The sequence below is a fragment of the Salmo salar genome, chromosome 09 (genome assembly GCF_965601325.2).
Source record: "Salmo salar chromosome 09, fSalSal1, whole genome shotgun sequence".
NCBI classification, from domain to species: domain Eukaryota; kingdom Metazoa; phylum Chordata; class Actinopteri; order Salmoniformes; family Salmonidae; genus Salmo; species Salmo salar.
In genome coordinates, this window is record NC_138299.1 from 10,147,931 (window position 1) to 10,292,109 (window position 144,179).

A 144,179-nucleotide genomic window follows, 5' to 3' on the forward strand; every position below is an offset into this window, starting at 1 on the left:
TGGGAAGTGCAGCATCTACCAGGAGATCTATCGTACAATCGCCCCGTCGATGAGGTGGTAATTGAGTCACATTCGGCATATTCAGGGGGAATGCGCACGGTGGATACCTGGTCTGGACTCTCCACCGTAGTAGCACCAACGGAAACCCCTAAACACCTACCTGAGCACTCTCGCGACCACCCCGTGAGAGCCCTCTGTGGTCAAGAAACAGTGGGGTTATGATAAGCTAACCAGGGTAGGCCCAGCACCACGGGAAACGCAGGAGAGTCAATTAGGAAAAGACTAATTCTCTCCGTATGACCCCCCTGCATCACCATGCCCAAAGGAGCAGTGACCTCCCTAATCCACCCTGACCCTAATGGTCGACTATCTAAGGCGTGAACGGGGAAAGGCACATCCACGGGAACGATGGGGATCCCTAAACTATGGGCTAAAGCTCTGTCAATAAAATTCCCAGCCGCGCCTGAATCGACGAGCGCCTTATGCTGGGAATGCGGGGAAAACTCAGGGAAAGTGACAAACACAAACATTTGTGCAACAGAGGGCTCTGGGTGAGAATGGTGCCGGCTCACCTGGGGTGATGCCAGAGTGCCCTGCCTGCTGCCTTCGATCCCCAGAGGAACCAACCCGGCACGACCGGCAGTGTGACCTCTATGGCCACAGATGGTGCATGAGCGGGAACCCCCTCCGGTCTTCCTGCGCACCGCCCCTCCCAGCTCCATGGGTATTGGAGAGGGGGTGCGGGGCGATGGAACCACCGGACCCCGATCAGAACGTCCGCGGGTAGCCAGCAGGTTGTCCAACCGGATGGACAAGTCCACCAGCTGGTCGAACGTGAGGGTGGTGTCTCCGCAGGCCAACTCCCGCCGGACGTCCTCGCGCAGACTGCAGCGGTAATGGTCGATCAGGGCCCTGTCGCTCCATCCCGCGCTGGCAAACAGGGTCCTAAACTCCAGGGCGCTCCTCGTCTCCTGCCTCAGATGGAAGAGGCGCTCACCCGCCGCTCTCGGGCGGGTGGTCGAAGACTGCCCGGAAAAACGGCGGGTGAACTCCTCGTACTGGTCCAACGCCGCATTTCCCTCTCTCCACACGGTGTTGGCCCACTCCAGGGCTTTCCCGGTGAGGCACGAGACGAGGGCGGACACCCTCTCACGGCCCAATGGAGCCGGGTGGACGGTGGCCAGGTATAGCTCCAGTTGAAGCAGGAACCCCTGGCAGTTCGCAGCGTCGCCGTCATACTCCTGGGGCAGGGAGAGATGAATCCCACTGGAACCAGGTGGAAAGGGGCGCTCAGAGAAGACCCCGGTTGTGCTGGTGGAGGCACTGGAAGAACTCCCTGTCTCTCCCAGCGGTCCATAGTCTGGACAACGCGGTCCATAGCGATGCCAAGATGGTGAAGCATTGCTGCGTGCTCCCAGACGCGCTCCTCCACCCCTACAACCGGGGTATCTGCTCCTGCTGACTCCATACTCGGTCGGTGATTCTGTAAGGGTGCGTGCTGGTGGCAGGGAAGTCAGGCGCAGGAGAATGAACTTGGTATAAAACGGAGCAGTTTAATAAGTGCTAAAAAAAACCTCTGAAAACCAAAATAATACAAGTGGGTACAAAACCCGTCGCACACCAGAACATAACTTGCACAATTCTTACAAACAATGCTTACAAACAAACAATCACCGACAAGGACAATGAGGGGGAACAGAGGGTTAAATACACAACATGTAATGAATGGGATTGGAACCAAGTGTGATACAAGACAAGACAAAACCAAAGGAAAATGAAAAGAGGATCAGCGATGGCTAGAAGGTCGGCGACTTCGACCGCCGAACGCCGCCCCAACAAGGAGAGGGACCAACTTCGGCGGAAGTCGTGACACAAAATAACCCAAGTAAACACAAAATGCAGTTAAGTGCTAATTTTATTTATTAAGGGGGAAGAAGCTATCCGAACCTTCATGGCCCTATGTGACAAAGTAATAACCCCCCCCCCCCTTGTTAAATCATGAATTTACTGTGGTTAATCTCATTTTTTGGAAAGCTGAGTTCAAATTCACTAGCCACACCCAGGCCTGATTACTGCCAGACCTGTTGAATCAAGAAATCACTTAAATAGAACCTGTCTGACAAAGTGAAGTAGGCCAAAAGATCTCAAAAAGCAAGACATCATGGCGCGATCCAAAGAAATTCAGGAACAGATGAGAAACAAATGAATTGACATCTATCAGTCTGGAAAGGGTTACAAAGCCAGTTCTAAAGCTTTGGGACTCCAGCGAACCACGGTGAGAGCCATTATCCACAAATGGAGAAAATTTGGAACAGTGGTAAACCTTCCCAGGAGTGGCCGGCCTACCAAAATTACCCCAAGAGGTCACAAAAGAACCCACAATAACATCTAAAGAACTGCAGGCCTTACTTGCCTCAGTTAAGGTCAGTGTTCATGACTCAACCATAAGAAAGAGACTAGGCAAAATTGGCATCCATGGCAGAGTTCCAAGGCGAAAACCACTGCTGACCAGAAATAACATAAAGGCTCGTCTCACTTTTGGCAAAAAACATCTTGATGATCCCCACTACTTTTGGGAAAATATTCTGTGGACTGACGAGACAAAAGTTGAACTTTTTGGAAGGTGTGCGTCCCGTTACATCTGGCGTAAAAGTAACACAGCATTTCAGAAAAAGAACATCATACCAGCAGTCAAATATGGTGGTGGTAGTGTGATGGTGTGGGGCTGCTTTGCTGCTTCAGGACCTGAACGACTTGCTGTGATTGATGGAACCATGAATTCTGCTCTCTACCAAAGAATCCTGAAGGAGAATGTCCAGCCATCAGTTCGTGACCTCAAGCTGAAGCGCACTTGGTTTGTGCAGCAGGACAATGATCGAAAACACACCAGCAAGTCCACCTCTGAATGGCTTAAAAAAAACAAAATGAAGGTTTTGGAGTGGCCTAGTCATAGTCCGGACTTGAATCCGAGTGAGATGCTGTGGCGTGACCTTAAAAAGGTGGTTCATGCTCGAAAACCCTATAATGTGGCTGATTTAAAACAATTCTGCAAAGAAGAGTGGGACAAAATTCCTCCACAACGATGTGAAAGACTCATTGCCAGTTATCGCAAACGCTTGATTGCAGTTGTTGCTGCTGAGGGTGGCACAACCAGTTATTAGGTTTAGGGGGCAATTACTTTTTCACATAGGGCCATGAAGGTTCGGATAGCTTTTTTCCCTTAATAAATAAAATCATAACTTAACTGCATTTTGTGTTTACTTGGGTTATCTTTGTGTAATATTAAAATTTGTTTGATAATCTGAAACATTTAAGTGTGACAAATGTGCAAAAAAATAAGAAATCAGGAAGGGGGCAAATACTTTTTCACAGCACTGTATATATTTTAGGCCTATTTATTTTGTTCGCAACTATAGTTGGTGTTTTCTATTGACCTTTTTAGATTTTATACATTAATATTTTGTTACATGCTTAATTGAACATTTGCACAAAGGTTCGAAATAAAAGGAGAAATAATCTAATGAGTAAGTACTTCTTATTTGTTGAGTGTAATTCGAAATGTACTAATACATTGTATATAAACTATTTATTCATTGAATTTACAGAAAATGTGCTATATATTGATATGTATCGTTATCGGGATATGAAATGACCTATCGGGATATGATTTTATATTTTTAATACCCTCAAACACCAAGTTAGGAATACCTCATTTCAAAATAGGCCGTCATCACTGTCAATCGTGAATGATAATTATTTTAATTTTACCGGTGAAACTGCACTGCATGCCAATCATTTGATTGATCTCAATCAGTTTCATGGGAATAACCTATGCATTTCGATCTTCTTGAATTACTGTTTTGTGAGCGCGTTAGAGCAGATGATAAACTATTAGCCTTTCTTGTATCAAATCAATTGACCAAGTAGTGAACATAAATAATTACTACGTAGAATTACAGGAAATTTGTTTTAAAACAGCCATAAAATCAAGCTTTTGGTGTGGTACATTCATGCACTTCAATAAACCATAACCTAAATGCATTATTACCTCCAACTTGGCCCAATTCACATTTCCAATTTCCCACTCCGACATAGCCTACCAAGCTAGAGCGGGCCATGAGTCTCAACCAATAGCCAATATAGGCTAAATATCCCAAGCAGGCCTACAGCAACTTCCAGAGAGGGTCAGGCTCTTGGGCTTTGCGGTGGCCACACTGGTTTAGGTGTCCTCGGCACTAGCGGTTCTGGGGGGGGCAGTGCCCCTGTGACAACAATTTTTGACCCCCTTGTGGCCCCCCTAAATGTGCAATATGAAATAATTTTTACATAACAAATTTTTGCTATCGTTCTTTTTTTACATCCGTTATTAGACAGTGGCAACGCGGAACATGGTCTTTTGCCTGCTAATACCTGCAATGCAGTGAAGAAAACGATATGACAACAATAACGTCTAATGTAACTGGCCCCTCTAACAGTACAACTGGCCCCAACTTGGCGCCCCAGTTGAAGTGGTCTAGAACCGCCACTGGTCCTCGGCAGAACGTTGTTGCTGTAACCAAGTGGTCACATATCGTTCTGGGTTCAAATGCGCAAGAGCAGGTCGGTGGAGTTTTATGAATATCAAGGCAGACATTCTGAAGTTGTCAAGCCTCCAACAGGCCTCTACGGTGCACACATGTAGCCTAAAGTTCTTCATAATTTGCCAGAGAGAAGACAGGGAAGAAACCACCATTATTTGGTTGTCATTCTATTGTTTTTCATGGATTTTGTGTGTTAATTAAATATCATTTAATTATCATTTATTTATAATTGATAAAAATGCATTTTCTGTGTATTCTCACATTGAAAGCACTACACACCTGCTGACTTGTGAAACGAAGACAGCTTCACTGCGCTATTACATCAATAAAAAATGTTTTTTTTGGGGGAAATGTTTTTGTCACAGAAGTAGTGCACTGGGCCTTTAATAGTCCTGTATTAGCGTTCATATATAGCCTTCTGTAGTGCGAAATAATTGCAGCACCAACACCCCCAAACTACTACCAATAGCTATGAAGCAAAAAAATCATTTTATAACTTCCAGATGTTTGTGTGTGGCCTGGGGTGTAATCATTAGTGCACACTGTAGCATACAGTTGCAAAACGTTTCGCATCGGACAAATTCAGGTATATCCCTCCCCGTTTGTTTCCGTTTAGTTGCTAGTAAATACCACCACGCATTCTGTTGATAATCTATAGCTCCTCAATGCTCATTGTCAACATGTGTGTTTGTCTCCTTTACAGATGTTGGAAGACCTAACTATCAGCGTCTGAAGACTGCTTACTAAACACACAAGTAGCCAACTGAGCCCAGCACCGATTAGGTGTCCTCTGCACAGTGTATAAGCAAGATCAATCACCATGGAAACCGAAGCAGTAAGTTAGATAGCTAGATACACTACATGACCAAAAGTATGTGGACACCTGCTCGTCAAACATGTCATTCCAAAATCACAGGCATTAATAATGGAGTTGTTCCCCCCTTTGCTGCTATAGCAGCCTCCACTCTTCTGGGAAGGCTTTCCGTAGATGTTGGATCATTGCTGTAGGGACTTGCTTCCATTCAGCCACAAGAGCATTAGTAAGGTCGAGCACTGATGTTGCGCGATTAGGCATGGCTCGCAGTTGGCGTTCCATTTCATCCCAAAGGTGTTTGATGGGGTTGAGGTCAGGGCTCTATGCAGGCCAGTTAAGTTCTTCCACACCAATCTCGACAAACCATTTCTGTATGGACCTCGCCTTTAGCACGGGGGCATTGCCATGCTGAAACAGGAAAGGGCCTTCCACAAACTGTTGCCACAAAGTTGGAAGTACAGAATTGTCTAGAATGTCATTGTATACTATAGTGTTAAGATTTCCCTTCACTGGCACTAAGGGGCCTAGCCCGAACCATGAAAAACAGCCCCAGACCATTATTCCTCCTCCACCAAACTTTACAGTTGGCACTATGCATTGGGGCAGGTAGCGTTTTCCTGGCATCCGCCAAACCCAGATTCTTCCATCAGACTGCCAGATGGTGAAGCGTGATTCATCACTCCAGAGAACGCTTTTCCACTGCTCTAGAGTCCAATGGCGGCGAGCTTTACACCACTCCAGCCGACACTTGTCATTGCGCATGGTGATCTTAGGCTTGCTTGTGTGCGTGCGGCTGCTCGGCCATGGAAACCCATTTAATGAAGCTCCCGACAAACAGTTCTTGTGCTGACGTTTCTTCCAGAGGCAGTTTGTCACTCGGTAGTGAGTGTTGAAACAGGAAAGACTATTTTTACTCATTTCAGCACTCGACGGTCACGTTGTGTGAGCTTGTGTGGCCTACCACTTCGTGGCTGAGCCGTTGTTGCTCCTAGATGTTTCCACTTCACAATAACAGCGCTTACAGTTGACCAGTGCAGCTCCAGCAGAAATTTGTCAAACTGACTTGTTGGAAAGGTGGCATCCTATGACGGTGCCATGTTGAGTCACTGAGCTCTTCAGTAAGGCCATTCTACTGCCAATGTTTGACTATGGAGATTGCATGGATGTGTGCTCAATTTTATACACCTGTCAGCAACAGGTGTGGCTGAAATAGCCGAATCCACATACTTTTGTATATACATTGTAGCTGTTAGTTAGCTATTTCTAAAGATTAAAAGCATGCATTCTGCAGAGTAAGGTTACTAACAAGAGTTTGTGGTGGCCTGGGCCCTGGGTGCCAGTTGTTTTCTACTCTCCTGCCAACTCCTGACGGAATTGTCACGTGTGGCTTGACAATAACAGCAAAGCTGGCAAGAACACAAACAGATCTGGGACCATGCTAAGTTTGTGGATGTTTGAAAAAGTAACATCACGTTTCTTACCACTATTCAGGAGGTTATTCCTATTTGGCAGAGCAAGCCTCATGGATCAACTCACAGTGTGGTGAGGAGAATAGGCTCCCTTGTGCCCATGAAACCCCATCCCAGGGCATGTTTCCAGGTAAATATGGTATTTTCCAAATTCAACACATGCCATAATAGTACACATAGTACAGACATTGACTTTGTCAGAAGGCAGACCTTGTGGCCAAATTCCATTAAAGGTGCTAACCAAGAGCACTTGCATCTGTTTACCAGGAACTCCCAGGCCTCTCTCCGCTGCGGCCCATGGATGGCCCCATGGTGCCCACACCGGCAGACATTGCCTGGATCGCAGCAGATGAGGAGTCTGAGACCTATGCCAGAGTGTGGTAAGAATGTGCTTCTCTCACCCACAGTGCAGAAAAATTGTCGGCAGCTATCGTGGGGTCGAAATGATTGGCTTGTAAATGTTTTTTTTAAAACCTTTATTTAACTAGGCAAGTCAGTTAAGAACAAATTCTTATTTACAATGACGGCCTACCAAAAGGCAAAAGGCCTCCTGTGGGGACGGGGGCTGGGATTAAAAATATAGGACAAAACACACATCACGACAAGAGACACCACAACACTACATAAAGAGAGACCTAAGACGACAACATATCATGGCAGCAAAACATGACAACACAGCATGGTAGCATCACATGACAACAACACGGTAGCAACACAACATGGCAGCAGAACAACATGGTAGCAGCACAAAACATGATACAAACATTATTGGGCACAGACAACAGCACAAAGGGCAAGAAGGTAGAGACAACAATACATCATGTGAAGCAGCTACAACAATACTGGTTATTGGTTATGCCAGCATTAGTGGTGGCAAGGGACTCATCCAAATTTGGAAGATTCCGGGCCGAGTCCGACACCCGATTCTGGGTCGATTCAATCAGTTTCGACCCCCCGTAAGAGGGTTACTTCTGGGCCGATTCCTCATTGCTAGCTGGGGTCAGTCCATGAGAACTTGGGCCATTTCAGTGTCACTCTGCCGTTAAAAATTAATTCCAACGTTTATTCAGTTTCTGGATTGGTCATGAGGAATATTTTTCTCACTTCTTCTCTTTTGGGGTGAAGTTGATTCAAATTCAAGAACTGAGAATGATGAATGTTTCTTTTGTCCCTGCTACAATGACTGTTTATCTGCAAACAAGTTAGCTAGCTTGTTGGCTTCGTTGGCTCTGTTTGTTTCTGGGGGCTGTTAGCTTGTAAAGTGGCTTTCATTTCCGCTGCGGGGCCATGGCAGCAGGGTCATTCTCAAGTAGATGGGATTTAACGCAAAGATACACCTTGCCCAGAAGGCCAGCCCAAGGCAGATCAGGGCTCAATCCCTTGTTTTCGTTCAGTGAAAACACTACACAAGAAGTGGGGCGGCATAGGTCCAAGACCTGCAGATTCCTGCTTTAAGGTGTGTCATCACCTTCAGTATGGCTTTAGTGGAATGCTGATGTGTTATAACAGCCTCCTGTAATAATCAACCGCACTCCACACTGCCCTTTCTCACCTGGACAAAAGGAACACCTATGTGAGAATGCTGCTCATTGACTACAGCTCAGCGTTCAACACCATAGTGCTCACAAAGCTCATCACTAAGCTACGTACCCTGGGACTAAACACCTCCCTCTGCAACTGGATCCTGGACTTTCTGATGGGCTGCCCCCGGGTGGTAAGGGTTGGCAACAACACATCTGCCATGCTGATCCTCAAAACGGGGGCCCCTCAGGGGTGCGTGCTTAGTCCCCTCTTGTACTCCCTGTTCACCCATGACTGCGTGGCCAAGCACAACTCCAACACCATCATTAAGTCTGCTGGTGACACAACAGTGGTAGGCCTGATCACCGACAACGATGAGACAGCCTTTAGGGAGGAGGTCAGAGACCTGGCAGTGTGGTGCCAGGTCAACAACCTCTCCCTCAACATGAGCAAGACAAAGGAGCTAATCGTGGACTACAGGAAAAGTAGGGACGTACACACCCCCATTCATATCGATGGAGCTGTAGTGGAGCGGGTCGAGAGTTTCAAGTTCCTTGGTGTCCACATCAACAACAAACTATCATGGTCCAAACACACCAAGACAGTTGTGAAGAGGGCACAACAACACCTTTTCCCCCTCAGGAGACTGAAAAGATTTCACATGGGTACCCAGATCCTCAAAGTTCTACAGCTGCACCATCGAGAGCATCCTGACCGCCTGGTATAGCAACTATTCGGCATCCGACTGTAAGGCGCTACAGACAATTGTGCGTACAGCCCAGTACATCACTGGGACCAACCTTCCTGCCATCCAGGACCTATATACTAGGCGGTATCAGAGGAAGGCCCCAAAAAAATTGAAAAGACTCCAGTCACCTAAGTCATAGACTGTTCTCTCTGCTACCACACGGCAAGCGGTCCCGGAGTACCAAGTCTAGGTCCAAAAGTATCCCTAACAGCTTCTACCCCCAAGCCATAAGACTGAACAATGAATCAAAGGGCCACCCATACTATTTACATTGACCCCCCCCTTTGTTTTTACACTTGCTGTTTATTATCTATGCATAGTCACTTTACCCCTACCTACATATACAAATGACCTCGACTAACCTGTACCGCCACACATTGACTCAGTACCGGTACCTCCTGTATATAGCATCGTTATTGTTATTTTATTGTGTTAATTTTTTATTTATTTTGTAAATGTTTTCTTAACCAACAATGCAGTTCAAGAAATAGAGTTAAGGGCTTGTAAGTAAGCATTTCACGGTAAAGTCTACATCTATTGTATCTGGCGCATGTGATCAATAAAACGTTGTTTTATTTGTTACTGTGTGTATATATACTGCTCAAAAAAAATAAAGGGAACACTTAAACAACACATCCTAGATCTGAATGAAATAAATAATCTTATTAAATACTTTTTTCTTTACATAGTTGAATGTGCTGACAACAAAATCACACAAAAATAATCAATGGAAATCCAATTTATCAACCCATGGAGGTCTGGATTTGGAGTCACACTCAAAATTAAAGTGGAAAACCACACTACAGGCTGATCCAACTTTGATGTAATGTCCTTAAAACAAGTCAAAATGAGGCTCAGTAGTGTGTGTGGCCTCCACGTGCCTGTATGACCTCCCTACAACGCCTGGGCATGCTTCTGATGAGGTGGCCAACTCCTGGACAGTCTGTGGTGCAACTTGGCATTGGTGGATGGAGCGAGACATGATGTCCCAGATGTCCTCAATTGGATTCAGGTCTGGGGAACGGGCGGGCCAGTCCATAGCATCAATGCCTTCCTCTTGCAGGAACTGCTGACACACTCCAGCCACATGAGGTCTAGCATTGTCTTGCATTAGGAGGAACCCAGGGCCAACCGCACCAGCATATGGTCTCACAAGGGGTCTGAGGATCTCATCTCGGTACCTAATGGCAGTCAGGCTACCTCTGGCGAGCACATGGAGGGCTGTGCGGCCCCTCAAAGAAATGCCACCCCACACCATGACTGACCCACCGCCAAACCGGTCATGCTGGAGGATGTTGCAGGCAGCAGAACGTTCTCCACGGCGTCTCCAGACTCTGTCACGTCTGTCACGTGCTCAGTGTGAACCTGCTTTCATCTGTGAAGAGCACAGGGCGCCAGTGGCGAATTTTCCAATCTTGGTGTTCTCTGGCAAATGCCAAACGTCCTGCACGGTGTTGGGCTGTAAGCACAACCCCCACCTGTGGATGTCGGGCCCTCATACCACCCTCATGGAGTCTGTTTCTGACCGTTTGAGCAGACACATGCACATTTGTGGCCTGCTGGAGGTCATTTTGCAGGGCTCTGGCAGTGCTTCTCCTGCTCCTCCTTGCACAAAGGCGGAGGTAGCGGTCCTGCTGCTGGGTTGTTGCCCTCCTACGGCCTCCTCCACGTCTCCTGATGTACTGGCCTGTCTCCTGGGTGCGCCTCCATGCTCTGGACACTACTCTGACAGACACAGCAAACCTTTTTGCCACAGCTCGCATTGATGTGCCATCCTGGATGAGCTGCACTACCTGAGCCACTTGTGTGAGTTGTAGACTCCGTCTCATGCTACCACTAGAGTGAAAGCACCGCCAGCATTCAAAAGTGACCAAAACATCAGCCAGGAAGCATAGGAACTGAGAAGTGGTCTGTGGTCCCCACCTGCAGAACCACTCCTTTATTGGGGGTGTCTTGCTAATTGCCTATAATTTCCACCTGTTGTCTATTCCATTTGCACAACAGCATGTGAAATTTATTGTCAATCAGTGTTGCTTCCTAACTGGACAGTTTGATTTCACAGAAGTGTGATTGACTTGGAGTTACATTGTGTTGTTTAAGTGTTCCCTTTATTTTTTTGAGCAGTGTATATTTTTGTAGGCTTGTCTATTGGTCATTAAGATTGTATGTCTTTCTGCATGGATATGCACAGGAACTCTGTGGCCTAAAGTCATGTCATTGTTGCAGGGATTATGATAACCTGTTTCACATGCTCTAGCCAATGCGCTTTTCCTAGACAAGCATAGGGCTTGTCTTCTTAAAGTGATGGGCTTTGGCATTGAAACTGAAAAAACACTGGCCCACCCACGCCTCAAAAACTCATCAAGGACATTGTATTAAAAATAGCCTGACTATGTGACCAATGTTCCCTAAAAAATAATTTGCCACTGAACAAATTTCTGGTCTGCTGAGCGCAAACTTGAATGCTGTGAAAATTCTGTGCAACTTCCAGTGTGTGTTTACTCTGAACACTGAGGCTGTACCCACTTTAAGTTACAGTTTTAAGTGGCTAATTAGGCTCGTGTGGGTATTTGATCATAATTTGGGCTCCCAAGTGGCGCAGCTGATTGAGGCACTTCATCTCAGTGCAAGAGGCATCACTACATTCACTGGTTCGAATCCAGGCTGTATCACATCCGGCCGTGATTGGGAGTCCATAGGGCGGCACACAATTGGCCCAGCGTCGTCCAGGGTAGGCCATCATTGTAAATAAAAATGTGTTCTTAACTGACTTGCCTAGTTAAATAAAGGTTAAATAAAAAAAATCTAAATAATAATAATGTAGGCCTACCAGAGTGGCCTACCATCAAAAAAAAGAAAATGTATCCATTAACATTTTAACATGTTCTATCATTCACCCTACAGTGGCAGCCAATGTGTGGTGTTCAATGTAGGCCTACATTCCATGACACAAAATAAATACAAATGCAGGGTTTGAAATTAACCTGTTTATCCACTTGTCCTTCAGACAAGGAGGTGACTGCAAATGTTTTCGTTTGATGCAAGAAACTACTTTACAAAATAAAATGCATTATTATTTCCAAACCATTATTACAGAGAATCAGACAAATGAGCCTATACCTCTGCTTATTGGCTACTTGGCTTATTCAAACCTGCATCAAAATACAACACTGCCTATTTTAAGACAACAAAAAGCTTTTTACCTGATTCACTTTTCAAAGATGTGTAGAAAAGTGCACGTTTTATGCTCTTGTAGGAAGCAATCAGACTACAAATTAACTATAACTGGGCTAATAACTCGCAGGGAAAACTCTAGAAAGTGAAGTTCAATCTCGTGCTTCTCTCAGTGGGCTGATATTTCTTCTGCTTGGCAGTCCTGGGGGAACTGCGTGGCAGTCTCGGGGCTACTGCGTGCCTGCGAGCAGCTTAGAGGGAACATTGCATGTGACAACAGTGCAGGAGACGAGTTGATTGCCAATCTGTGTCCCTTTTTAAGGCTCTGTCTGTCCCAATTCTAAGGTTTATTAATGGGAAAATGATGGTATCTAAATTAACTCTGACAAGTTCAATAACTTGCCTGTCACTGCTCTGCACTGTTTGCACCTCTCAAGCTCAAACCCCTTGGCACCTGACCCCCTCTCTCCCGACAACACCAGCATGAGTTTTTCAATGGCGCCCTTCAAGATGGCACCCTACCAGCCCGCCGCCTCTGCCTCCTTCATCATCAGCGCCGTGGTGAGGAGGATGAGGAGGACGTGGTGTCCATTGTATCAGAGCTGATGCCGGACCCCCTGCCACTTGCGAACATGTCGGCCTTCATGACGACCTTTGACCTGGACGTCCCAGCATGGACTTCCGGGAGGCGGAGGAGGACATGGTGTTGCTGTCCAAATCCACCAGCTTCGCCGACGTCATGGACATCCTGAAGGACATGAACCGCATGAAGATGAGCAAGGACAGGTAGGTTTAAAGGGCGAGTCAGGACACTGAGGAAAATGCCTCCCTCTCCATTAGTACACACACACTGTCTAAATATCATGTTAGCAGAAGGTGTGTGATAATGCATTGGCAGCTGACTGTCATCCTGTTTTCCACAGGTAAAAAATCTGCGAGAGGAAACAATTATTAGGTAATAAGTTTCAGATTATGTCTTTGTACCAGACCATGCTTTTAACGTGTGTGTCCATGCAGGTATAACAGAGGCTGCACCTCCCTAATGGGGGGAGTCAGACACTGCCTCGCTGATCTCAGAGGCCCTGAGGAAGAACTTCACCCTGAAGGATAAAGACATTGTGGGGATGAAGAAACTCAAGTAGAGGCTCCGTAGTCCTCGACCTCCACCCAACTCCACCTCCCCACGTAAGTCAGGCCACATAGAAAGTAGTCCATGTCGACAGACATTCATACACAATATGGCTCGCAAGATTAGACGGAAACATAAATAAACATTTATCTATCAAGCTTTACTTTTAAAATGTAAATTGCCAGTGGACACTCCTATGTGTGTTGCATGCCAGGATTTTACTCTTGGTCTACAGAGGATTGTATTTCATTGTTTCCGTGTCTCTCTCTTCTGTTGCCAGGCCTGTGCCTAAGGACCCAGTCCCCATGGATACCCGGATGCACCTCATCAACCATGGCAATGGCTAAACAACACGTCTGGAAAAACAAGCAACCACCTCCCAGCAGGCCAAGTCGGTCTGAACCAAAACAAATTGAAAACCTACCCCAATGTCCAGGCACGACATCTCCTGTTATTCAATCAACACTCCCCGTATGCTCACTATCTGGGCCCACACACCTCCCCAAAAGGTGGATTCATTATCCCATTGGTTCAAAAGCAATGTCATAGCAACTTCATTTTGTGGGTGCTGTACAACTTCCCCTTCAGATTTCACCTACTTTGATGTCTCTTGCTCACCATCAGACTGACTCCAGTGCTGCCTAGTAACCTTTTTCTCTTCTGTATAGTGCCGGTCCTGGTACCATGAGAGGAACCATTCCCCCTTTTTTTCCCGACAAGCTTCAACAGAAGAGTTGTGGATGAACACATTTGTTGTGGGATAGTTCTTTTTTTATCTTTTCATTTCTGTATAGTCCTTGAAGTTGTATATACAAATAAGACTACAGAAAGTAACAGAGTACTGCAATACCTACACAATTCTTTGTTCATTTACAGCAAAACATCTGTTCAAGTTTGTTAGTCATGGTCAATGTGTACAGCATAAGTTTGTTTATTAGTACCAGTACGAGAAAATGTTATCGCTGTCCTTAGGGTAATAACTCTCCGAATTTAGCTTGATTGATGGACGCTGGGCAACATGATACAGAGAAATAAATCCCAATTTGAAATTGGTCGACGGGCATGACTAAATGATTATGATGTGTGTGGTCTTTGAACTTGTCTGATACAAGGACAGCTTGGAAGACTTGTAAATCTACTGTAAAATTAGAATTTAAGTGTTCTCCTTCCTTGTGTGCTGTTGTGCTATATCTGCCTATTAAGACACCAGCGATAAACTGCAGCTTTTTTTAAATTACAGAATCTGTGGCTCTTAGGTGTAGGAGACAATGTGCATGCTGTCACAATATACTAAAGATATGAGTATGAGTGTCACTTGTGTGGCTTTTGAAAATATATTATCCTACGAAACCTATTGCCTCTATCAATATTACAGTTTTTCCTTTTATTCATTGGTTAGTGCGCTTTTTAAAATTTTTATCAGCCCATCCCCATTTGTCTTTCCACTGTTTTGGCTTTTTCCTCCATTTACATCCTCTGTAGCCCCATAAACTTGTATGCATCCACCACACTTTTGATGACGTTTGCATAAATCAAGTGACTGACTGCTTCAGGAGCCAATCAGGTGTAATTTCTTCATCTTTGTCACGAAACCCCTACCCCTTCACAGAAGAAATCCTGCTCCACTTATTTTAAGCTCTTATATCAGGATAGGATGTTTGATAATTATATTACTGTACTCTTTGAGATGTTTGAATAGCAACTTGTGTCTAGGAAGGGGAACTCTAGTTTAGTTTGCAGTGAAAGGGAAGTCCCACAAAGGTACACTTTTCAAAAGTTTGTGGACACCTGCTCATTGAACATCTCATTCCAAAATCCTGGGCATTAACATGGAGTTTGTCCCCCCTTTGCTGCTATAACAGCCTCCACTCTTCTGGGAAGGCTTTCCACTAGATGTTGGAATATTGCTGCGGGGACTTGCTTCCATTCAGCCACGAGCATTAGTGAGGTCGGGCACTGATGTGGGCGATTAGGCCTGGCTCGCAGTCGGCATTCCAATTCATCCCAAAGGTGTTTGATGGGGTTGAGTCAGGGCTCTGTGCAGGACAGTCAAGTTCTTCCACACTGATCTCGACAAACCATTTCTGTATGGACCTCGCTTTGTGCACAGGGCAATGTCATGCTAAGGGTACTAGTCCGAACCATGAAAATCATATTCCTTCTTCACCAAACTTTACAGTTGGCACTATGCATTCGGGCAGCTAGCGTTCTCCTGGCATCCGCCAAACCCAGATTCGTTCGTCGAACTGCCAGATGGTGAAACGTGATTCATCACTCCAGAGAACGTGTTTCCACTGCTCCAGAGTCCACCACTCTAGCTGACGCTTGGCATTGCGCATGGTGATCTTAGGCTTGTGCTTGGCTGCTTGGCCATGGAAACCCATTTTAATGAAGCTCAACGTTATTGTGCTGAAGTTGCTTCCAGAGGAAGTTTGGAACTTGGTAGTGAGTGTTGCAACTGAGGACAGATGATTTTTAGACGCTACGCGCTTCAGTACTTGGCGGTCACGTTCTGTGAACTTGTGTGGCCTACCACTTCGAGGCAGAGCCGTTGTTGCTCCTAGACGTTTCCACTTCACAATAACAGGACTTACAGTTGACTGGGGCAGCTCTAGCAGGGCCAGAATTTTATGAACTGTCTTTCTCAAAAGGTGGCATCCTATGACGGTGGCACGTTGAATGTCACTGGGCTCTTCAGTAAGCCAATGTTTGTCTATGGAGTTTGCATGGCTGTGTGCTCGATTTTATACACCTGTCTGCAACGGGTGTGGCTGAAATAGCCGAATCCACTAATTTGAAGGGGTGTCCACATACTTTTGTATATATTGTATATATCAGGTGAATAAGGATTTGCCCAGCTCTGTTACTGTCGGAGTTATTTTCAGTGTCTGGCTCACCAAATAGGCATTTTTTGTGTGCAAAATCGAGACAACAAAGCAAAGCTTTGAGCAGAGCATTTCACAAAGAAGTATGTTTAAGAATGTTTTTTTTTTTTTTTATCTGAGTTTATGGCAACGGAATCAGTGCAGTTATCACTATTCTTGGTGCACCACATTCTCATTGATAAAAAGGGATCTTTATTGACATTTCAGTCACCAGCTTTGTGTTTGTATTCTACCTTGTCTGTATTCTGCCAAATGGAAGAAAGGTCTGTGTTTGTTTGTTTTGTGTTTAAACTTAAATAAAGATGGGCTGACGTTTTTAAACTCGACTCATTCTTTATAATTCCTGCTTGATAATAGACCATTCTTTAAAAAGTCTTACTGACTTTCACAATGTTGTAATATAAATCCTTACAAGTTGTCATCACTGTAAATAGTGTTAACAGTTGATGGTATGATTGGCTATATTTTGATTGTAAACTCAGAACAGGCCAAAATTACCACCATTAGGTAGTTGTGCATTACCATATAGTGACACTAGATCACCACTGGGTTGCAGTGTAGATTCACTATTGACTGAATTGTTATACTGTATCAAGAATTAAATCATTAAATTGATTTACATTTTTTGCATATGTAACCAAGTGGTAGAGCACATTCTTTGTATTATAATGTACAACCCCTTTCTCCTCTTGGGTGTGTAGGCATATTGTTATACATAATGCTTCATTTCAAAATAGTGACAGTACTACCATTCTATAAAAACATCCTCAAGACTTATTCTGAAATGACAGGGCCCCAAGCAAAAATGTATCCTGTGGTTTCTGTTCACGCTACAGTGGCACACTAGAGAAGCACAACAAATATATGTAAATCATAATAAGCTAGTGTCATTTGCTCAGATCTTGTTGCCCTTTTGTTAAGATGGGGTCACCTGCCCTGGCCCTATCCACCATGATACCTTCAGTTATTTCAAAATCTTTAAAAGCTCTTCTCTCTCCTTCATTCTCTTGGGAGGCTAATAATTTTGAAGATTCTAGTTAACCTCATTTTCTTTCTGTCTACTCTCTTTCTCGAAGGCCCAAGATGATCCAGGCCAGTCTGTTTTTCAATGTGAGCCCTTGGCATACTTTGTCTCTCACTTCCACCAAGAGCTTCCTGCCTATTTTAGATGCTGGGAGATGTCTGTGGAGAGTTCATCAAATAGAGCTCAGTGTAACGACGTGGCATTGTTAACTGTTAATATAGACCTTAGGGTGACATTGAGACTGTTTTGTAATCCAAGATAGACCTAAAGCTCCTCAAAACAGGTTACTGTGCTTCTAAGAGCAAATAAACGGACCATGACATGAGAAGCCCCATGAGAGATTGTGTCTGCAATAGTAAACTTATTTTCTTTCCCTTGGTCTAAGTAACATTTCCACAGTAAGTGGATGCAATAATGTGACATGGAGTTTTGGCCCTTTTGAATTCTCCCTTACAAATGCTTGCCACAACTAAAGGGTTAATTCGATATTGCTCAAGATCAAATACTTGGATGCATAATCTGTATTGTTGCCATATTATCCTCTCAGATAATCCGTGTTCAGGTCCTAAACATCTTAATTTGACTCATGTCTCTCAGCCTCATCCATATATAACAATTTTGTCAAAATGACTGTAGATCCCACTTCTGACACCATGTTATATATGGGATCCAAAGTCATTTTGGCAAAAATGTTTAGGCAACCGCAGGCTTTGATAGATAATTAGAGTTCCTACACTCCCTTTGCCATTTCAACTAGGCTGCTAGCTACCGCAAAGGGTAGTGGTTTCATGAATAGAGTGCTCCTATCTGTCATATGGGCTTGACCAACAGGGTTTTTCAACTTTTCATCAATTCCTCTTTTGTTTGCCGGAAACTCTTTATAAACAGACAAGCCATTAAGCACAGAAACTTTCCCAAATACTCTTAAAGTTCTCTTCACTTCCCAGACATAGCCATCACCATTTATAACTTTTCCATTTGTTCCAGTCACAGACTAGGATTGTTAGTGTTGCTGTTTAGTTGTCAGTCTTCAAAGTGACCCAGGAACAAGACACTTCGTCAGCAAAGTGATTAAGTTTTGCTTTGGGCGAAATGTGGCAACTAGCCACAATTAATATTTCCGACAAATGTGTCGCGAGTTGAGGCATGGCACTGCACTCTTAGAAAAACAAGATCCAAAAGGGTTCTTCAGCTTTCCCCATAAGAGAACCCTTTTTGGTTAAGGTAGTACCCTTTTTGGTTCCAGGTAGAACTCTTTTGGGTTCCATGTAGAACTCTTTTGGGTTCCATGTAGAACCCTCTGTGTATAGGGTTCTATATGGCACTCAAAAGGGTTCTACCTGGAACCAGAGGGTTCTACCTGGAATCAAATAGGATTCTTCACATGCTTCTCCTATGGGGACAGCTGAAGAATCCTTTTAGGTTCTAGATCTCACCTTTTTTCTAAGAGTGTGTATGAGACTGAGCAGAGAGGTAATTCTGAGGCCTGGCTAGGCTTGGTTGAGGTGAAGAGTGATTTGCCCAACGTCACAGCTCCAACCAGGGGAAGAGAGATTGATGACCTAACAGACATCAGTCTCATAAAACTGAAAGCTGCAGGGCAGGTGTCGCAGGGAATGTGTAAAAGTGGGTGTCATTTAGGCAGATTTACACCCTCTTTTGACTGTCGGGGATGTCACTTCAGTACAGTGGAATATCCTCATCCATGGTTCATACCCATTCGATGGAAATAAGCGTAAAATAACTGTGCACAATGTTTGTATTAATGTACACTATCTCTGTATTTGTGTAAATGAAAGTTGTATTGTATAAGATGTAGTCATTGTTTATGTGCATCTATACGTTTCTATATGGAGTGGAGAATAATTTTTGCTGAAAAAAATGAAATATTATTATACAAAATTTAAAAAAGAACATTGTATTGTATTTTATCACAATGTCATATCAAACTAAAAAGTGTGACTTATACTTAAATTGGCTAAGATTCACTTGCGTATGACAGAATTCTCCTTTGAAAAATCCCACATAATCTCAAGACACTATATATACAAAAGTATGTTGACACCCCTTCAAATTAGTGGATTCGGCCATGAAATATACATAGACAAACATTGGCTGTAGAATGCCTTACTGAAGACCTCAGTGACTTTCAACATGGCACTGTCATAGGATGCCACCTTTCCAACAAGTCAGTTCGTCAAATTTCCGCCCTGCTACAGCTGCCCAGGACAACTGTAAGTACTGTTATTGTACTTACAGTCTAGGAGCAACAACGGCTCAGCCGCAAAGTGGTAGGCTGCACAAGCTCACACAACGGGACCGCCGAGTCTTGAAGCCCGTAAAAACCATCTGTCCTCAGCTGCAACACTCACACACTCACTACTGAGTTCCAAACTGCCTCTGGAAGCATCGTCAGCACAATAACTGTTCATTGAGAGCTTCATGAAATGGGTTTCCATGGCTGAGCAGCTGCACACTAGCCTAAGATCACCATGCGCAATGACGAGCGTCGGCTAGAGTGGTGTAAAGCTCGCCGCCATTGGACTCTGGAGCAATGGAAACGCGTTCTCTGGAGACATGAATCACGCTTCACCATCTGGCAGTCTGACGGACGAATCTGGGTTTGGCAGATGACAGGAGAATGCTACCTGCCAAAATGCATAGTGCCAACTGTAAAGTTTGGTGGAGGAGAAATAATGGTCTGGGGCTATTTTTCATGGTTCAGGCTAGGCCCCTCAGTTCCAGTGAAGGGAAATCTTAAAGCTACAGCATACAATGACATTCTAGACGATTCTGTGCTTCCAACTTTGTGGCAAAAGTCTGGGGAAGGCCCTTTCCTGTTTCAGCATGACAATGCCCCCGTGTACAAAGCGAGGTCCAGATAGAAATGGTTTGTCGAGATTGGTGTGGAAGAACTTGACTTGCACAAAGGCCTGACCTCAACCCCATCGAACACCTTTGGGATGAATTGGAACGCTGACTACGAGCCAGGCCTAATTGCCCAACATCAGTGCTCGTCCTCACTAACGCTCTTGTGGCTGAATGGAAGCAAGTCCCCACAGCAAGTCCCCACAGCATCTAGTGGAAAGCTTTCCCAGAAGAGTGGAGGCTGTTATAACAGAAAAGGAGGGAACAAGTCCATATTAATGCCCGTGATTTTGGATTGAGATGTTCAACGAGCACGTGTCCACATACTTTTGGTCATGTAGTGTATCTGTTGCCATAGGATCCAAAGCTCATGTAATGATGCCATTGTAAAGATGAGTATGAATGACTTGCCAATTTGAAAATAGCAGAAGCCGAGAGCACACAGCTGACAGCTTAATGAGCATTACAGTGCCTGAACTCTGTCTCAACCATACCCATAGCAACATGTTAGCAGGAGAACATTACTTTTAGGAACACACCCCACGCCAGTATTTCATATTAATTAAATTCTCTGACAGCACCTTGCTCCTGCCCTCTGTCTTATTATGATTGCTTTATGAGGCCCAACTGTCTACTAAATGGTTAGATGGAGGCGCAGGAATATACAGTGCTATCATTCATAGGTTTTATGAAGTAATCAATCACTTAACAATATCTAAACTACCAGAACTACAACTAAAACTGTGCAATCTTTCAAAGGGATTCTGACAACTTTTAGATTGTTATAATGACAAGAATATACACTATGGACACTGGGTTGAATCTTGATCACCCTCGTATTTTCTTCAAACGAATACACTCTTAGAAAAAAGGGTTCTTCGGCTGTCCCCATAGGAGAACCCTTTGCAGAACCTTTTTTGGTTCCATGTAGAACCCTTTTGGGTTCAATGTAGAATCCTTTCCACAGAGGGTTCTGCCTGGAATCCGAAATGGTTCTTCAAAGGGTTCACCTACGGGGACAGCCGAAGAACCCATTTGGAAACCTTTTTTCTAAGAGTGTATGACTTAGTCAAAGCTGGGCGTGATGAGGTCTGTTGCAGTGCAATAAATGGTTCCCAGGATGAGTATAAAAAGTTGGAAATCCTTTTTTGCGTCAACTTGGGGAGTCATTTCTTGCCTCCTGACATCACGCATCGGGAGGTATCGTAGCAACAGCCAATTAGGTGTTGTTAAACTAAATGGAGGACAAGAGTCTTGGGGAACACCCCCACCACCCTCACCACCCACCTCAGTCGAATCAAATACACCAAATGCTTATGATTCACAGCCAAGACAAGAAAGTCTCAACAACAAAGAGGGACTCCTTATCGGATGTACTGTATATTCATTTGGATCTATTTTCAGCATTCTGATTTCTCCTGCTTTTGAAAATATGTTTGGCCTCTCCTCTTGATGCTTTGTAATGGAAAATAAAGTGTGTCCTTAATGGTACTCAGATAGCACTCGGGAAATGAAGGAGGACTCACACTAGGGAACTATCACGCAATATGGCTTTGTAGTTCAACACTAATGTTGTTGACCTTCAAACTACCTATTGTGAATCAGTCTTGGCTGAAAGCTGCCTCGCTAACTCACCGACTGTTTTTTCTTAAGAGCTCCACTAATCTCATGACATATTAATTGTGCTGAATTATCAGAAATTAACAGTGTTTTCTTCACTACATAGATTTATGGCTTTGCTCATTTGAAAGTATTTTGAACATGTATTTCATATTTATTGTCTTTTCTGTACAGGTGAGAAATCATTCCATGTTATTCTGGACATGGCATCCCATCATATTGGAGTGTGATTAAATTCCTAAAATGAATGAGATTGAGATGAAATTGACCCCAACGGCATAAAGTTAGATTCACAAATGTGTTCATGACGCTTAATTTGGTTTTGTATGGATTAGGGATTGTCGAACAGAGTGAGAGGAGCTGAGGATCAGTCCTGTTTGAAAACAATACAAACCCAGATATTTTTGGGATGTTCAAAATCATCAGTTTACTGTTAATTGGAGAATTCCATCACCATGGTTCTGTTCGAGGCAGCCGTCTTCTTGTGTGGGGGGTTTGGAGTTAATATGACACCTTTGTAACAAAGGGTATGATTTGGGGCACAGTTCTTTCCTCCTGGCTGGCCTACTCCCAGCCTGCCTCGGCCGCCAGCTGCCTCCAACAGCTGATAAAAGGGAGAAGAGATGGAGAAAGAGAGAGAAACAGAGCGAAAGAGAGAGAGAGGGGGAGAGAGAAGGGGAGGGAGGGAGAATGAGAGTAATTGTGCCGTCTTTTTCCCCTCATCCTCAGCTCAGGGTCACGTTTTGATTAGAAACTGAGGCGAGGCAGTTGTCTTCCACAGATGGCACTCTGGTAACAAGGCTTCTGTATTTGCGGAGACATGTTATGTTGCAATCACATTTATGGGGGGGAATATGAGAATTATCATATATTCTTGAAGTATCTCTCTGTCTCTATTAAAGATTTACTTTATAGGGTATAATTGAAGTGTTATTGGGGTTCATTACCAAAATAATGTGTTTCATGCCACTGAGTTTCTTTTTTGCTAGATAGGATTAACCCGTTCTTTCAAAACAATAATGAGATTCATATGGTAAGAAGATGACTTGGGAGGAGAATTGATGCTGCCTAGAAACAAGAAATGAGAGTAAAGTGAGCTAATGAAGTAACAATTACAGGAGAAAAATTGAATTATTTGTGCTGCTTTCTTCAGCAACCCAACAAATGTTGATTATTCAGTTCATGTAGCAGAGTGCCTGTTGATTCCGTCATAGCTTCTGGAGTCATACGCACAAATAAACCCATTTAGTCTAATATAAATGCACTAAATGACCAAAAGTATGTGGACACCTGCTCGTCGAACATCTCATTCCAAAATCATGGGCATTAATATGGAGTTGGTCCCCTATTTGCCTCTATAACAGCCTCCACTCTCCTGGGAAGGCTTTCCACTAGATGTTGGAACATTGCTGCGGGGACTTGTTTCCATTCAGCCACAGGAGCATTGGTGAGGACGGGCACTGATGTTGGGCGATTAGGCCTGGCTCACAATCGACCTTCCAATTCATCTCAAAGGTGTTTGATGAGGTTGAGGTCAGGGCTCTGTGCTGGCCAGTCAAGTTCTTCCACACCGATCTCGACAAACCCTTTCTGTATGGACCTCGCTTTGTGGACGAGGGCATTGTCATGCTGAAACAGGAAATGGCCTTCCCCAAACTGTTGCCACAAAGTTGGAAGCACAGAATCGTCTAGAATGTCATTGTATGCTGTAGCGTTAAGATTTCCCTTCACTGGAACTAAGGGGCCTAGCCCGAACCATGAAAAATAGCCACAGACCATTGTTCCCCCTCCACCAAACTTTACAGTTGGCACTATGCATTCGGGCAGGTAGTGTTCTCCCGGCATCCGCCAAACCCAGATTAGTCCGTCAGACTGCCAGATGGTGAAGCGTGATTCATCACTCCAGAGAATGTGTTTCCAATGCTCTAGAGTCCAATAGTGGCGAGCTTTACACCACTCCAGCTGATGCTTGGCATTGTGCACAGTGATCTAAGGCTTGTGCGCGGCTGCTCGGCCATGGAAAGCTATTTCATGAAGCTCCAGACGAACAGTTCTTGTGCTGACATTGCTTCCAGAGGTAGTTTGGAACTCGGTAGTGAGTGCTATGCGCTTCAGCACTCGTCGATCCCGTTCTGTGGGCTTGTGCGGCCTACCACTTCACGGCTGAGCCGTTGTTGCTCCTAGACGTTTCCACTTCACAATAACTGCACCTACAGTTGACCGGGGCAGCTCTAGCAGGGCAGAAATTTGACAAACTGACTTGTTGGAAAGGTGGCATCCTATGACAGTGCCACATTGAAAGTCACAAAGCTCTTCTGTACATGCCATTCTACTGACAATGTTTGTCTATGGAGATTGCATGGCTGTGTGCTCGATTTTATACACCTGTCAGCAACGGCTGTGGCTGAAATAGCCAAATCCACTAATTTGAAGGGGTGTCCACATACTTTGTATATATAGTGTAATAACTACTGGTGAGCAATTGGAAATTTCTTGCATCAGAACACAAATAATTCATTTTCAGTCAGAGATGATTCATGCTTTTGTGATGTTTCCCACTCCATTAGTGTTTCTGTCTGCCTTCACAAAAACAATGTGCTTGATTTAGCAATGGTGGCTAACCTACTTATCCACAAATAAATACGGGGTGTCTCACACTGAAATTGACCATGACCAAAATGACATAATCAGAATATACAGTACTGTAAATAATGTTAAAAATGAATGAAAATGTACATGTGATATAGCATGGTTTCATAAAACATCCTCTTAATACTGATGCTGTATGCCAATGCCCTTTTGGTTACACTTTATAACAATGTTCAGTAATAAACCATTTATAAGTCACTTGCAAAGAGTTTGCTTACCATTTATTAATCATTAGTCCCACATTTGTAAATGTTAGTAAGCTAGTTATTCACATATTTATAAACAACTTTATTATAAAGTGTTACTGCCCTTTTTCATGTTAAATGATACATCTCTGTTTATATATGAAACATCTTTTCTAAGCTCTCCCCATATAGATCAAAGTGAAATTCAAATTGTTCAAATATAAAAGCAATGCTTTTGCATGTGATGGTTATCTTGAAAGATATATGAAGCAAACAAAACTGAGTTGAAACTGAGTTATTGGCTGCCATAACGCAATACCTTAACATTTATGAGAATATCAAAAAAGAGAATGGTTTACCATCACAGTTAACAACTGAGGAAAGGTATGACAGATAGTAGCATAATATAGCAACGCTTTTCAGCCTTTTCATATACATTCAGCATGTATGACATACGTCTTTAGTGCTGGCTATAAGACCTTGTGCCAACATCATGCTAACTAATAACCACGTTAGATAGGTAGAGGTTATGGGAGCGATATGAGCGCGCTCCCCCTGGAATTCAGTTTAAAGCACACAGCCCCAGAGTTCGCCAAAAACCAGGGGCCACACATTGTGCTATTTCTAATGTGTTGTGGCATTTTCTCTTAGGTGATGTTAGGTGAGCATGTTGCTTTTAGGTGGAAATGTTGTTCAGCACAGCAGCATATGTTGACGAAACTGCATCATCCTTGCATGTGCCTACTGACAGGTGACAGGTGTTATTTTGCTACACTCATAATACCTTCTGACAATGATTACTTATATAGAGGTATCACCTCAGCTAAGAATGAGCTATGTGTGGATTGAGGGAATGAGAGGGATACGCGCTAGAACATTTATAAAGGGGAAATAGACAACCAGACCATCTTCACTGTGTGAGCCCTCAACATGTGTTGCATCTGTCCCTGGGGTTAGGCAGCCTTTACCACAGTGCCACTCTAGGAGAGAGATGCTTTCAGTGAGGCAGGGGGCTGCTGTTACTGTGGCGTGCTGTTTTCAGCCCAAGTCTGCAGCCTCATTAACGCTGGCTGGTGAACACAGAGACAGAGTGACCAGCTGGAGACCGTCACCGGATGAAATACACAGGACGAAAAGTTCAAAACATGACACTTGGCAAAGAGAATGAAAAGGGAGTACTGTATTTTCTCCATTCTAAGAATTTAGGCACTGCATTTTACCTTTTCAATAAATTGAGTTTTTGTGATATTGAGTTACACCTATTGCGTTTTTGTGATATAACACACACCCGCTCTCACATCAGACATAATCATAATTGATCTCAAATGGTGATATCGAAGTGCAATTTGGTGCTCCACAGGCACTACTACACCCTGACCATGGTATCAATATTATTCTGTTGAAAAAAGTGATACTGTGCACCGCCATCGATTATAATTTTTATCTTAAAAGCAACATTTCACTTATAATAATAGTTTCAGTCTTTTATCTCTTATCAGTCTACCTCCCTGCTGAGACCATTCCTTGGATTCCTCATTATGAGTTGGGTTAATTAGCCCGGTGCCAGTGCACAGCTTCTTAGGGAATCCATTTACCCATTACTCCAAACACACGCTGTGCCTCTTTCCGCCATCCCCAGTCGGTACAGACAGTATGGGAGGTGTGTGTCAGGTCATGTGGGGTGGGGGGTCACAGTATATTTCAGGTCACATTTTTGTTTTCAGCATCCTTAGGTTGAGGTCTTCTCTGTCAGTATGAGATTCAAAGCTTGTTAGCTTCCTGATCAAAATCCAATTAGAATAACCGCAGTGCTGACATTCCCACAGCCTGTAATAGTTAATATGGCCATCAGTGAGAATTCATGCCAAAGAAAGGCGATTATGCCAAAGAATTAGCAATCTTTCATCCATAACTTTGAAATTTCACTGAAATACAGATACATTCGCAGCGCTTCACCTTTAAAGGTCAATTTTTCTGGATTTTTACGAGGAAGCTTTTTACAGGGTGGTGTCAGCATGATTTAGACATTGTTAAATTATTTTCCTCCTCACTCAAAACAATGATTTTGAGTAATGTGCCGATGGCCTGACACATTACATTACAGTGGTATCACATCAGGGTAACATCCAAAGAACATCTTATGTAAGAATTTGTTGATATAGCGGTTATTTAAAAATAGATGTATTACCACATAAATATGTAAGTACAGTACAGTACATTCTCACCTGATAAACAGTGATGATTAGCACTGTAATGTAAAGTGCTACCTTTACCATTTCTTGTTGGAAATGGTAAAGGCAGTTGACAAAGCAGTTAACACCATGTGTGGATGAAGGAAACTACATTCTAAGAATAACTGGCCGACATGTTTAGTCTCTCAGGGGAGCTGAGAACCAAAAAGAGGGAAGTTGAGATTTTGGCAGACAAGGGTGACAAAGCTTCTGACGCATTAAGAAAGAAATGGTACCCTGACATTCTGATCAGCACCAAGGCAAATGTAATTCATGAAGCAGAGAGAGATAGAGAGTCCCTTTCCAATCTACAGTTATATTTATCATCTTACCTCATTCTGGCACTGTTTTTGGTGTGGAATGACAATTTAGCAGCCGGCATAGGGAAATGTGTTCTACTGTAACGCAACACAATCTCGAACAAAAGTCAAAACAAATAGCCATAAAAAGCCTTTCTGCATATGTTATGTCAGTACTAGTGACAAATTCTAGGTTAATTGTAGAGCATTATAGGGAGGGAACCAAGCAGCTGTATCATATTATTTCAATATAGCACAATTTTGTGAAATCATTAAATATTCAGTGTGGAATTGGAACCGTGTATATCTATACTGAACAAAAATATAAACGCAACATGCAACAATTTCATTGATTTTACTGAGTTACTGTTCATACGACGAAATCAGTCTATTGAAATACATGAATTACCCCTAATCTATGGATTTCACATGACTGGGAATACAGATATGCCTCTGTTGGTAACAGATACCTTTAAAAAAAAAAATGGGCCTCACAATGGGCCTCAGGATCTCGTCACAGTATTTTTGTGCATTCAAATTGCCATCGATAAAATGCAATTATGTTCGTTGTCCTTAGCTTATGCCTGCCCATACCATAACCCCACCGCCACCATGGGGCACTCTGTTCACAACGTTGACATCAGAAAATCGCTCGCCAACACAACGCCATACACGTGGTCCGGTTGGACATACTGCCAAATTCTCTAAAACGAAGTTGGAGGCAGCTTATGGTAAAGAAATTAACATTAAATTCTCTGGCAACAGCTCTGGTGGACATTCCTGCAGTCAGCATTCCAATTGCACGCCCCCTCAAAACTTGAGACATCTGTGGCATTGTGTTGTTTGACAAAACTGCACATTTTAGAGTGGCTTTTTATTGTCCCCAGCACAAGGTGCACCTGTGTAAAGATCATGCTGTTTAACCAGATTCTTTATATATCACACCTGTCAGGTGGATGGATTATCTTGGCAAAGAAGAAATGTGCACTAACAGGGATGTAAACAAATTTGTGGCCAAATGTTGCGTATGGAACATTTCTGGGATCTTTTATTTCAGCTCATGAAACATGGGACCAACACTTTACATGTTGCCTTTATAATTTTGTTCAGTGTAGTATTCTCAGCTCCTTGATGCCAACCATGCAAACAGCTAGTGAGCACCCCAGTACATTATTCACACATGCTTAACTCGACAGGTCCCAAAATAAACCCAGAAGATCTGACAACCTGGTGAAGGTACTGAGAATGTTGAGGCTTCTGTATATTTAGTGCTTCTGAAACCTAGTAGCCTATATCATGTTCTGCTATGTAAGGTTTAGCATGGTAATCACAGATGTAGATGGCTCATAGACAAAACCTTGATTCTGTAGCCAAGATCTCCATTTGCCTCCATAATTATCATACCGTGTTTGAATTGGGTGTGGTTTGGCACCGGACAATGACATCATTACAATGTGTAACGTGTAACATGTGGTTTGGGAGAGTCAACATTACCAATAAGCTGCTAAATGCCAAATGCTTGCGGCAGAACAATACTCACAAAAAACAAACAAATAATAATAAAAACAGGTCTCTTGGTAGCTAGCCTTTCCCAGAGGCTAATGCATGGATAATGGACGCAGTATAGGACAGCATTCAGGACTGGGTGGCTTAACCCAGGAAAGAGGCTCCCATCAGGACCACATCCTTTAAGAGATTAGTCATATCTAATGGGAGGTGCTCAGGCTTTTCATAGGCCTACAGAATGGTGTGAGCCACAGAATGGTTCTGGGATCGTAGGGACGGGTGGAAAGGCTGTGGTCTTGGACCAGACTGTGTAGATGTTCGTATATTGAGAGCTGAGAAAACGCAGAAGCGCTCTCAATTGAACACATATGATTATTACTTGTATTATTCTTATTATTATTAACACACCAGCTCTCTTGTTCCTTTGTGATGACTATAAATGTAATGTCATAATGGTAAAAAGCAGACTTTTGAATGCATTCGAGAATATCGAGCGTGTTTTTATACTAGACTGTAGCCACACACAGTATGTGATGAGACCGCTTGGAGAGACTTGAAATGACCTCCCCTTAATGAGTAGCATCTGTGGGCTCTAATGGATGTTATGTGTGTGTGGTGTGTGTGTGTTCTCTGGAGGCAGTGGGTCTGACAGCACAGCACTGATTCTGTAGATATGACTGCAACGTACAAGGACTAAATCATGAAAGGTACTCCCAAGGAATTGACCGTTATCGCAAAAGGCGCATCTATCACAGCCAAACCCATTGTTTCTCTATTCTCTGTGTATCACACAACATCCATATAGTAAATACAATCCTTTGAATGGCCACCAAAAGCCTGAGTTTCTATATTTCTTCATTTCTTCATCTGAAATGAAATCAAAGGATGGTTGATATTGGTGTTGCTACTGTACATTATGTTGTTAAAGGGCTGTGATTGGGGTATTCTTTATTTGATTTCCATTTTCTCCAATTTAGAATTCAGTTGATTGCTAATAGATGGGCTTGTGCCATACAGTCCTCTCCCAGAATAGATTACACAAAGAACTCTTACCTACACACACACACACACACACACACACACACACACACACACACACACACACACACACACACATAACATGTGCACACATGCATAATGACGCCACACACTCACACACACACACACTTTCACACTCACCACATACGCTGCTGCTACCCTGTTGCCTAGTCACTTTACCCATACAGTACCTATATGTACAAGCTACCTCAATTACATCGTACCCATGCACATCGACTTCGTACTGGTACTACCTGTATATAGCTATGTTATTTTTACTTGTTATTCGTTATTCAATATGTGTTTATTCCTCGTGTCACTAATTCTATTTTATTTTTTATCTTTAACTCTGCATTGTTGGAAAAGGACCCGTAAGCATTTCATCGTTAGTCTAGACCTGTTGTTTACGAAGCATGTGCCAAATAAAATGTTATTTAATTTGATACACAAGCTAATGGACTATGGAATTATGGAATTTTCTAATCAAATCAAATCAAATGTTATTTGCCACATTCGCCGAACATAACATGTGTAGACCTTACCGTGAAATGCTTACTTACAAGCCTTTAATGCAGTTCAAGAAATCGAGTTAAGAAAATACGCTAAAAAGTAACACAATAAAATAACTATAGAGGCTATATATGTGAGGGGGTACAGGTTAGTCAAGGTAATTTGTATATGTAGGTAGGGGTAAAGTGACTATGCATAGATAATGAACAGCGAGTAGCAGCAGTGTAAGGGGGGGGGGGGGGGGGGGGTCAATGTAAACAGTCCGGGTGACCATTTTATTAATTGTTCAGCAGCCTTTTTGACTTAGACTTGACGCTCCGGTACCACTTGCCATGCGGTATTAGAGAGAACAGTCTATGACTTGGGTGACTGGAATTTTTGTCCATTTTTTGGACCTTCCATTGACACCGCCTAGTATATAGGTCCGGGATGGCAGGAAGCCAGTGATGTACCGGGCCATATGCACTTCCCTCTGTAGCGCCTTACAGTCGGATGCCGAGCAGTTTCCATACCAGGCAGTGATGCAACCAGTCAGGATGTTCTCGAGGGTGCAGCTGTATAACTTTTTGAGGATCTGGGGACCCATTCCAAATCTTTTTAGTCTCCTGAGGGGGAAAAGGTGTTGTCGTGCCCTCTTCACAATTGTCTTGGTGTGTTTGGACCATGATAGTTTGTTGGTGATGTGGACACCAAGGAAATTGAAACTCTCGACCCGCTCCACTACAGCACCATCGATGTGAATGGGGGCGTGTTCAGCCTTCCTTTTCCTGTAGTCCACGATTCACTCCTTTGTCTTGCTCACATTGAGGGAAATGTTGTTGTCCTGGACCCACACTGCCAGGTCTCTGACCTCCTCCCTATAGGTCGTCTCATCGTTGTCGGTGATCAGGCCTAACAATGTTGTGTCGTCAGCAAACTTAATAATGGTGTTGGAGTCGTGCTTGGCCACACAGTCGTGGGTGAACAGGCAGTACAAGAGGGGACTAAGCACGCACCCCTGAGGGGCCCCCGGTGTTGAGAATTAGCGTGGCAGATGTGTTGTTGCCTACCCTTACCACCTGGGGGCGGCCCGTCAGGAAGTCCAGGATCTAGTTGTAGAGGGAGGTGTTTAGTCCCAGGGTCCTTATCTTAGTAATGAGCTTTGTGGGCTCTATGGTGTTGAACGCTGAGCTGTAGTCAATGAACAGCATTCTCACATAGCTGTTCCTTTTGTCCAGGTGGGAAAGGGCAGTGTGGAATGCGATTGAATTTGGGGGAAATTGCAAGTTGCTGAAATGTTGCCAAGGGAACCACATGCACTGGGCTCTCAAACAGTCAACTTGTGAATGTCAACACTATTTCAAGTGGATATTTGTCATTTTTAAGTGTTTCTTCTGTGCTTTGGAATTCCCCCAATGTGAAAAATAAAGCTGGCACCCATTTATATCCAGTTGAGAAGTTAATGATGACGACCGCTCATTATTCAAGACTTTCAGTCATGCAGTGCTTAAAAGGTAATTTCAAGTTAATTCATGTATTTATCATCCCTCATTCCACCTAGCAAATATAATTCCATAAAGTGGCTGCCTGGCACTATGATTCTGGTACCAAGAACAGAGTGTGAACATTCACTGACAAGGTCAATGAAGATTAGCACTTCAATAGTGTTGTTTGCTAAATCATGGAGAAGTCTTACAAAATGTCTTTGCAGATCCTGTCCTGATAGGATGTACATTATACTGTGGAGTTCCATAACACGCAAACAATCTCACTGGATTTCTTCCAGAGACTGGCATAGAACCGCAACTGCATGTTGGAGTTATAATGCGAAATAAATCTAGTTTCCAACCCTGGAAGTCTTCAAACTGTCATATCTGAACTCTTGCCTGAGAGAACAATGGGGTAAATTGGACTAAAATTTTCCCAATGGCAGAGGTGAAGCTGTAGCCTTTGTTTTCTTTAAGCAGAGTCTTGGTGTTTAAGGAAAGAAAAAAAAAAGAAAGAACTGATAGAAAAGAAATAATCTGTGATAATCAGTCTGTCAGCCATGAAATTACACAAGTCAGCTCATCACAGTGCCTCAGCCTAGACCCTTAATTTGATATAATTAACCCTGCATCTCTCCTAGCCCTTTGGCTCTTAGTCATGACCAGCAGCTGAGAGTAGAGATTATAGTGTTTCTTCTCCTTCACTTTCCCACTTCCTGTCTGCAAGTGGTGATGCATTTTCGTCTTAATCGCAGATGAGTTGGTTCTCGGTAACCCACCATCTTGGTTGAGTCACCCTCACTCACTTGTGTGAGTTCTTCTCACTCACTTGTGACTGATTTCATTAGAGATAATGAAGTATCATGAACCTGTTGATCTGACACTGTTGAGTCTTTATGCTGATGAAAGAAAGACTTTGTGGCCAAAATGAACTTCCATCCTCTCAGGCCAGGGGCACAACAATGTATGAATTTATGGTTGGATCAGAATCACCGTCATTATCATTGGCCAATACGGAGAATTAAGTAAAACAACAAGTCCAAATCCCTATCTCCATCCATGGCTAATTTAGGAAAGGGCCAATTTTAGCTAGCTGGCTAGCTAGGCACTGGAGGACAACAACATAACGAGATGCAATAATTCAAGTTTTTCTGTAAATTACTTATGCTTTCAATTGGATTTGATAGAAGTCACGGCAAATCCAAGCTGGCTTCCCTTAACACAGTTTTTGCTGCGCCAGGACCATTCACAGTTGAGCTTGCTCAGTTTAGCTCAATGCTGATTGGCAAATTGTTGATATGTTTTTTTGTCAAGGGAGGACAGATGCTCGCTGGCTTCCCTTCAATGCAACGGGCGGCAACAATGTTATACTCGTTTGGACCAGACAGCATCAGATAGATGGCCTACACATGGAGAGACAGAGGGGCGCTGTTTTGCTCTCTCGGATGCATTCTCCTGTGAGATACATTCAGCCTCTTGCGAATTCAAGGAAAATGATGAAACACAGAGAGACGAAAGATACATTATTTTATGCTTTACATTTTTTTGGTTGATAAATGTTTTTGGGATGCCTGGCTTCCCTTGGCATCCTTGAATACACACAACTGCCATGTTATTTAGGGCTTGCTGTCTTCATTCATTTCAAGCAGCACTAGGCCTGCAGGATAATACCAAAAATCGTAGAGTGAACTACATATCAGAATTGATTTCAGACATATGGGCTCCCGAGTGGCGCAGCGGTCTAACGCACTGCATCTCTGCGCAAGAGGCGTCACTACAGTCCCTGGTTTGGATCCAGGCTGTATCACATCCGGCCGTGATTGGGAATCTCATAGGGCGGCGCACAATTGGCCTAGTGTCATCCGGTTTGGCCTGGGTAGGCAGACATTGTAAATAAGAATTTGTTCTTGACTGACTTGCCTAGTTAAATAAAAAAATAAAAAATATAGACAATGCTATGATGTTAAGATTATTGTTATTTCTGACCCTTACTATTTTTGGATTAATGCATCCTGATATAAGATCAGTAGCATAATATCTGTATTTCATAACCTGCTCTGTTGTGGTGTTTGTATTCAAGTCACAGAGAGGCTGCAGTCTAGCTCGCTCTGCTATTATTTCAAGGACATCACCTCACAGGGGAGCCTTGGGGGAGGCAGAGTGATCTGTCACTACTAGGATCACAAGACAGGGATTCATTTGTAAATTTGCTTTTCATTATAGTCCTGCACTACAAACCAAGTCAATTAAAACATAATGACAACACATGAGAAAAAAATCTAAAATATATGCATAATTTGTTTGTGGCTACAACATATTGGGGAATAATACCAAACTGATTGGCAATAAAGACGCATGTCTGTCTAATTGTATTGACTGTCTCGCGCAGAATTCTGTTTCTGCTCTACTGTAGAAGTAAGGTTGAAGGTATGGAGAAAGACAAATGAATTATACCAAACGTCATGGCGTTATAGAACTTCAAGGTGAAAGTATTGCCAGAATATGAATTAGACTGTAGTGAAAAGTTTATCATGATTGTATAACATACAGTATTTCAGAAAATAAATGATATAACTGTATGAATGAATCTTACAGAACCCGGGAGGTGACATTGACTGAGATTTCCCATAAAATCAAAAGGCCCTGCAAACAACTTGCCCAACATACCAAACACGTATATTTAAGCAATAAGGCCAGAGGGGGTGTGGTATATGGCCAATGTACCACAAACCCTCGAGGTGTCTTATTGCTATTATACACTGGTTACCAATGTAATTAGAAGGGTAAAAATACATGTTTTTTTCAGCCAATCAGCATTCAGGGCTTGAACCACCCAGTTTATAATATACAGTATACATTGAGTGTACAAAACATTAGGAACACCTGCTCTTTCCATGACATAGAGTGACCAGGTGAATCCAGGTGAAAGCTATGATCCCTTATTGATGTCACCTGTTAAATCCACTTCAATCTGTGTAGATGAAGGGAAGGAGACAGGTTAAAGAAGGATCTTTAAGCCTTGAGACAATTGAGACATGGATTGTGTATGTGTACCATTCAGAGGGTGAATGGGGAAGACATAATATTTCAGTGCCTTTGAACGGGGTATGGTAGTACAGTAGGTGCCAGGTGCACCAGGTTTGAGTGTGTCAACAACTGTAATGCTGCTGTTTTTTATTTATTCTCAGCAGTTTCCTGTGTGTATCAAGAATGGTCCATCACCCAAAGGACATCCAGCCAACGACAGGCATTGATGTTAGAGGACAAAGGAGGCTGACACGAATTGTACAGAGCAACAGACGTGCTACAGTTAGTCAACTGACAGTCGAGTACAGCATTGTTGCCCAAAGACCCATAAAAGAATGCACAACTCATCATACCTTGACACGAAGGGGGTATGGCAGCCGACGACCTTACAGAGTTACACTTCTATCAACAAAAACACAAAACTGCGGTTGCAGTGGGCTAAGGAATGAAAACACTGAACACTAGAGATTTGGAAAAACATCAAGAATGGTCCACCATCCAAAGGACATCCAGACAACTTGACAACTGTGGGAAGCATTGAAGTCAACATGGGCCAGCATCTCCGTGGAAAACTTTCAACACCAAATTGAGGCTGTTCTGATGGCAAAAGGGGGTGCAACTCAAACTTAGCAAGGTGTTCTTAATGTTTTTCAAACTCATTGTATATTAAATATGATAGCCTGCCTGCTGCCTGCTTCAATCTGACCAAAGAATAATAACCAAATTCATGTAGTATTCTTTCTGAAATTTATGATGACAAAAATAGAAGGATGTCTGGGACTGCCTTACCAAACTACATTGACAAGAAAGACCCCATCCCTCCACATCCACCATGAGGCAAGCGCTCAAACAGAGAATAAGCGAGAGGTTTTAGTCTAGCCAAAATCTGTCCAAAATAAGCCCAATGAGTTTCCATTTATTTTGCACCTCAACTTGTTGCCTGCCTTCCCGTCCTTGGGACAAGGACTCCCATTGTTAGGGCGGAGGCATTATCATCTCGTCATTATATACAGATCTCTAGCTCAGCTATCCACGGATAAACAAGCTGACAGCAGAATCCAGCTGATCACTGACAGGACAGCAAGGGCAAGAACAGCTCGAGACCAGAGGCAGCGCGCGCATGGACACGGATGTGTTGTTGCCAACATTACGCAGCACAAGAGTGGTGGAAAGTACTGAACAGAGTCGATAGTGGGTGAATTCTAACACTTGTGGCTTACAAGTGTGTGTCCACATACCTAAAGGTAATTTTAAAACCTTATTCTACACACCTAATTGTTTTATTTTCATCAGAGTCGATTCTGTAGCCTACCTTTCCCTTTCGACGGAATTCAAGACATCATCTACCGTATTCCAGAACCGCCGGCATCAGACAGACTTCTCTTCACAAGGACAGTTGAAGAAGTCAAACGACGAAGACAGGAAAACACTGAAATATGTAGCCAACTGGGATATTTAAGAGTGTGAAAACTTCCTCAACGCAACACGAAGCTGCTCTTTCAGTTTTATTTTATTTTTTGTCCAAGAGGAGAGAAAATGATTCCACCGGCTAACATCATGCAGGACGAGAGTTTGGGCAAGAACGAGCGCGATCAGCACGAGACCCCTCAGTCACCAGCGCCCAGTGCTAGTCAACAGGAGACAAAGGTAGTGTACCCAAGAAGGTCGTTTTTAGGTGATGCGACCATTCCATTAGTCAATAGATCGTGAAAGGGTATTAAATAGATAAAGAGGCTGCATGACTGCCTCTCAATCTGGAACAGCCAAAGCTTAGACATGTGTTTTACAAATTTAGCCTGTTCAATGAATTATATATTTTGTATATTTTAAATATGCAGCCTCTCAGTCTGGAACAGCCAAAGCTTTGACATGTATTTGACAAATGTAGCTTATTCTATGAATTTGCTATGTTGTATATTTTTAATGGCTCATATATTGGACATCGTCATACTTCACTTATGCACTATGGTGGAAACAAAAAGATATTCACACTGTATATTCCACCCATTCATACATATCTAATGTATTCAGTTATGTATTCCAAAAATGTTAATTAAAACCTATCTGTCCCATAATAGGCATTATTGAAGTAGAGTTATATGATTGAAAAATTAAGCCTGTACTCTGAAATGCTATTCTAGGCAACTAGTTTGCATTATAGCTTAATATCCTTTCATAACAACATTGTTTGTCCCTGAGTTCCTTTAGTCTGAATTTAGTTTTTGCACTTATTGTTTTCAGCCAATAATATTAATTTATGACATTCAACCTTGCCAATGAAAGTACAGTATCATAAACAGCTTAATATGTATGAATAGGACAGACAGATGGACCCTACAAGTTATGGGGGTTGCAATGTGGGAACTATAGGATTGTTCCAGCTCTGCCATTGGCATTTTGTCTACAGATGTAAGCTCTTAATTTGAGCCAGTTTGCTACAGCAGAAAAATAATCATGAACAGAAAGGAAATAACTCTGCAGCAACAGGAAATTACCCATAAAAGAATGCACAGCTCATCAATACCTTGATAGGAGGTATGGCAGCCGACGACCTTACATAGTTACACTTCTTTCAACAAAACCACGAAACTGCGGTTGCAGGACATTTTTATAGGGGTTGATACATTTTTCATTAGGGCAAATCAAGTCTGAAATTTCAAAGTGGAATTTACAAACTTTAGAAGCCTTTTACACTATACTCATAACTATACGTTTGCATTTCCTGCTCTGCAGGAATATTCTCAGCAACAATAGTGATCAAATTAATATCCCATATCTGTAGTTTTGTAGTCCACACCCACATTTTTCTGGGTCACCTGTAACCCTGTGTAAGTACTTCAATTAGATGTAAAATACTGGACCAATCACTATCACTACAGTTGTAGATTTTAAACCAGTTACGCTCCCTTCCTGTCCCAAAGCTCTCGGGCTTAAGCAGGACACTTTAGACACGCTTCTGAGTTTTTCTTTCATCACTGACCTGTTTTCATTTCAGTTTTTCCATTTCCTCTCCATGGCAGCCAGTTGCTCCGGCGATGGCAAAATGAGAACTCTTTCCCTTTCATTGTTACATTACTGTAGCACTCCCTATCCCTACACATCAGTAAATGTGGTCACTAGACTGTGCGATTTGAAGGGATTCGTGGTAGGTATCCTGGCATAGTTAGCAGCTGTGGGTAAGCAACTGTACTACTTGCTTCCAGGTGTCTCAGTTGGGATGCTATGGTTGGGTTCCTTTGAGAGAGGTGCATGACTTTGAGTATGTTGATTGATTTCTAAATGGATAATGAGCTATTTAGCCAGGTGTCATTATACTCTTTAATAATCAGAAATAATATCGTAGAAAGGGAAAAGCATTTAACCCAACCCCTCTGAATCAGAGAGGGCTGCCTTAATCGACATTGGCGCCCTGGGAACAGTGGATTAACTGCCTTGCTCAGAACAACAGATTTTTACCTTGTCAGCTCTGGGATTCGATCCAGCAACCTTTCGGTTACTGGCCTGCTCCCAGAATTCCCTTGATACTCTAGGGCAGGGGTATTCAACTCTTACCCTATGAGGTCTGGAGCCTGCTGGTTTTCTTTTCTACCTGATAATTAATTGTACCCACCTGGTGTCCCAGGTCTAAATCACTCCCTGATTAGAGGGGAACAATAAAAAAAACGCAGTGGAACTGGCTTCGAGGTCCAGAGTTGAGTTTGAGGGTTCTAGGGCATTCTAGAAGGTCAGAGTAGTACATGGAACCATACCTCACATGTGTGATTCAACAATGTAACACACAGACTGTTGATTACGCTCAAAATGCATAATAAACCATTTGTAATCCATGTTCATGAAGTCGCAGAGAAAGAAGCTAGGCTACTTCTTTGAAGACACCATATAAGGACTCTTTCATTCATTTGAATGTGACTTTTATGGTTTTTCCTTTTAAGGAAAAGTTGGGGTTCATAAAGTAAGAAAAGTTAAGTGCCCTATCAAAACTTGCATTAGTCTCTTTGCTAAAACTCATTTTGTATAGTCTTAATGACAAACACTATTTAAGCTTCCTTGGGAAAATCGTAATTCATCATATTCCCTAAGGTGTTTTTGGTAAATTAGGTTTTAGCTTGAAATCCCCCCCCCCCCCCCCCCCCCCCTTCTCATGGGTCCTTTTAAGCTTGTCCATGTGGCTATTGCTCTTGTGATAGATCCCGTATCAACACCCAGCTATTTCCCAATCGTGCACCCACAGTCTGGTGTTGCTTGATGCATTTATTTTCTTATTATGCTGACAACCTTTATGTTAATTTCCAGTCTTGAGAAAGAGAACATTGCATCCTTGAGCCTTCATTGTTTAGAAATAGAAATAGCTGAAAGCTCTTCGTCCAGAAAGTAGTTAGTTTTATTTTTCATAGTTGGGAAGCAATATATAGGTACAAATGTTTTCTATACAATATAATGCATGTCAAATCGTTTTAGAATTGAGGTACAGTACATTTTCTGTTTAATTCCATAGTAGCTCTGTGACTTAATCATAACACAGACAGATCATCCCCTTACTGAGGGAGGGAGAGAGGGAGAGAGTGGACAATATATATTTTATACACTACCGTTCAAAAGTTTGAGGTCACTTACAAATGTCCTTGTTTTTGAAAGAAAAGCACATTTTTGTCCATTAAAATAACTACAAATGGATCAGATATACAGTGTAGACATTGTTAATGTTGTAAATGACTATTGTCGCTGGAAACAGTACATTTTTTATGGAATATCTACATAGGCATACAGGATTCCTTAGATAAGTTATCAGCTCATGTCTTACCCCACCTTATCTGTTTAATTCAATTAGACTTGAATCGAAGTGGAAAGAGAGATAACGTTACAATTTGACTTTCAAGATGCCACAATGTATGCCAACATTTTTATCTGGACCGTAGTTTCATTTCCATCTCATTACTAAGAAGGTAAACAAACAGAATAGGTAGCGTTTCTCAGTGAGGACGTTGTGTGTTTCTGAACATTATCGATAGGTGTTTTCTTTCCTAATCACCATCTCCTAGAGTGAAGGCTAGGCTACATCAAAGCTGCAGTGAATTCCCAGAGTACCGTGATGTGTGGGTGGTAGAGGGCTGGATCGATTGTTTCCAGATTGACCTGAGTAATCAATAGGTCATGATCATACACTTGCTGCCACAACTCCACTCAGTTGATTTCAACTGTTATACAATCATTGATCACCACAGGTGATTTCAACTTAACAAAACATTAATGATCCTCTGACTGTATAGGCTTATGTGTGTTAACCTCAACACTTTCCAGTCATGTAACCTAGAAATCATTGTTGAGGCCAATCTAATAAAACCAGATCAAATGTAGTTTACGAAAGTTCAATCATGAAGGCTGGTCTGAAGCATAACATAATTCACTTTTGTTTCCTATTCCATGGGCATATTGGGAATGAATACAAATGTATCATCATCAACATAGCGTCTTGTTACTTCTCCTCTTTCCTATTAGCCATGTGCGGAATGTCATTCACCTACTTACCTTATAGCCTATAACACGGCACAATATTGCACATTCCTCACACTTGCTGTTTAACCTATGGGCTCACGTTTGCAATTATCACCTTCCTCTTTCTCAACCAATGGGTGTAATCCTTGGGATGTATTTATACTGTATGTCAACTTACCCATGTTCTCTCACTTGCTGTTTTTTGGCAACAATTTTCAACAACCATCCACTTCCCCACCACCAGCAGCTAAAATAATCTTAAGGCCCGTCACTGAAACTCCTTTACCCCAGCGGGCGGAGGGCTTCGATGCCAGCAGCCCTGCATAGGGCTACCTGCCATCACATCATCTGGCTCTGAGGATTTTCCCTCGGAAACGAGGTCATTCCCCAAACTATTTAATAAAATGTCATATTGCATTCCGTCTTTGTTGTTCGTTCAGTTAAGCCTGTACTCGATTGAACAGCAGGGACAAATGCACCTAAATAGCAAACAGAAAATAGACACTCAATTCACCCTGGTGTTGGGTCCCCATTACAGAGCCAAGCCTGTCCTGTGTAATTGAACATCGTGTTTTTATGAGACCATTCTATGACCGTCATTCACCATCATTTATAAAGAAGTGTTCTTCAATGTTTATTTTTGTATTTTATTTAACCTTTATTTAAATAGGCAAGTCGGTTAAGAACAAATTCTTATTTACAATGTGACGCTGCAGCCACTGACTGGACAGATACGGAAGCAATGAAATGATCGTTTGTTGGAGAATCATTCGGTTGAGACTTTGTCACGACCCAAGTGGGAGCGTAGTAAACGATAAGTCCTTCAAGATGAGGAAATACATTTTCTAGAGGTTGTAGAGGAGCTGTTTCCTGTCTCCAGGGTTGCTCTATAAATTATAGTTTAAAAAAGAGAAGCAGTAATGAAATTGTGGCACGGAATTGCCGCCCAGCATGGTAGAAATGATAAGCTACCTCTATGATGCATAGCCTAACCCAGGAAATTGCATTTCCTTTCGTGGTGGGGGACCGGACCTACTGTATACAGAGTTTTCACAACAACAACAAAATCAGGTTGCCCTGGCAATGTAAGTGGGCAATTTTGAGCATCAGAAAGCTACAAATGACTGAAAATTCATGAATGGTTTTCTCTTTCAGTTGAGGCAAGACTAAATGTGAGTTTTCTTGGAACAGCCCAATGAGAAGTCATAAGGAGTAATAGTGCAGAACAGGACTTTACGGAACCTTGTACAGATGTAATGCGTATAGTGATGGCAATTTCAGGAGCAAAGATACCCATACATACTACAGTCATGAGCAAGATTGACTGAATTTGATACATACTGTACGGTATGTAATAAACATGGTTTAATATATTATGATGGGACTATAGTCAATTTCTTCTCAAGCTTCTCTCTCTCTCTCTCTCTCTCGCTCTCTCTCTCCAGATGCAGAAGCTGAAGCGCTCCTTTTCCTTCAAAACCAAGAGAATGCGCAGCAAGAGCGCAGACAATTTCTTCCAGCGCAACAACAGTGACGCCAAGCTGTCGACAGAGCTGCTCTCGGACAACAGCAGCATCACAGGCCAAATGAGCATCATCGGGGTTACGGTGGCCAATCCCATCCACCCTGTCCACCATGCCCCCCCTCGCTCAACCTCCAACCTGGTGATCTCTAATGCACCCCCGGCCATCCCATGTGCCCCCCCTTCCTTGGTCTACTCCCCAGGACGCCACCCCCACGCCATCGACCCCACTGGACACGGCTTCATGGAGCACATCTTTAAGAAGCCCACTTTCTGCGACGTCTGCAACCACATGATCGTAGGTAATGGTCACCCTTCCAACCCAAATAAACATTTGCACCGTATTGTATTGCAGAAAAAACCTCAATGCAGATTATCTGGAAGGTGTCACTTATCCAGTGACTCTCGTTGATGTTTTGAAATGCTCCTCTGTAATTACTGCATATGGTATTCCAGTGATTAAGAGAAAGCATTGTTATGAAACCACCCCTTTCTCGGTGAGCTGTAGTTCTATCCATCAAAATGTGTAAGGCGGTCACAAGTGTCATAGAGTCATACTTAACCACTAGCTTCATTCCCGTAGGAACAGCCCGACAGCGGAAATGTGTCAGAGCTGTCCAGGAGCTGCAGTATGAACAGGGTGCTTAGTGAAAGAGGTCAGTCGGTCTCTCTCAGTGTCTGACAGGCAGCACAGATCCATATGGCGGTCCCCAAACAGATGCTCCACCTTCCTTGCCCCCTTGTTAGGCACCATGCAGGCAGGGACCACCGGGAGCTTATGTAACAAGGTAGTAATGAGGGCCGCTTCAGACCATCTGCTAAGCCAGTGTTTGACAGCCTCTCTGCTAGCCAATAAAACAAAACAGACGGTATGTAGGGACCACGTGCTTTTGGTGTTGTTTGATGTGTTGGGGAGATGGGAGTACCAGGGGAATGGATCATTTGTTTCCTCTCTGAGTTTTTGAGGAACAATAGTGCTTTATTATTATGTAAAAAGTGCTTTGTTATTACGTACACTACCGTTCAACAGTTTGGGGTCACTTAGAAATGTCCTTGTTTTTGAAAGAAAAGCAAATTTTTTGTCCATTAAATAACATAAAATGTATCAGAAATACAGTGTATGTCATAGGCGTCGTAAGGAGTGGACCAAAATGCAGCGGGTAAAGTGCTCATCTTCTTATTTTTATTAAAGAAAAAAACACTTAAACAAAACAAACGACGAAAACAGTCCAGTAAGGTGCACAGATTATACTAGGAACAACCACCCACAAACACAAGTGAAAACGAACACACTAAATATGGCCTCCAATTAGAGACAACAACCACCAGCTAGCTGCCTCTAATTGGAGGTCATTGAAAAAACCTAGAATAAACATAGAAATAAAAAATATAGAACATACATCAAAACCCCGAAACACACAAAACAAACACCCCCTGCCACGCCCTGACCAAACTACAATAACAAATAACCCCTTTTACTGGTCAGGACGTGACAGTGTAGACATTGTTAATGTTGTAAATGACTATTGTAGCTGGAAACGGCACATTTTTAATAGAATATCTACATAGGCATACAGAGGCCCATTATCAGCAACCATCACTCCTGTGTTCCAATGGCACGTTGTGTTAACTAATCCAAGTTGATCATTTTTAAAGGCTAATTGATCATTAGAAAACCCTTTTGCAATTATGTTAGCACAGCTGAAACTGTTGTACTGATTAAAGAAGCAATACAATTGGCCTTCTTTAGACTAGTTGAGTATCTGGAGCATCAGCATTTGTCGGTTCGATTACAGGCTCAAAATGGCCAGAAACAAAGAACTTTCTTCTGGAACTTGTCAGTCTATTCTTGTTCTGAGAAATGAAGGCTATTCCATGTGAGAAATTGCCAAGAAACTGAAGAGCTCGTACAACGCTGTGCACTACTCCCTTCACAGAACAGCGCAAACTGGCTCTAACCAGAATAGAAAGAGGAGTGGGAGGCCCTGGTGCACAACTGAGCAAGAGGACAAATTAGAGTGTCTAGTTTGAGAAACAGACGCCTCACAAGTCCTCAACTGGCAGCTTCATTAAATAGTACCCGCAAAATACCAGTCTCAACATTAACAGTGAAGAGGCGACTCCGGGATGCTGGACTTCTAGGCAGAGCTGCAAAGAAAAAGCCATATCTCAGACTGGCCAATAAAAATAAAATATTAAGATGGGCAAAAGAACACAGACACTGGACAAAGGAATTCTGCCTAGAAGGCCAGCATCCCGGAGTCACCTCTTCACTATTGATGCTATGCATCAATTAAGGGGCCTGATGAACATTCCTCAGCGATCAATGCATCTCTAATGCCTGTCTAGACTGTAGATAGCTGGAAGTAAGCCGTATTAGAACACCTGTTAAGAATTCTCTGCCAGGAGTCTACAACACCCTGTTTGCACTTTTTGCTTTTGTCGCATAAAATATTTCAGAAAAGTCCATGCTATACTATCTAGCCCTCTCTCTCCACCTCTCTCTCTCTCTCTCTCTCTCTAAAGGTGATATTATTTTTCTGACTGGCCCCAAGCACTTGAAAGATGTCTTGTGCGTTGCTCCCTCAAATGTTGGTGGAAATAAACTTCAGTCGGCTTTTCAAAAAGCCATTTAATTGACTAGAAGGCTCCTTGCATTCCGTGGATGTAGGCCTTGGCCATTAAAGTCTCTCTTATTGAACGTGATGGGAACTCCACAGCAGATTAGTTGCCTCTGATTGAGCACCGCACGTTACTCGGTTATTGATTAAAGGGCCTTGCTGCAAATTACCTATTAAATAAACGTCTACCTTGTTACTGGGGAGTGAATAGGAGAGTTATAGGGGGGTGACAGAGGGTGGAAAGTAATTTACAGTTGAAAAGAGGTGATAAATAATCGTCCAGCTTTTACTGAATGCCTCGATATGAATAATATTCTAGCTGTAAGCTATGCGTGTATGCGTGTGTGTATGATTATTGAACAAACAGACTTAATACAGCTTATAAGGCATGTATGGAGGCCAGTTATGCGCGGGTAGACTCATAACCTGCAGTCGCTGGGCAGACGGGTTTAGGGTCAATAAATATTGTGGGGCTAAAGGGCGGGTGGGTAGCGGACGGGTTGAATAAAGAGAAACAATACCTTAAAAACATTAAAAAAGTATAATTATTGTGCAATTTACATAGGGGTTTAAACTGTCAATACTCTCTAGGAGTGGTGGTGTGGGGGGGGGGGGTGAAGTCAGGCGCAGGAGACCAAATATGCACTAGCAGAGCGTTTATTCCTGAGTCCAAAACATCATGAACAGGCATAAAATAGCTGACAAAATAATCCACCCAAAAGGGCCGGAACACAGTCCAGAAAGAAACGCCAGTCCACATAAGACAAACAAAATATAACGCAACGCCAAAACCACGACAGGTAACACAAAACAATCCCGCACGAACCCAACCTGGTAGGGCGAGACTAAATAACCCCCTAATGAACCTAACTCAAAACAGGTGAAACACAGGACAGACAAAACCAAACTAAAAGGGAAAAAGGGATCGGAAGCAGCTAGTAGACCGGCGATGACGACCGCCGAGCACCGCCCGAACAGGGAGAGGAGCCACCTTCGGTAGAACTCGTGACATTAACTGTATGTGCACCAAATAGCCTATACAGCCAATCGCCAAATAATGCTTTTGGGAAGGGCAGAAAAAGTTGGATGCAAAAGGGACATTGTCGAAGTTTAATTCAATAAAACAAAAGCTGCAAAAGGAGAGTTAAAATAAAGAGAAAGGAGAGCTATAAAATAAACATTTTGAAAATATTTGGTGTAGTGGTAAAAGAGGATGATAGCAGTGTTATGTTATGTGTGATGATTGTGAGGCTCTATACAAATTCGACAGTCACAAGTCTTGTTTTATTGAATTCAATACATTTAATGTGCTTCGCATAGCATATATATGAAGGGCCTACATGTATCGACTTTCACAGTGAATGCTTTTGTTTATACGTTTTGTGCGAATTAAATGCATCATAACAAAATATTGCTCCTCTGGAATAACGGCCATTCTGGGGTGATAAATACAGTACCAGTCAAAAGTTTGGACACACCTACTCATTCAAAGGTTTTTCTTTATTTTTACTATTTTCTACATTATAGAATAATAGTGAAGACATCAAAACTATGAAATAACACAAAAAAAAGTGTTCAACAAATCTAAATATATTTTATATGTGATATTCTTCAAAGTAGCCACCCTTTGCCTTGATGACAGCTTTGCACACTCTTGGCATTCTCTCAACCAGCTAAATGAGGTAGTCACCTGGAATGCATTTCAATTAACAGGCGTGCTTTGTTAAAAGTTAATTTGTGGAATTTCTTTCCTTCTTAATGCGTTTGAGCCAATCAGTTCAGGTAAGGATGGTATACAGAAGATAGCCCTATTTGGTAAAAACCAAGTCCATATTATGGCAAGAACAGCTCAAATAAGCAAAGAGAAACAACAGTCCATCATTACTTTAAAAAAATTATGTCAGTCAATCTGGAAAATTTCAAGAACTTTGAAAGTTTCTTCAAGTGCAGTCGCAAAAACCATCAAGCGCTATGATCAAACTGGCTCTAATGAGGACCACCACAGGAAATTAAGACTTAGAGTTACCTCTACTGCAGAGGATAAGTTCATTAGAGTTACCAGCCTCAGAAATTGCAGCCCAAATAAATTCTTCACAGAGTTCAAGTAACACACACATCTCAACATCAACTGTTCAGAGGAGACTGTGTGAATCAGGCCTCCATGGTCTAATTGCTACAAAGAAACCACTACTAAAGGACACCAATAATAAGAAGAGACTTGCTTGGGCCCAGAAACACGAGCAATGGACATTAGACCGGTGGAAATCTGTCCTTTGGTCTGGAGTCGAAATTTGAGATTTTTGGTTCCAACCGTCTTGTCTTTGTGAGACACAGAGTATATGAACGGATGATCTCCCCATGTGTAGTTCCCACTGTGAAGCATGGAGGAGGAGGTGTGATGGTGTGAGTGGTACTTTGCTGGTGGGACTATAATTTGTTTTTCAACAGGACGATGACCCAACACACCTTCAGGCTGTGTAAGGGCTATTTGACCAAGAAGGAGAGTGATGGAGTGCTGCATCAGATGACCTGGCCTCCACAATCACCTGACCTCAACCCAATTGAGATGGTTTGGGATGAGTTGGACCGCAGAGTGAAGGAAAAGCAGCCAACAAGTGCTCAGCATATGTGGGAACTCCTTCAAGACTGTTGGAAAAGCATTCCAGGTGAAGCTGGTTGAGAGAATGCCAAGTGTGTGCAAAGCTGTCATCAAGGCAAAGGGTGGCTACTTTGAAGAATCTAAAATGTAAAATATATTTAGATTTGTTGAACACTTTTGTGACCCGTTTCAGGAAACTAGGCGTATGTCGCAAGTCACAACTTCACAGGAGAGCCATTTGAAAATGTTTTGTATTTTTTGTATCAAAATGTGTTTTTTGGCAAAATTGCCTTCTGGAACATGTGAACTTTCATGTGCCTTAATAACAAACTTGTATGCCATCTGTAAATACGAATAAAATTGTTAAATTACGAGCGTGGACGGTTTAGCGGTTTAGCCACAGAAAAAGTGAGCAACCTTCCCACTAGCCATGATTGGCTGAGATAATGAGTGGGCTGGACATGCCGAGAGAGGAGTTCGGATTGGTCTGCCATATTCGGATTGGCATTTCGGAGTTCGGATTGGTCTGTCTTCTGTCTATTTGAGCTGGTCTGTCTGTGTTGGTAATCCTGTCGAATGCTGCATTTTATAAAATATATTGTGTAGTGGAGCTGCATAAGTGTTGCTCTCCACTTTCTGGAGGATCGAGTTTTGAAATCAGTGGAATTAGAGTTTGATAGCTAAAGAGATGGAGAAAACACCTGTCTTACATCTTACATCTTCAAACTAAGGGCAACCGTGGCATGGCATCCGTGACAGGGAGACGCATCCATCATGCATGATGATGTATACGGGTAAGATAGTCTAGCTAGCTATATTTTCAGATGTTACATGTTTCTAATTTTGACAGTAAGTGGTTTCATTTCAAGCTAAAGTGTACTGTTAGCTAGCTAGCTAACGTTAGCTGGCTGGCTCTCTAGCTAATGTTACGTGTATGATGTTATTATTCGTATCCCAGAACCATTTGCTTTGCTAGTTAGAGCCTAATGTTAGCTAGCTAACATTGAACCTGGTAGGTTAGGGCCCGCAGATTCATGCAGGGTAGTAACGACGTGATTTGGCACTATGTTCATTGTTGTTTAACAAGCTAATGTTAGCTGGCTGGCTCGTTAGCTAACGTTACATGACGTGTGTGATCTTACACGTTGTTTACCTAGCTAGGTTCATTGCTAACCTAGCTAAATAGCTACATATTTTAAGCTAAAGTCTACTGTTAGCTAGCTAACATTAGCTGGCTGGCTCCCTAGCTAACGTTACGTGTATGACATTATTATTCGTATCCCAGAGCCGTTTTCTTTGCTAGTTTGAGCCTACTGTTAGCTAGCTAACATTGAACCTGGTTGGTTAGCCTCCAGCATAGTCATGCAAGGTAGTAACAACATGATTGGCACTATGTTCATTGTTGTTTAACTAACTAACGTTAAATGGCTGGCTCGTTAGCTAATGTCGACGTTATGTGACGTGTGTGATCTTACACGTTGTTTACCTAGCTAGGTTCATTGTTTACCTCGCTAGCTAGCTACATGTCTTAAGCTAAAGTGTACAACACCCGTTGAATATGGTTGGTGTCAGTAAACGTCAGCAAAAAAGCGTAATGAAATTGTTGACAGCAGAGCTGGTTAGGCTGTTTTCATGTTATCCAGAGGTAAACAAATCATCGTCCAGAGCGTCAAGTTTGCACTCTAAACGTTGCGAGAGCGAAACGAGATGGGTGGGGCTAAAGCTTAAGAGGGGGTGAACGATGCTGAATGGGTGTTGACAAATTAGAGCTCTTCACTAGATACCAAAACATTCAAAGGCCATTTTCTCAAAAGTGAGTTTGCAAATTTATCAATTTTCAGAGCAGAATTAGTTTCCCATTGTTCCTCAAATGCAGTGTATGATATGCCATTTTGTAGCTCTGAGTCTAATTTTATCCAATGTAAGAAACACAATTTCAAATTTTGCTACATAAAACCAAAATCCAGGTGGTGAGTCACATTTTGTTGTGTTACAGCCTGATTTCAAAATGGATTAAATAGGTCTACACACAATTCCCCATAATGACAAAATGACAAAATATTTTTTGATATTTTAGCAAATGTATTGAAAAAGAAATACAGAATTTACATAAGTTTCACACCCCTGAGTCAATTCTTTCTAGAAGCACCTTTGGCAGCGATTACAGCTTAGAGTCATCTTGGTTAGGTTGTTTTGCACATATGGATTTGCACATATGGATTTGGGGATTTTCTACCATTCGTCCTTGGAGACTTTCTCAAGCTCTGTTAAGTTAGATGGGCAGCGGCGGTGAACAGTAATCTTCAAATCTTTCCACAGATTTTCAAGTCTGGGCTTTGGCTGGTTTATTCAAGGACTTTTACATTCTTGTTCAGAAGCTATTCCAGCATTGCTTTGGCTGTATGCTTGGGGTCATTGTCCCGCTGGAACATAAATCTTCGCTCCAGTCTAGGATCTCATCAAGGATTTGCCTGTATTTGGCTCCATTCATTGTTCCCTCTATCCTTACCAGTCTGCCAGGCCCTGATGCTTCCACCACCATGCTTCATGGTAGAGATAGTGTTAGACGAGTGATGAGTCTTAACTTTTTTTTTCCAGACATAGCGCTTTGAATTCAGGCCAAAGAGTAAAAATGTTTGTCTCAACAGAACACAGAATCTTTTGCCTTTGGCGCTCAGTCCTTCTCATGCGTTTTTGCAAACTCCAGGCCTGCTGTCATGTGCTTTTTTCTCGAGAGGGGCTTCCGTCTGGACTCTCTGGCAGGTTCTCCCATCTCTGCCAAGGAACACTGTAGTTCTGACAGAGTGGTCATTGGGCTATTGGAGTCTACACTCCTTGGATTTCTTCATATTTTATTGTGTTACAAAGTGGGATTAAAATGGATTGAATTGTCATTTTTTTTGTCAACGATCTACATAAATTACTCTGTAATGTCAAATTGTAAGAAAAATGTTTTTAAAGGTTAATGAAAAATAAAACACTAATATACCTTGATTAGATAAGTATTCACCCCCCTGATTCAATACATGGTAGAAACACCTTTGGCAGCGATTACAGGTGTGAGTTTTCTTGGGTATGTCTCATAAGAGCTTTGCACACCTGTATTGTGCAATATTTGCCTATTATTCTTTTCAAAATTCTTCAAGCTCTGTCATGGTGTTGAGGATCATGGCTAGAAGATCATTTTCAAATCTTGCCATAGATTTTGAAGCAGATTTAAGTCTTCTTGGTTAGCAACTCCAGTGTAGATTTGGCTTTGTGTTGTAGGTTATTGCCCTGCTGAAAGGTGAATTCCTCTCCCAGTGTCTCGTGTAAAGCAGACTGAAGCAAGTTTTCATATAGGATTGTGCCTGTGCTTAGCTCCGTCCCGTTTATTTTTATCCTGAAAAACACCCCAGTGCGCAGCTGAACACTGTATGCTGGAAACACTCGGTTTGTTGTTTTTGTTGTTTTTGACTAAAGGTAACCAATCTTCGTTAGATATAAATACTGAACATGTTTTTGCATGGATTCTGCGATGCGGTTAGCTTTTAACAGCTAGAAACGCTATTTTTTTATCCCGGAATCCCACTTAACAGACAGGTTGAAGCCTGCTTGACAGAGCCACCAGCCTTAGCTAGCCATCAAGCTAAAGAAGTTAGTCCCAGATGAGTTGTGCAATGGAGCCCTCTTTGTCTGGAGAAGTAAATTAACGGTTCCAGCGCTGTAGGAGCTGTATCTACTACGCTTTGTTTTGGGACAAGCTGGATCACTCGGAGTTCCAATGCAGCAATTGTTTGCTTGCCGAGGATTGAAGTGGCTTCCTTGATCAAGCAGGTCGCCAGTCTGCGTAAGAAACTGGGGAAAACGCAGAGTGGAATGTTTACCTTTTCTACACCAGTAGCTGGACGGAGTTCACGCTTGTTGGCTGCATCTCTGCCTTGCCGTTTGTCATTGTCTGACTGGCCGGTGTTGCCCGGAGTTCAATCGCCAGGGGAGCCATCTCCTGCCTCTTCTCCCCCATGTGATAGTGGAGTTGAAGGAGCACAGCAAGAGGAGCATGCCAATTAACTATGGTTGCATGTCACGAGCTGTGGAATCCGAAGACAGCGTCCTCACGCAAAGTAGGCTACACTCCCAACGAGAAGCCCGAAGCGGATACAAACAATGAATAGTTTCGCTGCCCTGGAGCCTGATCTTCCTACTCCTTCATCGCTGGGGGTACCTGTGTCTGCGAACTCTGTGCCTACTGTGCAACCTTTCGTCCTTGCTCTGGATCGAGCGGGGCTTTTCCATCTGTCAGAGGCCTGCACCAGGCGTTAGGAGCTACGGGCTCAAGTTATCCTGCCTCTCGCCCATCCTTAAAGGGTTCTCCGAATCCTGTGAAGCATGGAAGTGGGCAGATTTCCTCGTCCTTCTCGCCAGCCGTGATTTTGGCCAGCTGAAATGTCACTGTTCCTGGTGCAAAAACACTGTCCTATCCCGGAGCTCGAGTAAATGACATTACTAAGCTGCTCCCGAATGTTCTACGCCAGGAGTGTGCAAAGCTGTCATAAAAGCAAAGGGTGGCTACTTTGAAGAATATCAAATATATTTAGATTTGGTTACTACATGATTCCATATGTGTTATTTCATAGTTTTGATGTCTTCACTATTATTCTACAATGTAGAAAATAGTAAATAAAGAAAACCCCTTGAATGAGTAGGTGTGTCCAAACTTTTGACTGGTACTTTATGTATTTTTTTTTTAATAGAATGTTCTTTTCACTTTGACATTATATATTATTTTGTGTAGATCAATGACAAGAAAGTACAATTCAATTTAATCAAAGCAAATCCAATTTATTTATATAGCCCTTCTTACATCAGCTGATACCTCAAAGTGCTGTACAGAAACCCAGCTTAAAACCCCAAACAGCAAGCAATGCAGGTGTAGAAGCACGGTGGCTAGGAACCAGGCTATGAGGGGTGGCCAGTCCTCTTCTGGCTGTGCCGGGTGGAGATTATAACAGAATATGGCCAAGATGTTCAAATGTTCATAAATGACCTGCATGGTCAAATAATAATAATCACAGTAGTTGTCGCGGGTGCAACAGGTCAACACCTCAGGAGTAAATGTCAGTTGGCTTTTCATAGCCGATCATTGAGAGTATCTCTACCGCTCCTGCTGTCTCTAGAGAGTTGAAAACAGCAGGTCTGGGACAGGTAGCACGTCCGGTGAACAGGTCAGGGTTCCATAGCCACAGGCAGAACAGTTGAAACTGGAGCAGCAGCACGGCCAGGTGGACTGGGGACAGCAGGGAGTCATCATGCCAGGTAGTCCTGAGGAATGGTCCTAGGGCTCAAATCTATTTCAATTCCACTTTGTAACTCAACAACATGCGAAAACAAAAGTTCAAAAAGTGACAATAAAGGGTTCAGGTCTGGCACTTGTCCAAACTATTACTGCGGTTGCCATTGTGCCATCACTTCTCCTGTTATAATCTGAAGCTTCTAGCCAACTCACCCCACCAGCCACCATTCACCACTGTATGTCATTACCCAGCTGAAAGGGCAGTGGGGATGGCTTTTGTCAGATGGAAGTGTCTAGGCACTTGGGCACCATGGCTCATTCTATAGCTGCACTCATCTCATTCAGCATGAGGGGTTCTCATCATTCCTCCATGTTATCACAATGAGTCAGTGAAAGCACCCCCATTCAACAACTGTGTGACAAGGGTTTAATTTGACCTTTGGTATTATTTGGTATTTTTTAAGGATCCCCATTAGCTGTTGCAAAAGCAGCAGCTTCTCTTGCTGGGGTCCACACAAAACATGAAACATTACATAATACAGAACATTAATAGACAAGAACAGCTCAAAGACAGAACTACATCAATTTAAAAAAGACACGTAGCCTACATATCAGTACATACACATAAACTATCTAGGTTAAATAGGGGATAGGCGTTGTGCCGTGAGGTGTCGCTTTATCTGTCTTTTGAAACCAGGTTTGCTGTTCATTTGTGCAATATGAGATGGAACGGAGTTCCATGCAATAATGGCTCTATATAATACTGTACGCTTTCTTCCATTTGCTCTGGATTTGGGGACTGTGAAAAGACCCCATGGTGGCATGTCTGATGGGATAAGTGTGTGTGTCAGAGCTGTGGGTAAGTTGACTATGCAAACAATTTGGTATTTTCAACACGTTAATGTTTCTTATAAAAAGAAGAAGTGATGCGGTCAGTCTCTCCTCAACTCTTAGCCAAGAGAGACTGGCATGCATAGTATTTATATTAGCCCTCTGATTACAATGAAGAGCAAGACATGCTTCTCTGTTCTGGGCCAGCTGCAACTTAGTTCTTTCCTTGCAGCACTCGACCACACAACTGGACAATAATCAAGATAATCAACTTGTTCAACAGCGACACCATTCATTACCTGATTGAGCTGAGGTCTAGAATTTAGGGAATGATTTGTACCAAATACAATGCTCTTAGTTTTACAGATGTTCAGGACCATTTTTTTACTGGCCACCCATTCCAAAACAGACTGCAGCTCTTTGTTAAGGGTTTCAGTGGCTTCATTAGCTGTCTTTCTGCCCATCATTTCATTTAAAGTACTCCAATGTTTTTTCCATCATTCTTTATATAATTTATCTTGGCTTCATAAGACAGTTTCTTCTTCTTTTTGTTGAGTTTACTCATATAATTTTTCAATTTGCAGTAAATCAGCCAGTTATTTGTGTAGCTCGACTTATTAGCCACTCCTTTTGCCCCATCTCTTTCAACCATACAGTTTTTCAATTCCTCATCAATCCATGGAGCCTTAACAGTCCTAACAGTCAGTTTCTTAGCAGGTGCATGTTTATCAATAATTGGAAGAAGCAATTTCATAAATGTATCATGTGCAGCGCTTGGATGCTCCTTATTAATCACATCAGACCAACAAATATCTTTAACATCATCCACATAAGAGTCACAGCACTATTTTAGGCCCAGCTATTAGAACTTTGGCTTTCCTGGATATAGCCACTGCATCCAATGAGTATGGATACAGCTTTAGTACAAAGTTCTACAGTATTAGGAAAACTGTTGTTGATACATGTGAATGATCTTGTTCCTGTAGTGTTTGTAAACACCTTGGTAGTTGATTAACCAGATTATAGGCACTGGTTACATTGAGAAGCTTCCTCTTGAGCAGACAGCTTGATGAAAACCAGTCAATATTCAGGTCCCCAAGAAAGTAGACCTCTCTGTTTACATCACATACACACTATCAAGCATTTCTCACACATTATTTGGATACTGACTGTAAGCACTTGGTGGCCTATAGCAATATCCCAAAAGAAAAGGCTTTAGATGTGCGAAGTGAACCTGCAACCACAACACTTCAATAACCCTTGACATAAGATCTTCTCTAATCATTGCAGGGATATGGCTGTGAATATATACAGCAACACCTCCCCCATAAGCATGTCTGTCTCTTCTATAGATGTTATATCCTTGTATTGCTACTGCTGTATCATCAAATGAATTATATAAGTATTATATGAGTCTCAGAAATGGCTATTATATGAATGTTATATATGTAGCCTTATTTCTAAGGCTACATATATTAATATGGGCTATTTTCAGCCTTTTCCTGGGTAGCTTATCAGAGAAAGACATAACATGGCAAAGAGCACACAAAGCAAGAGAAAAAAATATACATTCCATTAATCAGTTGGTGTGTGTAAGTGTGTGTGTGTGCTGCGGGTTGAAGCTACGAACCCATAAGCTTGACTCTATCATCCCTTCCAGTCATTTGGGAGGGAGGGTGTGCAATGAGCCTGTCATAGCGGATTCAAGCAATGACCCCATACACTATGGCAGCTTTCATGGCTGGGATAAGTTATTTCCTCTTCTGGCGCACAGATTTAGGATAGTCCTCATTGAGGAAGATGTATGTTCCTCTCATGTTCTTGGCTCTTTCCAGAACAGCTACCTTGTACTTGAACCTCAGGAACTTGACCACTTATCGGCCTGGGCCTGTCACCTGGGCCGGTGGTGGGTTTTCCAGTTCTGTGGGTGCGCTCTACCTCAATCTTCCTGTGGTCCATCTTCAGTTTCTCCGAGATAATTTCCCTCACTTTGTCCTCAGACTCCGTCCAGGTCTCATGTGGAGATTCTGCAATTCCGTCCACAACCATGTTGTGTCGCCTTGATTGTACCTTCAGATAATCTGATTTCTCTGTCATTGTTATAATGGATTCACATACAAAACTGATGTCCTCTCTCAATGACTTACAGATTGCTGTCATCTTGGGAGAACTGCAAACATTTCTTCAGGTCCTGGACCTCTCTGGTCAGGTCGTGCATTCTTTTATTAGTTGACTCCACCAGTATTTGGACAAAACACTTGAAGCTATTTTCTTGTTGTTGTAACAACTTCTTGTAGAACTATTTTTGATTGTTTAAAAGATCCTTCACCTGTGATAGAGAGACACCACTGTCCTCAACGGTACTCCTGCCGGCTTTGGTCTTTGTCATGGTAGCAAAGTAGGTTGCGCTGTTACTCCTCGCAGTTCCAGACAGGTCAGGTCGCAGGGAAGATTGAAAACAACAAACAGCAGGGATCTAGATAGCCACAAGCTCGGGACAATCCGTGGTCCCAGCCACAATGGCTAACTGCGTCATGGGCTGCGTTCAAGCCCTCAAGAAAACCCTACTAGCTTTATAGGCAGCTAGCTTACAGCTAGCTAGCAGCTACACCAAATAGCTCCTCAGCCTTGGTCGGCAAGATCACTGGACAGCAGTGGAGGCTGCTGAGGGGAGGTCAGCTCATAATAATGGCTGGAACGGAATGAATGGAGCCCGTTCTCCCCAATTAAGGTTCCACTAACCTCCTGTGCTGGACAGAGAGTAGCAGTCCCAGCAACTAATGCCAACCGGGTTGCGGGATCCAAACTCAAAAGATAGCTAGCTACTAAGAAACTTTTCAATACACTTTTAAAACAACAAACTTTAAAAAACAACAAACCAAGCTCTCCCTCGTTCCGCGTTCAACAGGAAGAGACGTGAATGATCACTGTTTCATTGTCTCCAAGTGGCTACACAGGTTTGCTATGCTGTTAATCAGGCACTCTAAGCTATCCGGATAGACATTGCAGTGATCACAATATATTGTGATCAAGGCCAGTCATAGTTCCTATTAAAAACAGTCATAAAGGGTGCACAGTAAATGCGGTAAAAACATTAATCCATGCCTTCCAAGTCATACTAGTATGAGTTCACTTTGTTGTAACCTTGACATTTGACATTAGCAGTAACCTAACCTTGTCCCCAGGCCTATGAAGTCTACTGTAGTGCACGAGACTATCAATACCTGACTTTGCTTGACCAAAATCTCTACAGGTGTAGGTTTATAGGGCTCATGTTCCCCTCTGGTTTACAGTTGCTGTTGGTTTGTTTGTTGCCTTGTTGTTGATTGTGATCTGACAAGGATCCTATTCCTCTGGTTTCCATCTCAGTATCACTAACATCTCCTGTTGTTGTCTATTAATGAGGCTTAGTCAAACAACACAGGACAGACTGCAGGATAAGAACCTATCTTTTCCCTCTGGTTAAAGTTGTTTTGGACGGATGAGGGATGTGAAGGTGTGCTCAGTCATTCATGACCTGTTAAGAAAAAAAGTAATTTATGATGATAATTGCGTCATCATGAACCTTTTTTATAGGTCGGTGCTCATAGACAGTACTTTACAACTTTGTATGAAATGACAATACACAAATTGTTTTGTATGCAGATATTCAATAAGTGTTACAACTATGTGAACTCATACTAGTATGGCTTGGAAGGCATTGAGTACTGTTTTTACTTTTATTGTGTACCTATATGACTGTTTTTTAATGGGAACTATGGCTGTTGCTCTTTGCAGTTTTGTTCATTCCTGCTCTTGGAGTTCTACATTTTAGGTGCTGGTACGCCAATGTAGTCCATACCGGTGTGCACCAGCTCAATTCAAGCACTGATGCGTTGAGAGTCACGTCAACAATTCATTAATTAAGGATCATTTCAGTTTGACGGGGGGCAGAGACACAGACAGTCTCATCAGTCTAGCCTGGACAGGGCCTCTCCAAACGTCAGCTGTATATTCAGATCTCATCCTATGGATCAGGTTTTACTGCTGTAGTTTGGGCCTGTATCACATCTCACCGCTAATTCAGATTCCACTGTAAATTATGAATGATGGCTGTGCAGTATGTCAACATGGACACTAACAGAACTCAAACAAACCAGGGCTCACTCTGCCTCGGTGCGATGTGAAGGAATCGATCAGGCTTTTGTGTGTTCACATATTCACACACACACAGTGTCTGCGCTGCATGGGCACGTGCTCATTGATTAATCAATTACTGGAAGCAAATCGTTTTGCCAGACAAATGGCAAATGACAGTGGGGCTTGTCGTGGAAATTCAGTACTGAAAGAGATTTGGTCATTTCTTCAAACAATCATCTTTATTTAATATCGATTCTTTATTGCAATAATGAAGCTGGTCGACCCCCCCACCCTTGAGTGTTGGACCGAGTAACCGAACATTTACACAAATGCAGAGTACTATATATAGCTGACACTAACAATGCTCATTCATAGTTGGTTCAACCCCCCTCATGCAGACCAAGGAGGATCATAAGCTACTCTGGGTTCATCCTGTCGTTATCTGCACGTCGGTTGTTGTCTTAACCCCACCCTGGCTTAGTTTCCCAGATGCAAGGATGATTTAGAGAAAATTAGGAATTGTTCTAAACTCCTCCTGGCTATCTCTATCTCAGTTACACCCACCACATCTTGTTTATGTAATGCAGTCTTTAACTAATTTGTCAGCTCAAGCCATCTCTGGTGACCATACGCCCAGATAAGCTCCAGGGAACTAGAGTGGAGACCATAAAAATACAGACACTAACAGGACAGAAATGTCTTACTATTAGTTCAATATTAATTGTTAACCATTAATATCAAATAACCCAGGTAAATACGTAATTTTTCTATCACAGACTCATATGTTACATATTATTACGTGATCACCATTGTCGATGGAATTAAATATCAGTTAGGTTTTATAGGAACACGCTATTGTGAAGTCTACACTACAAAGCCAATCAATAACATGGGCATAAAAGAGAGGAAAAGGGGTTGATACGGAAATATAGACACAGATAACAGATAATAAAATCCAGTATTAAGGACATTTAGTTTAATCAGTGGTAGTTAACTGCAGTTTTTCAGGCCAGCCACATGCTACATGTCATTAGAATGGTATATGTGGCAAGGATTTAATCTATATCTTCATTCAAAAGTACTAACCTTCTATGTTAAATCTAAAGATAAAGCGTGAACGTTTAATTGACCTCAGTGAGGCTGAAACAACCCTCTGCTCTGACATTCCAAGGGTCAAAGGTTGAAAATGAGAGCCCTGTGATAAGGTTCTCAGTGGCAAATGTCTTTAGGAAAAAACTTTATTTACAAACAGCCAAAGCGTGCTGCTGATTCCCGACCCCAAAATACCATTCATAAAAATATGGAAGCCAGTCAGAAAGATGGTGCTAAGCATCTGCTATCATCACCAGGGCTCCTTCACCCAAACAATTCTCTCTCTCTCTCTCTCTCGCTTACAGAAAGTCACACTGTCTGTTTCATAACTTCCGAACGCAATTAAGCCTAATTGATCTTCATTTATGCCAACGTCTGTGACTCATACATCAATGAAACGCGGCAGTTTAGACACAGAGACAGGAGGTATAATTCCACATGGGGATATAATTTTTTTGTAGCCAGACTAGGGGAAAGATTTTGAATGTGAATGGAAGCGCATCTAGACACTGAGGAGAAGAGTATTAGATTAAGTTGGGTCCAATTTAATCAAAGTTTAAGAAAATAAGTTTGGGGTAAATGGTTTGGGGTTGAGGGAGGTCATATTTGTTCCCTTTGTTTATTGAAGACTTGATGTATTTACCTTAGCTAGACGGACAAGTCTAGATAAGTCTGGTCCACTGCACTCTCAAGGTGAACGCTGCTGTGGCTAAGATTGACTGCACTGCAAATGGGCAATGTCTTAGTAGTACTTAGTAGCAATGACTGTGATTAGAACAGAATGATAGTTAACTAACCTGTCCTGAATCCCTCTGCATGTAGGCTGGTAAAAGCAATCATGACCATAAAATTGTCAGAGACTCCAGTGACCCAAGTCATAGACTGTTTTCTCTGCTACTGCACAGCAAGCGGTACCGGAGCGCTAAGTCTAGGACCAAAAGGTTCCTTAACAGCTTCTACCCCCAAGCCATAAGACTGCTGAACAATTAATCAAATGGCCACCGGACTATTTAAATTGACCCCCCACCCCCCTCCATTTGTTTTGTGCACTGCTGCTACTTGCTGTTTATTATCTATGCATAGTCACTTCACCCCTTCCTACATGTACAAATTAACCTGTACCCCCGCACACTGACTCGGAACCGGTACCCCCTGTATATAGCCTCGTTATTGTTATGTTATTGTGTTACTTTATATTATTTTAAATGTTTTACTTTAGTTTATTTGGTAAATATTTTCTTAACTCTTCTTGAACTGCACTGTTGGTTAAGAGCTTGTAAGTAAGCATTTCACGGTAAGGTCTACATTTGTTATATTCAGCGCATGTGATAAATAAAGTTTGATTTGATTTGACATGGCATGGTACTGTATTTGTGATTGAATCCCCTTACTTCTGTCATGAAAAATGCTGAGTGAATTGAGTCATGAAATTGTACTGTGTCATGGAAAATGAGGAATTTTATTCTGCCATGGGAATTGCCGAATGAACTGTGTAATGGAAAATGTAGATAATTCAGCCAAATAATTTCTGAACACATCACATAAAGATTAAAGATTAACGTTTTCAACAGGCACCACCTCCAAGCATGTGGTGATGCTGGCAGGCAACACAGCCAAGCATGGCCTTCGCTGCAAAGCCTGCAAGATGAGCATCCACCACAAGTGTGAGAAAGGAGTGGGATCGCAACGCTGCCAAGGCAAGCTGGTAAGAGCCTCAACATCGTCACAAAATTAAATATACACTGAACAAAAATATAAACGCAACATGTAAATAAATGTTGGTCCCATGTTTCATGAGCTGATATAACATATCCCAAGCTTATTTCTCTCAAATTTTGTGCACACATTTTTTTACATCCCTTTTAGTGAGCATTTCTCCTTTGTCAAAAAAACCCATTTACCCGACAGGTGTGGCATATCAAGAAGCTGATTAAACCACAGGTGCATCTTGTGCTGGGGACAATAAGGCCACTCTAAAATGTGCAGTTGTCGCACAACACAATGCCACAGATGTCTCAAGTTTTGAGGGAGCGTGCAATTGCCATGCTGACTGCAGCAATGTCCACCAGAACTGTTGCCAGACAATTTAATGTGAGTTTCGCTACCATAAGCTGCCTCGATGGTCGTTTTAGAGAATTTGTCAGTACGTCCAATCAGCCTGACAACCACAAACCGCCTGACAACCACAAACCACCTGCATGGCACAGTGTGGGCGAGCGGTTTGCTGATATCAACGTTGTGAACAGAGTACCCCATGGTGGCGGTGGGGTTATGGTATGGGCAGGCATAAGCTACGGACAATGAACACAATTGCATTTTATCGATGGCAATTTTAATGCACATACATACCATGACGAGATCCTGAGGCCCATTGTCGTGCCATTCATCCGCCACCCGCATCACCTTGTGTTTCAGCATGATAATGTACGGCCCCATGTCGCAAGTATCTGTACACAATTCCTGGAAGCTGAAAATGTCCCAGTTCTTCCATGGCCTGCATACTCACCAGAGATGTCACCCATTGAGCATGTTGGGAAAGATCTGGATTGACGTGTACGACAGCGTGTTCCAGTTCCCAACAATATCCAGCAACTTCGCACAGCCATTGAAGAGGAGTGGTACAACATTCCACAAGCCACAATCAACAGCTTGATCAGCTCAATGCGAAGGAGATGTGTCGCGTTTGCATGAGGCAAATACCAGATACTGACTGGTTTTCTGATCCACGCACCTACCTTTTTTTTAAGGTGTCTGTGACTAACAGATGCATATCTGTATTCCCAGTCATGTGAAATCCATAGATTAGGGCCTAATGAATTCATTTAAATTGACTGATTTCCTTATATGAACTGTAACTCAGTCAATTTTCGAAATTGTTGCAAGTTACGTTTATATTTTTGTTCAGTGTAGTTGTTTCTATTAAGTGTATTCAGAAAGTATTCAAAACCCTTTACTTTTTCCACGTTTTAAATTGTTGCATGTTGCATTTATATTTTTCTTCAGTATAGAACTAAATGTAGTACTATACTAGTATAATACTGTATGTACTGTATCTCTATGGACATCATCACCAGTGTCTTCATTATTGTCGTCATCAATGTCATCATCAATTAGAGATACATACACTATGTTCTATCACACATCATCAGTGTAATCATCAGCATTCTCTCCAGCTAGCCAAAGAACATATTGAAAATATTGTATTAACGTCATCATCAGCACCATCAACCTCTCTTCATGCCTACAGTACAGTATGTCTCCATGCATAAAGCATTTATCCAAAGTCAATAGGTCTGGACTCGAGGCATCTTTTCATTACATGTAATTTATTGACGCGTTACAGTACATGCCATTCTGTTAGAAGTACACCATCGGGATTGAAGCCTGTTGCTTAGTATTATTCACATGTTCATATATTCGTCTCAAAAGTCCCAACAGAATACCAGATTAAAGATGTGGTGTGGAACATATTGTGCAGCGAGGCACAACTCCACAGAGGTTAATGTACTCATCACAAAGACAGGAAAGATAGATTAGTAATGCGGCACTGCAAATACAGTTTTGAATAATCGTGGTGGATCTCAAAGTCCACTGCAGCTGCCATATGAGTCAATAGGCAGCTCGTAAAAAGAATTCAGCAACAGGATGATCAAGGATACAGTTTGTGAAAAAGGGGGGGGGGGGGGTAGTTGCAGAGAATACGAACACCCATCCGTCATTTCGCCGTCATCCACTGTACTCAAGGGAACTGGCAGTCACGACAACACAGGGGCTTTTAAGTCATTCATATCGAATCACACGTCCCACACAGAAAATATACAGCTTGTGCGGTTCTGTCATGTGTGATTGCCTTGGCTCTCCAGTGACTAACTCCTCCAGAGTCCAGGTTGTCCCTGGCCTGCATGGGAGGGAGTTTACTGGGATTGATTGAATAACTGGACATTACTGAGTTTAAATGGAGAACTGATCAGTAATGGGTAGGATTAAATGAAAATGATCAGGATTGACCTGGGGTTCAGTGAACCTTGTGAACCATGAGACTATATTGGATACAGGGAGACACGTGTTCCTTTTGCCCCCTTTTTTTCTTCTTCCATGAGCTGCGCCAATGCCTTGAGGATGAGCCTTGTGGAGATAGGGATCAGCTTTCAGGAGTGGAAAATGAGGTTGAAGGGTCAAGCATAAAAAGAGAATATACTCCCAGTGGGGCTCGCCTCTAAATTAAGGTTTCTCTAAACTTGGCAGGTTGTATTTCTACAACCCTGCTTGTTTCTCTTGGCAACATAATTTGGTCGGAGTAAAAAGAGTACGTTGCTGCTTGGGGCTATCTTGAAACCAAATAAATATCATGATGCGATGTTTGAGTTGAAGATAAGAATATAACAGTGAAACTGTGACTATTGGGCTGCACTTGAGAGGTGCTTATAGAGTTTGAGAGTTGCTTATTTCAACTTCTCATTATCAGCCAAGGCACATTGAGAATCAATCAAGGCAGATTACTTATGCAGATTGCTTGAACACACAGTTGATCATACAAAATGTAAACAAACAAAAGGAGGCCTCTCCTCCTTTGTGCAGTGGAGGCAGAATGATTGTGCTAATTGTAGGACTAATGCATTGTCTGTGTAGCTGCCAAAAACCCGAAACACAATACAAGTAGATTTCATTGTCAGATCATTATCCCAGTAAGGAAATTACCTTTCACTGTATATTATGCTGAGTTGAATCTCTCCTTGTTTTGATAAACGTAGTTATTGATAAACACCTGGTGTAGCCTTTCCTGCAGTCAAATGACCTAGTGGCCTCATGGATGGAATGATATTAATATTTTCATAATTCCATGATGAACATTATTTAAAAAACCCGCTGAAAATCCTGTGTTTCTATGTAAAGCGTTTTGTTATATTTCAGTCGTCTGTAATGTATATAAAGTGTAATATTGTGATGCAAACTCAAAACGTAATACATTTCAACTCTATATCTGACATGGTACAGGTGTCTTCTTATTTTAAGCCCATAACCATGTGTGAGGAGTATACTTTTGTTTCAAAGTAGATTTGTTTAAGACTACCAAGAAACAAGGCCTCTCGAGTGGCACAGCGGTCTAAGGCACCGCATCGCTAGCTGTGTCACTACAGATCCTGGTTTGATTCCAGGCTGTGTTGCAGCCGGCTGCAACCGGGAGACCCTTGAGGCGGTGCTCAATTGGCCCAGCGTCATCTGTGTTAGGGAAGGGTTTGGCCGGTCGGGATATCCTTGTCCCATTGTGCTCTGGCGACTCCTGTGGCGGGCTGGGCACATGCATGCTGACAAGGTGTACGGTGTTTCCTCCAACACATTGGTGCGCCTGTCTTCCGGGTTAAGCGGGCATTGTGTCAAGAAGCAGTGCGGCTTGGCGGGGTCGTGTTTTGGAGGACGCACGGCTCTCAACCTTCGCCTCTCCCGAGTCTGTACGGGAGTTGCAGCAATGGGACAAGACTGTAACTGCAAATTGGATACCACAAAATTGGGGAGAAAATGGGGTAAAAAATATATATATATTTCAAAAAAGACTAAACAAGAAACACTGTGTGAGCCTGATTTAGCCAACTGCAGTAAAAGGTTAGTTATTCCACCTACTTGTCTTATACAAGCATGTATTTCACTGACATTACCATCCTTACCTCAGATTACTCTTCCTTGGGTGAGATACTGATTCAGAAAATTGAGGCTGTCCACTGTCATTTTTCTGGATATATGAGTGACACATCTCTGATGGGAAATATTGATTGTATGTGAAGCAGTAAACACATAAATGTCATGGTTAGATAAATGATAGATGTCGGGAGGAGTGTCCTTGTAAGAACTTGGTATGTGGGGAATGGGACGAGACTTAACAGCAAAGAGACTGGTATACATCTTCTTAATGACTTTGGGGCTGTATTCAAAAAGGGTTTCAGAGTAGGAGTGCTGATTTAGGATCAGATCCCCCTCCTGTCCATAGAATCTTATTTATTATGCTCTAAAAGGCTAAACTGATCCGTGATCAGCATTCCTACTCTGAAACTATGTGAATACGGCTATGAAATCTGCTCTCTGGCACTCTGCCAGCTGAGTTGTACAAGCTGTACACAAACTACTTAAAGTAACAGAATTGATGCTGGACTAATCTGCTCCTGGTCCAGATGCACTTCTTCAATCAACCCTCATTAAGAAATTTAAACTAAGCATTAGGTAATATTGTTTAGCATGGCTGATGTAGGGAGAGTGATCAGCAGGTGGTTCAGGGGGAAAATAGGAAGGACATGTCACAGAGTGGTCTAAAGTGGTGAATGGGTTTTAACCAGTTTTTCTCGCTTGGGATATGTCTAAAATGGCTCCTCTGCTTTGGCCAACTCATTGTCGAGACAAACAATGATGTTGCGTGGTTGAATGCAGAAACACTCTGAAACCCAGACTAAAATACAGTATAGACAAATACAATTTGATTTGATTAATATAGTGCCTGTGGAAACTTAACAAAGAAATTAGGTTATGCAGTGGCTCTAATGTATTTTGCTGGTGGTGTGCTGTGCTGTCTGTTGACGTATCGATCTGTCACTCACTATGATGTTCCTGCCCTCTGTTAACCTCTCCCTCCCCCCTCCACAGCCAAAGGGCTTTCGACGGTACTACAGCTCCCCACTGCTGATAACGGAGCAGTTTGGCTACATCAAAGAAGTCATGCCCATTGGTAAGCACACTGTCTTTCCCTTTGCCTTGACAATACTCTAGAGATGTCACTACAAACCAATGTGCATGAACAGAAGATACTCAGCTATTATTGGTAAGTTTCCTTAAAAAAAGTATATTTTGTTGTTGAAACCAACACGTTTCGGCAAATGCCTTCATCATTTATTGAGACAAGACAAAGGACTTTATATTCCTTTCAAAAGGACAAGATGAACAGTAGGATACATTGATACACAGCTAGACTGTCATGTAGGGGTTCTTGTTGTGTGATTGCTTTGACTGAAAATAGGTTTTCTCAATGTCTCCTCCCAGCTTGTGGCAGTAAAGTGGACCCTGTGTATGAAGCTCTCCGGTTCGGGACGTCTCTGGCACAGAAGAACAAGAGGGCCAGTGGCTTTGAGTCCCCCCACAGAAACTCTGTAAGAACAACAACAACAACACAATGTATTAATGAAACAACCTCATCAGCAACTCAACAGCTGACAGTCATTTAGGAAACTACCCCATCAACAGTAGCAGTGCGTGGGTAAAATCACTGAGGAAGCCAAGCCAAGCCAGTAAAAAAGCCATATTACAACCTGTTGTGATAATTGCGTTGTTTGTTCAATAACCCATTCGTTCATACGCAACCGAGATATAGAATAAGGCCGTGACCATAAAAAGACAACAGTCACACAGTGGCGGAATATATTCAACTACACATACGTTTGTTTAATCACAAAACCGGTGAAGTTCACAAAGCAAATATTGCAAGTAACACGTTATATCACCTGTAGCATGGTCAAGCAAGTTCATCTTTTTGACAGTTTACTAAACAACTACTGATTTAGAACCACAGAGTTTTCCGCAAGTCACCACAAAGACAAAAGGAGCACTGCCTCCGCTATTCCAGTACTATTTCAACGTAAACGTTTAATCATCATCAAATCAACAAGGCTATATATGCTTAGTCTAATACAGTGAAAACAAATTTAAAGATACCAAAAACAATTTAGTCCAATCAATGTGGCTAAATATCATGTGGCTGTCCATGGTACTGATTTATCTGTGTGTGTGTGTGCGTGTGCGTGCGTGTGTGCGTCCGTGCTCATGCAGGTAAAACAAAAAATGTTGACTCACCCTACTTGTAGACTAGTAGACCGCCAATGCCATCCTCCTCTCTTTCATGTTGGCAAAATGGTTTATGGCTCAGTCATACAGTACACTTTTATTTTTGTTGTCATAGGCTACATAGCAAAAAATGTTGCTAGCCTCAGTTCCTCACATGGGCAACAATGAACCAGCTTAGTTAGCTAGCTAGCTAGTTAATGTGAGCCTACTAGGATACATCTAGGCTACATATTGAACTTCAATCATCTCAGGCCAGTGGCACAACATATTCATTTATTGTTAGATCAGAATCGCCATCATAATCATTGGCCTGTACAGAAAATTAAGTCAAAAACACAAGACCAAATCCCCATCTCCAGGGCTTAGGAAAGGGCCGATTTCGCAAGCTAGCTACTGCAGGACATCAACACAGCAGATCAGAAACAGACAAGTTTGAAAATGATGTTTTGCTTAGGAAGTGTTTTGATTGGTCTGAAGCCAAATCCAAACTGGCCTCCCTTGGAGGGCGTTTTGCTGCACCAAGACAACCCACAGTTTAGCTCAGCTCAACGATGATTGGCAAATTATTTTAGGCAGAATACCAAATGGCCAAATGCTTGCAGGTATCAATCAATCAAATGCTATGGCGGCAACATGTTATACTCTTTTGGTCCAGACAGCATCAGATATATGGGCTACACATACTGAGATTCGGCCACTTGCTAATTCATGGAAATGTATGAAAACACAGAGAGACTAAAGATAAATTATTTTATCATTTTTATTGGTTAAATATTTGGGGAAGCCTGGCTTCCCTTGGAATCCATGAATACATGCCACTGCCCATCAGCAACGCATAGTGATTAATAACTAATTAACTAATAGCTACAGTATGTCAAACCAGTGGTTAGGCTACTAACATAACAATCATTAAGCAGGTGATTTTAATGTGTTTATGTCATGAAGTTCTGTGCTTTGGTGCTTCTCTTTCATCTTTAGTGCCGAGTGATTAGTGCTTTTTGAGGTCGGTTCGGTTTGATTATTTACAAAAATATCACGGATTTCAATGCATTATGTGGGTTGAATGCTGTAACAACACTGAATAAAATAATGAATACAAGTCCAATGATGTTAGTGACTGCCCATTACTGCTTATCACTTATTAACCATCATTTATTAGATTTCCTTTACTTTAAATCAAATATTTGTTTTATTTTATGACTACTTGTCAAAATCACTTTTTTAGTAGTTTTTCAATGTAATTAAGGCATACTTTTATGACTGCTGAATGCCAACTATCAATCACTTAGATCATGTATTTTCAGGCTTGCGAAGCAACTGCTTTCCATCCCTCTAGATCGTGGGTTCTCTCTTCTCTCAGTCTCCATATCTGCTCCTCACAGACCGGAAAAGTTTAACACTAGAACCGCCATAGCCGAACGGCCACTGACGTTGCTCCTTTCCTGAATTTTCCAAAATGTTTTTATTTTACACTGCTCGTTTGTCAGAATTTTGTTATCACAAAAGAGAAAAGTATTTAGAGCATTTTTACCCATTTTTGTCACACCTATTCTCAACTTAATCCGCCAAGACAATGTGCTGTAGGTCGTTGGTACCCAGCCAGGTGCTAATGCGTCTCTCTTTCCTCACTGAATGAATGACAAATGGATGAATGGTCAATAATTATGCACCTTCACAATTGAATTTAAATTAGGCCTAACTGAATGATAAGGAGGGCGAATCATTAGGAAGGTGAAGAAGTTGATTTAATTTAGAAAGACAATAGTGTAATGATGAGTTTGGGTTATGCCTATTTATCAGCGTTGGCGCTCAGTTAATAATTTGACCGCGCACCTTGCAGGTTGATACCATTCTCTTTTACGTTTTACTTTGTAAAAATAAACTGTTATGGGACTATTTTATTTACTATAACTCTATTACTAATCAGATTTATTGTAAGAGAAATGAACACATGCTACATGTGGCAGTAGGCCTTAAGAATAATGCAGTGAAGCAAACGATGCCAGCCCACTGAATGAATGACAAATGGATGGAATGAGCAATAATTGTGCAAGTTACTTTACAATCAAATTTAAATTAGGTCAAACTGAATGATGAGGGTGAAGAGGTTGATTTAATTTTGAACAACAATAGTGATATGATGAGTTTGTGTTATGCCTATTTATCAGCATAATTTGACTGCGTGCCTTACAGATTGATAGCATTCTCTTTTATGTTTTACTTTGTAAAAATAAGCTGTTGAAGGACTGTTTTATTTACTGTAACTCTATTCCTAATAAAATGTATTGTAAGGGAAATGAAAACATGCTATATGTTGCAGTAGGCCTTTAGAATAATGCAAAACATATCCTTGACTCTATCCAAGTTGATGAGCGGGAAACAAACGATGCCAGTCGAAACTACACCTAAACTATACCAAAACTAATTTCACACATAATAAGAGTTAGCCAATAGACAAGATTAAATTGACAATAATCTGATGAGTGACAATATTAAGCCTATAAATTGTCAAATTGTACATGAAGAGATGGGCGCATTTTGTAATTGACAGATGCAGGAAAAGGAGCATTGCTTTATCCTTTAGAGTCACATGCAGGTAAAATATTTTCATTTCTACATAGTATCTGAAAGAGCATATTCTGAATATCACGTCCTGACCATAGAAAGAAGTTATTTTCTATGGTAGAGTAGGTCAGGGCGTGACATGGTTTTTTCTCTATGTTTTCTATTTCTATGTTGTCATGTTCTAGTTTAGTATTTCTGTGTTGGGTTTTGTTTGGGATGATCTCCAATTAGAGGCAGCTGGTCCTCGTTGTCTCTAATTGGAGATCATACTTAAGTAGGGTTTTTTTCCACCTGGGTTTGTGGGAGATTATCTTTGAGTCAGTGGGGGGGCACACGGGGAGATTGGCAGAGTCAGGTTGGAGACCTGAGCCAACTCCCCGTGCTTACCGTGGGGAGCGAGTGACGAAGCAAGCACCGTGTTATGCGGTGATGCGCACCGTGTCGCCAGTGCGCATTCACAGGCCGGTGCGATTTGTGCCCGCGCCCCGCATTTGTCGAGCTAGGTTGAGCATCCAGCCAGAACGGGTTGTGCCAGCTCTACGCTCGAGATCTCCAGTGCGCCTCCACGGCCCAGTTTATCCTGTGCCTACCCCACATACCCGGCCTCCAGTGAGTCTATTCAGCCTGGTACGCCCTGTGCCTGCTCCTCGCACTTGCCCTGAGGTGCGTGTTACCAGTCTGGCGCCACCTGTGCCAGCCAAATGCATCAGGCCTCCAGTGCACCTGCCCAGTCCGGGGTGTCCTGTTCCTGCTCCCCGCACTCGCTCCTGAGGTGTGTGTTACTAGTCTGGCGCCACCTGTGCCAGCCCCACGCATCAGGCCTCCAGTGTGCCTGCCGAGTCCGGGGTATCCTGTTCCTGCTCACCGCACTCGCCCTGAGGTGCGTGTTACTAGTTTAGCGCCACCTGTGCCAGCCCCACGCATCAGGCCTCCAGTGCGCATTCCCAGTCAAGAGCTTCCGGTGACAGTTCCCAGTCCAGAGCCTCCGGCGACAGTTCCCAGTCCAGAGCTTCCGGCGACAGTTCCCAGTCCAGAGCTTCCGGCGACAGTTCCCAGTCCAGAGCTTCCGGCGACAGTTCCCAGTCCGGAACCTCCTGAGACGGCCTACAGTCCGGAACCTCCTGAGACGGCCTACAGTCCGGAACCTCGTGAGACGGCCTACAGTCCGGAACCTCCTGAAACGTTCCCCAGTCCGGACCCTCCGGCGGCGGTCCGGAGTCTCCGGCGACGGCCTGCAGCCCGGAGTCTACGGCGACGGCCTGCAGCCCGGAGTCTCCGGCGACGGCCTGCAGCCCGGAGTCTCCGGCGGCGGCCTGCAGCCCAGAGTCTCTGGCGGCGGTCTGCAGTACAGAGCCTCAGGCGATGATCTACAGTCGGGTTCCTCCGACGACGATCCACGGTCCGGTGGCACAGAAGCAGAGGGATCAGCAGGCGGAGCGGGGGTTACGCCCCGAACCGGAGCCGCCTCCTCTGTTGGAGGATCCGCGGGATGAGAAGGTTATGTGTACTGCACCATAGACAGTAGTTACCCACCCTACCCTCCCTTTTTTGGGGGGGGTTTGTTGTTTTGATTAGGTGCGGTCAGAGTCCGCACCTTTGGGGGGGGGGGTACTGTCACGTCCTGACCATAAAAATATGTTATTTTCTATGGTAGAGTAGGTCAGGGCATGACAGGGTTTTTTCTCTATGTTTTCTATTTCTATTTTGTCAGGTTCTAGTTTTGTATTTCTATGTTGGGGTTTTGTTTGGGATGATCTCCAGTTAGAGGCAGCTGGTCCTCGTTGTCTCTAATTGGAGATCATACTTAAGTAGGTTTTTTTTCCACCTGGGTTTGTGGGAGATTATCTTTGAGTCTGTGTATGTGTCACCTCTGCGTCACGGTTTGTTGTTTTTGTTATTCAGTTTATTTATATGTATTCCATAGTTTCACAGTGTAAATAAAATTTTGAACGACACACACGCTGCACTTTGGTCCGCTCCTCCTTTCGACAACCGTGACACTGAAGTTTCTATGACACTTACCTTTTTGAAATTACTCTCAAAATTAAGGACTAACTTTTTCCAAGAATGTCCGTGCCGTCCATACATTCAGCACATGGCAACTCGCGTGGCAGCATTGCTCTGGCTGTGCGGCAGGTAGCCTAGTGGTTAGAGTGTTGGGCCAGTAAATGAAAGGTTGCTGGATCAAATCCCTGAGCTGACAAGGTAAAAATCTGTCGTTCTGCCCCTGAGCAAGGCAGTTAACCCACTGTTCCTGGGGCGCCAAAGATGTGGCTGTCGATTAAGGCAGATCTCGTACAATGCTGTGTACTACTTGGTGGTTGGTGGTTGGAGACATCCCTCTAGTGGTGTGGGGCCTGTGCTTTGGCAAAGTGGGTGGGGTTATATCCTGCCTGTTTGGCCCTGTCCGGGGGTATCATCGGATGGGGCCACAGTGTCTTCTGATCCCTCCTGTCTCAGCCTCCAGTATTTATGCTGCAGTAGTTTATGTGTCGGGGGGCTAGGGTCAGTCTGTTACATCTGGAGTATTTCTCTTGTCTTATCCGGTGTCCTGTGTGTATTTAAATATGCTCTCTCTAATTCTCTCTTTCTCTCTTTCTGTCTTTCTCTCGGAGGACCTGAGCCCTAGGACCATGCCTCAGGACTACCTGGTATGATGACTCCTTGCTGTCCCCAGTCCACCTGGCCGTGCTGCTGCTCCAGTTTCAACTGTTCTGCCTGCGGCTATGGAACCCTGACCTGTTCACCGGACGTGCTTGTTGCACCCTCGACAACTACTATGATTATTATTATTTGACCATGCTGGTCATTTATGAACATTTTAACATTTTAACATTTTGACCATGTTCTGTTATAATATCCACCCTGCACAGCCAGAAGAGGACTGGCCACCCCTCATAGCCTGGTTCCTCTCTAGGTTTCTTCCTAGGTTTTTGGCCTTTCTAGGGAGTTTTTCCTAGGGAGTTTTTCCTAGCCACCGTGCTTCTTTCACATGCTTTGCTTGCTGTTTGGGGTTTTAGGCTGGGTTTCTGTACAGCACTTTGAGAATATCAGCTGATGTACGAAGGGCTATATAAAAATAAATTTGATTTGATTTGATTTGATACTTCCTTCACACAACACCTAACAAGTCCTCAACTGGCAGCTTCATTAAATAGTACCCGCAAAACACCAGTCTCAATGTCAACAGTGTAGAGGCGACTCCGGGATGCTGGCCTTCTAGGCAGAGTTGCAAAGAAAAAGCCATATCTCAGACTGGCCAATAAAAAGAAAAGATTAAGATGGGCAAAAGAACACAGACACTGGACAGAGGAACTCTGCCTAGAAGCCCAGCACCTTGGAGTCACCTCTTCACTGTTAAAGTTTTGCTGGTACTATTTAATGAAGCTGCCAGTTGAGGACTTGTGAGGCGTCTGTTTCTCAAACTCTGCCTAGAAGGCCAGCATCCCGGAGGCGCCTCTTCACTGTTGACATTGAGACTGGTATTTTGCGGGTACTATTTAATGAAGCTGCCAGTGGAGGACTTGTGAGGCATCTGTTTCACAAACTAGACACTCTAATGTACTTGTCCTCTTGCTTAGTTGTGCACAGGGGCCTCCCACTCCTCTTTCTATTCTGGTTAGGGCCAGTTTGCGCTGTTCTGTGAAGGGAGTAGTACACAGCATTGTACGAGATCTTCAGTTTCTTGGCTTTTCTTAACAGTTTTCAGCTGTGCTAACATAATTGCAAAAGGGTTTTCTAATTATCAATTAGCCTTTTAAAATGATAAACTTGGATTAGCTAACACAACGTGCCATTGGAACACAGGAGTGATGGTTGCTGATAATGGGCCTCTGTACGCCTACTGTTTGTAGATATTCCTTTTTTTTTTTAAACTGCCGTTTCCAGCTACAATAGCCATTTCCAACATTAACAATGTCTACACTGTATTTCAGATCAATTTGATGTTATTTTAATGGACAAGAAATGTGTTTTTCTTTCAAAAACAAGGAGATTTCTAAGTGACCCTAAACTTTTGAACGGTAATGTACATATGTACAAAATATATAAACACTATTAAAGTGACTAGTGTTCCATTATTAAAGTGGCCAGTGATTTAAAGTATATGTGTATAGGGCAGCAGCCTCGAATGTGCTAGTGATGGCAATTTAACAATCTGATGGCCTTGTGATAGAAGCTGTTTTTCAGTCTCTTTGTCCCAGCTTTGATGCACCTGTACTGACCTCGCCTTCTGGATGATAACAGGGTGAACAGGCAGTGGCTCGGGTGGTTGTTGTCCTTGATGATCTTTTTAGCATTCCTGTGTCATCGAGTGCTGTAGGTGTCCTGGAGGGCAGGTAGGTTGCCCCCGGTGATGCGTTGGGCAGATGGCACAACCCTCTGGAGAGCCCTGCTGTTGTGGGCGGTGCAATTGGCATACCAGACGGTGATACAGCCCGACAGGATGCTCTCAATTGTACATCTGTAAATGTTTGTGAGGGTTTTAGGTGCCAAGCCAAATTTCTTTAGCCTCCTGAGATTGAAGAGGCGCACGCCGAGGAACTTAAAGCGTTCCACCTTCTCCACTGCTGTCCCGTCGAGGGGGATAGGGGATAGGGGGATGCTCCCTCTGCTGTTTCCTGAAGTCAATGGATGAATGGGCGATAGAAACCAGATAGAAATTGATAATGGTGCATGTCACTTTTGTTAAGTTTTGGTTAGCTGCAGATGTCGATGTGGATAGGGGATAGGGGGTGCTCCCTCTACTGTTTCCTGAAGTCAGTGGATGAATGGGCGATAGAAACCAGATAGAAACTGATAATGGTGCATGTCACTTTAGTTCAGTTTTGGTTAGATGTCAAAGCCAAGTACTTGCTCAATGGCTCTCCATATCTGGAGACAGATGAAACCAGGCCAGCGGGTGAGCGATTTTCCGAGACTGTGGTTTTGTGACTCGTGGAGCCTTACATGGGCAAAGACAGAAATGTGACCATGGACAACTTATTCACATCAATTTCCCTGGCAGACAAGTTGATTGCAAATAAGACTAGCCTGCTTGGAACAGTGAACAAACAAAGGCGAGAGCTGCCCCTCTCTGCGCAAAACAACATACCAGTGGAGCTGTGGTAAAGCAACACTCATGGTGTACAGATGTAAAATAAATAAGTGTTTGCATCCTCAGCACCATGCGTCCCACTGTTGCCATCGGCAGTGACCATAAGAAGAAACCGGAGACGGTGACAGACTACAATCGCACAATGGTATATATCTCTGCCATATACAGATAGCCTTTCCATCTGCCAAACACCAAATATAGTCCCCTTTTATTATATTACATTAATATTATAACTATTAGTATTATTATTCTATATAATTCTAACCTATTCTATTCTATTTTATGTAATAGGTTAGTGTGGACGCACTCGACCAGATGGCAAGACTGTACTCTGTAAAAGGAGGTACTCGCAGCTGTCCTGTTGCGGTGTTCTACAACGTGCTCGACATGGGTGCTATCAACGCGTACGTGTTGTACAAGCAATGCCTTGATAAGACAGTCAGCAGGAGAGATTTCATCATGGATCTGGCATGTGAGCATTGTGAGAACCACATGAACGCCAAGAAAGAAGCTACAGCAGTCAAGCAGGCTGCCAAGGCAGCAGGTCCTGCTCTCCCTCTTCCCCAAGCACCACAGCTCCCACTCGGGAAAAAGAAGACAATGTCAAGTCGGCAGGTGCACGCGGAATAAGCCACATTTGCTCACACAAAGCCCCGAAGCTGTGTGCTGACTGTGGACCCGAAGCATAAAGAGAAGACGTGATTGATTCATGTGTAAAGGCACGGGTATAAGGGCATAATACAGTGTCTGATACAATCAACAAATTACTGTTTTTATATCTTGTCATGAATATATTTCCACAAATATTTCTTCATGCAATTAATTCTTTGCAATTGTTCATGCACTGATGCTTTTGTTTAGGAATACAGCAAATTATTTAACCTGCGCAGCTGGCTGTTTTTGTATTATTATTATTATTTATCACGTTTCAGGAGAAGACCCTGATGCAGACAGTGACAAAAGTTAATTACTAGGACAGGGGGCAGGCAAAACGACAGGTCAAGGGCAGGCAGAGGTCAGTAATCCAGATCCGAGTCCATAAGGTACAGAACAGCAGGCAGTCTCAGGGTCAGAGCAGGCAGAGGTCAATAATAGAGGTTGTTGTAACAAGGCACAGAACAGCAGGCAGGCTCAGGGCAGGCAGAAATGGTAAAAACCAGGAAAACTAGAAAACAGGAACTAGAAAAAAGACAGCTGCAAGGGGAAACAGCTGGTAGGCTTGACGAACAAAACGAACTGGCAACAGACAAACAAAACACAGGTATAAATACACTGGGGATAATGGGGAAGATAGGCGACACCTGGACAATTATTATAATTTTCATTTCTACTTTGTCTAAACAAGCTGTAACTGGACTTGATTAATTACTATAACTCTATTACTAATGAAATATACAAATAAAGTTGATGAAATGGATTAAGCTTTAATGTTTTTATTGCAAGAGAAATGAAAATAGGCTATAGGCCTAAGTTTTTTCTAGGACTTTGTAGAATTATACAAAACACTTCCTTGACTCTAACTAAACATTTATACATTTAATATATTTCCACGCATATTTCTTTATTTAATTAATCCTTTACAATAGTTTATGCACTATTTATCAAGCATGTTTGCGCGCCTTGCGGGTTGATATGCATCTGATGCATATGCTAAAGAGGACGCCTCCTAACTTTCCCTAGCGGATACTTACATGCTGAAAGGCCAGGCGGTTCCAGTGTTAAGCGGGCGCGCAATGGATTATGGTCATTGTAGTTAATGACCACATTTCTGCGCTAAACTATGTAGAATATTGGGTGGTTTGAAACTACAACTCCCTACTACATGGCACAGTTCAGGCTTGATCTGATTTATCTCTACAGAAACAGCTCACAGCAGAAGAAGAAAAACATAACGAAATGGTATTCAAATAATTTAACCAAGTAGTTGTTTAAAAAACGAAAAATAACTGGACATTTTGGAATAATCGCTCAGCATTAATCTTTACCTGCTGTGAGTGAATAAGGGAAGGGAAAGGGAGAGGGGATACCTAGTCATTTGCACAACTGAATGCGTTCAACCGAAATGTGTCTTCCGCATTTAACTCCTCTGAGTCGGAGAATAAGTGTAGGGACTCAGTACATTAGTACAAATACTGGCACCTAGGAAACACGGTGGTGTATCTGTGCTCCGGCGCAGTTGCGTGGCGGCTGTTACGCTGGCTTAATTGATTAGAGTTCGATCACGCATTTTAGCCTGGGAGCATGGTTGACGGGTCAAGTGAATACATTATGTACTTTATATATTCTGCCATCTTCAGCTGGACTAATAGTATAGACGAGAGACACACATTGAAGTACGTGCCAAAACTAGCGTGCTCTGTTTCTTACAGCAATGATTGGAATGCAATGATTGTACAATTGAAACAAAGAACAGTATGAAAAGCTATAGTACAACAGCTTCAATACAGGTGTTCTTGTTGTATCTTTACTCCAGCTCTTTAATATCTGATCGTCAGTAGTTGAAAAAGTACCTAATTGTCATACTTGAGTAAAAGTAAAGATACCTTAACAGAAAATGGCTCAAGTAAAAGTGAAAGTCACCTAGTAAAATACTACTTGAGTAAAAGTCTAAAAGTATTTTATTTTAAATATACTTAAGTATGAAAAGTAAATGTAATTTCAAAAATATACTTATGTATCAAAAGTAAAAGTATAAATCATTTCAAATTCCTTAAATATGGCAAACCAGACGGCACGATTTTCCTGTTTTTTAAATTTACGGATAGTCAGGGGCACACTCCAACAATCAGACATAATTTACAAATGAAGCATTTGTGTTTAGTGAGTCCACCAAATCAGAGGCAGTAGGGATGAGCAGTGATGTTCTCTTGATAAGTGTGTGAATTGGACCATTTTCCTGTCCTGTTAAGCATTCAAAATGTAATGAGTACTTTTGGGTGTCAGAGAAAATGTATGGAATAAAAAGTACATTATTTTCTTTAGGAATGTAGTGGAGTAAAAGTTATCAAAAATAGAAATAGTAAAGTACAGATACCAAAAATCGACTTAAGTACAGTAGTACTTTAAAGTATTTTTACTTAATACTCAACACCACTGTTGATCGTGTACTCGGATACAGCCAATGTGGAGTAAATATGACCAATAAAGGAAGTCTAGGGGGGATTGGAATGACGACTCCAGGAGAGATATCTGCTCATGAAAAACGCTCAGATTACAGAGCTTTTAGACAGAGAGGAGGAGTCGAAGACTCAAAGCATAAAAATTACACCTTTCATCTCCTCGCTTCTCTGCAGTTTATCTGTGTAAATCTCACATTAACTGTACTGCGACTTGAATCAGCCCTTTCTACAAGGATGTCTCAAAGCAACCGGGGCAGTCCTGTCAACGGCAACTGCTATGGAGTGGGTCTAAAATACTACGTGTTTAGACACTGGGACAATGTGATCACAGCAAGGGTCACCATCAATGATAGCAGAGGGCAAACTCAAGTAAACTCAGCTCACCCACCCCTTTTGTTTACCACTACATACGATAATAATGACCAACTGCAAATTTTGATCCCATATTACTTTACTTCCACATTCAGTTGATTGGATCATCAGTGTTGTTATGATTACTTCAACTGTAGCCCAGTCATAATATTAGTCAATGTTTTAGAGCTCCATTGAGCAGCTTTTGTAAATTCAAGATAACATCAAAGCTTTTTTGGTGGTCCTGAAAGTGGTCCTACATCTAGACCACCCTCTACGATTCTCAGAAGTGTGGCAACATTAGGATGTTGTAGAAATCACTGTTTCTCAGTGTGTGCATGTTCTGGGTACCTATCTACTATGGCGGGTGATCTGAATGACTGGTATCAATCTGTCAGTTGATGTTATAGCTTCTATCTGCTCCCACAGACCAGTGATTTGGCCCAGGTTCCAGAAGAGGTCGTCGCTCACAGCAGTCAACATGAACTCACCAGGAAGCACAGTGATAATGGTGAGTACTGTACACAGTGTACTCAGTGGAGTAAAGTACTTAAGTAAAAATACTGTAAATTACTACTTATGTAGGTTTTTGGGGTATCTGTACTTTACTTTACTATTTATATATAATTTTTTACTTTTACTTCACTACATTCCTAAAGAAAATATTGTACATTTTACTCCATTCATTTTCCCTGGCATCCAAAAATAATACTCGTTACATTTTGAATGCTTACCAGGCTCGGAACTAGAAGCACAAGCATTTCGCTACACTCGCATTAACATCTGCTAACCATGTGTATGTGACCAATAAAATTTGATTTGATTTGACAGGAAAATTGTCCAATTCACACACTTATCAAGAGAACATCCCTGCTCATCCCTATTGCCGCTGATGGTGGACTCACTAAACACAAATGTTTCGTTTGTAAATTATGTCTGAGTGTTGGAGTGTGCTCCTGGCTATCTGTAAAAAAAGAGAAAATGGTGCCATCTGGTTTGCTTAATATAAGGAATTTGAAATTATTTATACTGTTACTTTTGATACTTAAGTATATTTTAGCAATAACATTTTCTTTTGATACTTAAGTATATTTAAAACCAAATACTTTTAGACTTTTACTCAAGTAGTATTTTACTGGGTGACTTTCACTTTTACTTTTTCCACCACTGGGTGTACCAAGAGGCAGCCATTAGTGACACTGGGAAATGCACTTCTGTTATGCATAGACATTATGAATGAAACATTACTGACTACTTAAGGATATGTCTATAACCTTAAAAATGCTATACCTAGAATTTCTCAGAATGTCTCCCCTAAAGTGGAAGCTAGGTGAATTGCAACAGTACTAGGCTGCATTCAAAACAAATCTCCCCCTCCCACGCATCCCATTTCTTCTAACATGGCGGAGGGTCGCACATGAGCCTTTTACTTTAGGCTTTAGTCCACCAGCTTCAAAGGGCTGTAAAAATAATATTTTTTGTTATTGAAAATATATTTCATAGCGATTTAGATGGTATAATGATTCTCTACACTTTTCGGTGCTTGTTTTTTCACATAAACTGAAATTGAGCGATTTTAGCATCCAGGAAATAACAGAGTGATTTCTACATTGGCCACTTGACCCGATTTTCACTAGATAACATAGCCACAAAGTCAAAACAGCTTTCCCATTTTAACAACAGATGCCGCTCCGGCGGGAGAAATCAATAGCCGAATATCACAGCCAATTACAACACTGGCGAGTAAGTAATACTGTGAAATGCTATCATTCTGCTATTACTGCAGATATACACTGAGTATACAAAACATTAAGACAATTATAGAACTTCAAGGTGAAAGTATTGCCAGAATAGGAATTAGACTGTAGTGAAAAGTTGATCATGATTGTACAGTGAGGGAAAAAAGTATTTGATCCCCTGCTGATTTTGTACATTTGCCCACTGACAAAGAAATGATCAGTCTATAATTTTAATGGTAGGTTTATTTGAACAGTGAGAGACAGAATAACAACAAAAAAATCCAGAAAAACACATGTCAAAAATGTTATAAATTGATTTGCATTTTAATGAGGGAAATAAGTATTTGACCCCCTCTCAATCAGAAAGATTTCTGGCTCCCAGGTGTCTTTTGTACAGGCAACGAGCTGAGATTAGGAGCACACTCTTAAAGGGAGTGCTCCTAATCTCAGTTTGTTACCTATATAAAAGACACCTGTCCACGGAAGCAATCAATCAATTAGATTCCAAACTCTCCACCATGGCCAAGACCAAAGAGCTCTCTAAGGATGTCAGGGACAAGATTGTAGACCGACCCAAGGCTGGAATGGGCTACAAGACCATCGCCAAGCAGCTTGGTGAGAAGGTGACAACAGTTGGTGCGATTATTCGCAAATGGAAGAAACACAAAATAACTGTCAATCTCCCTCGGCCTGGGGCTCCATGCAAGATCTCACCTCGTGGAGTTGCAATGATCATGAGAACGGTGAGGAATCAGCCCAGAACTACACGGGAGGATCTTGTCAATGATCTCAAGGCAGCTGGGACCATAGTCACCAAGAAAACAATTGGTAACACACTACGCCGTGAAGGACTGAAATCCTGCCGCGCCCGCAAGGTCCCCCTGCTCAAGAAAGCACATATACATGCCCGTCTGAAGTTTGCCAATGAACATCTGAATGACTCAGAGGACAACTGGGTGAAAGTGTTGTGGTCAGATGAGACCAAAATGGAGCTCTTTGGCATCAACTCAACTCGCCGTGTTTGGAGGAGGAGGAATGCTGCCTGTGACCCCAAGAGCACCATCCCCACCGTCAAACATGGAGGTGGAAACATTATGCTTTGGGGGTGTTTTTCTGCTAAGGGGACAGGACAACTTCACCGCATCAAAGGGATGATGGACGGGGCCATGTACCGTCAAATCTTGGGTGAGAACCTCCTTCCCTCAGCCAGGGCATTGAAAATGGGTCGTGGATGGGTATTCCAGCATGACAATGACCTAAAACACACGGCCAAGGCAACAAAGGAGTGGCTCAAGAAGAAGCACATTAAGGTCCTGGAGTGTCCTAGCCAGTCTCCAGACCTTAATCCCATAGAAAATCTGTGGAGGGAGCTGAAGGTTCGAGTTGCCAAACGTCAGCCTCGAAACCTTAATGACTTGGAGAAGATCTGCAAAGAGGTGTGGGACAAAATCCCTCCTGAGATGTGTGCAAACCTGGTGGCCAACTACAAGAAACGTCTGACCTCTGTGATTGCCAACAAGGGTTTTGCCACCAAGTACTAAGTCATGTTTTGCAGAGGGGTCAAATACTTATTTCCCTCATTAAAATGCAAATCTTTTTATAAAATTTTCGACATGCGTTTTTCTGGATTTTTTTGTTGTTATTCTGTCTCTCACTGTTCAAATAAACCTACCATTAAAATTATAGACTGATCATTTCTGTGTCATTGGGCAAACGTACAAAATCAACAGGGGATGAAATACTTTTTTCCCTCACTGTATAACATACAGTATTTCAGAAAATCAATTATATCAGTGTATTAATGAATCTTACGGAACCCGGGAGGTGACATTGACTGAGCTTTTCTGTAGAATCCGTAGAAGGCCCTGCAAAACAATTGACCAATACACCAAACATGTATATTATATACATTGAGTGTACAAAACATTAGGAACATCTGCTCTTTCCATTACATAGACTGACCAGCTGAATTCAGGTGAAAGCTATGACCCCTTATTGATGTCACTTGTTAAATCCACCTCAATCAGTGTAGACGAACGGGAGTTAAAGAAGGATTTTTAAGCCATGAGACAATTGAGACATGGATTGTGTATGTGTGCCATTCAGAGGGTGAAAGGGCAAGAGAAAATATTTCAGTGCCTTTGAACGAGGTGTGGTAGTAGGTGCCAGGTGCAGTTCTTGAGACAAACCGGTGCAACGCTGCTGAGTTTTTCACGCTCAACAGTTTCCCGTGTGTATCAAGAATGGTCTAACACCCAAAGGACATCCATCCAACTTGACACAACTGTGGGAAGCATTGGAGTCAACATGGGCCAGCATCCCTTTGGTACGCTTTCGACACATTGTAGAGTCCATGCCCTGACGAATTGAGGCTGTTCTGAAGGCAACTACATATCAGAAAGGTGTTCCTAATGTTTGGTATACTCAGTGTATTACTGACATTTTCTGAAATTACAATGCAAAAAAAAATAAAACCACATGGTTTCTTCCTTATTAGAGGTTTCGGGATGCTTGTATCTAAACCAAAGTAGATCATTTTAAGATTGTTCTATATATCAGTTGGATTCTCTATATCAGTTGGATTCTCTATAAGCTTAAGTATGAGGTCCTAAACCTAGCATGAAAGTGCATCCTTGTAGCTGTGTCGACTAATATAGTCAAAATGTTCGCCTTGGGGTAAGTTGAGCCAGTGGTTGAGCCAATGGCAAGTCGAGCAAATTGCAAGGCATTATCGTTGGGATATGAGGTAACAACAGGGCCTATAAATTGAAAAAAGGGTTCGATCCTTATTAATTAATAAAATTATTTTTTAAGTACGAAGTGTTTGTTAGGTGTTAAGCCTGAGTTAAAATATGCTTTAAATTATTAAAAGATAAAAGAGCAATTGCGATTGTGTTGAATTGTGTTTGGGAAATAAAGATAGACATGGTCTTTAAAAGGTAGTGGTAAAAATATATTCAGTACAGAAATGTGTATGCAGCTTCCCTCACCCTGTCCTGCAGTACCCGATACCCAGGGTAAGTTGAGCCAAAAGACCTCTTTATCTGGACAAGCTATGTTTTCAAAACTGTAATGTTGACATGAATTCTGATTCTTTCCAGGGATACAAAACATCATTAAATACAGTATATGTAAATATATTTGTTAGAAATAATACTATATTTCCCTTGACAGAGTGATGTGGAATTAAATAACTGCTCAACTTACCCCACTCTCCCCTACTTGCTTCTCAGTTCTATGTACTGTACAGTACTCAGAGTAAGATCTCAAAGACACATTTAATTATAGGAGAAATAAGCCAATGAGCCTGACTTTTTGCTTGCAGCAGCATTTACCAAGAACAATGAAGTCAAAGAAAGCACACTATTCAAAATGTCATTTGAAGCTCCACACAAAGAATATCATCTGTCCCATAAGGATAGAGAAATAGAAACATTGTGCTGTGTTCCTCTCTGCTTGCCACATGTAGAGACTGGAATTTCTACTCAACCATACTTGAATATCTGGACAGGGCTCAGTAGGGAAAAAATGACCCAAAATTAAAGTATGAGAATCTTCCCCGTTCGTAATCCCATCCGAATACCCTGTGGCTTTCTGAAATATGTATTTATTCATGAAATAGCTTCTCTACCAAAGCTTGTAAAATGAATGCTTAGGTTTATTCCAGGACATTCAGTAGATAAAATCCCACTGCTGTTGAGATTCAACCAAGCTTCTCTGTGTTCTATAGCTTTAATGTCTTTGATAATTTAAGTAATTGTCATTGATATGTGGTGATTTATTGAATGTTTTGTGTTCCAGTGTTCACATCACTTGAGAACGGGACGGAGCCCATTCCCTATTGCCATGTGGCCGAGAGGAAACCTGATGATTCACCGGTAAGGAGCCCAGGGCACTTAACATACAGTATAGTATGAAGATGGCGATGGCGCCGTACTGGATGGCCGCCGTTTTGCAAGCTTTCGACCCAACTTTGCTCTTTTGTGATTCTGTTGTAGTTTATTTTTAGTTTATTTTCATGAAATGTATCCACTATCATTTCTTACAACCGACAAGAACTTTTGAACATCAGTTTGGCAGTTAATTACCTAAATTCCGGCTTTGACTTCAACTCATCTGCCCTGGGCTCTTTCTGTAATTCCGAACCAATTTTCAACATTACAATGACAAGAGTGTGGGGTAGGGCTGTTACGGTGACCGTATTACTGCCACACCGGCGGTCACGAGTCATGACGGCATTCAAATTCCAGGTGACCGTTTAGTCACGGTAATTAGGATTCTCCAAGTTCTGATGCTGCTGTTGGTCATTAGTGGCCTACCAAACTTGCTAACTGCCTGGTACTCCGTACTCCATCCCTTTAATCACTCTGACGTCAATGCAAATGTAAATCAAACACTTCATAGCAGAACCATGAGCTCATGTTATGCAACATTTCTATAGGCTATGCAATTGCGTGAGAAAACAGAGTGATGGCCTCTTTTAAAAAGAGGAGGATCCCATTACCTTTCTATAGGCTAGGCCTACTATATTTATTTCTCAACTTTCCTAATATTAAGCACATTCCTTCTCTTTAAAACAGGAGTATAGCCTACCTCGCTTGTATGAAAATGAACCACAGGAAAGCGCTCTCCATTCACTATTTAAGTGCATAGATGACATGTATTTTTTCCACTGCCCCTGTTTCGAGACAGGTGCGTGATAATGGTCCATTCTAAATCAAAACAAATTTCACCCATATTTTATTTTGTATATGTAAAGACAAGATTGAATCAATAATAGTGTGATGGGTGACAATATTAGCCTACCACTTGTGAATGATATATTATTTTTTTACATTTTACATTTTAGTCATTTAGCAGACGCTCTTATCCAGAGCGACTTACAGTAGTGAATGCATACATTTCATACAATTTCATACATTTTTTTTCTGTGCTGGCCCCCCGTGGGAATCGAACCCACAACCCTGGTGTTGCAAACACCATGCTCTACCAACTGAGCTACAGGGAAGGCTATCACTTGTGAATGATGCCCAGCTTAAGGCAAACAGTGCATGTTTTTTTTGCGACTTTTTCAAATCATAGTCACACACCTCCTGTAGCCTAGCCCATAGACCTATATCTTTTGATAACAACTAAAGTTGGCAAATAACTTCTTAAAAGTAAGCATTCATCCGCTTTACAAGGGGTACAGAGCCTAACTGGCTGCTCGTGAGTTTCAAGTTTGGAAAATATCATTTTCACCATTCACCATGTTTTCCGGCTAATGGAACATTCACGCTTATAGCCTGCTGCCGTGTGCGCATTGCTGCGCTTATAATGTGAAGAAATAGCCTAATAGTTAATCAACATTTTAAGCTAAACATTCTCATCTGTTGCATTAGGCTCATTGCTTAAAACATGTTTTTTGATGCTAGTGGTTGTATTCATTTGGGATCTATCGCATCCCACAACTGTCCCGGACTATGCTTTGAATATTTATTTATTTCTCACACAGAATAGGTCAACTTTTGTACTATGGGGGATAGTAGATTGACATAGGCTAGTGCTTTTGCTGTTCGTTAGGCCTACTCATCTTGTTGGCTGATGAAAGTAAATGTGGACAGTTCTTCCAATATATTCAATATGCGCCTCGGAATTGGATAAGGACGTGTGAAGCCTTTGAGATAGGCCCGATCACGTGACTGAGAGCCGTGTGATTGAGAGGCACACAGCCCAAGGGCACAACGGCCACTGGCCGCAAAAGGCATGGATTTGTTTAGGGGGCATTACAGCCACACATAGGGGATGCAGCCGGGAAATTCGAGGCATTATTGAGTGCATGTCAAATTGTGAATGAGATACTGATGAAGTGTGTACAGCCTGTGCAAAAACAAAGCAGAGCCTTGCCTTTCATGCAGCTTTTTTCAAATCATCATTAGAGTCGCATCATGCAGCCTTAGAATGTATAAAAAAATCTAAATATATAGCCCAACATTTGTGTCACAACCAAAGTTACATAAATAACTCTAAATTAAGCATATAGGAGTACTTGTTTCTTTGTTAACCGCTCAACACAGAATAGCCGCATGTATGCACTCCCTCAAATCGTTTGGAGAAAATATCCTTTCTATTTTATTCAGCAAATTTTGGTTGCTAAATAAACTAGTGTAGCCCATAGCCATATGGCATAGCCAGAACAGGGCCTAACATCAGATCAAATGAAATTATATTCGTCACATGCGCCGAAAACAACAGGCCTTACAGTGAAATGCTTACTTACAAGCCCTTAACAACAATGCAGTTTAAAGAAAAATAAGTGTTAAGAAAGTATTTACTAAAATAAACTGAAGTAAAAAATAAATAAATAGAAAAATAACAAATAATTAATAAGAATAAAGATATAAACTTGCCATTTTCACATACAGTGCCGTGAAAAAGTATTTGCCCCCTTTCTGATTTTCTCTATTTTGGGCCATTTTTGATACTGAATGTTATCAGATCTTCAACCAAAACCTAATATTAGATAAAGGGAATCTGAGTTTACAAATAACAACAAAAACAATAGATACTTATTTCATTTATTTAATTAACAAAGTTATGCAACACCCAATAGGACCCATCTTGTCCAAAAAGTTGACTCAAGTTTGCCAAAAAGAACCTGGATGATCATCAAGACTTTTGAAAGAATGTTCTATGGACAGATGAGTCAAAAGTACAACTTTTTGTACAGTGTGGGTCCAATGCCTGGTGAAAACCCAAACACTGCATTCCACAGTTAGAACATTATACAACCGGTCAAGCATGGTGCTGGTAGTCTGATGGTTTGGGGATGCTTTGCTGCCTGAGGACCTGGACGACTTACCTTAATAGAATGAACCATGAATTCTGCTCTGTATCAGAGAATTTTACTGGAGAATGTCAGGCCATCTGTCAAGTCTACATGGAAATGGCTAAAAAGCTACAAATTTGACGTTTTGGAATGGCCTAGTCAAAGTCCAGATCTAATCCCAATTGAGATGGCAGGACTTGAAATGAGCAGTTCATGCTTGAAAACCCACAAATGTCACTGAGTTAAAGCAGTACTGCATGGAAGAGTGGTCCAAAATTCCTCCACAGCGACGTGAGAGACTGATCAACAACTACAGGAAGCGTTTGGTTGGAGTCATTTCAGCTAAAGTTGGCACAACCAGTTATTGAGTGTAAGGGGGCAATTACTTTTTCACACAGGGGCATTGGATGTTGCATAACTTTGTTTATGAAATAAATGAAATAAGTATGTAATTGTTGTGTTACTTGTTCACTCAGGTTCCCTTTATCTAATATTACGTTTTGGTTGAAGATCTGATAACATTCAGTATCATAAATATGCAAAAGTAGAGAGAATTGGAAAGGGGGCAAATACTTTTTCAAAGCACTGTATGTAGGATGCTGGAGATGATGAATATGATGTTGAAAATTGGTGGAATTGGCCTTTAATTCCTGCCAAAGTACAATGCATTCGGAAAGTATTCAGACCCCTTGACTTTTTCCACATGTTGTTACTTTACAGACTTGTTCTAAAAATTGATTAAAAATGCTTTCCCCTCATCAGTCTGGACACAATACCCATTAGTTAGAGCTAGGGTCTATTTTCCTGAATTTCTGCTTGACTGATGTGCCCAAAGTAAACTGCCTGTTACTCAGGCCCAGAAGCCAGGATATGCATATAATTGGTAGCATTGGATAGAAAACACTAAAATAATGTCTTGGACTATAACAGAATTGATATGGCAGGCGAAAGTCCGAAGAAAGACCAACCAGAATTATTTTTTGTTAAGGTCCCAGGCTCTTATAATGGAAAGCTATTGTTCCTATGTAATTCCAGCTCCCAGATTGCAATTCCTATGGCTTCCACTAGATGTCAACAGTCTTTATTCAAGGTTTCAGGCTTGTTTCTTCAAAAACGAGCAAGAACTTTGAGTTTTTGTGAAGAGACCACCGGAACAATATCAGTCTTTCAGCGCGCGAGAAAGAGGGCACTTGCTTACTAATTTTACATCCATATGAAATATTATAGTTTATTTACATTTTAGGGTACCCGAGGATTAAATAGAAACGTCTTTGACTTGTTTGGACGAAGTTTAGCGGTAGCTTTTTTGATTCCTTTGTCTGCTTGTTGAACGAGTGGATTACTGAAATCGATGGCGCCAACTAAACAGACTTTTTGGGATATAAAGAAGGATTTTATCTAACAAACGACCATTCATGGTGTAGCTGGGACCCTTGGGATTGCAAACAGAGGAAGATTTTCAAAAGTAAGTGATTTATTTAATCGCTATTTGTGATTTTGTGAAGCCTGTGCTGGTTGAAAAATATGTTGATGTGGGGCGCCTCAGACGATCGCATGGTATGCTTTCGCTGTAAAGCCTATTGTAAATCGGACAATGCAGTTAGATTAACAAAAATGTCAGCTTTTAAATGATATAAGATACTTGTATGTTCATGAATGTTTAATATTACGATTATTTATTTGAATTGTGCGCCCTCCAATTTCACCGGATGTTGTCGACAGGTGTCCCGCTAGTGGGACGCCTATCCCCATTAATGACAAAGCAAAAACAGGTTTTTAGATTTTTTTGCGAATGTATAAAAAATTTGAAATGAAATATCACATTTACATAAGTATTCAGACCGTTTACTCAGTACTTTGTTGAAGCACCTTTGGCAGCAATTACAGCCTCGAGTCTTTTTGGGTATGACGCTACAAGCTTGGCACACCTGTATTTGGGGAGTTTTTCCCATTCTTCTCTGCAGATCTTCTAAAGCTCTATCAGGTTGGATGGGGAATGTTGCTGCACAGCTATTTTCAGGTCTCTCCAGAGATATTTGATCAGGTTCAAGTCTGAGCTCTGGTTGGCCCACTCAAGGACATTCAGAGACTTGTCCCTAAGCCACTCCTGCATTGACTTGGTAGTGTGCTTAGGGTTGTTGTCCTGTTGGAAGGTGAACTTTCGCCCCAGTCTGAGGTCCTGAGCGTTCTGGAGCTCAAGGATCTCTCTGTACTTTGCTCCGTTCATCTTTCCCTCAATCCTGACTAGTCTCCCAGTCCCTGCCGCTGAAAAACATCCCCACAGAATGATGTTGCCACGACCATGCTTCACCGTAGGGAAGGTGCCAGGTTTCCTGCAGACGTGACGCTTGTTATTCAGGCCAAAGAGTTCAATCTTGGTTTCATCAGACCAGAGAATCTTGTTTTTTAACAGTCTGAGAGTCCTTTAGGTGCCTTTTGGCAAACTCCAAGCGGGCTGTCATGGGCCTTTTACTGAGAAGTGGCTTCCGTCTTGCCACTCTTGGTGGAATGCTGCAGAGATGGTTGTCTTTCTGGAAGGTTCTCCCATCTCCACAGAGGATCTCTGGAGCTCTGTCAGAGTGACCATCGGGTTCTTGGTCACCTCCCTGACCAAGGCCCTTCTCCCCCGATTGCTCAGTTTGGCCGGACGGCCAGCTCTAGGAAGAGTCTTGGATGTTCCAAACTTCTCTGTTTAAGAATGATGGAGGCCAACCCCTTCCCCAGATCTGTGCCTCGACACAATCCAGTCTCGGAGCTCTACGGACAATTCCTTTGACCTCATGGTTGGTTTTTGCTCTGACATGCACTGTCAACTGTGGGATCTAATATAGACAGGTGTGTGCCTTTCCAAATCCTGTCCTATCAATTGCATTTACCACAGGTGGAGTCCAATCAAGTTGTAGAAACATCTCAAGGATGATCAATGGAAACAGGAGCTCAATTTCGAGTCTCATAGCAAAGGGTCTGAATGCTTATGTAAATAAGGTATTTCTGTTTTTTACTTTTAATAAATTTGCAAATGTCTAAAAACCTGTTTTTGTTTAGTCTTAATGGGGTATTGTTTGTACATTGATGAGGATATATATTTTTTTAATCCATTTTCTGAATACTTTCCGAATCCACTGTATATCATTGGAATTTTTTATTGTTTGATTGTGCTTTTTACTCATCCAGGAGGCACCTTAACACCCAGATACTTTAATCAGGGCCAGTAGAAAGAGAAAATGGATGTAACACTAGAAAATGGTTGAGGAAATGGTACGGTGTGGCACATGTGGGTGTGTGAAGCGGCCTGTCTGTCTTACTCTAGTGGAACAGAGTAGAACACACAAACAGAAATAAGGATTCTTTTGATTTTCATACTGTTTTATGAGGTCACAAATAACGTCTCTCGCGAGACGCCTGCCTCATCGACAGCCCTTTTGTCTTGGGTGCTGCGCTATTTTATGGCCAAGCACAAACGCATTGAAAAGATTGCTGGCACATTGAACACAGGTATAAATAAATTCGGCGAGAGCTGTTCATGACAAATCATAATAATTTCTGGTCTGGAAATACAATGTTCCATTGTGGAGCCCTGTGACAGATTTTTTTCTCAGTACCTATTGTTTGTGCATGCTGCAGGATTTTTTGCCCACAGCTATCCTTAGTCCAGTGCCCATTTCTCCTACGGACTAACACATTGACATCATAGAATTCTAAGTATAGCACCAACTGCTCTGGAGCTAATAACAGTATGCTATTGAAAGCCTCTGAGAAATGTGTCTGTACTGTGCTTGCTGGCGGGCTGTACTCTACTCTGCCCCATTAGCCTGAGAACTGATCCTGAGCCAGTTCTTGCTGTGTGTGTGTCCATCAGTGTGCTACTCTTGGCCAGACTCCCATTACTTCTGAATTTCCCAGGAGTTGGGAGAAAAACCTATCTCCCTTACAGACAAATGATATTCCTGCCTTGGCCACTGGCACACACAGATGTGAATAGGCTCTGACCCTAATGTTTATATCTCCAGCTCTGGTCTGTGCAATATTTATTTTCTGCGTGCAGCTGACATGTTACAGAATTTATTGTTTTGTCTCAGTGAAAGTTGGCAAACCAGTGCAAACTCCATATTGCCCACTATAATATTGAACATTTTATGGGCAAATCTTAGACATATTTATTTTACCCTCTCTGGCTTCCACGATGGTAGAATGACAAAGTTCTAGTATCAGAACGTTCATATTTGTAATATTTCTATCCAGTCTCTATTGATAATATATTTTACATGTTTATCCTTAATGTCAACTTTGGAAAAGATCAGATAAACACAAAGATATACAATCAAACATGCACTACAAACACACAGCTTTTTCTCTCACACACACACACACACACACACACACACTGCAACACAGTGTTTATTCTATTCTACTGACCCATTTACTTTGTGGCGAAATCCTGCACGAAGCCTTCACCGTGCGCTGACACTTTAAGAGCGCATCAGCAGTCAGGAAGGAGAAAATAAAGATAGCTCTTCCGGCTCTGTGTGGGAGCTCTCAGTTGTCGCGGCAGTTTTATACTGTGTGCACCTCTGCAGAAGTCTATTTTCAGCGTGCTTAGTTTGTAAAGTGTTTAAGTGTTACTGCTCTAGGTCGTGGTTGTAATATTTCGGGACTGCTCCTGTTATTGATCGCATGAATTAGTAGCAACATTATTGCGAAGCTTTGACATACAAACCAACAAACCATCAGATGGCTAAGACCCCCTCTCTCTCTTACTCTCATTTTCCCTCTATCGTTCCAGTGCTTTACACTGCAGCAGACTTTCTTTTTTCAATGTGCTCTCTTTGATGTTCAGTGTCGCTGGACTATTATTGCCCTGCCAGATGCATTTGAATGAAGATTGGTGCCAGAGGGGATGGCTGCCGTTTTACTGGCACCTAACCAATTGTGCTATTTTGTGTGTTTTTTCCACATCGTTTGTGACTTATTTTATACATAATGTTGATGCTACCGTCTTTTATGACTGAAAAGAGCTTCTGGATATCAGAAGAGCGAATACTCACCTCAAACTTGATGAAGATTTTTTCTTTAATGAGTCAGACACAACGGCTATATAATGTTGCTCCCAGGCAAGGCCCAAATCCCTGTCATTCGCATGAAGAAAAGAAGGAAATACAAGGGGCAGATATCAGGGTGCCTTGTGAGAATTTGTCGGGTAACCCGCCTGTACCATCCGTTCTATTAGCCAATGTGCAATCACTGGAGAATAAACTGGATGAGCTCCGTTTGAGACTATCCTACCAATGGGACATTAAAACCTGTAATATCTTATGTTTCACCGAGTCGTGGCTGAACGACGACATGGATAATATACAGTTGGCTGGGTTTTCCGTGATTCGGCATGACAGAACAGCTATGTCCGGTAAGACGAGGAGTGGGGGTGTGTATCTATTTGTCAATAACAGCTGGTGCACGGTGTCTAATATTAAGGTAGTCTCGAGGTATTGCTCGCCTGAGGTAGAGTACCTCATGATAAGCTGTAGACCACACTATCTACCAAGAGATTTTTCATCTATATTTTCGTAGCCGTCTATTTACCACCACAAACCGACGCTGGTACTAAGACCACACTCAGCGAGCTGTATAAGGCCATAAGCAAACAAGAAAGTGCTCATTCAAAAGCGGCGCTCCTGGTGGCCGGGGACTTTATTGCAGGCAAACTTAAATCCGTTTCACCTAATTTCTACCAGCATGTCACATGTGCAACCAGAGGAAAAACAACTCTAGACCACCTTTGCTCCACACACTGAGATGCGTACAAAGCTCTCCCTCGCCCTCTATTTGAAAAATCGGACCATAATTCTATCCTCCTGATTCCTGCTTATAAGCAAAAACTAAAGCAGGAAGTACCAGTGACTCGCTCAATACGGAGGTGGTCAGATGATGTGGATGTTACGCTACAGGACTGTTTTGCTAGCACAGACTGGAATATGTTCCGGGATTCTTCCAATGGCATTGAGGGGTATTCCACCTCAGTCACCGACTTCATCAATAAGTGCATCGACAACATCATCCCCACAGTGACCGTACGTACATATCCCAACCAGAAGCCACCGATTACAGACAACATCCACACTGAGCTTTTAATTTATTTTAACTTAACTGACTTGCCTAGTTAAATAAAGGTTAAGAACAAATTCTTATTTACATTTACGTCATTTAGCAGACGCTCTTATCCAGAGCGACTTACAGTAGTGAATACATACATTTCATACATTTTTTTGTTGTTGTACTGGCCCCCTGTGGGAATTGAACCCACAACCCTGGTGTTGCACACACCATGCTCTACCAACTGAGCCACAGGGAAAAAACATTTACAATGATGGCCTACCCCGGCCAAACCCGGACGACGCTGGGCCAATTGTGCACCGCCCTATGGGACTCCAAATCCAGGCCGGATGTGATTCAGCCTGGATACAAACCAGGTACTGCAGTGACACCTCCTGCACTAAGATGCAGTGTCTTAGACCACTGTGCCACTCAGGAGCCCGGGAGCTAAAGGCTAGAACTGCAGCTTTCAAGGAGCGGGACACAAATCCGGATGCTTATAAGAAATCTCGCTATGCCCTCAGATGAACCATCAAACAGGCAAAGCATCAATACAAGACTAAGATTGCATCCTACTACACCGACTCTGATGCTTGTCGGATGTGGCAGGGCTTGCAAACTATTACGGACTACAAAGGGAAGCCCAGCCGCGAGCTGCCCAGTGACGCGAGCCTACCAGACGGCTAAATGCCCTTTATGCTTGCTTCGAGGCAAGTAACACTGAAGCATGTACGTATAAGAGCACCAGCTGTTCCGGATGACTGTGTGATCACGCTCTCCATAACCGATGTGAGCAAGACCTTTAACCCCTGTGCGACCTACGGGACGGACATCCAGCGAAAAATCATATCGCCATTAGCATAACAAAATTTAATAGTTTTCTTTTTTTCATTTTTTTTTTCAAATTATATCGTTTTATATATACACCTCTCCTGAATCGAACCACGTTGTCCGATTTCAAAAAGGCTTTACAGCAAAAGCAAAACATTAGATTATGTTAGAGCAGTATATCATAAAAGTAGCCACATAGCCATTTTCCGACCAACCACATGCATCACAAATAACCAAAAAACAGCTAAATGCAGCACTAACCTTTGACAATCTTCATCAGATGACACACCTAGGACATCATGTTACACAATACATGCATTCTTTTGTTCGATAAAGTTCATATTTATATATAAAAACAGCATTTTACATCGGTGCGTAACATTGACTAACTATTTTCCTTCAAATGCATCCGATGAAACAGAGCTACAATTTACTAAATTACTATTCGAAAACATTTTTAGAATGTAATATTGTCATTCTAAGATTTATAGATGAATATCTCTTGAAAGCACCTGTAATGCCAGATTTAAAAATAACTTTACTGGGTAATCATACTTTGCGATGAAAGGGGATGCGATACTCTGAAAAATAGGCTAACGTTACAGGTCAGCGCCATCTTGGAACAATCGCATATCACATCTAGTCTTGTATACTATTGTCAGTAATCCCTTACCTTTGGTTGTCTTCATCAGAAAGCACTTCCAGGAATCCCAGGTCCACAACAAATGTATTTTTGTTCGAAAAAATTACTCCTTTATGTTCCAAGAGCTTGTTCTTGTTAGCGCGTCTGAAGGCTGATCCAAATGCTCCGTCGGCCGCGGGACAGCTATTTCGAGAAAATGCATTTTTTCCCATTTAGGTTCGTTCAAACATGTCAAACGTTGTATAACATAAATCTTCAGGGCCTTTTTCAACAAGAGAGCCAATAAGATTCAAGGAGGATGATTGCATTGTCTTTCAAAACGTTTCGAAAGGGGAGGGAAGCCAGGGCATCATAATGGTGATGGCCCTCCACATGTGACCAATTTCAACAGCGTCTCATTCATTCAGTTTTAACAGTAGGAGACTCAAACCACTTTGTAAAGACTGGGGACATCTAGTGGAAGCAATAGGAAGTGCTCAATGAACCATAGCTCATGGTGTGATTAATAAGCAACGTGATGAAGTTGAGTTCGCAATTCAGAATTCCACTTCCTGTTTCGATCTGTCTCGGGGTTTTGACTGCCATATGAGTTCTGTTATACTCACAGACACCATTCAAACAGTTTTAGAAACTTTAGGGTGTTTTCTATCCACAATTATTAATTATATGCATATCCTAGCTTCTGAGTTTGAGTAGTAGGCCGTTTAAAATGGGCACAAATTTTTTTCAAAATGCGCTGTGGCGCCCGCTATCCTAGGCGACCGTCAAGAGGTTAAACAGGTCAAAATTCACAAGGCCGTGGGACCAGTTGGATTACCAGGACGTGTACTCAGAGCATGCATGGACCAATGGGCAAGTTCACTGACATTTTCAACCTCTCCCTAACCGAGTCTGTAATACCTACATGTTTCAAGAAAAAAAAAGTGCTCAAGATAGCAAAGTTAACCTGCCTAAATGACTACCGCTCCGTAGCACTCACGTCGGTAGCCATGAAGTGCTTTGAAATGCTGGTCATGGCGCACAACAACACCAACATCCCACTACAATTTGCATACTGCCCCAACAGATCCACAGGTGACGCAATCTCAATCGCACTTCACACTGCCGTTTCCCACCTGGACAAAAGGAACACCTGTGTGAGAATGCTGTTTATTGACTAAAGTTCAGCGTTCAACACCATAGTGTCCACAATGCTCATCACTAAGTTAAGGACCCTGGGACTAAAAACCTCCCCTGCAACTGGATCCTGGACTTCCTGACGGGCCCCCCAAGGTGGTAAGGGTAGGCAACAACTTATCTGCCACGCTGATACTCAACACGGGGGTTCCTCAGGGGTGTGTGCTGAGTCCCCTCCTGTACTCCTGGTTCCCCCACGACTGTGTGGCCAAGCACGATTCCAACACCATCATTAAGTTTGCTGACGACTCAATTGTAGTAGGCCTGATTACCGGCAACGATGAGACAGCCTATAGGGAGGTCAGAGACCTTGCAGTGTGGTACCAGGACAACAACCTCTCCCTCGACGTGAGCAAGACAAAGGAGATGATGATCGTGGACTACAGGAAAAGTAGGGCCGAAAACACCCCCATTCGCATCGACGGGGCTGTAGTGGAGCGCGTCGAGAGTTGCAGGTTCCTTTGCGTCCACATCACCAACGAACTATCATGGTCCAAACACACCAAGAAAGTCGTGAAGAGGGCACGACAATACCTTTCCCCCCTCAGGAGACTGAAAAGATTTGTTATGGGTCCCCAGATCCTCAAAAAGTTATACAGCTGCACCATCAAGAGCATCCTGACCGGTTGCATCACCGCCTGGTATGGCAACTGCTCGGCATCCGACCGTAAGGCACTACAGGGAGTAGTGCGTACGGCCCAGTACATCACTGGGACCAAGCTTCCTGCCATCCAGGAACCATATACTAGGCGGTGTCAGAGGCAGGCCCAAAAAATTGTCAAAGACTCCAGTCACCCAAGTCATAGACTCTTCTCTATGCTACCACAAGGCAAGCGGACCGGAGCGCCACGTCTAGGTTGAAAAGGCTCCTTAGTAGCTTCTGACCCCAAGCCACAATTAATCAAATGGCCACCTGGTCTATTTGCATTGACACCCCCCCGTTTGTTTTTACACTGCTCCTACTTACTGTTTATTATCTATGCATAGTCACTTTACCCCTACCTACATGTACAAATGACCTTGACTAACCTGTACCCCCGTACATTGACATTGACTCGGTACCGGTATTTGCAATATTCTGTATTACCTCCCAGTGGAGGAGGGGGGAATGAATGGGTGTGTGGGGGTGTGTTCACAGACATAACAAAGGCCTTAAAATGTCCAAAATCTTCTCAGGAAAATGTCAGTAGTAACACACCAAATCAATACAGTTCAAACAACAATAAACAATCAACTCGCACACAAGCTCCCTTTAACTAAAATGTCAACCCAAATACATCTGGAATGGCAATAATACTCCAGCGACACTGAACATCAAAGGGAGCACATTGAAAAAAAGAAAGTCTGCTGCAGCATAAAGCACTGGAATGATAGGGAGAAAATTAGACTTAGCTGTTGCACTGTCTATCCGTCTGATGGTTTGTTGGTTTGTATGTTAAAGTTTCGCAACATTTTTGCTACTAATCCATGCGATCAATAACAGGAGCGGTTCCGAAAGATTACAACTACGACCTAGAGCGGTAACACCGCCAATCGACTTAAACACTTTACAAACTAAGCACGCTGAAAATAGACTTCTGCAGAGTTGCACACAGTATCAAACTGCCACGCCAACCGAGAGCTCCCACACAGAGCCGGAAGAGCTATCTTTATTTTCTCCTTCCTGACTGCTGATGTGCTCTTAAAGTGTCAGCGCAGAGTGAAGGCGCGGTGCAGGATTTCGCCACACTCCTCCCCCCAGAAACAGAGCGGATTCAGGCTTTGGCAGGTTCATGTTCCTACTACACAAAATCAGGGAAGTCCTCATCATCGGAGTCCTCCAAGAAGAGTTCCTGCAGATGTTGCTTTTGCCTGCGATCCAGCTCTTCTGCCGTAGGGTAGCAGGGCTTTAGGTCAACAACATGCACCGTCCTGACATCTTCTCAGTGTCTTCCAAACAGACCAGGTAGTTCACCGACCCCAACTGCTGCACCACACAGTAGGGACCTTTTCAATCTCGAATCTAGCTTGGCAGTGAACTGCTTTGACGCCTTTGACAGATGATTAGAACGGATCCAGACATAAGACTGGTGTGGGAAACACATGTCTCGTCCATGTTTGTCATAGTTTCTGAGCTGCCGTTGTTTGGCTTTGATTCTGCTGGCCTCCGCTCTGGCTAGCAAGGTGTGGTGGTGTTGGACTGCATCAAACGCTGAGCAGTCAGGTGAAACGTTGGAACTTTGCAAGACTCTGTCCATCAGACCTTTTATTGGTCTTCCCAGATGTAGTTCGGCGGGAGTGACCCCAGAAGACTCCTGAACCGCAGAGTTCAGTGCAAAGCGAAATTCAGGAAGATGCTGATCCCACCTTGTATGCTGATCCCCCACAAATGAAGCAATCATCCCCTTCAGGTTTACCCTCTCGGTCAGGTAGGCCGTGGTCAGCTTGGCAACTACACCTAAGTAGGTACAGAGCTCTTTGTAAATTCCTGAGATGAACTGCGGACCTTGGTCAGAGAGAATTTGGTCTGGAATCCTGTATCTGGTAAAGACCTCCCTTCGCAGAATTAGAGCAATGGCGGATGCAGTAAATAGCCTCATTATTGTTATTTCATTGTGTTAGTTTTTTTAATTTAGTTTATTTAGTAAATATTTTCTTAACTTTATTTTCTTAAAACTGCATTGTTGGTTAAGGGCTTGTAAGTATGCATTTCACGGTAAGGTCTACAACTGTTGTATTCGGTGCATGTGACAAATACAATTTTATTTTATTTGACATTTGGGTTGACATTTTAGTTAAATGGAGGTTGCGTGCAAGTTTGTTTATTGTTCTTTGAAATGTATTGATTTGGTGTGGTGCTATTGACATTTGCCGGAGAAGATTTTGGACATTTTAAGGCCTTTTTTGTCTATGAACACACCCCTACACACCCATTAATTCCCCCTTACTCCTTCACTGGGAGGTAATACAGAATATTGCAAATTCTCTAAGGGTTATGACTGTGTTCATTCTTGTCAATTGTTTCTATGAAGTTGGCATTATTCTTTTATGAGGTATTATTGGTTTGGGTTACCCCCGTGCTGTGACATGTGCTTCATATGGTGTGTCTTATCTTTTCTCTCCACTGGCTATCTGGCAAACAGGCTACCCTCTAGGCAGTCTCTTCTGATATGTGTGCATCTGGTAGTGGGTCTCTATCTATCCTACTCTTTTCCTTTAGGCAGGGTTAATACCTGCTTGGAACGCGAATAAAAATATTTGTCTTTACCCTCTAACAATACTCCTATAACTTTATGTTCGTATTCTTATCTTTTATTATTTCTTATTGTTGTTGCATTGTTGAGAAGGAACCTGCAAGTAAGCATTTTATTGGACGGTGTATACCATGTGTATCCTCTACAAATGACTAATAAAACTTGAATCTTGAAATAAAACTTGAAACACACACGCTGCACACACATACATTATGCAATCTCTCCTGGCCAGCTCGCTGAAACATGTAAAGTGGTATTTTCCACTCTTATCTGGCTGAGCTTAGCACAGCCGGGTGGAGGTCATTTGTCTGTCTGAAGGCAGGTCTATAAAAGCCTGGCACAGAGACACAGGCTCTGACTTTGAATTAACCACACACTGCAGGAGCAGATTGCCCCATGGTGCCTCCTGTCCTATCTGAAATAAGAGCCACAAACAACCGGCTGGCCTGTTCAAATTTGCAGCCTATTTATTTTCCCATATTCCGAACACACCTGTTCCCTGGACATTTAATGTCCCCATGTATTGAACGATTGAGAACTAATCAAATGACTTGTACTCTCACACTAATGTGAACTTGTAGACTTTATTTGCTGCTCCTCATATAACCTCTAATGCTTCACTATTTCTTATTGGTCTTTCTTCAGTGATCTCTGCTTTCCCAATGTAATGGCCACCATACAGACACATACAGTACATATATTATCAACTAGCGCTAGCCATCAGAGTCGAAAGGCCCCCAGAGAGCTGCTGGTTTGCCATAATGGATCGCCTAAAGTTTCTGTGCCTTACAGCATTTTAACCCAGAGCCAGCAGAGCATTGCTAGAGAGTAACTCAGCTCATCCATCACTAATATCAGGTGCCCACCTGGGTGATGCATGCTGACCATTTTGGAACAGTCATCCCAAGACACGACACATCATAGCTATGCAGTACCATAACTGCAGTCTGGGAGGAGAGGGACTTTGAGATGTTGTTATTTCTGTTGGAATGGAAGACCATTTAGAACATGTACAGTACATTGTGGTCTCTACTTTGCTATGATTCTTCCTCAATTCATGACACATTTGTTGACTGGTTGCAACAATATTTTAGGTAATTGTGAACTCGCGACTAATTGTGACAAAAGTAGAAAAATGCCTTTCGGTGTGGGTGTGTGCAATTACATTAACAAAATGTGTCTGCGATAATTGGGTTAGCTCTTCTCTAACAACATCCTCTCCGCCCCCGCTTTTATTGTCTTTTAATTTCCTGGGCGCTTATGAAAACAGAACAACTACACAAGGGGATGCTTCCTCCCACTCATGTTGATGATATAATGTTGTGGAAACTTTACAGTAGCAGGTGGCAGAACGACTTGAGCAATTCTCCTTCCATCGATTGGAACAACAGCTCATTATAATCTTGGAATAATCAAAAGGAAACATAGCTCCGAACAGCAATGATTGGGGTTCACAGGATGGCAGAAAGGACACAAGATTAGTTAGATAACAAAGCAAGCACTCTATCATGTAGGAACTATCTTACTTTATGTGCAATCATTGAAAACATTACTATGTTGATTTAAATCACAGTTGGTACACGCAACATTAGCATTCCCAAATAGTTCAATGGACTTTCATAGCAGTAATACACTGACTGCGCTAGCGGCAGGACTCATTCTCATTTTACAGAATAAAATATCCACTTTTCACTACGTTCAGACCACATAATATGGCAACAATATTTGATTATACTAATCATGATATACTAATCACAATATTTCACACTGTTCATCTGCATAATTGAAATCTAACATTAATTTGCATGAGACAAAGTCCACTATCCTATGGTGCCACTGGTGCCAATGACATCTATAGTGCGGCCTACTGGTCTGGTGTAGCCAGGCCCTCAGATCAGAAGGGGTGAGTTGGACCGCAGAAGGAAGGAAAAGCAGTCAACAAGTGCTCAGCATATATGGGAACTCATTCAAGACTGTTGGAAACGCATTCCAGGTGAAGCTGGTTGAGAGAATGCCAAGAGTGTGCAAAGCTGTCATCAAGGGAAAGGGTGGCTACTTTAAAGAATCTCAAATATATTTAGATTTGTTGAACACTTTTTTGGTTACTACATGATTCCATGTGTGTTATTTCATAGTGTTGATGTCTTCACTATTATTCTACAATTTAGAAAATAGTAAAAATAAAGAAAAACCCTTGAATGACAGAGCATTAGTATCTAAAATACCAGTGATAGATAGTGATTGTTTTGTTTTTTACACCATGTGTCCAAAGTTTCTGTGTGCCAAATTAGAAAAAAAGTTACCAATGTATGCTTGAGTTATTTGACCATGTCGCTGTGAACCCCTAGTGAATAAATTATGCATTTCCCCTTTGATTCGATTAGTGAATAACAATAACAGTCTATACTCAGACAACCTGTTTGGTGGATTGTGCTGACACCTTCTGTGTGTGTGTGTGTGTGTGTGTGTGTGTGTGTGTGTGTGTGTGTGTGTGTGTGTGTGTGTGTGTGTGTGTGTGTGTGTGTGTGTGTGTGTGTGTGTGTGTGTGTGTGTGTGTGTGTGTGTGTGTGTGTGTGTGTGTGTGTGTGTGCTTTGTAGGAGAGGAGACTGCTGCAGAAGGACATACTGCAGCTCAACACCTATGTGGCTTTGTTCACATTCACACCCCAGGAAAGTGAAGACCTGGAGATGAGGTCAGTGGGATCCACACACATACACATACACACACACACACTAACAAAAAACAGACTAATCAATGGTCAGACTAATTTGTGGGATTGCTTAGTTAAAAGTCTCTTTATCTGCAGAGGCCAAAAGCTCCTAGCAGCTCACTGTCCGAACTGGATGGATGTTTGATTGGTTTCTAAAGGGCCTTGGCTTTGCCTGAACTTTTCCTGCATTCTCTTTGTAATCCCATTGTGTTAACAATTACCTATGCTCCTTTTGAATGTCTAACATATACTGTGTTTACCTAGATAAGCAGGCAGGCGTCACTGAATGCATGCTCTAATCACTGCTCAATAGATATTTGTCAGTGTTCTTCTCTAATACAACATGAACAAACATTGTATTTTTTATTACGCATGATCTTTTAATTGTCTGTGATTTGTGTGTGATCTTCTGTTTATACCTGCTCAGTTAAACGACCATAAAACCGTCTCCTAATCATACACTTTCAGAAAAAAAGGTATAGAATTGTACTTATACTTTTTCTCAATCGCGTACAAGCATTTTCTGGAACAATGTTGTTGACACAGAACTCTGTGGCCTTTTGCGAAACAGTACATATGTTTTCAAAATGTAGTTGCCTTCTCAAAACATAAATACATCCATCAAAACAATATTATACCGTCAAGATTGCAAAAAGATCAACCAAAAAGATTAACGCAACCGTACTTATCTCTTGAGTCCAAGCAGACAAAACAAAAAGTTTGTTAAAAATACAAGTAGATACATTTTCTTTGCGGTCACTAAATCATGATGATCAAAATTGGAAGTACAACTATCCAAAGGTGCAGAATTATGGGCAGAATTATTACACTCCTTTTATGCATATTTAACCAAACAATTTCATACACATCAAAAATTATTACTGATTTAAAAAAAAGAAGAAGCAAAAAGCACAATTTGTAAAGGATTCATTCTTCGGTATCATCACAATCCAAATCCATGTATTCAATAGATAGACTGGTTTGCTCATAGTTTTGTAGACTTTCCATTGTCACACAGAAACACAATCCACAATAGAAATAAGGAAGGGTGAATACAATGGAGGAACACAACTGGTATGAATGTATAGTCCTCAATCCACACCAAAGCAAAGCTCTAAAAATGAAATGTCACAATGTTAAAGACAATGACTTAGGAGTAACCCAAAGTTACTTAGAAGTAACCCAACTTCATTCTCTGCATCTCTGCATGTCCGCAATATTGTAAAAATGTATACAAATTAGACAGTCCATTGACTAGATACAGTATTTCCCTATATTGTATGGTATGACACTGATTGGGTGATTTAGAATTTTGTGCAGTAGTGTTTACGGATTGTTGGAAACAATAAACACAATTGCACACATTTCTTCTCTCTGTTGAAAACAATGTTATTATGCGGTGAACAAAACACTTAAAGCAGCAATCAGCTGTTGAAACAAAGCAATCTCCCCACCCCTATTTCAGTAAAAAGCTGACCATCTATGATATCAAAATGATGCCTAAATGCCTAAAAACATGGTTAAAACTGTGTGTTTACATTTACTTTGTTTACAAACATTGGAGTAAAACAAGCTTATATTTGGGGTTCTGATGGCTTAGACAGTTGAACTAAGCTCATGAGGCATTTATAAGTTATATTCTGCAAGAATCAGTGGGTACATATTATTAATTTATAAGTAAAAAAAATGGATGTAGCAAGTGAAGATTACCCCTTTAACAGTGCATTTTGTATTCACTGATGACATTTGAATTTAAAGTTTAGCAAAAGGTGGTCTAAGATATGCAAGTCAGGTACAAAGCCAAGAAAAGTATCAGAAGTTCTGTAAATGTATTTAAGCATTTGATCATTGCTATTCTGCTATAGATTCGTTTTAACACAGACCCAAAAGTTGCTTGTATGCAAATAAGAAAAACTGTAAAGCTGAGATCTGCGAAAGTTGAAACAGCGCCACTGGTCTCCCCAGGCACATTTGTTATTGTTTTTGTTGACTAAATGGAGGTGAGGATGCGTCCAAACGGAGGTGAGCAGTGTGGTAAAGAAATTGCAGTACATATTCTTCTGTTCTATCACGCGTGCAAAAAACAGTGTTTGTTGTTTGCAGTAACTTCTTTGTTGTTGTAATATCCCAAACAGACGTGGCAGTTTCAGCATTAACACAACGCTGGGCCTTGAGGGACCCCCCTTCGAGCTAATGAACAGTTACTCTGAATGCAACATTCTAAAGGTGTATTTAATGCATATATGCTATCACAAAAATTATAATTTGGTTGTGTTTATGAAGGTCTTAGATACGAAAAAATATTTAAAATAACACAATTGCAATTGCATTAGTTTATGTTACTGTAGGCTAAATGCTAAAACAAAAGAAAACTAATAACACATTTTTTTTCTAGTGTTCAATAAACGTTATGCAGTAGCATCTTTTTATAACAACAACAAAATATACAGTATCTCACAAAAGTGAGTACACCCCTCACATTTTTGTAAATATTTGAGTACATCTTTTCATGTGACAACACTGAAGAAATGACACTTTGCTACAATGTAAAGTAGTAAGTGTACAGCTTGTATAACAGTGTAAATTTGCTGTCCCCTCAAAATAACACACAGCTATAAAAAAAAATTTTTTTAAACACAATAAAATAACAATAACGAGGGTATTTACAGAGGGTACCCGGAGTCAATGTGCGGGGTACAGGTTTGTCAAGGTAATTTCTACATGTAGGTATGGGTAAAGTGACTATGATAGTGTAATGAAACAGCAGGGAGCAGGTCTCGAACCCTCGACTTTCTAGCTCGAAGTCCAGCGCGCTATCGACTGTGCCGCAAAAGCATGCTCGTACGGCAGAGTCGACATCTGTGCTTATAAACCCAGGGTCGTTACACTACTCCCTCCTTTGAAAGAGCCCGTCCTCGTACTAGCTTGCGACTCTACGTCTTACAGGAACGCGCTCACCGGCCAAGCACACGCACTGTTGTGGATGCAAGGTCCGATCACTTCTGACACCAATGTAATGAAACAGGCAGGGAGCAGGTCTCGAACCCTCGACCTTCGAGCCCGAAGTCCAGTGTGCTATCGACTGTGCCGCAAAAGCATGCTCAAGCAGCAGAGTCGACATCCGCACATATAAACCCAGGGTCGTTACACTAGGCAATATAAATTGTCTGGGTGGCCATTTGATTAATTGTTCAGCAGTCTTATGTCTTGGGGGTAGAAGCTGTTAAGGAGCCTTTTGGTCCGGTACCGCTTGCTGTGCAGTAGCAGAGCGAACTGTCTATGACTATGGTAGAAGGAGTCTTTGACAGTCTTTTGGGGCTTCCTCTGACACTGCGTAGTATATACAGTTGAAGTTGGAAGTTTACATACACCTTAGCCAAGTACATTTTAACAAAATTTTTCACAATTCCTGACATTTAATCCTAGTAAAAATTCCCTGTCTTAGGTCAGTTAGGATCACCACTTTATTTTAAGAATGTGAAATGTCAGAATAATAGTAGAGAGAATGATTTATTTCAGCTTTAATTTCTTTCATCACATTCCCAGTGGGTCAGAAGTTTACATACACTCAATTAGTATTTGGTAGCATTGCCTTTAAATTGTTTAACTTGGGTCAAACGTTTCGGGTAGCCTTCCACAAGCTTCCCACAATAAGTTGGGTGAATTTTGGCCCATTCCTCCTGACAGAGCTGGTGTAACTCAGTCAGGTTTGTAGGCCTCCTTGCTCGCACACGCTTTTTCAGTTCTGCCCACACATTTTCTATAGGATTGAGGTCAGGGCTTTGTGATGGCCACTCCAATACCTTGACTTTGTTGTCCTTAAGCCATTTTGCCACAACTTTGGAAGTATGCTTGAGGTCATTGTCCATTTTGAAGACCCATTTGCGACCAAACTTTAACTTCCTGACTGATGTCTTGAGATGTTGCTTCGATATATTCACATAATTTTCCTTGCTAATGATGCCATCTATTTTGTGAAGTGCACCAGTCCCTCCTGCAGCAAAGCACCCCCACAACATGATGCTGCCACCCCCATGCTTCACGGTTGGGATGGTGTTCTTCGGCTTGCAAGCCTCCCCCGTTTTCCTCCAAACATTACGATGGTCATTATGGCCAAACAGTTCTATTTTTGTTTCATCAGACCAGAGGACATTTCTCCAAAAAGTACGATCTTTGTCCGCATGAGAAGTTGCAAAACGTAGTCTGGCTTTTTTATGGCGGTTTTGAAGCAGTGGCTTCTTCCTTGCTGAGCGGCCTTTCAGGTTATGTCGATATAGGACTCGTTTTACTGTGGATATAGATACTTTTGTATCTGTTTCCTCCAGCATCTTCACAAGGTCCTTTGCTGTTGTTCTGGGATTGCTTTGCACTATTCGCACCAAAGTACGTTCATCTCTAGGAGACAGAACGCGTCTCCTTCCTGAGCGGTATGACGGCTGGTGTTTATACTTACGCCCTATTGTTTGTACAGATGAACGTGGTACCTTCAGGCATTTGGAAATTGCTCCCAAGGATGAACCAGACTTATACCAGGAAAATTTCTGAGGTCCTGGCTGATTTCTTTTGATTTTCCCATAATGTCAAGCAAAGAGGCACTGAGTTTGAAGGTAGACCTTGAAATACATCCACAGGTACACCTCCAATTGACTCAAATTATGTCAATTAGCCTTTCAGAAGCTTCTAAAGCCATGACACCATTTTTTTGAATATTCCAAGCTGTTTAAAGGCACAGTCAACTTAGTGTATGTAAACTTCTGACCCACTGGAATTGTGATACAGTGAATTATAAGTGAAATAATCTGTCTGTAAACAATTGTTGGAATAATTACTTGTGCATGCACAAAGTAGATGTCCAAACCGACTTGCCAAAACTACAGTTTGTTAACAAGAAATTTGTGGAGTGGTTGAAAAACGAGTTTGAATGACTTCAACCTAAGTGTATGTAAACTTCTGACTTCAACTGCAGGTCCTGGATGTCAGGAAGCTTGGTCCTAATGATGTACTGGGCTGTACGCACTACCCTATGTAGCTCCTTATGGTCAGATACCAAGCAGCTGCCATACCAGGCGGTGATGCAACCGGTCAGGATGCTCTCGATGGTGCAGCTGTATAACTTTTTGAGGATCTGGGGACCCCAGCCAAATGTTTTCAGTCTCTTGAGGGGGAAAAGGTGTTGTTGTGCCCTCTTCACTACTGTCTTGGTGTGTTTGGACCATGATAGTTCGTTGGTAATGTGGACACCAAGGAACATGAAACTCTCGACCCGCTCCACTACAGCCCCGTCGATATTAGTAGGGGCCTGTACGGCCCGCCTTTTCCTGTAGTCCACGATCAGATCCTTTGTCTTTCTGACATTGAGGGAGAGGTTGTTGTCCTGGCACCACACTGCCAGGTCTCTGACCTCCTCCCTATAGGCTGTCTCATTGTTGTCGGTGATCAGACCTACCACTGTTGTGTCGTCAGCAAACTTGAATGATGGTGTTGGAATCGTGTTTGGCCACGCAGTCGTGGGTGAACCGGGAGTACAGGAGGGGACTAAGCACTCACCCTTGAGGGGCCCCAGTGTTGAGGATCAGCGTGGCAGATGGGTTGTTGCCTACCCTTACCACCTGGGGGTGACCCGTCAGGAAGTCCAGGATCCAGTTGCAGAGGGAGGTGTTTAGTCCCAGGGCCCCTAGCTTAGTGATGAGCTTTGTGGGCACTATGATGTTGAACGCTGAGCTGTAGTCAATGAACAGCATTCTCACATAGGTGTTCCTTTTGTCCAGGCAGGAAAGGGCAGTGTGGAGTGTGATTCAGATTGCGTCGTCGGTGGATCTATTGGGGCGGTATGCAAATTGGAGTGGGTCTAGGGTTTCCGGGATGATGGTGTTGATGTGAGCCATGACCAGCCTTTCAAAGCAGACGTGAGTGCTACGGGTCGGTAGTCATTTAGGCAGGTTACCTTAGTGTTCTTGGGAAAAGGCACTTTTGATATGAGATCACTCTGAAGGTACATTGTGTATTTATATTTTTGTACCCCAGGGAACAATACTGTTCCCTAACTGTACCCTTTTTTCACGGAGTGTAAGCCAAACATTAACTGAAAAAAGATGATAAAGATATAATTTGACCCGATGACAATATGATGGTTATGAGACAATGTCTCTGTGTCTCTGAGATTTTCTAAAACCTTTTGTAAGCTAACAATTGTCTGGACTACCATAACGTAAACCTTTTTTTAATGTACTTTTCGATTCACCGTTACGAAATAAGGGTTTCTCTCTCAACAGCCCTTGGCCCTAAGTATCCATTTTACTACATAATTCCCTCAGTAATCCTGATAGTCTTCTCTCGGACGCTCCAATATGAGATCCCCAGACAGATTTCAATCATCCCACACTTAATTTGAAATGTATTGACACCCACAGCACAGCATGACTCCTAGCCCACAATTAGCTGCTGTACAGTTGCCCACTGCGTCAAGTGTTGTTTTAAATGTTTTCCAATGAAAGCCAAGCTAGACATGTTCAGGGTCTCAGGATCCCAATACAGATCTTAATCAATACTTCAGACGGACACATAAAAAATTCACAATGTAGGCACCCTCATCAAAAGCTGGAACATTTCAATCTCTTTTACATTACATGTTGTGAACTTTTTACACCTGGCTTGTGATAACTTTCTTTGGCATTTTTTGATTAGCCTATTGCTACTTGAATATGATGGTGATTATGAATACTAAAAGAATGTTTCTAAACATATTCGGATTGGCTATATACTTAATTGTTCAAAATCAACCATCTTTTTAAAAGCTTTTTTTTTTTTTTTGTACAATATATTTATTGGCATTTCTTTTTTCTTATTTTTTTACAATTTAACAATCAATCATCAAAATATGACATAGATAATGCCCCGTTATTCCTTCCACCTACACAAAACCCTTCCCTCCCCAACACAGGAACACCCCCCTCCCTCCCCTCTACCGGTATTAGCTTCACTGATTATCAACAAATAAAAGAAACAGAATGACCTTCACATTCCATGCTAGAAAATAAATTATTCAACACAAAAAATTCTGATGTTTTCCCAAAATCCTGGTAGGAGGATTCACGGATTACCTGCTTATTCCCTCTTAATGCCAGGAATCTTTTAACCAGGATATATGGAAAATGTATATGAAAAGCAGCCCTAGTCATAATTCAATAGACAGCATGTTTAAAAGAGGCGTATGACTTCAGGAAGCAACAAGTGGTAATTGAAACAACATTATTTCAGGTTTGTCTTTCTTATTGTCAGATGATGATGATCTCATTTAGAGCACCAGAGCTCTATTCTCTCTGAGTAACTCAGAGAGCATTTTCAGTACCAATCCTCTAATTAGACCACAAGAGATGAATGACAAGCAGGAAACAACTACGACTGTTGTTTCTCATTGGTTGAAAAATATTTATCAAGGCTTCGCATAGGCTTTGAATGGATAACAATGAGGACACATAAGGAAGGAAAAACAATAGGTGAAAACTGAGGCATCGTTTGTATGGCCATTGACAACTGACAATAATGGAGTGCCATTGAACAGTGTGAGGCAGCGGAGGCTGTTTTCACTGACTTCAGCTACCCTGTAGGGAACAGCAGTAGCATGTGTCTGAATCACCATATTCTGTCCTCCAGAATATCCAACAGTCCTTTGTCCTCCAATATTTATACTGACATACCAGCAATATGTTTTAGATTATACACTGAGTATACCAAACATTAGGAACAGCTTCCTAATATTGAGTTGCACCCCCTCCCCCCACACACACATTTTGCCCTCAGAACTGTCTCAGTTCATCAGGGCATGGACTCTACAAGGTGTCAAAAGTGTTCCACAGGGATGCTGGCCCATGTTGACTCCAATGCTTCCCACAGTTGTATCAAGTTGGCTGGATATCCTTTGGGTGCTGGACCATTCTTCATACACACGGGAAACTGTTGAGCATGAAAAACCCAGCAGCGTTGCAGTTCTTGGCACAAACCGGTGCTCCTGGCACCTACTACCATACCCTGTTCAAAGGCACTTACACCCTCTGAATGGCACACATACACAATCCATGTCTCAATTGTCTCAAGGCTTAAAAATCTTTCTTTAACCTGTCTACTCCCCTTCATCAACACTGATTGAATTGGATTTAAGAAGTGACATAAATAAGGGATCATAGCTTTCACCTGGTCAGTCTATGTCATGGAAAGATCAGGTGTCCTTAATGTTTTGTACATTCAATGTATGTATTTGGCTGTTCCTGTGACATTTATTTCGCTCAATTTATTTCCAATTTAGACCCGGAGACAGAATCATACTGGCGGACGACTCCAATGATGATTGGTGGAAGGTATGTATGAAAGTGTGTCACTTTTGGAAGACACACTGTTTAAATTAAGTGCTTTGTAACACCAGAACACTAGTGGCAACTGAGCTGCCGCCAACATGAAGGAGACGAAACCTTAACTTTGCTGGAGTATTGAAACATCTTCCTGAGATGTTTCGAAACATTAGATGGTGTGTTGTAACACCCCTTAAACAAGTGTTGTGCAACACCTTGACGGAAATGGTTAACTTCTTTGGGATAGGGGGCAGTATTTTCACGGCCAGATAAAAAACGTACCCGATTTAATCTGGTTACTACTCCTGCCCAGAAACTAGAATATGCATATAATTAGTAGATGTGGATAGAAAACACTCTAAAGTTTCTAAAACTGTTTGAATGGTGTCTGTGAGTATAACAGAACTCATATGGCAGGCCGAAACCTGAGAAGATTCCATACAGGAAGTGCCCTGTCTGACAATTTGTTGTCCTTCTGTTGCATCTCTATCGAAAATACAGCATCTGTGCTGTAACGTGACATTTTCTAAGGCTTCCATTGGCTCTCTAAAGCCGCCAGAAAGTGGAATGGGGTGTCTGCTGTCTCTGGGCAAAGAACAGCAGCAGAATTTGTTAGTGGTCAGCCTGGGGACAGTGAGACTGAGATGCGTGTTCACGAGACTACTCCATTTTTTTCTTTCAGCCTTTGTATGAATACAACGTTGCCCGGTTGGAATATTATCGCTATTTTACGAGAAAAATCGCATAAAAATTGATTTTAAACAGCGTTTGACATGCTTCTAAGTAGGGTAATGGAATATTTTGAATTTTTTTGTCACGAAATGCGCTCGCGTGTCACCCTTCGGATAGTGACCTGAACGCACGAACAAAACAGAGGGATTTGGATATAACCTTGGATTATTTGGAACCAAAACAACATTTGTTGTTGAAGTAGAAGTCCTGGGAGTGCATTCTGACGAAGAACAGCAAAGGTAATCCAATTTTTCTAATAGTAATTCTGAGTTTAGGTTGTCCCAAACTTGGTGGGTGTCAAATTAGCTAGCCGTGATGGCCGAGCTATGTACTCAGAATATTGCAAAATGTGCTTTCGCCGAAAAGCTATTTTAAAATCGGACACTGCGATTGCATAAAGGAGTTCTGTATCTATAATTCTTAAAATAATTGTTATGTATTTTGTCAACGTTTATCGTGAGTAATTTAGTAAATTCACCGGAAGTTTTCGGTGGGTATGCTAGTTCTGAACATCACATGCTAATGTAAAAAGCTGGTTTTTGATATAAATATGAACTTGATTGAACAAAACATGCATGTATTGTATAACATAATGTCCTAGGAGTGTCATCTGATGAAGATCATCAAAGGTTAGTGCTGCATTTAGCTGTGTTTTGTGTATTTGTGATGCATGCTAGTTGCTTGGAAATGGCTGTGTGGTTTTTTGTGTCTATGTACTCTCCTAACATAATCTAATGTTTTGCTTTCGCTGTAAAGCCTTTTGGAAATCGGACAACGTGGTTCGATTCAGGAGAAGTGTATCTATAAAATGGTGTAAAATAGTCCTATGTTTGAGAACTTTGAATTATGACATTTTGTGGTTTTAAATTTGGCGCTCTGATTTGTCACTGGCTTTTGAATAATGTGGGACGATTTCGTCCCACCTCCCCTAGAGAGGTTAAAAACACTTTTTGTTGTTTCAAGTTGTATTTAGTGCAGAATTAGATGCCTTCTCCTTTGGTGTCGTTCCCTCTCTCTATAGCTTCTAAACACTATAATAGTGTTTCAAATCCTGCCTAATGCAGAATTACGGCGTTGCACACACCATGCTGACGTTGCAAACACCATGCTCTACCAACTGAGCCACAGTTGGTAGAGCATTTGGTAGAGTTGGTAGAGCAGATCATTTGCCAGTTTAACCCATTATGGTAGGCATTGTTGAGCACAGTACTCAATCCACCAGCAATAACTACAGGTTTTACAGCAGACATTGCAGGATGCTGTATTTGTCTCTACAATTAAAAGTTGGAAATGTGGGAATGGGTCATCTCATCTTTGAATGTAATTTTGCCTGACTGTTTTAATATCTGTTCATTATGACCAATTACACCTCATAGCACAACAAGCTGATTGATACTAATATAGAAGTATACTCTTCTTTCTTCAAACATGCATACAACATTTGTGTATAAGAATCATAAAGTCCAAAAAAATGTAATTACTCACAATCCTCTAAAAACAGAGCCATGTGGCAAGATAGGAAGTGCAAGGAGATTAAATCCAGATTTACAATTAGTTCAATCACGCAATTTTGTATATCTTTGGTTATCCTCATAAAATATACTTACATTTTGAGCAACATGTTAAGTGGGATATATTCAGAAATGTTTTGGTAAAATGAAATTAACAAATCATAGAAATTACTTGCTTTCATTTTTATTAAGGTTTAGATTCAATCAGATCAATCAGATCAAGCGTTAACCGGCGATGGCAGACACCCCCATAGCGGATGTTTTGGTGTCGAAGGTGGAGCTGCGTTGGACCCGTCAAATCGGTGAGCAGCTGCTCTTGTGATCATTGTCATGAAGACGCACCCCCCCCCACTCGTGTTAAGTGTTCCGAACGAGAAAGTGTAGGCTACATAGATGTAATTATGCTCAAATTGAAAAATAGATATCTATCATCCTAATCGAAGTGTAGATTACATCTCACATTCCAGTGTTCAAACATATAAACAAGGCCTTCTGTTAATGCAACTCCGTGCAGCCTATAGCAATGTCCACTTTAAGTATAATGCCGGGAGCCACTTGTGGATTTGACAGTTCTAACGCAGTTCCACCTCCGACACACCAAACCAACCGCTATGTGGATCGCTATGTGGATATGTTGGCTAAAGTGGATTTGTTTATTACATTTTTGGGGTAAATTGCAATTCACCACCGAATATTTTTTTGCTGTGTGGTTGAGTGTGTTAATTCCATTGAAATTCCAATGAAATGTACCATCTTGCGGCCCCAGAAGTCTGGGTTCAATTCCTGTTTCTGCCTGTCCCACTTTCACTCTAATCTGTCTAAATAAAGCATTGAAAAAGGTGGAATTCCACAACAAATGATATCCATAGGCCCTCATCATCAATACAATATTTAGGCTATAAACCAATTTAATTTCTTAACCATTTGATAGACACAGTCTGCAAAAGAAGTGTGTGTGTGTGTTTTGATGCTGCCTTTTAAATGCACTGAAACTCCAAAAAGGGTTTTCACTACACTTTGTTAAAAAAACAGTATTCAGATTGAAGAACCACTTTGAGTACTTCTATTTGGGACGGCAGGTGGAGTGCTGGCCTTCTAGGCAGAGTTGCAAAGAAAAAGTCATATCTCAGACTGGCCAATAAAAATAAAAGTTTAAGATGGGCAAAATAACACAAACACTGGACAGAGGAACTCTGCCTAGAAGGCCAGCATCCTGGAGTCGCCTCTTCACTGTTGACACTGAGACTGGTGTTTTGCGGGTACTATTTAATGAAGTTGCCAGTTGAGGACTTGTGAGGCATCTGTTTCTCAAACTAGACACTCTAATGTACATGTCCTCTTGCTCAGTTGTGCACCAGGGCCTCCCACTCCTCTTTCTATTCTGGTTAGAGCCAGTTTGCGCTGTTCTGTGAAGGGAGTAGTGCACAGCGTTGTACAAGATCTTCAGTTTCTTGGCAATTTCTAACATGGAATAGCCTTCATTTCTCAGAACAGGAATAGACTGACGAGTTTCAGAAGAAAGTTCTTTGTTTCTGGCCCTTTTGAGCCTGTAATCGAACCCACAAATGCTGATGCTCCAGATACTCAACTAGTCTAAAGAAGGCCAATTTTATTGCTTCTTTAATCAGTACAACAGTTTTCAGCTGTGCTAGCATAATTGCAAAAGGGTTTTCTAATGATCAATTAGCCTTTTAAAATGATAAACTTGGATTCCTAACACAACGTGCCATTGGAACACAGGAATGATGATTGCTGATAATGGGCCTCTGTACGCCTATGTACATATTCCATAAAAAATCTGCTGTTTCCAGCTACAACAGTAATTTACAACAATAACAATGTCTACACAGTATTTCTGATCAATTTTATGTTATTTTAATGGGCAAAAATATTAGATATTTCTTGATATTAGATATTTCTATCTGACCCCAAACTTTTGAATGGTAGTGTTTATGTTTTAAAACACTTTCTGTGTATCAAAGCACTTACATTGGGTTTACCCCCTCCAAACACCAGATCTCAGGTTAGGTGCACTACTTTTCAAGGTTTCATTACACAATCATGGTGTTTTGAGTCCTATTTTTACAGGGCACTTAGTACTTACACTTAAACCACTACACCACACAAGTCTGCTGCCATGATAGTATAAGTAGTAGCTGTCATGGTGTATAACATTTCCTCTGGATGATGGTTCCAGGGCGTGATCGAGGACAGGATTGGTTTCTTCCCAGCAGCCTTTGCTCACCAGGTGAAGGCCGGGGACAGAGTGTTCAGGTGTCACCGGACGTTCATCGGTTGCAAGGAGCAAGGCCAGATCACCCTAAAGGAGGGACAGGTACGTGATCCCACTGTTATATAAAAATACAATATGGCAAACAACTTTGCAACAAAAAAGGACCCACTTATGCCCAATTGAAATGATACACAAGCAAACATGATTGTTATTAAACATTGTTAAAGAATGTTTATTGTTAGTCCCTTAATTGTTTCCATGTACTACTTTATTTGGAGCAGTTCATGATCAAGCCCCAGCTAAAAGTGGGCATCAGACATAGTTCCTCCTCTCACCAATTCTCATAGGGAAATGGGAATCCTGAGCACTCAGTCCACAGATTCACTCCCAGAACATTCACTTCAAAGGATTGACCTGAGCTGGCCAATTGGGAGTCACCCGTCTCTCAGCAGTTTCCATGGCATTACCATTTTGGCATGGCAAATGGCTTTGCTGTCTCAAATCCTTTTCCCACAATGCTTTGCAGGGGCATTTTGGGATTCAGAGGAGAGTTCAGGCTAGTAACGCCAAATGGAGATGCATTCATTCCAAACACTTTGAAGATGAGTCAGTGACCTCCTAGCTCTGCCTCGATCCCCAATGAGTTGCAACATCTGCTCTCTCCAGTCACACAGCCATTCACACTACCCATCTGCATCTGTATTGAAGACTATCAGGCCAATTACAGTCAGGTGTCATTGTTATATGGTGGGGAAATTATATATTTATTAGTGGCCCTAAAGCTACTTTGCCCCTTAGGGCCAATGTGCATTGTTAATTGAATGTATTAAAATGTATTTTGCTTGTAAAAAAAAGCAACCAAATCACGAGAGTATCCATCTCTGTTTCACCAGATTTGTGTAAGCGGTGAGGATGAACACAGCGGCTTCATCCGAGTGGCCAGTGGAAAGAAGAGAGGCTACGTGCCCTGTGATGTCCTGGAGAACATCTGAGAGAGAGAGATAGAGAGAGAGAGAGAGAGAGAGAGAAATAGAAAGAGCCGGAGAGAGAGGACGAGAAGGAGAGAGTGGAGGGAGGAGAGGCACAGTGGCACACTCCATTGGTGTACAGGGATGGCTCTGACAGTAGTTCTGATCAGCTGCCAACCTCTCAGGCACGAGGAGGACGATTGTAGTTACAAAATGGCCACCGGAGACCTCTGTTGAGCTAGGACTCCAAAATGTTGCTGTTGGCATTAAGGGAATGGCTTTGTCAGAAGTCAAAGCCAACCTTCCCCATTTCCTTTAAGTCTGAATGGGAAAATGTTGAGACGGATCAAATAACCTAAATTTCTGGTCACAATGACCCTACTCTCCCTCCTTGTATCACTGAATTTGGTTTGATTTTGGTTTTTTGGTTTGATTTTGTTTGATTTAAAGAACTGCTGTACATTGTTTGTTCTTTGTGTGACTTACCATTGGAGAATACAGGTGACACATCATGCATGAATTTACTGAATTCATGCTTGCTTATTTAGTGTCAGCTGCAGTATGTTTCAATTACCTGTTTATCCTATGCCCAAATGTTCAAACACTGTTCTCTATATCAAATAGTTGCCTATAGGCCTAGATAATAATTCACATTACTTTGATGGTAGCGGTTGAGGTTACAAACAGCATAAATCCCTTTTCTTCTATGCTCGTACAATGGCTCCACTGAACCTTGATAGGCTCTAGCTCACAATTAAAAGCCCATTCTCCTGAGACAGAGTCATTTTATCAGACCCTCTGACACAAAGAATTCAATGGTTTTGTCACTGGAGAGGAACAACAAAAAGAATCAGACGAAGCAGAAATGTGTCCATTTTGAGGGAGTATTATTCAAAGGAGTCAGTCGGAATCAAATATGAGGAATTCCTTTTTCTTTCAAAGAAATACTGTCGACTTTTGCACAAATCTAGCTAGTGATGTATCTAGTCTAGCTGCTTACCCATCGTAAGACAAACAGAGCTTTGCATCAAAAATTCGGACTCATGAAAACACCTTTCTAAAACCTGTCAAAGAGATTCTTTGAATATTTGAAAACAACAAATACCTAATTTGCTAGTTGAAGTCTGGTGATAATGTTCTCTTCAGGTAGCTTGTCATGATATATAGTTTCTTGTTTTTATTTGTAAAGGATAATGTATTTGATAAGAGAGGATTTGAATTTACTATAGTAAGTGGACAACCTTTCATAAGTGGTCAGATACATTGTATTTGAATGTATGTCATCAAATCTGCATACCTGTTATTTCAGGGTATTTGGTCACAATCCTTTCAGTGAAACTCAAGTTAATGGGAGTATAGGACATCTAGAGTATAGAAATGATACAGTATCTTCAGAGCATGAGCTACATGACATTTGGCTTTGATTTACATTCATATATGCTTACTCCAATTGCACTAAATGGTCACTCAGATATGGCTATAGCCTTATTCCAATGTAAACTTTCTAGCAAATGCTGAAGAACATTTTATGTCAGATCAAGACATGCTTGTTGAGATGTAACTTAAATCTATTTATCCCTTTTAATGTCAATGTTATCACAGTCCGGGGCTATTCCTTTCTCTTCACTGAGATGTTCTTTTAAGATTTCTTGTTCATCCACATGCATATTTGTTTTGTTTTAAAATATTGTTATCAATGAACTGTTAAAGGAAAGGTATTTTAGTCAATCTGTCTCTCGCTAAGCTAATCTAACCTGTACTGGAACATGGCTTTATTGGATGTCAAAGGCCACTGTATTGTATGCACAGAATCAAACATCTAATTCTGATCAATCTATTATCCGCATTTTGTGAAAGTCTTTACAGAATATATAAAGCACATTGACCTTAACTCGGTCTTGATAGCTTTCTCTTCGAACACATGGCACTCAACGCAATATTAGAAAGGTGTTCTTAATATTTGGTATACTCAGTGAGGTGAAAATCCACTGTGACGAAGAGGCTGCTATCCCCCTCGTCCTCATCTCCTTTTCTTCTCGAGCTCCATACAGATTTTCCACATGAGAAACAAGACAGTATATCCAATGGTATGTAAAGGTAGAGCATGAATATTACCAGAAAAGATCAACGTGATGCCCATATTCTTCCTGTTTCTTATGAGGGAATTGGAATCCCTTTATTTCCCTTTGAAATATATTTCCCTTTGAAATCTCTGGTAATGCAATAATTGACATTTTCATTAGCTCACACAATGGAACTGTTAACAACGACATGCAATGTGGCAATCTTGATTGATCACACATTTTATGCAGAAGAGCACCATCTACAGACAGCATAGTGAACATTGTGCTCTCATGATTATACTGCAACATAGCATCAATAAGCAATATAGTCACCAAGTCACTGACTCATACGGTTTTCATTTCTCTTTATACATCTGTCACAAATTATTCATAAAAGTCCCACACCGATAGCCGTGCCTCCGATTTTTGCACCCACACGTGAATTAGCTTATGCTAATTGGCTCATCATTTGCTCAACTGGACCACTTAAATTATCTTCGCCCCATCAAGCTGTTATTATGATTTGTATGCTAATGAAAACCGCTGTATTGTGGCTCCCACACATAATGCAGCAGGAGTCTAAGTATTTTCATAATGTTTTGCAACAGAATGTCTATCACAGCATCCCAGGGACTGTATTTGGAGGGCTCCTGAGTGGTGCAGTGGTCTGAGCAGTGCTTGAGGCATCACTACAGACACCCTGGTTCAAATCCAGGCTGTATCACATCCAGCTGTGATTGGGAGTCCCATAGGGCGGCACACAATTGGCCCAGCATCGTCCGGGTTTGGCCGTCATGGTAAATAAGGATTTGTTCTTAACTGACTAACCTAGTTAAATAAATACAAAAAAATGCTATTGGTATTTATTATGGATCCCATTAGCTGATGCCAAGGCAGCAGCTACTCTTCCTGTCACGTTGTATAATGAATAGGAGTCAGGCGCAGGAATACAAAAATAGTTTTTTTTTTTTCTTCTCTCTACCCAAAATAGCGTACGTCATACGGGGACGAAGCCCAAACCAAACACGTCTATATATATATATATATATATATATATATATATATATATATATATATATATAACACAGGGCTGTAACCCAAAAAAAGAGCAAGGTGTACCTCTAATAAATACAAGGGACGAGGCCCGTAATAACAAGTGCACACAAACATGGTAACACGCAAGCCGATACAACAGCACAGGTCCTCACAAGACCAACGGACATGGAACAATAATCAACAAGGACAATGGGGAACAGAGGGCACATATATAGACATAATAATCAGGGGAATGGGAACCATGTGCGTAATGAGACAAGACAGTCCGGGGTTGGTGGTAATGAATCCAGTTCAGTGACGCCTAGAAGGCCGGTGAGGTAGACCTCCGGAGCTGGTGAACAGAATGAGCAGCAGGGGAATCCGTGACACTTTCTGGGGTACAGCAAAATTAAGGCAGTTATACGTTTTAAAAACATTACAATACATTCATAACAAATTTCAAAACATATTAAGTGTGTGCCCTCAGGACTCTACTCTACTACCACATATCTATAACACAAAATCCATGTGTACATGTGTGTATAGTGCGTATGTTACCGTGTATTTGAATGCATGTGTTTACGTTTATGTTGCTTCACAGTTCCCGCTGTTCCATAAGGTGTATTTATATCTGTTTTTTAAATCAAATTTTACTCCTGGTATTATTTACTTGATGTGAAATAGAGTTCGATGTACTGTAGTCATGGCTCTATGTAGTACTGTGCGCCTCACATAGTCTGTTCTGGACTTGGGGACTGTGAAGAGACCTCTGATGGCATGTCTTGTGGGGTATGCATAGGTGTCCGAGCTGTGTGCCAGTAGTTCAAAAAAATAACTGTGACAGTCAATCTGAAGAATGTTACTTCAGGGTGAAGTGGTATTAACTCTTTTCTGACTGAACCTTATCGTGATCAGTCCACTTTCCAATCCGGTGCACATGTTAGGAAACCACTCTGTTCATGTTCAGTCCCCTCGACCTTGACTGCAGCAGAGGATAAACCATGAGGTCCATTATTAGGAGATGGTTTCACTGCAACTCTCAGGTTCAGTAGCCCCATGAGGCAAGTGTTCAGAAGTGTGGTGGCTGCTAGATTATTCTTTTGGCAGGAGGCAGAGACCGTTCTAAAGACGTGCCCTTGTCTTGCTCCCCTGTTCTCTGTCTTTGTCATGACATCCTACATTGGTGTTGGCCTGACATTAGCCTGTATTGTACTGGCAACATTTAGCATTTAGAGTGTTGCAGCATGAACAAAAGTGCTACCCAGCTTGGTGAATCCAACTGGTGTTTATTTGACATATATCACACAATGTACACTTTATTGTGCTATGGTGTGGGTGTGTGTGAGTCGGTGGGTGTGTGTGTGCTTGCACAAGTGCGTGCGTGTCGTGGGAAAGAAAGAGGTGCTAAAAGAATTGTCTAGCTCTAAGCCATAATAGATAGGCTATGGTAGTAGTTTGTCACTTGGCTCATTTTGGAAGGCAAAATTAAAACGAAAAAAGGAAGCCATTGACAGAAAAACAAAAGGGAAACTAGCAAAAATGAGCTGTGACTGATGACACAGCAAAACCCACTTGGCCGCTTCATTGCTTCGCCTCAGCTAGGAATGCCTGGACTATCTCCAGATACTCAGTGAGATTGCCTAGGAAAGTAAGAAGAAAAGAGGCTGCTTCAGGTATGCTTGAGGTATCCCACCTCAACACAACCTTCTACCGAAGTTACAGAAATACTTGAATAAACAAAAGACTCCTCACAGGTATATAGCATGCCAGGTGCCACAATTTGTCAAAACAATAATTTGATTCTTCCCCAGGATTTATAGCAACTATTAATAAATCACTGACCGATTGTCACGACTTCCGTCGAAGTCGGTCCCTCTCCTTGTTCGGGCGGCGTTCGGCCGTCGACGTCACCGGCCTTCTAGCCATCGCCGATCCACTTTTAATTTTCCATTTGTTTTCCCTTTGTTTTACACACCTGATTTCAATCCCACAATTACTGTTTCATTATTTAACCCTGTTCCCCCATGGGTTTTTGTGAGTGATTGTTCATTGTATTTACGGTCTGTCATGGTGTGCGTGTATTTGTTACTTTGTATATTTGACATTTTGAGTAAAAGTACGTTGATTACTCATATCTGCTGTCCTGCGCCTGACTCTCTACACCAGCCACACATAGGACCCGTTACACCTATGAAATAAGTAGAAGAAGTTGCCTCAAAAGTGTGTTGAGGATTATATTAAGAGTTGCAGGTTGTAGCTTAATTGAGGTTCCCCATAGAGTCATTTAAGTGGTTGAATGAACATGAGGCTGACGTTAATGACTCACACTCTCCCAGTTGTCATGCCAATGAGCTGTGTGACAGTGCCCGTTGTGAAAACTGGCATTGGCCTCCTGGCTGGTAGCTTCAACAGCTGGGCCCTCAAACAATCATAACTCTCCTGTAGCTCAACATGATGCCTGTTTCTCTTACAATGCCCTCTTCCATTCTATCCACTTGGTCCATTTCCCTCAGTTGTCCAATATTATAAGAGTCTATGGTATGACTCAACCTTCTAGTATCTGGGCAGATAATTTAACCACATGTGTAATAAAACTAGGGTTCATGTGCCGTGGGTAGAGTTTTTGTTTTGTTCAAGTGACATCTCCGGAACAAGCCGGGAACGAGACAAAAACCTCCAGGTGACCATGACAGAGTGCGTCCTATAAACGTTCTTGGGGAAATCCCCAGAACAAACCGGGTAGGGGTGAGTGGGGTATGTTCAGCAATTATTTTACATTCAGCATCACTACGTCAAGGGAAATATAGTATTATTTCTAACAAAGATATCTACATATATTTCTGGATGTTGTGTATCCCTGGTAATAATCAGAATTCATGTAAACATAAGTTTTGAAAACATATTGTCCAAAGAAAGTGGTCTCTTGACATGGGGTAAGTTGAGCCGCCTTGGGGTAAGTGGGTAATGGTGTACTGTGACAGTGGGTGATGGTGCTGGTAGGTCAAAGTTTCATTCATGGAACAGTTGGAGGCGGCTATGGAGCCATTATCCTGGCGGGTAAGCTCTGCACACAAAGCTACTGTACCTAGAGCTCGGCAGAATCAATGCTGAGGGCTTGGCGGCGGCCTCGGTGGTTTGATACTGCTGCAGCTCATCGCTCTCCTTCTCCTTTGGCAAAGTATATGCATCAGAAATTGCTGGTTCCAGCTAACTATACTGAACAAAAATATAAACGCAACATGCAACAATTTCATTGATTTTACTGAGTTACAGTTCATATGAGGAAATCCGTCAATTGAAATGAATAAATTAGGCCCTAGTCTATGGATTTCACATGACTGAGAATACAGATATTGTTATAGGGGTCGTTGAATGGAGACCAAGGCGCAGCATGGGTAGTGCTCATTCTTTGTATTTAATGAAATCAGAACTCAGGCCATTCTTACATTATTCTCCCTGTACACCGAGTCAGAACCGTAGGATACATTTAGGGGGCTTATCAGCAGACAATGAAAGCTCTTACAATATTCGATGATGACATTTCACTAAAACAGGCTATAGGCTACATGTACACCACCAAGTCAACAGTAGGCTAAGTTATGAGGGGAAAAGGGACCAAATTATTAGGAGGGTGAGGCACATGGGCTACTAACAGCTTACTACACAACATACACTTAGTATTACTTTCTTAGCTACAGTATACATATTTCTGTGGCATATTACATCATTCATGCAGCAGCATGCAATACATTTTTTAACTCACGTTGTTGTGCTGTGTTCACTTGAACAGGAAGGTGGCGCAGCGGTCCTTCGTGGGCAAATCTTCTAACTTTGTCATCAAAGTCTACCATTCTCTGGAATATTGTCTTTCAAGACAACTGGGAACTCTGAAAAAAGCAAGGTTGAATCATGACATCTTCAGGTCGGAGCTCTAGAAATATGCCTGAGTTCCCGACTTGGAATTCTGAGTTGGATGACCATTCAAAACATATTTTCCCAGTCGGAGCATTGCATTGACAGCATGGCCAATGTTGAATGTTTATCCTTTTAAGCTTGGAAAAGAGACCCTTAAAACCTCTTCAGCGTCTCATCCCGTCAGCGGGATCAAAATCCAGTGAAAAATCATATCGCCAATTAGCATTAAAAAAAAATCATAATTAAAAAAAAATAATAATAATATATATATATATTTTTTTTTATAGATACACCTCTCCTGAATCGACCCACGTCGTCCGATTTCAAAAAGGTTTTACAGGAAAAGCAAATCATTAGATTATGTTAGATGAGTCCATCGTAAAAAGCAGCTTCATAGCCATTTTCCGACCAACCACTTGCATCACATATAATCAAAAAACAGCTAAATGCAGCACTAACCTTTTACAAACTTCATCAGATGGCACCCCTAGGACATCATGTTATACAATGAATGCATTCTTTTGTTCAATAAAGGTCATATTTATATATAAAAACAGCATTTTACATCGGCGCGTAACGTTGACTAAATAATTTCCCCTCAAATGCGTCCCGGTAAACAATGCTACATTTCCCTAAATTACTATCCGATAACGATTTTTTTAATTGATATTGTCAATCTAACATTTATAGATGAATATCTCTTGAGAACACCTGTCATACCAGATTTTAAATTAACTTTACTGGGTAATCACACTTTGCGATAAAAGGAGATGCGATACTCAGAAAATGAGCTAATATACAGAGCTCGGCGCCATCTTGGAAACAATCGCATGTCACATCTCATCTTGTATAATATTGTCAATAATCGCCTACCTTTAGTTGTCTTCATCAGAAAGCATCCCAGGTCCACAACAGATGTATTTTCGGTCAAAAAGTCCATACTTCACGTTCCATTAGCCTGCTGTTGGTAGCGCGTCCTATGGCTCTCTCCAAGCGCAGGGCTGAAGTTCCGGATAAAATGAGATTCTCCCGCCTGTAGGTTCGTTCAAACATGTCAAACATTGTAAAACATTCATCTTCAGGGCCTGTAACACCAAGAGAGCCAATAAGATTCGAGGGGGATGATTTCATTGCCTTTAAAACCGTTTCCAAAGGTGGGGGTAGACATGGCCGCCGGCGTCATAATGGTGATGGCCCATCCCCTGTGACCAATTTCCAATGCGTGTCATTCACTGAGTTTCGACTGTATAAGGCTCAAACCACTGTGAAAAGACTGGCGACATCTAGTGGAAGCAATAGGAAGTGCTCACTGAACCATTGTTAACGGTGTGATTAATAGGGAAAGATGAGAAGTCGAGTCCACAATTCAGAATTCCACTTCCTGTTTCAATCGGTCTCGGGGTTTTGACTGCCATTTGAGTTCTGTTATACTCACAGACACCATTCAAACAGTTTTAGAAACTTTAGAGTGTTTTCTATCCATATATAATAAGTATATGCATGCCCTAGCTTCTGAGTTTGATTAGTAGGCCGTTGAAAATGGGAACGATTTTTTTTCAAAATGCGCTGTGGCGTCCACTATCCTAGGGTATCCTCAAGAGGGATACACACAGAGTTGGACAACACATCCACTCCACCGAATAGCAGGCTAGGGATTGCTTTGCAATGCATGCAGTTAGCCACTTATTCCTTTCAAACCACTCATTGTTGAATTTGCGATTTCCAATGGCCGATGAGCTCCGATACATTTTATCTATAATTTCTCTTCATATGACAAGGATTGAAAAGGATTTGCCAGTAGATTGTTGACTTGATTCATGATAATGACTGCTAGCTTTCTAGCTAATATTTTGAAACTATGATGTTGACATGATCAGTCCACTCAAAGCTACTGTAGATATAACATCATTTGACGTCATTTTATCTGTGGCCTTGAGCCTTATTGGATGGGCATTTCTAACGTAACTCTATGGCAGCACACAAGGGGCTTGGATTTTCGAGCTCTCTCCATAGATTTTGCCGTGATGTAATGTCCCCATGAGTGACAGAACACTGAGCCAGTCACAGTGCAACTAGAGAATATTACCAATCCCTACGGTCAATATTTTCCAGAAAGTACTGAGCTAGACTGAAACACCTGCATTATGGATCTGTCAAGAAATCAGAAAAGAGGCCATGTTTGTATGCGGCTTTATTAACTCAATTCTTTATTAATTTATTTTACATTGTTTGCAAACTGATATGTGACACGTATTTATGCCAAAATAACATGCAAAACAGGCATTTTAACAGGTGGGGCTCAAAACAGTGCCCTGAATGACGGGTCACCACTGGTATGAACTGGTATATTAACTGGCTGTTCTTCAAGTTATAATGTTAGTTGTTCACGGGACCCTGGCAATCTGTGTGAAATATTAACTAATTAGTTAGCTAACGAACTAACTACTATCTATGAACTAATGTTTTCCCTCTATGTGGTTAATTTTCAGAATCAGAGAATTAGGTGAAAATGAGGAACACCACACTTTCTCACTTTTTCAGCAAGGTGGATAATGTTTTTTCAAATTTCACCTTTATTTAACCAGGAAAAGCCCATTGTGACCCAGAGTCTTTTTTTCAATGTAGACCTGGCCAAGAAGACAGCAACAATCAATACATTACAGAATTAAAACATACAAAAATAACAACATGGTCCAGCCTAAAAAAAAGCATCTACACTCCTCTGTAACATTTTAAATTAATTCACTGGCACTAACATATCTAGATAAAGTATGGGTTGTAGACCATTCCATGCCTCTGGTGCACAAGAAGAGAAGGCAGTCTTGCCTTATACTCTAAAGGATAGAGCTGCCGCTTTCAAGGAGCGGGACACTAATCCGGACGCTTAAAAGAAATCCCGCTATGCCCTCAGACGAACCATCAAACAGGCAACGTGTCAATACAGGACTAAGATTGAATTCTGCTACACCGGCTCTGCTACACCGGCTCTGACACTCGTCGAAATATTACGGACTACAAAGGGAAACTCAGCCATGAGCTGCCCAGTGACACGAGCCTACCAGATGAGCTAAATTCCTTTTATGCTCGCTTCGAGGCAAGTAACACTGAAGCATGCATGAGAGCACCAGCTGTTCCGAACGGCTGTGTGATCACACTTTCCATAGCCGATGTGAGCAAGACCTTTAAACAGGTCAACATTCACAAAGCCGCGGGGCCAGGCGGATTATCTGACATTTTCAATCTCTCCCTGACCGAGTCTGTAATACCTACTGTCACGTCCTGACCAATGAGTGCTCTTATTTTCTATGATTGAGTAGGTCAGAACGTGACTAGGGTTTATCTAGTTTATTTTTCTATGTTGTGTTCTAGTTTCTTTTTTCTATGTTGGGGTTTTGGTATGATTCCCAATTAGAGGCAGCTGGTCATCGTTGTCTCTAATTGGGGATCATATTTAAGTAGTTGTTTTTCCCACCTGTCTTTGTGGGAGATAATTTTGAGTTAGTGCATGTTGCACCTCTGTCGTCACGGTTTGTTGCTTTGTTTATTAGTTTGTTTGTGTGTCTTGCAAAGTTTCACATTATAAATAAAGATGTGGAACGATACCCACGCTGCGCCTTGGTCTCCTTCCTACGACGAACGTGACACCTACATGTTTCAAACAGCACTCACGTCGGTAGCCATGAAGTGCTTCGAAAGGCTGGTCATGGCTCACATAAACAACATCATGCCGGGAAACCCTAGACCCACTCCAATTCGCATACCGCCCCAACAGATCCACAGATAACACAATCTTAATCGCACTCCACACTGCCCTTTCCCACCTGGACAAAAGGAACAACTATGTGAGAATTCTGTTCATTGACTACAGCTCAGCGTTCAACACCATAGTGAGCACAAAGCTCATCCCTAAGATAAGGACCCTGGGACTAACCACCTCCCTCTGCAACTAGATCCTGGACTTCCTGACGGGCCGCCCCCAGGTGGTAAGGGTAGGCAACAACACATCTGCCACGCTGATCCTCAACACTGGGGCCCCTCAAGGGTGAGTGCTTAGTCCCCTCCTGTACTCCCTGTTCACCCACGACTGCGTGGCCAAGCACGACTCCAACACCATCATTACATTTGCTGATGACACAACAGTGGTAGTCCGGATCACCGACATCGATGAGACAGCCTATAGGGAGGAGGTCAGAGACCTGGCAGTGTGATGCCAGGACAATAACCTCTCCCTCAATGTGATTAAGACAAAGGAGATGATCGTGGACAGTTGTGAAGGGGGCACGACAACACCGTTTCCCCCTCAGGAGACTGAAACGTTTTGGCATGGGTCCCCTGATCCTCAAAGAGTTATACAGGTGCACCAGGTGCACCTGACCGGTTGCATCACTGCCTGGTATGGCAACTGCTCGGCATCTGACCGCAAGGCGCTACAGAGGGTAGTGTGTACAGCCTAGTACATCACTGGGGCCAAGCTTCCTGACATCCAGGACCTACAGTATATACTAGGCACGTCAGAGGAAGGCCCAGAAAATTGTCAAAGACTCCAGTCACCCAAGACTGGCAAGCGGTGCTGGAGCACCAAGTCTAGGAAAAAAAGTTTCCAGCTTCTACCCCCAAGCCATTCTGAACAATGAATCAAATGGGCACCCGGTTTATATACATTAACGCCCCCTCCCCCTTTGTGTTTACACTGCTGCCACTTACTTTACAAAATACCTCGAATAACCTGACTCAGCTCATTGACTCGGTACCGGTACCCCCTGTATACGGCCTTGTTATTGTTATATAATAACATTTTTATTTCTTTTTTTCTTTAGTTTATTTAGTAAATATTTTCTTAACTCTATTTCTTAAACTGCATTGTTGGTTAAGGGCTTATAAACAAACATTTCACGGTATTGTTGTATTCGGAGCATGTGACAAATACAATTTGATTTGATTTGATTTAGATGTGTGTGGTCACAAGCGTTTTATTATAAATGCTGTCATGGCTAACTGCAATATTAATGCATTGTTTATTCTGTGGACTTCAGTGTCATTTGCAGTAAAGTCTAGGCAACAAATAACATTGGATTGTTTTCCTTAAAATGTTTAGCTATGAGTTAGGTTCACATTAACCACTTTTATTTTACACACAGAGACTGATCATGTAGATCATATTATTTGTTGTTTAATTAGTACACAGTTAAAACCTGCATTTCAAGAAGGGATCCAGCGTAAAAGTCACTAGAAATGAGCATTTTAAAACGGATTAAAAAAAATGTAATCCCGTAGCAGGGATATTCCCTGACATGTAGGAGTTCCCCTAACAAAAATGTACCATGGTAGTACAATGAAAAAAACACCATGTTTTTTTGGTCACTACCACGGCAAGAAAATACCATGGTATTTGCACCAGTACCATGGTATTTTCCTGCCTTGGTAGTGACCAAAGAAACATGGTATTTTTTTATTGTAATACGATGGTTTTCAACACTTTGTTCAGAATATTTACACAAAATCAGCAATTGCACTCTTCTCATATTAATCTGTAGGCTACTGACCGATGCAAAGCTTCCTCCCGGAGGAAACTTTGCATTGGTCAGTAGTCTACAGAATGGTATGGTCCCGTAAAACTGAAAGCACGAACCACCACATTTAACAATGGCAAGGCGACTGGTAATATGGCAGAATATAAACAGTGTAGTTATTCAGTCCACAAGGCAATCAAATAACCTAAACGTCAGTATAGAGATAAAGTGGAGTCGCAATTCAACGGCTCAGCCACGTGACATATGTGGCAGGGGCTACAGACCATCACGGACTACAATAGGAAAACCAGCCACGTCGAGACCGACTTCTTGCTTCCAGACAGGCTAAACACATTCTTGGCACGCTTTGAGGATAACACAGTGCCATCGACGCAGCCCGCTAACAAGGACTGTGGGCTCTCCTTCTCCGAAGTGTGTAAAACATTTAACCCTCGCAAGGTTGCCGGTCCAGATGGCATCCCTAGCCACGTCCTCAGAGCATGCGCAGACCAACTGGCTGGTGTGCTTACGGGCATATTCAATTTCTCCCTATCCCAGTCTGCTGTCCCAACATGCTTCAAGATGGCCACCATTGTTCCTGTATCCAAGAAGGCAAAAGTAACTGAACTTAATGAATATCGCCCCGTAACACTCACCTCTGTCATCATGAAGTGCTTTGAGAGACTAGTCAAGGATCATATCACCTCTACCTTACCTGCCACCCTAGACCCAGTTCAATTTGCTTACTGCCGCAAAAGATCCACAGACGATGAAATCGCCATGACTCTGCACGCTATCCCATCTGGACAAGTGGAAAACCTATGTAAGAATGCTGTTTATTGGCTATAGCTCAGCATTCAACACCAAGCTCATCATTAAGCTCGAGGCCCTGGGTCTGAACCCTGCCCTGTGCAAATGGGTCCTGGACTTCCTGACGGGCCGCCCCCAGGTGGTGAAGGTAGGAAACATCACCTTCACTCCAACATCTCCTCAACACTGGGGCCCCACAAGGGTGCGTGCTCAGCCCCTACTGTACTCCCTGTTCACCCATGACAGCGTGGCCAAGTATGCCTCCAACGCAATCATCAAGTTTGCAGACAACACAACAGTAGTTGGCTTGATTACCAACAATGACGAGACAGCCTACAGGGAGGAGGTGAGGGCTCTGGGAGTGTGGTGCCTGGAAAACACTCAACGTCAACAAAACAAAGGAGATGATCATGGACTTCAGGAAACAGCAGAGGGTGCACCCCCCTATCTACATCGATGGGACCGCAGTGGAAAGCTTCAAGTTCCTTGTCATACACATCACTGACAAACTGAAATGGACCACCCACAAAGACAGTGTGGTGAAGAAGGTGCAACAGAGCCTCTTCAACCTCAGGAGGCTAAAGAAATTTGGCTTGTCACCTAAAACCCTCTCAAACTTTTACAGATGCACAATTGATAGCATCCTGTCGGGCTGTATCACCGTCTGGTACGGCAACTGCACCGCCCGCAACCGCAAGGCCCTCCAGAGGCTACCCACCCTCCAGGACACCTACAGCACCCGATGTCACAGGAAGCCCAAAATATCATCAAGGACATCAACCACCTGAGCCACTGCCTGTTCACCCCGCTATCATCCAGAAGGCGAGGTCAGTACAGGTGCATCAAAGCTGGGACCAAGAGACTGAAAAACAGCTTCTATCTCAAGGCCATCAGACTGTTAAACAGACATCACTAGCTGCTGTTAAACAGCCATTAGAGGCTGCTGTCTATAGGCATAGACTAGGAATCACTGGCCACTTTAAGGAATGGAACACTAGTCACTTTAATAATGTTTACATATCTGGCATTACTCATCTCATATTTATATACTGTATTCATTACAATTCTACGGAATCTTAGTCACTTAATAATGTTTACATATCTTGCATTACTCATCTCACATGTTGTCACGTCCTGACCATAGAAAGCGCTTATTTTCTATGATAGAGTAGGTCAGGGCGTGACTGGGGGGTTGATCTAGTTTATTTATTTCTATGTGGGGTTCTAGGTTTTATTTTCTATGTTGGTGATTTGTATGATTCCCAATTAGAGGCAGCTGGTAATCGTTGTCTCTAATTGGGGATCATACTTAAGTAGCTTGTTTTTCACTTGGGGGTTATGGGATATTGTTTATGTGTAGTTGCATTGTTAGTCACGGTTCGTTTATTCTTTATTTGTTTTGTATTTTTCTAAAGTTTCACTTTGTAATAAATTATGTGGAACGCTACTCACGCTGCGCCTTGGTCCGATCATTATTATGATGAACGTGTTTTTCTATACTATTCTACTGTATCTTAGTCCGCTCCTCTCTGACGTCGCTCGTCCATATGTATCTGGTCTTAATTCATTCCTACTTAGATTTGTGTGTATTGGGTATATGTTGTGTAATTTGTTAGATATTACTTGTTAGATATTACTGCACTGAATTTCGCTACACCCGCAATAACATCTGCTAATCACGTGTATGTGACCAATAAAATTTGATTTGATTTAGCTCACCATTTTGAGAAGGCCAGTCAGCCAGGAGGGGAGAACTTTAACTTTAACTTTAACCTGGGGAGAACTTTAAAGTTCTCCCCAGGAGGGGAGAACTTTAACTTTAACTTTAATTTTAAAACGTTTAACTTTAACTTTAAAACGTTGTTCTCTCCATAGCAAAGCTAGCTTAGCTTACCTCACTGTACTCGCTACTGGCCTTGTTTGTGATTGAATGGCAAAGATACACCCAAGAAACACCTACATCAAACCACACACCCAAAATTACTCTCATTTGTCTTCAGCGATGGCGGCTAGCATTTCTTAATGAGCATTGATGAAAAACAAGGCTAAATCTGGAAGTGCAGTTTCCCTTTAACGCTTGTTATAACAATGTGTGAGCCTTCATAATGTCTTATTTGGCTTATAATACTGTGCATTCTGAAAGTATTCAGACCCCTTCACATTTTCCACATTTTGTTACGTTACAGCCTTATTCTGAAATGATTTAAATGTTCATAATCAATCTACACACAATGCCCCATAATGCCAAAGCGAAAACAGGGTTTTAGACATTTTTGCAAATAAAAAACAGAAATACCTTATTTACGTAAGTATTCAGACCCTTTGCTATGAGACTCGAAATTGAGCTCAGGTGCATCCTGTTTCCATTGATCATCCTTGAGATGTTTCTACAACTTGATTGGAGTCCACCTGTGGTAAATTCAATTGATTGGACATGATTTGGAAAGGCACACACCTGTCTATATAAGGTCCCACAGTTGATAGTGCATGTCAGAGCAAAAACCAAGCAATGATGTCGAAGGAATTGTCCGTAGAGCGCCGAAATAGGATTGTGTCGAGGCACAGATATGGGGAAGGGTACAACATTTTTTCTACAGCATTGAAGTTTGGAACCACCAAGACTCTTCCTTGAGCTGGCCGCCCGGCCAAACTGAGCAATTGGGGAAGAAGGGAGGGAAGGTCAGGGAGGTAACCAAGAACCCGATGGTCACTCTGACAGAGCTCCAGAGTTCCTCTGTGGAGATGGGAGAACCTTCCAGAAGGACAACCATCTCTACATCACTCCACCAATCAGGCCTCTACGGTAGAGTGGCCAGACGGAAGCCACTCCTCAGTAAAAGGCACATGACAGGCCACTTGGAGTTTGCCAAAAGGCACCTAAAGGACTCTCAGACCATGAGAAACAAGATTTTCTGGTCTGATGAAACCAAGATTGAACTCCTTGGCCTGAATGCCATAAGCGTCACGTCTGGAGGAAACCTAGCACCATCCCTACGGTGAATCATTGTGGTGGCAGCATCATGCTGTGGGGATGTCTTTCAGCGGCAGGGACTGGAAGACTAGTCAGGCTGAGGGAAAGATGAACTGAGCAAAGTACAGAGAGATCGTTGATGAAAACCTGCTCCACATCGCTCAGGACCTCAGACTGGGGCAAAGGTTCACCTTCCAACAGGACAACGACCCTAAGCACACAGACAAGACAACGCGGCTTCGGGACAAGTCTCTGGAGGGACCGAAAATTGCTGTGCAGCGACTCTCCCCATCCAACCTGACAGAGCTTGAGAGGATCTGCAGAGAAGAAAGGGAGAAACTCCTCAAAGACAGGTGTGCCAAGCTTGTAGCATCATATCCCAGAAGACTCTAGGCTGTAATTGCTGCCAAAGGTGCTTCAACAAGGTACTGAGTAAAGGGTCTGAATACTTATGGAAATGTAATATTTCCATTTTTTATTTTCAATGCATTTGCAAAAAATGTAAATAAACTGTTTTTGCTTTTTCAATATCGGGTATTGTGTGTAGATTCATGAGGGAAAAAAACTATTGAATCCATTTTAGAATAAGGATGTAACGTAACAAAATGTGGAAAAAGTGAAGGGGTCTGAATACTTTCCGAATGCACTGTATGTCATGTGTTTCTACTCTACATGAAGGGATCAAACAGAAGCTGGCGGTCAATTCCCTCAATTGCTTCCTCAAATCTTTGTGAAAAAGTTGAAAGGTGTGAAAATAGCTTTTAATCACATAATCTTAATAATTCATATTTCTATACATTTTTCAGATGACAGCCCTTGCTGGATGTCATTTCCTACTAAGCAATCAAGATTATTTACAGAAAGTTGAGATTCTAAATAGAAATGTCAACATGATTACATTAATTACATTGTAATTAAATGCTTTATCATCGCGTTATCATTGCATTTTCAACTTCGGATGAGTAAAAATGGGTTCAGATGCTAAAGTTTTTCTTTTGGATAAGTGTATAAAGAAGTTGGTGTCAAAGAAGGGTTGCAGTTGTACTCTATATTAAATTAAGTTTATTTTTTGCTGGCCAAAAAATTCACACAAACATAAAACATTCGGAGAATAATAGACTATTTTATACTAAAATAGCAAAAAGTGAACAAAAATGACATGATAAAAAATGTACTGCAATTTAAGAATGACTATACACTATTATAATAATGTTCCAAAAACATTATTTCAGAACATATAATCATTCCAATAACATATCATTCTTGTGTCGTGACTAATTTGAGAAAAGGCAAGAGGCTGGCAGCATAGCGTTGTCTTGACACCTGAACATCCATCTTCTCACTTTGGAATCTGGATACTGGCTGCTTGATCAGTAGCTCAGATCCAAAATGTATTTTGGTCTAAAAGATACACAAAAAGATGACATGAGTGGAAGATCAAAAGACATAACTCCATATTATGTATTAATGAATACATTCTATTCAATAGTGTTTCAATTAACAAGCTCAGGTGATAATCTCTATACTATTTAGTCGTCTGAACAGTCACTAAAGAGTATCCAGAGCAGTTTCTTCTACTCACTTGCAGGCCTTAATGTTAATGCAGATGGTCCTCACGTCATCGCTGGTGCTAAGCTCCTCAACCAACACCCACAAGTGCTTTTTCACCATGCCTTTACACAGAGATTTAAGGAGGCCCATTTTATCGCAAACAGACAATAGCTTCTGCTTTATCTCCACCTATTGAAGAGAAATCATCAACACCAGTTGACATTTTCTGAGAAATATTTCAGTAAATAGTAAATAGTGACATTTCTTGAAGGGACACTCTCATGAATTGTAATGCAATTGGGTAGTTACCACACTAGAGGAAGAGGAGATGTGTTCCTTCACTTTCTTCAGTGCCCACATACACGCCCAGCATGTTCCCTTTAACTGTTGCACCTTTGGAAAGCATAAACAGACAAGAATGTACATGGTGTGATGTATTCAGTATTATGGTTTAAGTACATTTGAATACGTAATGTAAGAGTGAAAGTCAGGTTGGACAAGAGTTTCATCAATATTTTGGTTGCATTCATGTCTTTGGTTAAGTGCTGTTACACAGTAGCAGGTTAGTTGAGTATTCAAATAGAAAGTTGCAGAAATGTCTACTGCTAGTTCATACAATTTTGACCATATAGTATACTGTTACCATGTGCTTTTCTGGCTGTGCTTCCACTACTTTCGGGTCTTCCTGGTCATCAAGGTTAACCTCTTGGCATTGTCCACAGACTTCCCAAACTGTGAAGTAAAAATGGTACAACATTCCATTATATTGTACTGAAACGAAAGGTGAACTTGGAGTGGATTTAGGTCCCCCTTTGCAGATTCTCATACACCCTGACCCAATCAAATGTATCTGCTACATTTACAGCAGTTACTACTTGAGTTAACAAATGAAAGCTCACCTGAACAAGCCAGTAGACTGAGGGTAAGGAGGACCAGAGATGTCTTCATGATTTGTGGTGGTAGAGATGTGAAGAGTAAAGTTGTGGTGTGGTTTGGTAAAGTGACTTATGATTCAGACAAGCCCCTTTATACACCGAGGTCTGTCTACCCACATCCCCTGTACAACCCCCACCCACGACAATCTTTAATCTCTTTTTCATCTCCACTGTGTTATCTTCATTTTAATTTAATTGTATTTGTCAATTACAGATACCCCTTGGATTTCTTCATATTTTATTGTGTTACAAAATGGGATTACATTGTTATTACGTTTTTCAACAATCTACTCAAAATGTAGTCATTACATAAGTGTTTAGCCCCTTTGTTCAGGCAAGCCTAAATTAGTTCAGGATAAATAAAATGGCTTAACAAATCACATAAGTTACATTGACTCACTCTGTGTGAAAAAGAAGCGGTTGACAGGATTTTTGAATGACTAACCCTTCCTCTGTCCCACTTATATTCAACATCTGTAAGGTCCCTCAGACAAGTATTGAATTTCAAGCACAGACACAACTAAAAAAGACCAGGGAGCTTTTCAAAAGCCTCACAAAGAAGGGTAGTGATTGGTAGATGGGTAACAATAACAAATCAGACATTCACTGTTAATAGTTAATAATTATGCTGTGGATTATGTATTAAACCACCCAGACACATTAAAGATATAGTCGTCCTTCTGAACTAAGCTGCAGGACAGGAATAAAACTGCTCAGGGGTGATTTTAAAATGGCTGTGATGGGAGGAAACTGAGGATGTGTAACGCCCTGGCCATAGAGAGTGGTTTTTGTTCTTTATTTTGGTTAGGCCAGGGTGTTACATTGGGTGGGCGTTCTATGTTCCTTTTTCTATGTTTTTGTATTTCTTTGTTTTGGGCCGTGTGTGGCTCCCAATCAGGCACAGCTGAAGCTCGTTGTTGCTGATTGGGAGTCACACATAAGGAGCATGTTTTTCCTTTGGGTTTTGTGGGTAATTGTTTCTGTTCAGTGTGTTTCCTGTCAGTACTGTTTGGCTGTCGGTTTTCCTGTTTTTTTGTATAGTGTTCTCTTTGTTTGAATTAAATGTCAAGATGAACACTAACTCCGCTGCACCTTGGTCTACTCTCTCTCACGACAGCCGTTACAGGATGGGTCAACAACATAGAAGTGACTCCATAATAATGACTTAAATGATAGAGGGAAAAGAAGAATACAAATATACAGAATAAAAATATTACAAAACATGCAACAAGGCACTAAAGTAATACTGAAGAAAAAAACATGGAAAAGAAATGAACTTTTTGGCCTAAATGCAAAGCCTTATATTTGGGGCGAAGCCAACACAACACATCACTGAGAAGCATGGTGGTGGCTGCATCATGGTATGGGTAGGCTTGACATCAGCAATAACTGGGGGAGTTTTTCAGGATAAATAAATGCGATGAAGCTAAGCACAGGCAAAATCCTAGAGGAAAACCTGGTTCAGTCTGCTTTAAACCAGACACTGGGAGAGAAATTCCCCTTTCAGTAGGGCAATAACCTACAACACAGGGTCAAATCTAAACTTGTGTTGCTTACCAAGAAGACATTGAATGTTCCTGAATGGCCAAGTTACAGTTTTGACTTAAATCTGCTCTAAAATCTATTCTATTCCACTAAGCTAACATATTCAATTGTTTTAAGATGGTCATACCAAGGATCATTTAGTTATTTCATTTAGAATTTTAGGACCCCATTAAGTATTAAACATTTATTTTTATGAAACATTGAATTTGGCCTGACTGCGATTTTCCCATAGAAACACATTGAATAACAGGTTCATACATGGAAAAACAGTCAATGAGTAAGGTCGCCATTGGCGGATGCGGTAGAATGAGACGCAGCCCATGCAAAAAAAACAGATCTCTCTAGCTTAATCAAAAAATAATAAGAATCATCTTTCTTCCACTTTGACATTAGATCATTTTGTGTAGATTGACACTTTGTAGCACAATAAAATGTGAAGAAATCATCCAAGGGGCATGAATACTTTTGAAAGGCACTGTCTGTACAGTATATCAGCAACACCTGCAAAGCAGCCTACTGAGACAAACAGTCTTTTGATGTCCACTTCCTATTGCTATATATAGCTACAGTTGAAGTCGGAAGTTTACATACACCTTAGCCAAATGCATTTAAACTCAGTTTTTCACAATTCCTGACATTTAATCCTAATAAAAATTCCCTGTCTTAGGTCAGTTAGGATCACCACTTTATTTTAAGAAGGTGAAATGTCAGAATAATAGCAGAGAGAATGATTTATTTCAGCTTTAATTTCTTTCATCACATTCAGTGGGTCAGACGTTTACATACACTCAATTAGTATTTGGTAGCACTGCCTTTAAAATGTTTAACTTGGGTCAAACGTTTCGGGTAGCCTTCCACAAGCTTCCCACAATAAGTTGGGTGAATTTTGGCTCATTCCTCCTGACAGAGCTGGTGTAACTGAGTCAGGTTTGTAGGCCTCCTTGCTTGCACACGCTTTTTCAGTTCTGCCCACAAATGTTCTACAGGCTTGAGGTCAGGGCTTTGTGATGGCCACTCCAATACCATGACTTTGTTGTCCTTAATTAAGCAATTTTGCCACAACTTTGAAGGAGGCTTGGGGTCATTGTCTATTTGGAAGATCCATTTGCAACCAAGCTTTAACTTCCTGACTGATGTCTTGAGAAGTTGCTTCAATATATCCACATCATTTTCCTTTCTTCATGAGGCCATCTATTTTGTGTGCACCAGTCCCTCCTGCAGCAAAGCACCCCCACAACATGATGCTGCCACCCCCGTGCTTCACGTTTGGGATGGTGTTCTTCGGCTTGCAAGCCTCCCCCTTTTTCCTCCAAACATAACATTATGGCCAAACAGTTCTATTTTTGTTTCATCAGACCAGAGGACATTTCTCCAAAAAGTACGATCTTTGTCCCCATGTGCAGTTGCAAACCGTAGTCTGGCTTTTTTATGGAGCAGTGGCTTCTTCCTTGCTGAGCGGCCTTTCAGGTTATGTCGATATAGGACTCGTTTTACTGTGGATATAGATACTTTTGTACCTGTTTCCTCCAGCATCTTCACAAGGTCCTTTGCTGTTGTTCTGGGATTGATTTGCACTTTTCGCACCAAAGTACGTTCATCAGAACGCATCTCCTTCCTGAGCGGTATGACGGCTGCGTGGTCCCATGGTGTTTATACTTGCGTACTATTGTTTGTACAGATGAACATGGTACCTTCAGATGTTGGACCAGACTTGTGAAGGTCTACAATTTATTTTCTGAGGTCTTTGCTGATTTCTTTTTATTTTCCCATGATGTCAAGCAGAGGCACTGAGTTGGAAGGTAGGCCTTGAAATACATCCACAGGTACACCTCCAATTGACTCAAATTTTGTCAATTAGCCTATCAGAAGCTTCTAAATCAGTGCATTATAAGTGAAATAATCTGTCTGTAAAGAATTGTTGGAAAATTACTTGTGTCATGCACAAAGTAAATGTCCTTGCCAAAACTATAGTTTGTTAACAAGAAATTTCTGGAGTGGTTGAAAAACGAGTTTTAATGACTCCAACCTAAGTGTACAGTGAGGGAAAAAAGTATTTGATCCCCTGCTGATTTTGTACGTTTGCCCACTGACAAAGAAATGATCAGCCTATAATTTTAATGGTAGGTTTATTTGAACAGTGAGAAACAGAATAACAACAAAAAAATCCAGAAAAACGCATGTCAAAATGTTATAAATTGATTTGCGTTTTAATAAGGGGAGTAAGTATTTGACCCCCTCTCAATCAGAAAGATTTCTGGCTCCCAGGTGTCTTTTATACAGGTAACGAGCTGAGATTAGGAGCACACTCTTAAAGGGAGTGCTCCTAATCTCAGTTTGTTACCTATATAAAAGACACCTGTCCACAGAAGCAATCAATTAATCAGATTCCAAACTTTCCACCATGGCCAAGACCAAAGAGCTCTCTAAGGATGTCAGGGACAAGATTGTAGACCTACACAAGGCTGGAATGGGCTACAAGACCATCGCCAAGCAGCTTGGTGAGAAGGTGACAACAGTTGGTGCGGTTATTCGCAAATGGAAGAAACACAAAAGAACTGTCAATCTCACTCGGCCTGGGGCTCCATGCAAGATCTCACCTCGTGGAGTTGCAATGATCATGAAAACGGTGAGGAATCAGCCCCGAACTACAAAGGAGGATCTTGTCAATGATCTCAAGGCAGCTGGGACCATAGTCACCAAGAAAACAATTGGTAACACACTACGCCGTGAAGGACTGATATCCTGCAGCGCCCGCAAGGTCCCCCTCCTCAAGAAAGCACATATACATGTCCATCTGAAGTTTGCCAATGAACATCTGAATGATTCAGAGGACAACTGGGTGAAAGTGTTGTGGTCAGATGAGACCAAAATGGAGCTCTTTGGCATCAACTCAACTCGCTGTGTTTGGAGGAGGAGGAATGCCTATGACCCCAAGAACACCATCCCCACCATCAAACATGGAGGTGGAAACATTATGCTTTGGGGGTGTTTTTCTGCTTTGGGGGTATTCCAGCATGACAATGACCCAAAACACACGGCCATGGCAACAAAGGAGTGGCTCAAGAAGAAGCACATTAAGGTTCTGGAGTGACCTAGCCACATTTCCCATAGAAAATCTGTGGAGGGAGCTGAAGGTTCGAGTTGCCAAACGTCAGCCTCGAAACCTGACTTGGAGAAGATCTGCAAAGAGGAGTGGGACAAAATCACTCCTGAGATGTGTGCAAACCTGGTGGCCAACTACAAGAAACGTCTGACCTCTGTGATTGCCAACAAGGGTTTTGCCACCAAGTACTAAGTCATGTTTTGCAGAGGGGTCAAATACTTATTTCCCTCATTAAAATGTAAATCAATTTATAACATTTTTGACATGCGTTTTTCTGGATTTTGTTGTTGTTATTCTGTCTCTCACTGTTCAAATAAACCTACCATTAAAATTATAGACTGATCATTTCTTTGTCAGTGTGCAAACGTACAAAATCAGCAGGGGATCAAATACTTTCTTCCCTCACTGTATGTAAACTTCCGAGTTCAACTGTATTTTGCACTATCCATCCATTTGTCTAATGTTATTGTTTTATGCTTTGTCCATTTATCTGTCTCACACTTTGTCTGTAGCCTACCTGCTTGTAGCTTTATACATTTGTCTGCCTCCATTTGTGCAATGCCCCGCTATGGTGCATGTAGAGTTGCAACACCAAAGCCTGGGAATTGCATGAGTGGCCCTGCTGATGTCTCCGTCCTCAGGTTTACCGACAGTGGATGAGTTTCCTCGGATTGAAGGAGTCTGATGAAACTGTAAGCACGTCAGTCTGTAATGAGCATTTCACCCGGGAGTCTATTTGCCAATGGAGATGGGCTTTCAGACGAGGCTCAATGAAGATGCCGTTCCGACCATCTATCCGGACTGCGAGACTGTAAGTAAAAAGAGCCTCTCGGCTAGCTACCTAGTTAACTGATCAAATGTCAATTCTAAGCTGCCATAGTAGGGAATGTGTTTCCTGACATGCTTATGCAAGTAGCTATCTAGCTAACGTTAGCAGTACAAAATGTGTAATGTTATGGTATCAGAACTTCGGAATAAAGTGAGAGGTCATAGTTACATCTATTTACAGGTTTCTAGCATGAGAGATCGGCCCACTGCAGGTTTGCGATTTCTCAGCACAAGCATCCCCAGTGTAATGCAATGGAGGAGCAAGGGTGAGTTTATGATGCCTAAATAGCCAGAAACTACAATGGTGCTCATAACAACAGATCGACAACCAGAATAATTAGCTAACTAACTAGTTGACTTGGCTATTCCTTTTGCGTTGCCCCACCTACTCCAATGTAATGTTTACCTCATGTTACTGTTGCCACTGACATGCTTGACATTCTGATTATCTCGAATAGAACACAGGCCTATACTGTGAAAATGTGCAGCTCAATTGAAAGACAGAGGAACAATATCAACACACATTATGTGCTCTTCTTTCTGAGGTAGGGTTCAGTGGAGCTGTAGCTGGGTCAGGATACTGTGAAAGCCTAGGGAAAGGGCTGCACTCGGGGTAGGGAAGCTCTTTGGGGGCAGACAGTTTGAATGGGCTTGCCTAATTTCTGTAGCCTACAGTTCACCAGATGATCAAACCTGTCATTTGCCTGTTTATCATCCCAAAGAGTTGCATGTGGATCGCAGGCTGTGGTCGTAGTACCACTGAGACACTACGCAATCTGTGTTGTCTTTCTGCATTTACAACCACCCAGTATATGCGAAAATGTGTGTGCGTCTTGCGATACAGCAAAACTGGTATGCATGCCTGAAGCCTCAGTGCATACTCGCATTCCAGCGATGACTCAAGTTATCACCCAGATGATGACACAATCTGCAATGGCGAACTGTAAGATACAAGGTCACTACAGTGTAATGGTCATTTATGACCAAATGTGTTTTACTGATACATTTTATATGTGAAATGTATTGCTGTGCCAAAGTACTATATCTAGACCCCTAGATATAGTACTTTGGCACAGCAATACATTTTTTGGAAGGCCAAAAAGATCATCAAGGACAACAACCACCTGAGCCACTGCCTGTTCACCCCGCTACCATCCAGAAGGCGAGGTCAGTACAGGTGCATCAAAGCTGGGACCGAGAGACTGAAAAACAGCTTCTATCTCAAGGCCATCAGACTGTTAAACAGCCATCATTAACACAGAGAGTCTGCTGCCTACATACAGACACAAATCTCTGGCCACTTTAATAAACGGATCACTAGTCACTTTACTAATGCCACTTTAATAATGTTTACATATCTCCATTACTCATTTCATATCTATATACTGTATTAGTATAATATATATATATATATATATATATAATATATATATATATATATATATATATACTGCCTAGAAGGCCAGCATCCTGGAGTCGCCTCTTCACTGTTGACACTGAGACTGGTGTTTTGCGGGTACTATTTAATGAAGCTGCCAGTTGAGGACTTGTGAGGTGTCTGTTTCTCAAACTAGACACTCTAATGTACAATGTCCTCTTGCTCAGTTGTGCACCAGGGCCTCCCACTCCTCTTTCTATTCTGGTTAGAGCCAGTTTGCGCTGTTCTGTGAAGGGAGTAGTACACAGCGTTGTACGTAATCTTCAGTTTCTTGGCAATTCCTCGCATGGACTAGCCTTTATTTCTCAGAATAAAAATAGACTAATGAGTTTCAGAAGAAAGTTCTTTGTTTCTGGCCATTGAGCCTGTAATTGAACCCACAAATGCTGATGCTCCAGATACTCAACTAGTCTAAAGAAGGCCAGTTGTATTGCTTCTTTAATCAGGACAACAGTTTTCAGCTGTGATAACATAATTGCAAAAGGGTTTTCTAATGATCAATTAGCCTTTTAAAATTATAAACTTGGATTAGCTAACACAACGTGCCATTGGAACACAGGAGTGATGGTTGCTGATAATGGGCCTCTGTACGCCTACAGTATGTAGGTATTCCATTAAAAATCAGCCATTTCCAGCTACAATAGTCATTTACAACATTAACAATGTCTACACTGTGTTTCTGATCAATTTGATAATATTTTCGATGGACAAATAATTCGCTTTTCTTTTCAAAAACAAGGACATTTCTTAGTGACCCCAAACTTTTGAACGGTAGCGTATATATTCTTATTCCATTCCATTCCTTTACTTAGATTTGTGTGGATTAGGTAGTTGTTGTGGAATTGTTAGATTACATGTTAGATATTGCTGCACTGTCGGAACTAGAAGCACAAGCATTTCGCTACACTCACAATAACATCTGCTAACCATGTGTATGTGACCAATGAAATTTGATTTGATCAATTGAATGTTAAACATACTTGTGATGTTCACCTACATGTCTGTCATGTTCTCTTACAGACTTCTCCTGTCAGCCATGCATTACAATGAGAATGCAGACAGGCCTCAGGCAACCACTCCAGCCGGAGAATCCTGGTTCAAATTCGGTTCCCTAAGGGGGCTTTCACACCAAATTGGTTTGGAGCTTTTTTTTACTCTGGTGCATTTACCCTGTTAGTTCAGTTCGTTTGGACTGGTGTGAACAATCTTCTGGTGTGAACTGGTGTGAACACGCTTCAGATGACAACACAGTCCAGACTAAACGCAGGAAAATAACCAGAGTCGCACAGTATTATTGGTTGTTTGACTGTGAGCATTTGATGAAATGCACGCAGCATCATAACTTGATATGTCTGAAACATTCTGTGAGTAGCAGCGCATTTATGAGCACATCCGATGCAAATAATGTAATGCAGACAGGTTACGCTTCATGATAATCATAGATGGATTTAACTTGAGCATGGACACGTGGTTTTGTTTAGGAATTTTTGTTTGTTTGACATTTGGCAATGTGAAACCAACCAGACCAAATTAAAAAATGTGACAAATAATTGAACTCTGTGAAAAACGCCCTAGTTCGGTGTTAACACTAGGGGTGCGCCATTAAGGCCATACTCGTATTCGTAAACATATCTATAAATTGACAGTTGATAGTCGGATAGGATGATACTCGAGATCGGGAAAAAAATGAAGTGTTTTCATATGTCAAAGTAGGAAATCTCCCTGCACCAAATGAAAAAAATACAATGTAACAAATAATCAAACTCTAATTTGAACGATAGCTCAGAACTATGTATGCAGTGTAATATAGAAAATCCCCATCAACTGGATGAGTCACCATTTATAGTTTGGTGGAAATTATCCAACCATTATGTAGGTTGGTGGAAATCCCCATCAACTGAGGATGAGGGGTCTCCATTATGTAGATGTGGAAAGATTAGGCTGAATACTAATAAACTACATTTGGTGACTGGAGTCATTGACCATTTTTTGGGCCTTCCTCTGACACCACCTTGTATATAGGTCCTGGATGGCAGGAAGCTTGGCCACAGTCATGTCGTACACACTACCCTCTGTAGCGCCTTACGGTCAGATGCCGAGTAGTTGCCATACCAGGCGGTGATGCAACCGGTCAGGATGTTCTCGATGGTGCAGCTGTACAACTTTTTGAGGATCTTGTCGTGCCCTCTTCACAACTGTCTTGGTGTGTTTGGACCATGATAGTTCGTTGGCGATGTGAACACCAAGGAACTTTAAACTCTCAAATACAAAATATCCTAAGTCTTAACAGCATAGAAAATGTACTACTATGATATACAAACGTACATCAGGAGATCGGTTTACCAATGACTTCATGATCTAAGTTCAAACCCAGCTTTTATTCTTCCAAGAGCACCAACTCCCAATATCTCCCATCATCTGATAAACATCACTTTGCATGGACCTAAACATTAAAACAAAGGCATGAAACTTCACACGCATTCTCAGATCTAATCATCACACCTCAACACTGCATGATAAGTGTCGCTCCTCTTTGAACTCTCTGCTGTACAGAATAACACAGTTTCTCTGTAACAATACATCCATAGCACTTACAGTACAATGAAACATATCAACATTCATAGCTCTTCATGAACTCTTAAAACAATCCAAACATGACAATTGAACTCACAGAATATCATTAATTTAGTCAGTGACCCTAGGACGTCACTGACATCAGTGACCCCAGGACTTCAGTGAGAATGTCTCTTCATCGAGATTGCCACAGATCAAGTGTGTTTGACCCCTGTGATAACCCACAGATGGTCTTTCACTCAAACAATGTCATAAATCGGGATTGTCATCACGCTGTGCTGCCACACCAGCCAGTCGGCAAGTCGCGAGTATCACCTTCTCTCAGTCTTCCACTACATGTGTGAAAACACCCTGAGAACGAAGGAAACCACAGTGTGCAACTGTGTGTCTTTAGAAGCTCACACCTAGTAGGGGGGGAAATAGTTATATTGCAAGACTCATGACATTCCACCCATAGAGTTGTGTCGGAGATAGAGCGGCTGTGGGAAGAGACTGGAGGGGCATAACAGAATGAAAGGCACATTTTTTGGTTTGACCTTTACTCAGTCAGTCTGCTAATTTTGGGAGGTTGCATGGAAAAAAAGCACCATGGTAATAAACATAGTCCAAAAATAATTGTATTTTTCATTGAATACATAGACACAATACAAATAGACACCATTCATATGTATAAGCACACACACACACACAGACAGACACTGTATGGATGGTCAGTCCCTTGCATCCATAGCGCTCCCTATGAACTTGACAGTGGTTACACTTCTTCATGAACTCTTAAAACAATCCAAACATGACAAATGAACTCACAGAATATCATTAATTTAGTCAGTGACCCCAGGACGTCACTGACATCAGTGACCCCAGGACTTCAGTGAGAATGTCTCTTCATCGAGATTGCCACAGATCAAGTGTGTTTGACCCCTGTGATAACCCACAGATGGTCTTTCACTCAAACAATGTCATAAATCGGGATTGTCATCACGCTGTGCTGCCACACCAGCCAGTCGGCAAGTCGCGAGTATCACGTTCTCTCAGTCTTCCACTACATGTGTGAAAACACCCTGAGAACGAAGGAAACCACAGTGTGCAACTGTGTGTCTTTAGAAGCTCACACCTAGTAGGGGGGGAAAATAGTTTTAATGACATTCCACCCATAGAATTGTGTCGGAGATATAGCGGCTGTGGGAAGAGACTAGGGGGACATAGCAGAATGAAAGGCACATTTTTGGGTTTGACCTTTACTTCAGTCAGTCAGCAAATTTTGGGAGATTGCATGGAAAAAAAGCACCATGGCAATAAACATAGTCCAAAAATCATTTTATTTTTCATTGAATACATACAAATACATAGACAATACAAATAGACACAATTCACATGTACAGTGCCTTGCAAAAGTATTCACCCCCCTTGGCGTTTTTCCTATTTTGTTTCATTACAACCAGTAATTTAAATAGATTTTTATTTGGATTTCATGTAATGGACATACACAAAATAGTCCAAATTAGTGAAGTGAAATTTAAAAAATAACTTGTTTCAAAAAATAAAACAAATAAAACAAAATAAGTAGTGCGTGCATGTGTATTCACCCACTTTGCTATGAAGCCCCTAAAAAAGATCTGGCGCAACCAATTACCTTCA

The 144,179-nt window shown here is 41.9% G+C and overlaps 2 protein-coding genes, 1 long non-coding RNA gene and 1 pseudogene across 3 annotated transcripts; 2 read left to right on the plus strand and 2 right to left on the minus strand.

Annotated features, from left to right (window-relative positions):
* Positions 1 to 12,681: 12,681 nt before the first annotated feature.
* LOC106610646 (mitochondrial fission regulator 1-like) lies at positions 12,682 to 13,486 on the plus strand (annotated as a pseudogene).
* Positions 13,487 to 35,834: 22,348 nt separating this feature from the next.
* LOC106610680 (SH3 and cysteine-rich domain-containing protein) lies at positions 35,835 to 116,154 on the plus strand. Its single transcript, XM_014210146.3, has 11 exons — positions 35,835 to 36,390; positions 41,682 to 42,060; positions 59,864 to 59,997; positions 64,923 to 65,004; positions 65,316 to 65,422; positions 77,673 to 77,754; positions 82,784 to 82,860; positions 100,362 to 100,456; positions 108,777 to 108,828; positions 113,260 to 113,397; positions 114,189 to 116,154. Exons 1-11 carry the CDS (start codon positions 36,280 to 36,282, stop codon positions 114,285 to 114,287), a joined length of 1,356 nt encoding a protein of 451 aa, XP_014065621.1. The 5' UTR covers positions 35,835 to 36,279; the 3' UTR covers positions 114,288 to 116,154.
* LOC106610681 (uncharacterized) lies at positions 65,140 to 90,430 on the minus strand. Its single transcript, XR_001329950.3, has 2 exons — positions 90,207 to 90,430; positions 65,140 to 65,420 (listed from the first exon to the last, which is right to left on the minus strand). It is a non-coding gene; the product is annotated as an uncharacterized LOC106610681 (long non-coding RNA).
* Positions 116,155 to 131,606: 15,452 nt separating the features above from the next.
* Positions 131,607 to 133,157, minus strand: LOC106610706 (antimicrobial peptide NK-lysin). Its single transcript, XM_014210204.3, has 5 exons — positions 133,018 to 133,157; positions 132,762 to 132,850; positions 132,428 to 132,511; positions 132,150 to 132,307; positions 131,607 to 131,968 (listed from the first exon to the last, which is right to left on the minus strand). Exons 1-5 carry the CDS (start codon positions 133,064 to 133,066, stop codon positions 131,938 to 131,940), a joined length of 411 nt encoding a protein of 136 aa, XP_014065679.1. The 5' UTR covers positions 133,067 to 133,157; the 3' UTR covers positions 131,607 to 131,937.
* Positions 133,158 to 144,179: the final 11,022 nt, after the last annotated feature.

Coding starts and splice junctions, on each gene's coding strand:
- LOC106610680 (XM_014210146.3), top strand. CDS start 36,280: ATGATTCCACCGGCTAACATCATGCAGGACGAGAGTTTGGGCAAGAAC. Junction 42,061..59,863: donor CTGCAACCACATGATCGTAG/GTAATGGTCACC, acceptor CGTTTTCAACAG/GCACCACCTCCAAGCATGTG. Junction 65,005..65,315: donor CAAAGAAGTCATGCCCATTG/GTAAGCACACTG, acceptor GTCTCCTCCCAG/CTTGTGGCAGTAAAGTGGAC.
- LOC106610706 (XM_014210204.3), bottom strand. CDS start 133,066: ATGAAGACATCTCTGGTCCTCCTTACCCTCAGTCTACTGGCTTGTTCA. Junction 132,851..133,017: donor CAGTCTACTGGCTTGTTCAG/GTGAGCTTTCAT, acceptor TTTACTTCACAG/TTTGGGAAGTCTGTGGACAA. Junction 132,308..132,427: donor TCTCCTCTTCCTCTAGTGTG/GTAACTACCCAA, acceptor TCTCTTCAATAG/GTGGAGATAAAGCAGAAGCT.